Below are 144,179 nucleotides of genomic sequence, written 5' to 3' on the forward strand. Positions count from 1 at the left end.
AGGAAAGAGGATCCTTGAAACACTCTCAAACGGGCAGGATATAATAAAGCGAATTTGCATTTCTTCTGTACTAATAGGGCACAGATAGGGGAAAAAGACTTGCAGAGGCGTGACAGTTCCACAGAATAATCTTGGAAAATGTGAAGTGTGGCTCCTTCCCACTGAAGACAATCTATTTTGTGAGAGGGTCTCTATAGAGCAATTTGTGTAGAAAGAACAAAGTCTTAAAGATGACTACACGTGGTTTATTATTATGACCATGCGACAGGTCTCCCACTCTGTGAACTCTTTTATAACTAAATCAGCACACAGCCTCAATATGAAGAAGTTTTGGAAGAGTAATGCGAACAAAGATTTCTAGTCCCAGGCCTGTTAGTGATTCCAGCAAACCAATTAAACGGAGGTTACACCTCCATGTACAGTTTTCAATATTATCAATTTTCTCTAGAAGGCGCGTATTATCTCTTTCCAGATATGTAACAGTCTTCTGCAAAGCAGAAACATCATCTATTGTGGTTCCCAAACCTGCCTCAGTGTCAGTAAATTAATCTGCTGAATCTGTGCTGTGCTGTCGTTAACTGCTTTCAGTAGCAGTGGTGCCATCGTGTCATGGATTGCAGTTACAATGTCTGCATAACTGTGAGAAGAAGCCACTGTGCAAGTGTCAGAACGCACTTTAGTATCCCCCGTAGCGACAAGAATTGCCTTCTTTGCTGCCGGTTTCTCAGGGCTAGAATCCGTGCTGGGTGGCACATTTTGCTCAACACAGCATTTCTCCTGTCTTGGAGGAAGCGCCGGTGGTGGCAGCTTGGACGGCGCCAGTGGGCCCAGATATTTCTCCATACCAGCGGGGGATGACGGGGAGAGGGGTCCGGAGCTTACTGCAGGCAGCAAGGGTTATAGTTTGGCCCTGTGAGCGGGTAAAGCGAGTGGGAAAGCTGGCGGCACGGAGGAGCGCGCGGGAGCTGCTGCTCACTCCTTCATGCCGGAGTATATTGTCTTAACATCTTAATGACAATGGGCCTAATTCTGAGTTGATCGCAGCATCACATTTGTAAGCAGTTGGGCAAAACCATGTGCACTGCAGGGGGGGGGGCAGATATAACATGTGCAGAGAGAGTTAGATTAGGTTGGGGTGTGTTCAAACTGAAATCTAAATTGCAGTGTAAAAATAAAGCAGGCAGTATTTACCCTGCACAGAAACAAAATAACCCACCCAAATCTAACTCTCTCTGCAAATGTTATATCTGCCCCCCCTGCAGTGCACATGGTTTTGCCCAATTGCTAACAAACTTGCTGCTGCGATCAACTCAGAATTACCCCCAATATTCTTTGTACAGTATTATTCAGGTTGCTGTAAATCCCCTAAATCCTATTTACAGCATAGCACTGATATGTCACAGGCAGACCTGTCCTCTCATACACAATCAGCCAGATGGACAGGTCATTGTATTACATAAGGTCAGAGTGTTTCTCCTTTGAAGTACTCTGAACATTCTGATGATTTGTTTCCATGACTACAGGTTGCTCTGTCCCCACATCCTGGGACTACAGATGTGCAGGAGATGAATAGTGATTACAAGAAGTGATTTTGGCACATCATAAAGGTTCAAATTAATTGAAATGTAATTCCTGTAGTTGAAAAAAAACTATCTTCTGTCTAATCAAAATGTGTCTTATTTATTTTTATATAGACACCACATGAAAGTATAAAATAATTTCCCATCTGTGTCAGTACATTGAACCACTAATAGATTATTCCACTAAGTCTTACAAAGACAAGGTGAATAATAATGGGTGTCATTTATCGTTATATATTTCCTCAAATAATGCAAAAATGTCATGCACTAAATTTTCAACTTTTTGATTTTCCTATACTATTCTTATAAACCTGCTTATATCTACATATCTCCACATTTTATGCTATTTCAGAAACCTCAGTGATACTAAAATTTATTATATTACAGGGTTCAAACCTCTGTTACATTTTATTTTTTGTATACAAATTTGTAAGCTAATGGATTTTGTTTGTTGACTTATTCTATATTATTTATTAGATATGCAGATCATGTTATATATACATAATGAGACAACTCGTGCTATTTATAAACATTTTTAATTAAATCTGTGCTTTCTTTTAATTTATACATGTTGAAGATTTATATTTCTTAACACAAACTGGCAATCAGATAAGCATATACTGTAAATTCTGAAGTGAGACTCACAAATTTCCTTGCAGTTTACATTGTTTCACCTACAGCGTGTGAAGGCATGTTTTAACCAATCATATCAGAAGACAATATATTGCTCAATATTCCACAATAACAACAATATATTCCTATACTTATTCTATACAGTTGTCACTGAATAGTTTCCTGTGACAGCCAATCATAACAAGCTAAAGCTGGGTACAGACGATACAAAAATTTCTGCCAATCATGTGATCTGCATCAAAGAGTGTGTACCCTCAATCATAGAGTGTGTACCCTCAATCATAGAGTGTGTACCCTCAATCATAGAGTGTGTACCCTCAATCATAGAGTGTGTACCCTCAATCATAGAGTATGTACCCTCAATCATAGAGTGTGCACCCTCAATCATAGAGTGTGCACCCTCAATCATAGAGTGTGCACCCTCAATCATAGAGTGGGTACCCTCAATCATAGAGTGTGTACCCTCGATCATAGAGTGTGTACCCTCAATCATAGAGTGTGTACCCTCTATTCATCATTTGTTAAATTGTTTAGTGGCATCTTCCCATGTGATTTTTTGCAGGTCAAATGGGATAATGCGACTTACAATGCGGTGTGGTAACATTACCCCGGTAATGTATATTTTATGTAATACGATAAATCATTACATTACATGAATGCATCATTCAGGCATTTACCCAGGCTGAGTGTTTAAGTTCTTGTGCAGCTCTCTTTGTTTTTGCAACTATAATAATGTTTCCAATTTCTTTCTGTAAGGCTAAAATTTTATTGGAAATAAATGCACCATTCCTGCAATATTTTGGCCCAAATAATAATAATAATAATAATAATAATAATAATAATAATAATAATAAAAAACACACATGATTTTCATAAAACCGTTCTCAAAAATTCTCATTTTATACTCACTTGCACGTCATATGCAAAAGCATGGGGTTTCCAGTTGCCCAGAATCCCCTCTTCCCCACAGCCTGGCCAGTGGTCACTGCATGCAGTACAAAGGGTGGGTTGGAGCATGTCTTTATGCTAGTTTCACCTTTACTTTCTCAATGGTACATATGCTACGCAAAACTTAAGGTCAATTCCAATAATCAGTCAGAGATCCCAGCCAAAGGAGGCTGTAGCTAAGCACCTCATCTCCTAAATGGGTACCATAAAATGTTCCTTCTTTTGGAGTTTTCTTGGTGCTCATAACAAAGGTCTTATCTGTTGTAAGTTCGTTACTGATTGAAATAAGATAATTCACAGTTAAGTCATTTGTCTGGCCATGTTAGGCTGTTTCTTTGAAAAAGTACAATTTATTTTTAATAATACCATTATATCTCATGAACAGTGGCCCTCATTCCGAGTTGTTCGCTCGTTATTTTTCTTCGCATCGCAGCGATTTTCCGCAAACTGCGCATGTGCAATGTTCGCACCGCGCCTGTGCCAAGTAATTTTGCTAAGAAGTTTGGTATTTTACTCACGGCTTAACGAAGAAATGTCTTCGTTCTGATGATCGGAGTGTGATTGACAGGAAGTGGGTGTTTCTGGGCGGAAACTGGACGTTTTATGGGAGTGTGTGAAAAAACGCTGCCGTTTCTGGGAAAAATGCGGGAGTAGCTGGAGAAACGGGGGAGTGTCTGGTCGAACGCTGGGTGTGTTTGTGACGTCAAACCAGGAACGAACTGACTGAACTGATCGCAGTGGCAGAGTAAGTGTCGAGCTACTCGGAAACTGCAAAGAAATTTCTGATCGCTATTCTATTCACTATTTTGTGAATCTTTCGATCGCTAATCTGCAAAGCTAAGATTCACTCCCAGTAGGCGGCGGCTTAGCATGTGCACTGCTGCGAAAAGCGTCTAGCGAGCGAACAACTCGGAATGAGGGCCAGTATTCTCACATGTGATAAAGTATCTGAAAGAGCACCACTAGCTTCACCTATAGGTGCTTTACCAATAAATCAGCATTCTTATTGATACTCAGATACCCCCAGCACATCAGAGAGAGCAGGAAAAGTTTATCAGGACCAAAATAATTCTTATAAGAGCAGGGAACAATCACGGGGTCTAACACATTAGTACTACAATTTTTGTAATCTGATTTTAATATAACGCTCAAAGAAATATCATATAATGTACAGAACTCAAAACATACAATAACATTCTAATATTTGAGAGTTAAGGGGGGTACTCACGGAGCGATATTCTAAGCAATCTGACTAGATTGCTTAGAATATCGTGATAATCGCTCCGTGTGTAGCCCCCTCGGCGATAGCGATGCGCGGCCCCGCACATCGCTATCGCCGCTGCATGCAGGCCAATCTAGCGGGTCGCTCACTTCAGCCGCTGGGTGAAGTGAGCGCCCCCCCCCCGTCTCCCCCCGCAAGCTCAGCACAGAGCGCGCTGTGCTTAGCGGCAGGAGAGATGTGTGCTGAGCGCTTCGCTCAGCACACATCTCTCCTATATCGGCCCGTGGGTACTGGGCTTTAGATACAGTGTAATGTATTTGAGGCTTTGTGATAGTTTCAAATCAATACTTCTTACTGACCTTCCTGCATCCTATTGTAAACACATAATAAACAGATGTACATTATCTGATTGCCTGTGCCAGACTTATTGTTACACTCTTATCTACAGTACATGATTAGTCAACAGGACACTTGTGCCAATGCGGGCAAAAGGGGCCTTGAGGAAATACTGTCTGTTACCTTCATTACTGACAATCCTTTGTCATCTTGTCCATAGATTGAATTCTTCCCACCTAATATTTTCATGTGAATCACAATCTATTTACTTTTTATTTCTATTTATCTATTTATCAGTCCAACACAAACATTCATTGAAGGCTGAGTTTGGTTTTATAGAACAAACTTGCATAATACTATGTGTGTGTGTGGCTGTAAGAACACAACTGAGTAACATCATTTTAAATCTTCAGTATCATTGAAGGTGGGCATACACTATATAAGGGGTTCTCAAACTGTGTGCCGTGCACCCTGCGGTGCCGAGAGGCTCTTGCAGGAGTGTCTTTGGTTGGTGGTCATGGACCAAATCAAATTATTTATGGTCAAAGTGATAGGCAAAAGCAGTACTAGTGGCTGCCAATCATAACACATGTGGACAAACAGAAGCAGAGCTGTGCACCACCACAGAACTGATCCAAAGGATGACATGTAGGGATTTTTTTTTAAATTCCAATTGTATCAATAATAAACTTTTATCCTAGAGGTGGCGTGAAACAAATACTGATACTCTAAGGTGCGGCGATTCTAGACAGTTTGGGAACCACTGCACTATACAATTATCTGGCAGATTATCTGCCACATCTGGCTTTTTTAAATGAAAATCTGGTAATGGATGAGAGCAAATAATAATTGACCATTTGCTCCCAAACACTGGAAATCGGACAAAAACTAGAGGATTTTCCGCTAAGACCTGCTACTTCATCAACATAAGCAAAATAAGTCCCCAAATAATCTAACTAATCCTCTCGTGAATATATCTGTTTCAAGTAATAATAGAACAATTAATTGATTTATCAACCTATAATGAGTATCGGAAATTTGTATTTTCTTTTTATATATATTATTATTATTATTATTATTATCTTCATTATTATTATTATTATTATTATTATTATTATTTGAATAAAAATAGCATTCAGCTTGAAAAATAACTTTTCTTAAAATGTTATCTAAATCTTTTCATTAAAAAGGACCAATAATTAAAACATTCCCATTACCCAGAATTGAATATTTAACATAAAAACAAAATAATGTTCATAGTTTCAAAACATCTTACTGGTGGAATTGACACCATCCTGTGATATAAATAAGAACCTAAAACCAGAAGTAAATATCACGATGCCATGGCAGCAAGAGTTGTAGCCTTGAACAAATGACACACATAACAACTAACATTAAAGTAACACTCTTCAACATTTAACTATTTAATCTAAATGTATTCAATTTAGGACTATCAAATACTATTGTGAGGTAACTGAATGCTAATAAGCTAACACAGTAGAAATAGTGAACAGTGAGATACATTCCCAGTCAAATTAATGTGTACACCCAAGGGACCATGGTGATAAGTAATGCAAAATTGCAAAAAGTGGGATGCAGTCACTGTCACTTTCTTTTCTACTATAAGTGATTAGTGTTATATAATGATGGAGTATGGGAATATTATCTTGTTACAAGTATAGGTTGCTACTAGTGATGAGCGGGTTTGGTTCCTCGGGATCCAAACCAACCCGAACTTCACCCTTTTTTGCACGGTTCCGAGCAGACTCGGATCCTCCCGCCTTGCTTGGTTAACCCGAGCGCGCCCGAACGTCATCATCCTGCGGAAGGATTCTCGCGAGATTTGTATTCTATATAAGAAGCCGCGCATCGCCGCCATTTTTCACTCGTGCATTGGAGATGATCGTGAGAGGACGTGGCTGGCGTCGTCTCAGTTTCTATGTTCAGTGTGCTGCAAATATCTGTGCTCAGTGTGCTGCAAATATCTGTGCTCAGTGTGTTGCAAATATCTGTGCTCAGTGTGCTGCAAATATCTACATTCTCTGCCTGAAAAACGCTCCATATCGGTGCTCAGTGTGCTGCAAATATCTGTGCTCACACTGCTTTATTGTGGGGACTGGGGACCACCAGTATTATATAGGAGGAGTACAGAGCAGAGTTTTGCTGACAAGTGACCAGTGACCACCAGTATTATAAGTTTTCTGCCTGAAAAACGCTCCATATCTGTGCTGCATTGTAGTATATATAGTAGGAGTACAGTGCATAATTTTGCTGACCACCAGTATATAATATACAGCAGTACGGTACAGTAGGCCACTGCTCTACCTACCTCTCTGTCGTCAAGTATACTATCCATCCATACCTATAGTGCATTTAAGTTGTGCGAAGTATATATATAGTAGTAGAACAGTGCATCATTTTTCTGACCACCAGTATATAATATATTGCAGTATGGTACAGTAGGCCACTGCTCTACCTACCTCTATGTCGTCAAGTATACTATCCATCCATACCTGTGGTGCATTTAAGTTGTGCACAGTATATATAGTTGTAGGTCATTGCTATTGATATATTACTGGCATATAATTCCACACATTAAAAATGGAGAACAAAAATGTGGAGGGTAAAATAGGTAAAGATCAAGATTCACTTCCACCTCATGCTGAAGCTGCTGCCACTAGTCATGGCCGAGTCGATGAAATGCCATCAACATCGTCTGCCAAGGCCGATGCTCAATGTCATAGTAGAGAGCATGTAAAACCCAAAAAACTAAAGTTCAGTAAAATGACCCAAAAATCAAAATTAAAAGCGTCTGATGAGAAGTGTAAACTTGCCAATATGCCATTTACAACACGGAGTGGCAAGGAATGGCTGAGGCCCTGTCCTATGTACATGGCTATTGGTTCAGCTTCACATGAGGATGGAAGCACTCATCCTCTCGCTAGAAAAATGAAAAGACTTAAGCTGGCAAAAGCACAGCAAAGAACTGTGGGTTCTTATAAATCACAAATCCCCAAGGAGAGTCCAATTGTGTCGGTTGCGATGACTGACCTTCCCAACACTGGACGGTAAGAGGTGGCGCCTTCCACCATTTGCACGCCCCCTGCAAGTGCTGGAAGGAGCACCCGCAGTCCAGTTCCTGATAGTCAAATTGAAGATGTCACTGTTGAAGTACACCAGGATGAGGATATGGGTGTTGCTGGCGCTGAGGAGGAAATTAACAAGGAGGAGTCTGATGGTGAGGTGCTTTGTTTAAGTCAGGCACCCGGGGAGACACCTGTTGTCCATGGGATGAATATGGCCATTGACATGCCTGGTCAAATTACAAAAAAAATTCACCTCTTCGGTGTGGAATTATTTTAACACAAATGCGGACAACAGGTGTCAAGCCGTGTGTCGCCTTTGTCAAGCTGTAATAAGTAGGGGTAAAGACGTTAATCACCTAGGAACATCCTCCCTTATATATCACCTGGAGCGCATTTATCAGAAGTCATTGACAAGTTCAAATACTTTAGGTGACAGCGGATGCAGTCCTCTGACAACTAAATCCCTTCCTCTTGTAACCAAGCTACTGCAAAGCACACCACCAACTCTCTCAGTGTCAATTTCCTCCTTACACAGGAAAGCCAATAGTCCTGCAAGCCATGTCACTGGCAAGTCTGACGAGTCCTCTCCTGCCTGGGATTCCTAAGATGCATCCTTGAGTGTAACGCCTACTGCTGTTGGCGCTGCTGTTGTTGCTGCTGGGAGTCGATCGTCATCCCAGAGGGGAAGTCGGAAGACCACTTGTAATACCTCCAGTAAGCAATTGACAGTCCAACAGTCCTTTGCGAGGAAGATGAAATATTGCAGCAGTCATCCTGCTGCAAAGCGGATAACTCAGGCCTTGGCAGCCTGGGTGGTGAGAAATGTATTTCTGGTATCCACCGTTAATTCACAGGGAACTAGAGAATTGATTGAGGTACTGTGTTCCCGGTACCAAATACCATCTAGGTTCTATTTCTCTAGGCATGCAATACCGAAAATGTACACAGACGTCAGAAAAAGAGTCACCAGTGTCCTAAAAAATGCAGTTGTACCTAATGTCCACTTAACCAGTAACATGTGGACAAGTGGAGCAGGGCAGACTCAGGACTATATGACTGTGACAGCCCACTGGATAGATATATTGCCTCCCGCAGCAAGAACAGCAGCGGCGGCACAAGTAGCAGCATATTGCAAACGCCAACTCGTCCCTAGGCAGGCTACGCTTTGTATCACCGCTTTCCAGGAGAGGCACACAGCTGACAACCTCTTACGGAAATTGAGGAACATCATCGCAGAATGGCTTACCCCAATTGGACTCTTCTGGGGATTTGTGACATCGGACAACGCAACCAATATTGTGCGGCAATTACATGTGGACAAATTCCAGCACGTCCCATGTTTTGCACATACATTGAATTTGGTGGTGCAGAATTACGTAAAAAACGACAGGGGCGTGCAAGAGATGCTGTCGGTGGCCTGAAGAATTTGCAGGCCACTTTCGGCATTCAGCCACCGCGTGCCGAAGACTGCAGCACCAGCAAACACTCCTGAACCTGCCCTGCCATCATCTGTAGCAAGAGGTGGTAACGAGGTGGAATTCAACCCTCTATATGCTTCAGAGGATGGAGGAGCAGCAAAAGGTCATTCAAGCCTATACAGCTACCTACGATATAGTCAAAGGAGGGGGAATGCACCTGACTCAAGCGCAGTGGAGAATGATTTTAACGTTGTGCAAGGTTCTGCAACCCTTTGAACTTGCCACACGTGAAGTCAGTTCCGACACTGCCAGCCTGAGTCAGGTCATTCCCCTCATCAGGCTTTTGCAGAAAAAGATGGAGAGATAGAAGGAGGAGCTAAAACAGAGCGATTCCTCTAGGCATGTGGGACTTGTGGATGGAGCCCTTATTTCAGTTAACCAGGATTCACGGGTGGTCAATCTGTTGAAATCAGAGCACTACAATTTGGCCACCGTGCTCGATCCTGGATTTAAAACGTACGTTGTATCTCTCTTTCCGGCAGACACAAGTCTGCAGAGGTTCAAAGACCTGCTGGTGAGAAAATTGTCAAGTCAAGCAGAACGTGACCCGTCAACAGCTCCTCCTTCACATTCTCCCGCAACTGGGGCTGCGAGGAAAAGGCTAAGAATTCCGAGCCCACCCGCTGGCTTTGATGTAGGGCAGTCTGGAGTGAGTGCTGACATCTGGTCTGGACAGAAGGACCTGCCAACGATTACTGCCATGGCGTCTACTGTCACTGCATATGATTCAGTCACCATTGAAAGAATGGTGGAGGATTATATGAGTGACCGCATCCAAGTAGGCACGTCAGATAGTCTGTATGTATACTGGCAGGAAAAAGAGGCAATTTGGAGGCCCTTGCAGAAACTGGCTTTATTTTACCTAAGTTGCCCCCCTTCCAGTGTGCACTCCGAAAGAGTGTTTAGTGCAGCCACTCACCTTGTCAGCAATCGGCGTATGAGGTTACTTCCAGAAAATGTGGAGAAGATGATGTTCATCAAAATGAATTATAATCAATTCCTCCATGGAAACATTCACCAGCAATTGCCTTTAGAAAGTACACAGGGACATGAGATGTTGGATTTCAGTGGGGACAAATTAATAATCTGTGAGGAGGGGGATGTACACAGTGAAAAGGGTGAGGAATTGGATTATGAGGAGGAGGTGGACATCTTGCCTCTGTAGAGCCAGTTTGTGCAAGGAGAGATTGAATGCTTCTTTTTTGGTGGGGGCCCAAACCAACCAGTCATTTCAGTCACAGTCGTGTGGCAAACCCTGTGGCTGTAATGATGGGTTTGTTAAAGTGTGCATGTCCTGTTTATACAACATAAGGGTGGGTTGGAGGGCCCAAGGACAATTCCATCTTGCACCCCTTTTTTCTTTCATTTTTCTTTACATCATGTGCTGTTTGGGGACTATTTTTTGGAAGTGCCATCCTGTCTGACACTGCAGTGCCACTCCTAGATGGGCCAGGTGTTTGTGTCGGCCACTTGGGTCGCTTAGCTTAGTCACACAGCGACCTCGGTGCAAATTTTAGGACTAAAAATAATATTGTGAGGTGTGAGGTGTTCAGAATAGACTGGAAATGAGTGGAAACTATGGTTATTGAGGTTAATAATACTATGGGATCAAAATGACCCCCAAATTATATGATTTATGCTGTATTTGAGGGTTTTTTGTAAAAATACACCCGAATCCAAAACACACCCGAATCCGACAAAAAAATTTCACGGAGGTTTTTGCCAAAATGCGTCCGAATCCAAAACACGGCCGCGGAACCGAATTCAAAACCAAAACACAAAACCCGAAAAATATCTGGTGCACATCACTAATATTTATATATGTAATACATATTGAGGGGGGCAGTTGAGGGTGTAGGGGGCCCCCAGAGATATCATTGTATGAGGCCCCCAAGATTTCTGTTGCCGGCCCTGGCAGTAGCAGCACCAATAATGGCACTCAGAACTTCAGAAACAAAAAATGCATAAAGCATCAATGTTTTATGATCAATGTTTCGTAGCAATCTCTGAGTGCCGTCCTTATCTGTTAGACTATATATATATATATGTATGTGTGTGTGTGTGTGTGTGTGTGTATATATACTGTATATATATATATATATATATACAGAGAGAGAGAGAGCAGTGAAGCCCGGCACTCACACGTGGGTACTGTAGGATACTTGCTGCGGTGCCCTCTATAAACCACTGGTGTGATCTGTTATACGTAGCGAAGAGTCAGCGGCACTCCACAGTCTGATACAGTGAAAAAAATATTATTTTATTCGGTCCTACACCATTTTGGGGACTAGCCCCGTCGTCGGGGATATGCATTCCACAAAAGTGCATGTCAAACAAACATAATGTATACCCCTGTAACAGACATACATTACACAGATTGAACTCACCTGTCCCGTGCCGCTGCTCCCACCACGTCCTGGATCACTGGAACAGAGACGCCGGAAATATACTGTATGTCAGCAAGTTGTTGCTAGGTGACACTAAAACGAATAGGTGATACTTAGTACTGACAAAGTTATACATAGTATAAACGTTCACCAACTATACTGTAGTAATAATAAACAAGTCACTACCATGAGGATAACAGTCACACGATAAAAAACATTTATAAACTGTATATTTATAGCATACTTCCAATTAGCAAAAATCATACTAGTCTAGCTAGACTATATACTTGATAGCAGCCATAATAATAAATTGAGTAGCATATGAATAGAGAATTCCCAGATTGTGATTAATGACAAATCTTAATTATGGAACAAAATAGGGACTAATGGTTTTATATAAAACACTGAAGACCTAAGTTTTCATTAAGGCCCCGTGGTGATACCGTGTTTAACGTATAAATCCACCTACTTTCCCTTTGTAGGAGGATTTTATTGCGATCACCTCCCCTGTGGGATGCAGGCCCATGGTCTATTATTATGGCACGCAAGCTGGCTATATTATGTCTTGCCAAAAGACAATGTCGGGCTACCGACTGTTTGCTGGTGCCCTTCTCGAATGCCATTGTGTCTTGCCTATGGGGATAATTCCGAGTTGATCACAGCATCAAATGTGTTAGCAGTTGGGTAAAACCATGTGCACTACAAGGGGGCAGATATAACATGTGCAGAGAGAGTTAGATTTGGGTGGGTTATTTTGTTTCTGTGCAGGGTAAATAGTAATACTGGCTGCTTTATTTTTACACTGCAATTTAGATTTCAGTTTGAACACCCCCCACCCAAATCTAACTCTCTCTGCACATGTTATATCTGCTACACCTGCAGTGCACATGGTTTTGCCCAACTGCTGACAAATTTGTTGCTGCGATCAACTTGGAATTACCCCCTATATACCCTAAACCACAGGGACACTTCAGCATATAGATTACATGTGTTGTAGTGCAAGTTACTCTATGTTGTATTGTGTATTCCTGCCAGTATGCGGGTGAATGAAAGTAGAGCCTGTTAATAGTGTGTTACACGTAGAAAAGCCCAAACAAAGATAACAGCCTAATTTACCTGTAGGTCTCAAGAAATGGGTTTGCTGTTGTTTAGTTAATGGAAAAACATCCAATGTAACCACCCTATCAGCTATACTCTTGTCCCGTGTGTGACTAGGAAGTAAACGAGTATTTAACAGAGCTGGTAATTCCCTATCAGATATGACTATTGGCCATAACCTCTTAGTTTGTTGAGTAATACCATCTGTGGCCATTGTATACCGATTGACCCATGGGATATGGGGGGACTATTGTTGTGCTGTGTGCCAGGCACCGCTGGCCCATGGCTACTTACAGCCCTGAGTGATATAGTCTTGAGAGATAGTTTGGGGAGGTATAGTGCTGGGATGTAATGTGGGGAGGTAGCAAAGTGATATAGTGCAGGGATGTAGTGCAGTGATATGTGGGTCATTCCGAGATGATCGCTAGCTGCCGTTGTTCGCAGCGCAGCTATCAGTGAAAAAAACAGCTAATCTGTGCATGCGTATGCACCGCAATGCGCACGCGCGATGAACGGATACAAAGTCCTTTGTGGTTTTGCACAGGTTCTAGTGAAGCTTTCAGTCGCACGACACAACGCAAGAAGATTGACATGAAGTGGGCATTTCTGGGTGTCAACCGACCGTTTTTAGGGAGTGATTCGAAAAACGCAGGCGTGTCGGGGAATACACAGACTTGGCTGGGAAAACGCTGGGCGGTGTGTGACGTCAAATGACGTCCCACCGCTGTTAGAATCAATGCACACGAAGAGTAATTACAGGGCTGGTCTTGTTTTGCACAAAAAGATTTTGCGGGTGCTCTGCTGCACAAGTGTTCGCACTTCTGCAAAGCGAAAATGCACTCCCCAGTGGGCGGCGGCAATGCGTTTGCACGGCTCCTAAAAACTGCTAGTGAGCGATCAATTCGGAATGACCCCCATAGTGTGGGGAGGTTGCATAGTGATGTAGTGTGGTCAGGTAGTTTGGGTGTGGTATAACAGGTAGACAGTGTCTAGTTAGACAGTCAATAGATAGACACCACGGGGGAAAATCTACTAAGATGGGAGTTCTATTTAAGACGAGATGTTGCCCATATCAGATTCTACTTCTCATTTATCTAGCACCTTCTAGAAGATGATACCTGGAATCTGATTGGTTGCTATGGGCAACATCCCATCTTAAATAGAACTCCCATCTTAGTAAATTTACCCCCACATGTTAGACAGTCAATGTGTCGACGGGGTCAAAAGGTCGATGGGGTCAAAAGGTCGATATGAAAATGGTTTACATAAAAAAGGTAGACAACATTTTTTTTTGCATTTTTATGGTTTGTGTGGCTATTTTGGTAATCTGAGACCCCAAATTGTAAAAAGGCTTCCCCTCACAGGCTCACTTTGCTAGCCAGGCTTCAAGTTGGTATCTCGCTGCGCTCGCAAAATGGTTTATAACCAACTCTATGCCGACATGGATAGAGAAGGTATAAAAAAAGTCCAAAAACATGTAAACATTTTTTTAAACTGTGTCTATCTTTTTCATGTCGACCATTTTCATGTCGACCTTTTAACCCTGTCTACTTTTTGACCCTGTCAACATTTTGTACTTTCTACCTTTTTTCATGTTGACCTTTTGATCCTGTCGACCTTTTGACCCTGTCAACCTAATGTATGTCTAACATATGGTGTCTGTGTATTGACTGTCTAACTAGCCACTGTCTATCATCCGGATACAACCAGTATGAGGTGGTAGATATAGTGCAGGCATACAGTATGAGGAAGTAGCATAGTGCTGTACAGTAGTGCAGGGATATAGTGCAGTGATATAGTGCGGGGAGGTTACATAGTGATGTAGTGTGGTGAGGTACTATGAGGTGGTATAGTGCAGGCATACAGTATGGGGAAGTAGCATAGTGATGTACAGTAGTGCAGGGATGTAGTGCAGTGATATAGTGCGGGGAGGTTACATAGTGATGTAGTGTGGTGAGGTACTATGAGGTAGTAGATATAGTGCGTGCATACAGTATGAGGAAGTAGCATAGTGATGTACAGTAGTGCAGGGATGTAGTGCAGTGATATAGTGCGGGGAGGTTACATAGTGATGTAGTGTGGTGAGGTACTATGAGGTGGTATAGTGCAGGCATACAGTATGGGGAAGTAGCATAGTGATGTACAGTAGTGCAGGGATGTAGTGCAGTGATATAGTGCAGGGAGGTTACATAGTGATGTAGTGTGGTGAGGTACTATGAGGTGGTAGATATAGTGCAGGCATACAGTATGAGGAAGTAGCATAGTGATGTACAGTAGTGCAGGGATGTAGTGCAGTGATATAGGCCCTCATTCCGAGTTGATCGGTCGCAAGGCGAATTTAGCAGAGTTACACACGCTAAGCCTACGCCTACTGGGAGTGTGTCTTAGCTTCTTAAAATTGCGACCGATGTATTCGCAATATTGCGATTACAAACTACTTAGCAGTTTCTGAGTAACTTCAACCTTACTCTGCCTGTGCGATCAGTTCAGTGCTTGTCGTTCCTGGTTTGACGTCATAAACACACCCAGTGTTCGCCCAGACACTCCCCCGTTTCTCCAGCCACTCCTGCGTTTTTTCCGGAAACGGTAGCGTTTTCATTCACACGCCCATAAAACGCCGTGTTTCCGCCCAGTAACACCCATTTCCTGTCAATCACACTACGATCGCCGGAGCGAAGAAAAAGCCGTGAGTAAAAATCCTTTCTTCATAGCAAAATTACTTGGCGCAGTCGCAGTGCGAACATTGCGCATGCGTACTAAGCGGATTTTCATTGCGATGCGATGAAAAATAACGAGCGACCGACTCGGAATGAGGGCCATAGTGCGGGGAGGTTACATAGTGATGTAGTGTGGTGAGGTACTATGAGGTGGTAGATATAGTGCAGGCATACAGTATGGGGAAGTAGCATAGTGATGTACAGTAGTGCAGGGATGTAGTGCAGTGATATAGTGCGGGGAGGTTACATAGTGATGTAGTGTGGTGAGGTACTATGAGGTGGTAGATATAGTGCAGGCATACAGTATGGGAAGTAGCATAGTGATGTACAGTAGTGCAGGGATGTAGTGCAGTGATATAGTGCGGGGAGGTTACATAGTGATGTAGTGTGGTGAGGTACTATGAGGTGGTATATATAGTGCAGGTATACAGTATGAGGAAGTAGCATAGTGATGTACAGTAGTGCAGGGATGTAGTGCAGTGATATAGTGCAGGGAGGTTACATAGTGATGTAGTGTGGTGAGGTACTATGAGGTGGTAGATATAGTGCAGGCATACAGTATGGGGAAGTAGCATAGTGATGTACAGTAGTGCAGGGATGTAGTGCAGTGATATAGTGCAGGGAGGTTACATAGTGATGTAGTGTGGTGAGGTACTATGAGGTGGTAGATATAGTGCAGGCATACAGTATGGGGAAGTAGCATAGTGATGTACAGTAGTACAGGGATGTAGTGCAGTGATATAGTGCGGGGAGGTTACATAGTGATGTAGTGTGGTGAGGTACTATGAGGTGGTAGATATAGTGCAGGCATACAGTATGGGGAAGTAGCATAGTGATGTACAGTAGTGCAGGGATGTAGTGCAGTGATATAGTGCGGGGAGGTTACATAGTGATGTAGTGTGTTGAGGTACTATGAGGTGGTAGATATAGTGCGGGCATACAGTATGAGGAAGTAGCATAGTGATGTACAGTAGTGCAGGGATGTAGTGCAGTGATAATAGTGCAGGGAGGTTACATAGTGATGTAGTGTGGTGAGGTACTATGAGGTGGTAGATATAGTGCAGGCATACAGTATGGGGAAGTAGCATAGTGATGTACAGTAGTGCAGGGATGTAGTGCAGTGATAATAGTGCAGGGAGGTTACATAGTGATGTAGTGTGGTGAGGTACTATGAGGTGGTAGATATAGTGCAGGCATACAGTATGGGGAAGTAGCATAGTGATGTACAGTAGTGCAGGGATGTAGTGCAGTGATATAGTGCAGGGAGGTTACATAGTGATGTAGTGTGTTGAGGTACTATGAGGTGGTAGATATAGTGCAGGCATACAGTATGGGGAAGTAGCATAGTGATGTACAGTAGTGCAGGGATGTAGTGCAGTGATATAGTGCAGGGAAGTTACATAGTAATGTAGTGTGGTGAGGTACTATGAGGTGGTAGATATAGTGCAGGCATACAGTATGAGGAAGTAGCATAGTGATGTACAGTAGTGCAGGGATGTAGTGCAGTGATATAGTGCAGGGAGGTTACATAGTGATGTAGTGTGGTGAGGTACTATGAGGTGGTATATATAGTGCAGGCATACAGTATGGGGAAGTAGCATAGTGATGTACAGTAGTGCAGGGATGTAGTGCAGTGATATAGTGCGGGGAGGTTACATAGTGATGTAGTGTGGTGAGGAACTATGAGGTGGTAGATATAGTGCAGGCATACAGTATGGGGAAGTAGCATAGTGATGTACAGTAGTGCAGGGATGTAGTGCAGTGATATAGGCCCTCATTCCGAGTTGATCGGTCGCAAGGCGATTTTAGCAGAGTTACACACGCTAAGCCTACGCCTACTGGGAGTGTATCTTAGCATCCTAAAATTGCGACCGATGTATTCGCAATATTGCAATTACAAACTACTTAGCAGTTTCAGAGTAGCTTCAACCTTACTCGGCATCTGCGATCAGTTCAGTGCTTGTCGTTCCTGTTTGACGTCATAAACACACCCAGCGTTCGCCCAGGCACTCCCACCGTTTCTCCGGCCACTCCTGCGTTTTCCCCGGAAACGGTAGCGTTTTCATCCACACGCCCATAAAACGCAGTGTTTCCGCCCAGTAACACCCATTTCCTGTCAATCACATTACGATCGCCGGAGCGATGGAAAAGCCGTGAGTAAAAATCCTATCTTCATAGCAAAGTTACTTGGCGCAGTCGCAGTGCGAACATTGCGCATGCGTACTAAGCGGATTTTCACTGTGATGCGATGAAAAATACCGAGCGAACAACTCGGAATGAGGGCCATAGTGCGGGGAGGTTACATAGTGATGTAGTGTGTTGAGGTACTATGAGGTGGTAGATATAGTGCGGGCATACAGTATGAGTAAGTAACATAGTGTTGTACAGTAGTGCAGGGATGTAGTGCAGTGATAATAGTGCAGGGAGGTTACATAGTGATGTAGTGTGGTGAGGTACTATGAGGTGGTAGATATAGTGCAGGCATACAGTATGGGGAAGTAGCATAGTGATGTACAGTAGTGCAGGGATGTAGTGCAGTGATATAGTGCAGGGAGGTTACATAGTGATGTAGTGTGGTGAGGTACTATGATGTGGTAGATATAGTGCGTGCATACAGTATGGGGAAGTAGCATAGTGATGTACAGTAGTGCAGGGATGTAGTGCAGTGATATAGTGCGGGGAGGTTACATAGTGATGTAGTGTGGTGAGGTACTATGAGGTAGTAGATATAGTGCAGGCATACAGTATGGGGAAGTAGCATAGGGATGTACAGTAGTGCAGGGATGTAGTGCAGTGATATAGTGCAGGGAGGTTACATAGTGATGTAGTGTGGTGAGGTACTATGAGGTGGTAGATATAGTGCAGGCATACAGTATGGGGAAGTAGCATAGTGATGTACAGTAGTGCAGGGATGTAGTGCAGTGATATAGTGCAGGGAGGTTACATAGTGATGTAGTGTGGTGAGGTAGTATGAGGTGGTAGATATAGTGCGTGTATACAGTATGGGGAAGTAGCATAGTAATGTACAGTAGTGCAGGGATGTAGTGCAGTGATATAGTGTGGGGAAGTTGCAAAGTGATGTAGTGTGGTGAGGTACTATGAAATCTCAATATGTATAGTTTGGAGCAGAGAAGAGAAAGGGGGGACATGATAGAAACTTTCAAATATATGAAGGGTTTTAACAAAGTCCAGGAGGGAAACATTCTCCAAATGAAGAGAAGCAATAGGACACGAGGACATGCACTGAGACTGGAGGGGGGGAGGTTCAGGGGAAATTTGCGGAAAAATTATTTCACAGAAAGGGTAGTGGACAAGTGGAATAGCCTCCCATCAGAGGTGGTAGAGGCTAAGACAGTAGAGCAATTTAAACATGCATGGGATAGACATAAGGATATCCTTACGAAGAAATAAGGAACAAATAAGGTTAGTGATAAAAAAAAAATAATATATAAAAAAAAAAAAGGGGCAGACTAGATGGGCCAAGTGGTTCTTATCTGCCGACAAATTCTATGTTTCTATGTTTCTATGAGGTGGTAGATATAGTGCAGGCATACAGTATGGGGAAGTAGCATAGTGATGTACAGTAGTGCAGGGATGTAGTGCAGTGATATAGTGCAGGAAGGTTACATAGTGATGTTGTGTTGTGAGGTAGTATGAGGTGGTAGATATAGGGCCTTGTTCAGAACAGATTGCTCGCAGGGTTTTTTTTTTGCACTGCTGCAAACAGATAGTCGCCACCCATAGGGGAGTGTATTTTCACTTTGCAAGTGTGCGATCGCATGTGTAGCAGAGATGTACAAAAAGATCTTGTGCAGTCTCTGTATAGTTCAGGACTTACTCAGCCACTGCGATCACATCAGCCTGTTCGGGGCCGGAATTGATGTCAGGAACCCTCCCTGAAAACGCTTCTACACGCTTGTGTTTTTCCATCCACTCCAAGAAAACGGTCAGTTGCCACCCACAAATGCCCTCTTCCTGTCAATCTCCTTGCAAACGGCCGTGCAAATGGATTCTTCGCACAAACCCATCGCTGAGTAGCGATCAGCTTTGTACCCGTGCAACGCGCCTGCACATTGCGGTGCATACGCATGCGCAGTTCTGACCTGATCGCAGTGCTGCAAAAATGCTAGCGAGCGATCAGGTCTGAATTACCCCCATAGTGAGGGCATACAGTATGGGGAAGTAGCATAGTGATGTACAGTAGTGCAGGGATATAGTGCAGTGATATAGTGCAGGGAGGTTACATAGTGATGTAGTGTGGTGAGGTACTATGAGGTGGTAGATATAGTGCAGGCATACAGTATGGGGAAGTAGCATAGTGATGTACAGTAGTGCAGGGATGTAGTGCAGTGATATAGTGCGGGGAGGTTACATAGTGATGTAGTGTGGTGAGGTACTATGAGGTGGTAGATATAGTGCAGGAATACAGTATGAGGAAGTAGCATAGTGATGTACAGTAGTACAGGGATATCGGACAATATTCAGCTTGAATCACTACATTGAGAAAATGTAGTCCGGACGATTATTGAATGACTGTGCATGCGCAGCATTAACATTGCACACGCGCACCCACGTTTCACAATTATTTATGTGAACGCATTGTGCCTCCGTGCAATCGCATTCTGATTGACAGGAAACCAGTATTTAGGAGAGGAAACATGTCAGTTTGTAGTTGTGTTTGAAAAAATGCATGCGTGGCAAGGGGTTGTCTTCAGTTTGCCGGCGGCCGGGCTCCCGACGACCAGCATACCACGCCGGAATCCCAACCGCCGGCATACCGACAGCTTTTCTACCTCTTGTGGGTCCCTGGAGGGAGAATAGCTAGTGTGGTGGGCGTAGCGCACCACCGTGCCCGCAAGGGGCTCATTTGTGGTTGCCCAGCTGTCGGTATGCTGGTAGTCGGGATTCCGGCGCCGGTATGCTGGTCGCCAGGAGCCCGGCCGCCGTCATACCATACTACACCCGGGGCAAGGCATCTTTCGGGTGAGTCACTGACAACAGCTATGACCACTTCCAGCCTCTTGCATATGCAGAATTGTGGATTACCTTGCCTGGCACAGATGGAAAACTCTTCGATATTCCAATATATGCATATGGTCATGCGATCACATTGCGCACCTGTGATGCTATCACAATTTCTGCATAAGGGTTTTTTCTGTATTTCTGGGTGGCAACTATTTGATTGCAGTGAATGCTTTTTAGCAAGTTTTGTGATCCGTGCTGAATGAGGTCCACAATGCGGAGATGTAGTGTAGGAGTGATACAGTGCGAGGATGTAGTGTAGGAGAGACACATTGCTGAGATGAAGTCTAGGAGTGATGGAGTGCAGAGATGTAGTCTAGGAGTGATACAGTGCAGAGATGTAGTCTAGGAGTGATACTGTATGGAGATGTAGTCTAGGAGTGATACAGTGCGGAGATGTAGTCTAGGAGTGATACAGTGCGGAGATGTAGTCTAGGAGTGATATAGTACAGAGATGTGGTCTAGGAGTGATACAGTGTGGAGATGTAGTGTAGGATTGCATGGCCATAAATAGGGGGGAGGGCAAGGGGGTCGTGTGCCTTAGGCGCCAGCAGGAGGGGGCACTGTGAACTATGCACAGCTCCTTCGGTCTTACTTTGAACCTACACCCTGGATTTGCACCCTTCCTTCTCTCCCTCTCAGTACAGCAAGTTTACCCAACTGAGAAGAGCGCAGGTTCTGTCTGACCTCCACCACCAATGCTGCCGGAACGGCAAGGCATTCTATCTTAGCACATCGCAGACCCTGCTCATCCTCTTCCTCCAGCATGCTAGGTAATTCCATCATCCGAGGATTCTCAGATCACTCTGGCCACTCGGAGGTTTCTTTATTGCTCTCCATCATCGTAAACACACCATGATCTGCCTGGATCATATAATACTGTGCAGTATACAGTGGCTTTACCTGATTGACTCTGCACACCTGATCCCAGCATTGTAAAGCCGGAGCCACGGTAATCAGTGTAGCTGCACTGAAGCTGGATGGGGTGAGGTCCTCGCTGTGGACACTTGCCTGGGACTTTGCTTGGTCTAGTTGTAGGGGCAGACATGTTCTTTCAAGAACTCCAGAAGGTAGAGAAAGATAGGGTCTAACTTCACAGCTGACTGTAACATCTATTGGCTATTACAACGGATAACACCTCCACCAAAAACACTGTTTAATGTTATAAAAATATTTTTACTAACTACCATTATTTTTTACAGGTGCCATGAATCTTCCACATGTATAAAATATAGTGCTCAAATTTCATTTTTACATTATCCAACTAACACTGTGTAGATTATAAACAGTCTCTCCTTAAGGATGACGATCAATTTAAAAAGACAGCACTATTTTCAGTGCACATTGGGACAGCGGGATAATTTGCCACCCCTCTATCTCTCTCCCATCTCTCCCTTACCCCTCTCTCTCTCTCCCATCTCTCCCTTACCCCTCTTTCCAATCTCTTGCTCATCCCTCTCTCCCATCTATCCTCTCTCCCATCTCTGCCACACCCCTCCCTCCCATCTAATGGTACTACTGTACAGTATAATGAGAATAAAGTTGCAAAACTGCTTGGTGTAGTTTGAATCTTTTTAACCATTAATATTTATTTTCCTTATTTTTTATTTTATTTTATGTATTCATTTCTTATGTTTCTTTATTCATATTTTTTCATTTATTTTTATTATTATTATTATTATTATTATTATTATCATATCATTTTTTATAAATATATACATATTGATTATTTTATTTTATTTGGGGGAGGGGCATGCCCCAAATGAGTGTCTTGCCCCGGGTGCTGCAAAATCCTAGTTTAGGCCCTGAGGAGTCATACAGTGCAGAGCTGTAGTCAAGGAGTGATACAGTGCAGAGATGTAGTCTAGGAGTGATACAGTGCAGAGATGTAGTCTAGGAGTGATACAATGCAAAGATGTAGTCTAGGAGTGATACATGCAAAGATGTTGTCTAGGAGTGATACAGTGCAGAGATGTAGTCTAGTAGTGATACAGTGCAAAGATGTAGTCTGGGAGTGATATAGTGCAGAGATGTAGTCTAGGAGTGATATAATGCAAAGATGTAGTCTAGGAGTGATATAGTGCAGAGATGTAGTCTAGGAGTGATACAGTGCAGAGATGTAGTCTAGGAGTGATACAGTGCAGAGATGTAGTCTAGTAGTGATACAGTGCAAAGATGTAGTCTGGGAGTGATACAGTGCAGTGATGTAGTCTGGGAGTGATACAGTGCAGAGAAGTAGTCTATGAGTGATACAGTGCAGGGACGTAGTCTGGGAGTGATACAGTGCAGAGACGTAGTCTAGGAGTGATACAGTGCAGAGATGTAGTCTAGGAGTAAGACAATGCAGAGCTGTAGTCTATGGGGTATATTCAATAAGAGCCGGAAACTGCTATCTTGTCTGAAAGGTTGGCAGTTTCTGACTGATTGAGGTTGGAAGGGTTCCGACCTATTCAATGTTGGGCCGTATCTTCTGAGAAGTCGAGAAATCCGACTTGTCGAAAGACTGTCGGAATACACGCAGATCGGCGACTTCAGCCACTGATCCTCATGTGTTGTCGGAAGCGGGGCCAAATCCTACAGGTCTTAGCCCCGTCCCCAAAAATTTGTATATAAATACAGCTGGAGATAAATCTCAAACTGTATAAATCTGGTGCTATAAATAATGATTAATAATAAATTTACCAACTGGTGATCAATACAGAAATGGTGATATTACGGCTGCTGAGCAAAACAGCTGGCTAGGCTGAAAAACAATATGAAACACAAACAAAAGAAATGCTCTGCGCTCCCAAAATTACTAAAAATTAATTGATTAATTAATTAAATGCAGTCTAGCAAGGAGAATGATTGACTCAATGAGGCTTGACCCTTTGAAAAGAAAATATTTTATCAAACAATTAAGTACCACATAGACACATAAAACAAACAATACATAAAAGATTGTCAGTTTAAAAATTCAGAGGTTACTACCTCTAACGTGTAAGCAGAAACACAGTATCTATAATTGTAAACGTGCTGATAAAACAGTATACAATATATCTAAAGTGCAGAAATGGTTATCTTGAGAGAATAGCTCTCTAACAAAGAATGTCAATTGATTCTATCACTGGCGTCCCAGTGTGAAATCATATGGACTGTCCACAGAAGGCTCCGCAATAGCTAATAAAGAATTATTAGAGGCAAAAACAAACAATAATAATTACCCCCGTGCTGGTCCCTGGAGTTTATCACTGGATCCTGTGTGTAAATGCACGAGGTAGATATAAGGATTTTTGGTTGATGCCTCAGTGATAATTGGAAAGCAAACTTGCTGAAATGCTCTAACCTCCGTTAGAAAAAGCAGTCAAGTGACCATAGGATGGTGTTGTAATAGGAACTTCCCAACAAGGGACGTAATTTATTCAGCTGATGGTAGCAGTATGGAAAAGCACATCCGCTGATGGTTAGTGTTATAGTGGTCTCACTGCGGAGATCCGTTCATATCCATAGCCGCAGCAGTTTCCAAATGACAAGATGCCGTAAATAGCTGAAATAACTTTTTACCTCACAGCGGAGCTGCGGTTCCCAGAGGTGACTTGGCTGCAGTGTGTACACCGGACGGGGTGTCGGGAGCCGAGATGGTAAGGAGCCTGTCTGCCAGATAACGAGTGTCCAATGGAGAACTTGTAGAAAGGGGCGTCTTCGCGTTTCGTCTCCTAGCAACGGAGACTTCCTCAAGACAATGCAGAGCTGTAGTCTGTGGGGTATATTCAATAAGAGCCGGAAACTGCTATCTTGTCTGAAAGACGGCATTTTTTGACTGATTGAGGTTGGAAGGGTTCCGACCTATTCAATGTTGAGCCGTATCTTCTGAGAAGTCGAAAAATCCGACTTGTCGGAAGACTGTCGGAATACACGCAGATCGGCGACTTCAGCCACTGATCCACATGTGTTGTCGGAAGCAGGGCCAAATCCCACAGGTTTTAGCCCCGTCCCCAAAAATGTAAATCCAACTTTAAAATAAAGTTGGATTGACACTGTTGTGAACGGGCCAAACCTTTTGGGTTTGGCCCATCATTGAATAGAGAGCTGTCGGGTTCTTTCTGTCAGAAAGGATCTGACAGCAATTGAATACATGCCTAGGAGTGATAAAGTGCAGAGATGTAGTCTAGGAGTGATATAGTGCATAGATGTAGTCTAGGAGTGATACAGTGCAGAGATGTAGTCTAGGAGTGATACAGTGCAGAGATGTAGTCTAGGAGTGTTACAGTGTTGAGATGTAGTCTAGGAGTCATACAGTGCAGAGATGTAGTCTGGGAGTGATACAGTGCAAAGATGTAGTCTAGGAGTGATACAGTGCAGAGATGTAGTCTAGGAGTGATACATCGCAGAGATATAGTCTAGGAGTGATACAGTGCAGAGATGTAGTCTAGGAGTGATACAGTGCAGATATGTAGTCTAGGAGTGATACTGTGCAGAAATGTAGTCTAGGAGTGATACAGTGTAAAGATGTAGTCTAGGAGTGATACAGTGCAGAGATGTAGTCTAGGAGTTATACAGTGCAGAGATGTAGTCTAGGAGTGATACAGTGCTGAGATGTAGTCTAGGAGTTATACAGTGCTGAGATGTAGTCTAGAAGTTATACAGTGCAGAGATGTATTCTATGAGTGATACAGTGCAGAGATGTAGTCTAGGAGTGATACAGTGTAGAGATGTAGTCTAGGAGTGATACTGTGCAGAAATGTAGTCTAGGAGTGATACAGTGTAAATATGTAGTCTAGGAGTGATACAGTGCAGATATGTAGTCTAGGAGTGATATATGACAGAGATGTAGTCTAGGAGTGATACAGTGCAGAGATGTAGTCTAGGAGTGATACAGTGCAGAGATATAGTCTAGGAGTAATACAGTGTGGAGATGTAGTCTAGGAGTGATACAGTGCAGAGATGTAGTCTGGGAGTGATACAGTGCAGAGATGTAGTCTAGGAGTGATACAGTGCAGAGATGTAGTCTGGGAGTGATACAGTGCAGAGATGTAGTCTGGGAGTGATACAGTGCAGATATGTAGTCTAGGAGTAATACAGTGCAGAGATGTAGTCTAGGAGTGATACAGTGCAGAGATCTAGTCTGGGAGTGATACAGTGCAGAGATGTAGTCTGGGAGTGATACAGTGCAGATATGTAGTCTAGGAGTGATACAGTGCAGAGATGTAGTCTAGGAGTGATACAGTGCAGAGATGTAGTCTAGGAGTGATACAGCGCAGAGATGTAGTGTCATATAGTGAAGAGATTTTATGGGGGTAGGTAGTGTAGTAATGTACTACACACCCCTGTCCACACAAGGAGAACTTCTCTGTTGTGCTGATCAGTTTTCAGCTCCAGGCCTATGTGGACCTTATTCTGGCACTGCCAGCGACTCTTCCCCAAAACTCCAGCCATTATCTGTAATAAATCTATGAAGAAAAACCACAGTGGACACCACTTAAATATGTAACCCTTAATCTAAAATATATTCTGACACAGATGAGTAGTATTTCAACATACATACAATAGGAATCTATGGGCCAGATGTAATGGCGCACGAATGCGGGATGCCGGCCGAACTCGGACGTTTTTTTAAATGGGCAATCATGTACAAAGCTAAACCATTTCTTGTGCATGATTTCCCCTTTAGAAAAATGTCCGAGCATCCCGCACGGCTGCAGATCTTGGACACCATTACTTCCGTCCTTATATCTTATACTTGATGCTATCAGAAATATTTAAAAACAAACAAAATAATATAAGCACAGAAAATGTATGACTAAATAAAGTATGGTTTGATTTACAGTATGTAAATATTTTGCAGTATTTTGACTACAATTAGTATCACAAAGTTACTGTATAACAAAACTAACCTGTAAATTAATGTTGAGAAGTTGAGATAAAAAAGTTTTGCTTATTTATCTTTAAAACTTTGTTATCAAACCCCAAAGGCAACATGTATGGGTGATGCAATCCAGTAACTGTCTTACCCACATACACAGTAGTGTCAGCTGAATTAATTACACATTGATAATGGATCCACACTGTATAAATATGAGTCTTTCCTTTCCTGTGTCCTTTTCTTATGGCAATCTACAGGTGAGTGCTGATCCATCTACTACATTATAATATACAATGCAGAGTCTCTGATATATAGCTGTGATGGTTCTGGTATTGAAGAACATTTTGTGTCATATTGTTCTTACATTATCATTTCTCTCATTGGTTATTCTGTTAATGTTAAGCAAAACATTTTATTTACAACTATTCTGTCACCATATAAATTTTTATCTGAGACAGTAATTTTCCTGTTCCTTTTCCTAAATTTCATATCATTATATATATATATATATATATATATATATATATATAATAGCATATACTACTGTACATATTTATTATACTCAACAATATATACATATTCTCCTATGATATTCAATGAAAGTAATTTTCAGATTATGGGACTGAGATTCTTCATACAGTTTTACTTCTTAAAAAAAATGCCAATATCCCACAGAGACAGTTATTATGTAATATCTGATAGTTCTACATATGAAAAGTAGATGTTACTAGTACCAAAGTTTATTTTCATTAAGACCTGTATTAGTCACACTTACAATAACAGACAGATGTGATATATTGTATAACCTTTATTTCATGTCTGGTGTTTGAAACCACAATCTCCCTGCAGCAGCTTTACAGGAGCCTCCTATCACTAGTCAGTGCTGAAGGGGGACCCTGCTCTTCCCTCCATCTACCTGTCCTGCTTGTGTGTCTGATCCTATTTACAGCACAACACTGACATGTCACAGGCAGACCTGTCCTCATACACAGACAGACAGATGGACAGGTCACTGTATTACATAAGGTTAGATGCTTCTCATTTGAAATACTCTGATCATTCTGATGATTTGTTTCCATGACTACAGGTTGCTCTGTCCCCACATCCTGGGACCACAGATATGCAGGAGATGAACAGTAATTACAGGAACTGACTTTGGACTTGTCTAGCACACCACAACGTTTTAAATGAATAACAATGAAATTCCTGAGGTTGAAAAAAACAAACTTCTGTCAATCAACATGTGTCTTTTTTATTTTCATTTAGACACCACATTTCTCATCTGTGTAAGTACAGTGAACCACTAATAGATTACTCCTGTCAGTCTGACAAAGACAAAGTGGGGAATCATGGTTACATTTAGTTTATTATTATTTTTCCTCCTATAAAGCAAAAATGACATGCACTAACTTTGCTACATATAGAAGCATTTCCAGTACTATTCATATAAACCTGCTTATATCTACATATCTCCAGAATTTATGCTTTTTCAGACACCTCAATGATACTACGTTCTATTATATTACAGGATTTACGTTTTTGCTATATTGTACTTTTTAGCAATAATTGTGTAAGCTACAGTAATGTGTTATGTCTGTTGATTACTTATTAGATCTGCAGATCATGCTAGTGAGACAATTCATGCTATTTCTCACCTTTTTAGAGTAAATCTGTACTTTATAGTACTTTTTATTTCTTGTAGATATATATTTATTTAAAATCTGTAAGTATTAATGATGTAATATAGTATAGTTATTTTACATATACTGTAGTATCATTCAATATAGGCATATGAGAATCTGAAGTGAAAATAACAAATTTCATATTAGTTTACACCACAGTGGGTTAATGCAGTTTTTAATTAGGGATGAGCGGTTCGGTTCCCTGAGAACTGAACCCCCCCAAAACTTCACGTTCTGAGCCCTGATCCGAGCCCGGCTCGGGACTTCCCGTCAGACTCGTAAACCAGAACGAGGCAAAACGTCATCATCCCATTGTCAAATTCTCGCGGGTTTTGGATTCCATATAAGGAGCCTTGCGTCACCGCCATTTTCACTCCAGAATTGGAGAGTGTAGCGAGAGGACGTGTCTCCGTCCTCAGTGTCTGTGTGGCAGGGAAAGTGGGGTAGCGATTCCAGAGCTGTCTTGTGCTGCTCAGTCCAGTCACAGTGGTGATGTCCTCTGCTGCATATGTCCACAGAATAGCTGTATAAATCCAGTGCCGTGGTGCTGTTGTCCTGCATCAGTACAGTGGTAGTGCCTTGTGCTGCATCAGTCCAGTCACAGTGGTGATGTCCTCTGCTGCCATATGTCCAGTGCTGCTGTATAAGTCCAGTCCATTGCAGTGGTGGTGTGTTGTGCTGCATCAGTCCAGTGGTGGTGTCCCTGTGCTGCTGTATAAGTCTTGGGGTACTGCTGTATATGTCTTGGGGTACTGCCGTATAAGTCCATCACAGTGGTGCAGCTGTATATGTTCAGGGGTACTGCCGTATAAGTCTAGGGGTACTGCTGTATAATTTCAGTGATACTGCGTTATATGTCCAGTGGTACTGCCATATAAGTCCAGTGTTTTTGTCCTGTGCTGTGTATTATTTACTCCAAATAAAGTGGTTATTAATATTCAATCCCTGTGTTGTGTAGGGGTACGCTCTCCTGTGCTGCATATTGTTATATAACTCTGTCCAAATTAAAGGGTTATTTATTATTATCCAAATTATATTTACAGGCTTTGCCATGTGTGTGTAGTTTAGGGTTACTCTCTCCTCTGCCACCAATATTGTGCGTGTATTACATCTGGCAAATTCCAGCACGTCCTATGTTTTGCACATACAATTAAGTTGGTGGTGCAGAATTTTTTGAGAAATGACAGGAGCTTGCAGGAGATGCTGTCGGTGGATTGAAAAATTGCGGGCCACTTTCAACATTCAGCCACTGCATGCCTCTCCTAGATGGGCCAGGTGTTTGTGCCGCACACTTGTGTCGCTTAGCTTGGTTATACAGCTACCTCATTGTACCTCTTTTTTTCTTCTTTGCATGATGTGCTGTTTGGGGCCTAGTTTTTTTTAAGTGCCATCCTTTCTGACACTGCAGTTTCCTCCAGCTACCTTGGTGCAACAAAAGGTGCAGGCCTAAAAACAATATTGTGAAGTGTGAGGTGTACAGAATAGACTGGAAATGAGTGGAAATGAATGTTATTGAGGTTAATAATACTGTAGGATCAAAATTACCCCAAAATTCTGTGATTTTAGCTATATTTGTTTTTTTCAAAAATCATCCAGATCCAAAACCAAAACCCGAAATGGTGGTTTTGGCAAAACCATTCCAGATACTAAACACGAGCATGGAACCAGATCCAAAACCAAAACACAAAACACGAAAAGTGCTCACCGCAAATCTCTAATTTTAACCAATCACATCATTAGAATATATATTGCTCCGTTTCCCACAAGAACAACAAAAATATTCCTATACTTATGCAATACAGTTGTCACAGAACAATTTCCTGTGGCTGACAATCATAACAATCTAAAGCCGGGTACACACTATACAATATTGTGACCAATCATGTGATCTGCGTTGTAGAGTGTGTATCCCCAGGCCATCGCTTGATGAATTGTTGGTTACATCTTCCCATATGATGTGCTGTGCCTGAGATAGGATGATTCCACAAGAAATGTGGTGTGGGAACATTACCCTGTAACAATATATTATGTAGTGTGTACGCGACATGATAAATCATCACATCATGTTGGACCATCCCTAGATGGACACGTCGTTCAGGTGTGTATCCAGCTTTAGACCTTTTAGAAAAATTTTCCCAGGGTTTTGCTAAAGCACAAGGAATAATGGATGCTCTTCTTCTATCCCTTCACATTTAGGGGGAGAGGAAATTTATTTTTAAAATATTAATGATATCCACAACAAATTATCCAATATATTTGGTTATCAAAATGCATTTAGAATAATTATGATGTTTTCCCATCTCTGTTGATATACAGTAAGTCATCACTACATGGCACATAGGAACATTTATCGGAATGTCCTAATGGAAGAAAAACATAAAAAGAAATTCTTAAACTTTAGAATCAGTTATACCCCTTTCAGACCGCCAGCTTTGAACACGGGTTATTACACATAATCGCGCATAACCCGTGTTCATGTGCGGTCTGAAAGGTGCCAGGGTATTTCATACCTGCTAGCGAGCAGAGTTGAACACTTGTTGAACACTTGTTCAACCCAGCTCGCTGTCCGGTGTGAATGGGAGCCGGAACGATGTGACCCATTTCCCGTAAACTCTGTGTGGATGGGCGGCACTTGGAGATCATGTGATCTCTAAGCGCCTCCCCCGCCACATCACCGCTGACGTCACCCACCCGGCAATATGCCTGGTTGCAGACAGCGGCGGTCTGAGGCGGGTTGCACCCTGGAAGTTCTCGTGTCAGGCTCCCGGTTGCGACCCGCCTCAGGGGGTCTGAAAGCGGTATTAGAGAGCTGACTACATAGTATGACATATGGGATACATTTTTCACAAACTTATTCCTGTATAACCATCATTTCATTTTGTGTAAATCAAAAAAAATGCCGGAGTACTTTAGTTCTTTTGCAGCTATTTGTGTTTTTGCATTTATCATTATGTATCCATTTTCTTTATGGAAAGCTCAAGTTTAATTGGAAATAAATGTTTTGCTGTCTTCCAATTGTAACAATTCCTGTTTTTTTTTTAAATAACTCCACTGTATCTGATGAACAGTATTCCACATGTGATAACGTTTCTGAACAAGGGTCACTAGCTTCACCTACAGGTCAGTCACTTTTCCTATATAGCCTACAGTACATGAGCATGCTTACTGCAACACAGGTATACACTGGACATCAGCGAGGGTAGTAAAAGTTTATCAGGACCGAAGTACTTTTATGAGAGCAAGAAAGAATCACAGTTTCTAAAACATCAGTCCTGTAATGTGTGTACCCTGATGTAATTCTATCACATAAATACATATCATTTAAAGTACAGAACTCAAAACATATTATAACATTCTAGGGGATGCAGTTAAAATGCCGCTGGACGGGATCCCGGCAATCAAAATACCAACACCGGAATCCGGGCCAAAGACAAAATCTCGGCGACAAAATACAGACAGGGATCGGGATCCTGGTGTCAACATACCAACAGCCGGAATCCCGATCATTATACAAGCGGGACATGGAACATGCTGGCGACCTGCCACATTTGGGGGTGTGTGAAGTTAGATTTAGGCATTAGAAGGGGGATTAGGGTTAGGGTGCAGGGACGGGAAGGTAAGGGTTAGGTAGCAGGGAGGGAGGGTTAGGTTTTGGCATGTAGAAGGGGAGGTTAGGGTTAGGCACCAGGCACGGAGGGTTAGGTTTAGGTAGCGGGAAAGAGAGGGTTTTGGTTAGGCATCACTGGGGAGGGTTAGGGTTAGGGTAGGGGGTAGGGTAGGGTTAGGGTTAGGAACCACTGGGGAGGGTTAGGGTTAGGCACACAAAAGGTGGGTTAGGGTTAGTGTAGGGGGTAGGGGAGGGTTAGTGTTAGGCACCACCGGGGAGGGTTATGGTTTGGCACCCACAAGGTGGGTTATGGTTAGGGTAGGGGGTAGGGGAGGGTTAGGGTGCTTTTGGAGGGGATGTCTGTATTCTGATAATCGCGATGCTGCTATTGGTATTCTGACCACCGGAATCCCTTCCAATGGGATTACACAATGGTCCCCATACTAGACTTAGATATAATGTACACTATTTGAGTCACTGGAAAAGGATCAGGGCTTTACGATGGATGTAGATCAATGACAGGTTTTGTCCATTCTCCAGTGCTTGGGAGCAAATAGTCAATTGTCATTGGCTGTCATCTATTACCACATTTTCATTCCAACCAACCAACCAGATCTGGCAAATAATTGTATAGTGTATGAGTAGCTGTAGTCTAGCATGCAGGATCGCAGCAATATGAGCATGGCTACATCTGTACATAGGTGGTCATTCCGAGTTTATCACACGTGGCAATTTTTTGCTGCCCGTGCGATCAACTAGACGCCGCCTATGGGGGAGTGTATTTCTGCATAGCAGTGCTGTGATCGCTTGTGCAGCCCTGCTATGCTAAAAAGGTTTCCTGTAAAAGAAGACCAGGGTAAGAGTTACTTATCCTGTGCGATGGATCCAGCGATGTAGGTCCCGGAATTGATGTCAGACATCCGCTCTCCTGGACACTCCTGCGTTGGACTCACCACTCCCCGAAAAAGGTGAGTAGACGCCCGGTTCCGCCTTCCTCCAGTCAATCTTCTTGCGGTCGCCCCTGTGACCGCTTTCTTCGCAAGCGGCGTCACTCCCTGGCGACGTCCGTCGCCAGGCAACAACGCGCCTGGGCAATGTGGCCGCCGCGCATGCGCAGTTCCAACCCGATTGCGCGGCTTTGAAGAAGCACAGTGTGCGATTGGGTCGGAATGACCACTATAGTGGACAACATCAGGCTTAATGAGGGGATTTTTCAGAAAGATTCTGCTTTATCATCAACATAAGCAAAAGAAAGAGAATGGAGGACATTTCATATGGCTGTAGTGACATAAAATTCTGAATAGTAGGCTGAATGAAGCAGCTGTGACAGGTGGAGGTGTCCATGGTAACAGTGGGCCTATGAGTTGACTGAGGAATCTGGTGATGGGAGGGGCTTATCCCTTATAAGGAGAGAACAGTGAAGTGCTCTGCGTTTGTGTTGTTCTGAACTGTGTATTATTTGTGAATTTGTGGTATTCTTCTTCTTATTTCTTTTCAATCTTTACTAATCTTTAATCTTTTCACCCCCTTTTTCTTTCACTCTTTCGTTATCTATCTTTTCTACCTTCTAACATGCCGAGGCCCAGTCGTGCTGTGCTTCCCCCTATCCGTTTGATTGATAGCAGTGACAGGGACGCTGCTGTGTTAGTGTCAGGTAGGGGACAGCATTTGTCAGTACAAGGAAGGCGTCAAGCCAGGAGTAATATGGGTAATGCCGCTGCCAGGGGTCGGGCTCGACCGCCTGTGAGGCTTTTGGCGGGCGAAGCTGCATCGCGCAGAGGCCAGGTCAGCAGCTTGTCTGTGTCATGCGCTGTTGGTTCAGCTTGTGCTGTGGGAATTGATTCTACGGAACTAATTACCGATAGTGCAGTGTCTCGAAGCATGGGTGCTATGATGGAGTTTCAGAGCAGGGTGTTGAGGAGAGCGGTAACATCTCGGGGAGTTACCTCAGGAGTGCATGTGCCGGAGGTATGCCGCGGTCGCCCCGTGGGCCCGCGGGGGACCGTGGCTGCCAGAGGTGGTTGTCGTAGCACTGTTCTTTCTAGAGGTGAGAAAAATGAAATAGGAACAAGGGAACAATTGTTGGTGCAAGGAGTGGGAGCACCTAACAGAGGAATTAACAGGGGTCTGGTCAGATCAAGGGATACCGGGGCAGACACGGACATAGTGGGCCAGCACGCGGGTACCTCGGGCATGAGAAATGATGAAAGGCAGCAGGGAGGGCTCACCAGTGTGAATATTAGGGGTGAAAAAGGGGTGGCTGAGGTACACAGCATGAGGGGCACAGTGACGGGGAGGTCATATGCTGATGCTGTGCATTTTGGGCGTAATGGCGCTGGCTGGAACTCGTCTGAGGTAGCGTCTATATGCACTTCAGTGATATCAGCACTGGTTCCGGTGCTGACTGCTAATCATACTGAATGGATTTTTTTGGGTGAGCAGAATTCCTCCAGTTTAAATGAAGATGGGGTAAGTGATTTAGCGCCCGTTGTTTCACGGGCCAGAACGGGCAGAAGGAATAGGGGCAATATGAATCCTAATGAGTGTCTGGTGGATGTTTCTCCTTGTATTTCTCCAGCAGAGTCCTTGGTATCCCCTGAATTACAGGAGGATTCTGGGGATTCGGCGGCTGTGGTGGAGTCCGCCCTGGATGAGGGAGGTCTTTACGGTGAGTCGGATGTGCACCCTATAGCGCATCAAAGGATGCAGTGGTCAGCTCAGGCATTATGGGCGCAGTTAGGAAAAAATCATGCAAGGAAAAGCTTCGCAAAAACGTAAGCATAGGTGCAGAAGTTACAGGGGTTCATCCACTTCTTCCTCTGAGTCCTCATCATCAATTGACAGCAGCTGCAGTGGTTGCAAGAAAATACATAAAAGAAGGCGCAGACACAGCAGTTCTAGTATGTCATCAGAGGAGGGTCCCGAGGATTCTTTGCAATGTGCTAATACTGCTGTTTTGAGAGGGGTACGGCCAAGAATTAGGGAACGTATTCGATGGGGCAAATTTGTGAATATGTTAAATAGTAAAGCGAAAAAAGCATTAGTTGTGGCTAATAAGTCTTACACTAATTGGCAGAAGGGCATGCTTATCTTTGCGGCTTGTTATTTGGAATGTAGACCTCAGGAGCACATGAATGTAATTAAATATATGCATTTGTTAAACAAATTGTCGAGATCTGGGCGCGGAACAACCTGGAGGTCCTATGATGAGGAGTTTCGTAGAAAACAGAATGGCAAGGAAATCATAGATTGTGGTAAAAAAGATGTAGAGATTTTTGTAGATGTTACTCAACCTCTAAAAACTGGTTCAGAGGGTTTGGATGAGAAACGAGGCAATACCAGTAACAGATGGATGGCGGGTAAGAATAGATCAGGCAGATGCTATGCCTTTAATAATAGTCAGTGTACCCTAGTGTTCGGGTGTCGTTTTCGGCATGTTTGTATCCGCTGTGAGGGATCCCACCCCATTAAAAACTGTCAGCAGACTGCCAATGGTAGAGGGGGTTTTCACAAGCAGCTGCAACGTGTTCCGGCAGCTGATGGGGCAAAGTAGGGCCCCTACTCCAGTGAAATTGGACAAATTATTGTATTGGTTGGACTATTATTATAGAGAGGATGCTGAGTTGATAAGGTAAGGTTTTTCAAAGGGTTGCTCTATATCTCGTTCATATTTTGAACAATGTAGCAGTTTTTTTGAATTGGTGTATTCTCTGAAAATCCAGGTCAGTCTGGAATTGTTCATTATTTAGATTCATTTTTATTCATGGGTCATGCAGGGTCTGACATGTGTGGCAATATTTTATCAAATGCATTGTCATTGTTTAAGGAATTTGGGGTCCCAGTAGTTGAGGAGAAGACGGTAGGTCCTATATCGGTGTTGACTTTTTTGGGAATTGAAATTTATACTATTGAAGGTTGCTGTCGTTTACCCATTGAGATAATAGATAAATTAAAAGGAGAGATAATCGTGGCATTGACAAATGGCAAGTTGATGTTGAGACAAGCTCAATCATTATCGGGGTCTCTCAATTTTGCTTGCCGAGTTATACTGTGGGTAAGGTCTTCAGCAGGAAGTTGGAGAGAGCTACAACGGGTGTTAAAAAACCTAGTCATTTTACAAGATTATTCTAAGAAATTCATAGGGATCTGCATATTTGGGATGAGTTTTTGGCTACTTTTAATGGTGTTCGCATTTTGCAATCTATACCCAGATCCAATGTAGAGTTGCAATTATTAACTGATGCGGCAGGTTCTACGGGTTTCGGAGCACACCTTCAGGGAAGGTGGTGTGCTTCCCCATGGCCTAAAACATGGTTTGATGAGGGACTTACTAGTAATATGTTATTATTACAATTATTGCCTATAATGGTAGCACTGGAATTATGGCATGAAGTCTTGGCCAATCTGTCAGTAGTTTTCTATTGTGACAATTTGGGAAAGGTTCTTGCGATTATAGTCAGAAAGCTGCTGGCATTCCTGTGCTGCGATTGTTTGGTCAGATTGTTTTGTGTTGCCTTCAATCGAATATAAGTTTTCACGCGAGGCATGTTCCAGGCATTGAAAACGGTTTGGCAGATGCGCTTTCGCGTTTTGAGTGGCGCAGGTTCAGGGTGCTAGCTTCAGATGCGAATGTATCTTGTGACCCTTGCCTGTCTTATGCCTGGCAGGTGATACGCCCGGATTGGAGGGCTTAGCTCTACGATCCTTGGCACCTTGTACCCTTCGAGGGTACAGAACCACTATGGGAGAGTGGGAGAGATATGTCAGTTTTCATAAAGACCAAGGTAAGACCGATTATACAATGTTATTGAATTATGTTTGGGAATGTTTTAGCGCAGGCAGGTCAAGAGGGTTTGTAACACGTTTACTGTCTGCTCTTTCTTATTTCTTGAGACTTGAAGGCCGGCATGATTTTACTAAATCTTTCCTTTTAGCAAGGATTCTTAAAGGGTGGGCTCGACTGATGCCCCCTGTACAAGATGCACGAAGGCCAATAACCATTTCAACATTGCAGCACATGGCGGTCGTGTTGCATGAGGTCTGTGCATCTGATTATGAAGCACTCTTATTTAAATTATGTTTCGCCATAGCCTTTTTTGGGGCCTTTAGAGTCAGTGAACTGGTGTCAGCTTCGAAAAGCGATGTCACCTATGCTTCGTGAACATGTGTCACTGGAAGATGGAGGCTTATGGTGCAAAGTACAACGTTCCAAAATGGACCAATTAGGTAAAGGTTGTTGGGTTGTTTTGAGATGTGTGGACGACAAGGAGATTTGTCCAGTGTCCTTGGCGAAGGTTTATTTGAGAACAAGGGCTGATATGCCAGGTCCATGGTTGCAGCACATGGATGGTATGCCGGTTACTGAATTTCAATTTAGATGGGTGCTGGAACATTGTATTTGCACAAGATAAGCTGAAGGCTGCATAAGCCTGAGGCCATATAAGAGCTCAACTTTTTGTGATTGGTTGCTTAATGACTAAGCAGTTGCTAGGCAGATCAGTTTTCCCTGGTGTTTTTCCTATTGGTTTAGAAAGTTGTACGTCAGGATGAATAGATGGGTCTTAGGATAGTATATAGGGTAGGGCCATTTTCCTCAGACTTCCTCTTGCCATTCATTGTATGGCCCAGGAAGGATAAGTACCTGTTACAGCACTTGCTTTAATTCCTGTTATATTCTCCTTGTTAACCTCTCCCCCCTCCATTGTTTCCCACTGCTGCATAATTTGTTTCCCACTGCTGCATACTTTTTATATTTATCTGCGGTTCACCCCACCCCTATAATGCCGCATCCACGCCGCTCTGCCCCTCCACCCCGCCGCCTCTTGGAGGCTGTGGGCACCCCCCGCGCCCGCTCCCGCAGTGCTTCCCCCCGGAGGTTACCTACAACGGCGGCTGGCATGCGGCGGGGTCGGGCCACGACGGCCCGATACCCTGCCAGCGGGAGACCAGCATCCGGCAGCCTCCCGCCACGTGGCATCGGGACGCGTGGCTCGGCCGGGCCCCGGTCGCCGGCGCCCCCTGCGCCCTCGGTTGCTCCTGCGGCTCCCTTGCCCGGCGCTTTAGGCAGCGACGGCTCTTCCCCACCTTCCCCGCCAGCAGCTCTCGGCGGCGGCTCGAGTGTCCACGTGGTGCCGGGCTGCCGCGGCGAGGGTGCGGAGGGGGATGGGGGGGCTGGCTCACCAGGGGGTGATATGGTTCTGGGGCTGCAGGGTGAGGTGCCCGCTGTCCCCAGTACGGCTTTTATTGGGCATGTACCCCTCCCTGCGGAGGGGCCGGTGGCGCCCAGGTATAGAATAGTGCACGGGGTGACAGGGGCGATGTCGGGGGTTCCCGCGGCAGGGGGCGGGGCTGGGGCTGTTGCAGCGTCCGCTCCTCCTACAGTTCCATGGTAGGTTTGCCCGGAAGGGAATCCCGCAGCGGGGGCATTTTGGCTGGTCCCACGGTCGCCCGCTGTTCGGCTGCCCGAGGCGGCGTCCCCGAACGTCGGGTTTCAGCCCCCCCCCCCCCTCCTGGCCCGGCGGGGGCATTGCAGATGGTGGCAACTCAGTCGTCCATTGCAGCGACTTACCACCTACCCGGCCCTGCTCCCTCGTTTGCCACACCGCAAGGCTTCGCCGGGGGCCAGTTTGTCTCCGGTGGCCTTCCTTGGCCCCTGGCAACGGCGTTCCCGGCAGCTGCCGCGGCGTCCTTCATGGGCCTAACCGTGGCGCCCGCTCCGCAATTTTCTCCGTACTTTGCCGGCTCGGGCGCAGGGATCCAGACCACGTGGTCGGTCGGCGGCCCCCCGGGTTACGGTTCCCCTCCCTGCTTTTGCGGGCTCGCAGCACTGGCCGTCCCTGTCTGGTGCGAATCAGTTGGCGCACATTTTGCCGCCCCTCCCTGCCCCTCCGGGGTCCCTCCCGGTATCGTCCGGACTTTCGGGGGCGGGCGATTACACGCCGCATACGTCATGGCGGCCTGCTTACTCCTTGGGGGTCGATTCGGGTGTCGGGGCTGTTTTTCCCCACGCCGTTACATACCCCTCAGGCGAGGGTCCTCCCCTTCAGCTTCCCGCCGGCCCTCCGCCGCAGGGCGTATGGGCTTGGCCTCCTCCCCCGCAAGTTCTCCCCATTGCGAATGATGCGCTGTTTTTCCCCGCACCTGTTGTTCCCTCTGAGTCTCCCTCACAGGTGCTGGCTGCTTCCGGGACTACGTCATGTCGGGGAGGAAGGCCGCAAGGGGCCGCGGCTGCGGCATCGATGGGAGAAGTTAGGCTGCCAACGGAGTCGGGTGCACCGGACGACGCTGTTCCTGGGCCTTCTAACGCTGGTGAGCATGCCCTTCCTTTACACAGTTCATCCTGTAGTTGTTCCTCATCTAGCAGTGTTTCATCAGGTTCGCCGCGGCGCCCGCGTAAATTAGCTAGACTTATTGTGCAGCGCATGGCGAAGGAAGCACAGAAAGTGACAGCGCCAGCGTCAGCAGTTCCCCTGGACCCCCCCGTTATGCGGAGATGGTGCATTGCGCCAACACAGCGGTTGCGCGGGGGGTTCGTAAGCGTATGCGGGAAAAAATCCGCAAGGGAAAGTACGTTGACATATTCACCCCTACGGATGAGATGCGACAGGGTTTTGAGGCAGCCAAGAAGCCGGGTGGCATTGGTGAAAATGCTTTCCGCAATTTTCACCAGTGGTTGCGAGGTTTTTTGGTTTTTACTGCTTGCTACACGGAATCGCGTCCCGCGGAGTATCCCAATTTAGTTAAGTATTTGTTTTTGGTACATGACATGTACTTAAAATCCAAGGGTTCCGCTTGGTGGGATTACGATGAGAAATTCCGTCGCAATCAGGATGGCAACCCCGTCCTGCCCGCGGGTTTTAAGGATGTCGAGGTGTGGTTGGAGGTCACGCAGCAGGTTAAGCCCACCCCGGACTTCACGGTCAAGAAGCCCGGGGCGGCCGGGGCTCCGGGCTCCCTTTGATAGGAAAAGGGAAGTGTTTTGCCTACAACGACGGCAAATGCGGCAAAGGGGCGAGTTGTCGTTTTCGCCACTCGTGTAAGTTGTGCGGGGCAAGTCACCCTGCCAAGGATTGCACTTCGACGGCAAACGGTAAGCCCTCCACTCCTGCCGAGGCCGGGGGAGTTGGCAAGTAAAGCCTTCTCCCCGATTCGAGTTCCCGAGTTGCGGCGCTGGCTTAGCTTATACCCCGACGAGTCGGCTGCGACGTTCCTCTTGGAGGGTTTTCAGCACAGTTTTCGTTTGCCCATTTCGGATTCGGTGCACGTGGTGGCACGCCGGAATTTGAAATCGGCTCGCGATTTCCAGCAGGAGGTCCGTCGGAAAGTGGACGGGGAGATCGGCCTGGGGCGCATGGCGGGGCCCTACGCCTTTCCCCCGCTGCCTTCCTTGTGCATTTCCCCAGTCGGGGTGGTGCCCAAGAAGGCCGCGGGCAAGTTTCGCTTGATACAGCACTTGTCGTACCCTCCGGGTTTGTCTGTCAACAACGCTATTCCGGAGGCAGAGTGCAGGGTACGGTATCAGTCTTTTGATGACGCTCTGCGCTTGGTGCAAGATTGTGGTCCGGGGGGTCTGTTGGCAAAATTGGACGTGGAGTCGGCCTTTCGGCTACTCCCGCTGCACCCGGATTCCCTACGATTTCTGGGCTTCAAACTAGGGGGCGAATTTTACGTAGATCGGTGTCTCCCCTTGGGTTGTTCGGTCTCCTGCGTCTACTTTGAGAGTTTTAGCACATTTTGCACTGGTGCGTCCAGACCGCCTCCGGTCAACGGGGGGTGGCTCACTGCCTGGACGACTTTCTCTTTGTGGGGCCGGGGGACAGTTCGATCTTTGGTGGATATTCTGTCGGTGGCCAGATCATTATTCGACAATTTAGGGGTGCCTGTCGCGCAGGACAAGTGCGAGGGCCCTTGCACTTGTCTTAGCTATCTAGGTATCGAAATTGACACGGTGGGGGGTTGCTGTCGCCTGCCCGAGGATAAAGTGCGTAAGCTTTTGGGTTTAATTACTGACTGTTTAGGCAAACGCAGGGTTCGGCTTTAGCAGGTGCAGTCTTTGCTGGGTTCTTTCAATTTTGCGTGCCGGATTATCCCCATGGGTAGGATTTTCTGTTGCAAACTTGAGCGGGCCACGGTGGGGACGGTCTGGCAGAATCACACCTTGTACCTCTCCCGCGAGATCAGAGATGATTTGCGGATTTGGGTCTCTTTCCTGGTGTCCTTCAACAGGGAGGTTTTGTGGCCGGTGCCTTGTTGTTCCAGTAAGCAGCTGCAATTGTTCACGGATGCCTCAGGCAGTCGAGGTTTTGGCGCGTTTTTTGCTGGTGCATGGTGCGCTGCGGCTTGGCCGGCCTCTTGGGTAACGCGGGGGTTTACCAAGAACCTCCTTTTGCTGGAATAGTTCCCGATCATAGTGGCGCTGGAATTATGGTCCTGCCAGTTCGCGAATACGGACATATCGGTTCGTTGCGACAACTTGGGGGTGGTACATGCGATTAATAATCAGCGTTCCTCCTCGCCGCAGGCTCTGAGGCTGCTATGACATCTAGTGTTAGTTTGCTTGCGGCGCAATATCAATTTCAGGGCCCGCCACGTTCCCGGAGTTGACAATGGAATTGCGGATGCATTGTCTCGGTTCCAGTTTGACAAATTCAGGGCGTTGGTTCCGGGAGCGGCGGCAGAGGGGTTACAGTGCCCGCCTTCTGTCTGGCAGATGGTCGAGTCGGGTTAACTGCTTTAGCCAGGTGTGCTCTGGCTCCCTCCACTCTCCGAGCGTATGATGCAGCCTGGCGGGATTGGTCGGTCTTTCAGCGTAGGTACGGGGTAGCAGGTGAGTCTTCGGCCAACGCCCTGATGACCTTTGTTTGGGAGCATTACCAAAACGGTAGGTCAAAAGCGGTCTTGCGGGCATTTCTTTTCACTCACGGCTCCACGGAATGACGGACCCCACGGGGTCTTTTATCCTTTCCAGAGCGATGAAAGGTTGGGCTAGGTTGCGCCCGGCGCCTGCGGACTCACGTAGGCCCATAACATTGCAGCTTCTAGCAGAGTTACTGCGGGTGCTGCCTCAAATTGCGTCCTCAGAATTTGAGGTGGCGTTGTTTAGTTGTGCGCCCTGGCCTTTTTTCGGGGCTTTCCGAGTGAGCGAGTTGGTGGCATGCAGTAAGGCGTCTTGGGAGTCAGGTTTGCTTTACGAAAATTTGCGCTTGCAGGAGGGCCTGTTACTCTGTAGGATAGGGCGATCCAAGACAGATCAAGCAGGTCGGGGTCGCTGGTTGTCCTTGGAGGCTCAGGTGGAACCGGGTGTTTGCCCGCTGCGGTTGATGCAGGAATATGTACGGTTGAGACCTCCAGGGGGCGACCAGCTGCTGGTGCACGCGCAGGTTGACCCTCTGACAAAGTTTCAATTTGCTGCTGTGTTCAAAAAATGTTTGGCGGTGTTGGGCTTGCAGGAGGCGGACTTCGGTACCCATTCCTTTCGGATTGGGGCGGCTACCCATGCAGCGGCTACAGGTTCATCACCTGCGGCTATTCGGGAGCTGGGCCGTTGGAAGTAGGCCTCCTATAGGTCCTATGTCCGTTTAGATAAGTTATAGGTGCGCCTGTTGCGCTAACCCAAAAACGTGATTACTCGTCGGTTTTTGAACGCTTACCGTTCAGGAATCGACGGTGTGAAGTTAATTTTTACAATTTTTCCTCCGAGGGGGCCTAATTTTAATTGGCTGTTCTATCAAGGTCCACGGGAGGTTTTTTGAGTTTTCTCCTTCACTTGGGTTCTCTTGTTACATTGTGCTGTATGTATGTATTATGTTCACAATTCTGATGTTAGGAATTTTCTTTTGCAGCTATCGACAATTTTGGAGAGCATGTATGGCTGGTTGGCCATTCCTATATTTTTTGGGCGGCAAGGCACCCCATGGCGCTTAGGGCAGCTGATGTTTTTGGGCCCAGGCAATTGCAATGGTTAGGTGTTCGAGGTATGTTGTGGGGCGATTTGTTGCGGCTCCTTTTTTCGCGGGAGCACCGCTGGGGTCGCCCTAGTTGTATCATCCTTCATTTAGGTGGTAATGATCTAGCTCGAGTTAAGGGCATAGATTTGATTTTGGCAGTTAAGGCGGATTTGGTGGCGATCCGTTGTCACTGGCCAGGAGTCTGCATTGTTTGGTCGGAAATGGTGCCACGTTTCCACTGGCGTGGTGCGGTGCGTTTCTCGGCGCTGGAGAAGGCACGCAAGAAGGTAAATTTGGCGGTGTCTCTTTTTGTCAGGACCATAGGCGGAGTGGCGATCAGGCATCCTCTACTTGTACTAAGGAATAGGCAGTTCTACAAGGAGGATGGGTTCATCTTTCTCCGGAAGGAGTGCAGATTTTCCTGGAGGATATTTTTGGGCTTTTTCGGTAGGGCTATTTAGTTGTGCTTAGTTGGTTATTGTTGCTGGTTGCGGATGGCGGTGGCGGTTTTGTAAACCTTGGTGGCGGGAAGTCGCTACCAACCAGCTGTCACACAGGCATAAGTGGTCATTGTGGGGCTCCCTCTTTAGCAGGACGGCAGGTGTGTCCTTTTCTTGCGGTTGGACATTTAGACGTTCCCCTGCGGGAACCGAACGTTTGCCAGAGAAAAGAGGGGTGAGGCCAGCACATTGCGGTTTATGCGGGAAGGAGGCGGGGGCTGGGTACTCCCCTCCTTGGTCTGGTGGTTTTCATCTAGGTGACTGGTGCTGGTGTTTGGTAGCGACTTTCTGTTGCCATCCTCCAAGCTAAATTTAAATTAATATTCTAAATCAATTCTAATTCGATTACAATTATAGTTTAAAGAGTTGGTCAGCGATCAATAAACATCGTCTGACCTTTAACTCCAGCTACCGTGTCCGTGTCTTTATTTCAGTGTGTGGTGTTGTTAATTTAGTGATAAGCTAGCTTTAAGAAAAGGTTTATGTAATCACAATAAAGTTATGAGCGCCTTATGGGTTTTCCGGTATCGAGATACGGTACCCATTCATTTCGTATAGATGTGGCGACAACAGCAGCCACTGAAGGCTGTTTGAGCGGGCAAATTAGAGCTCTGGGGAGGTGGAAGTCTGATGTATTTCGGAAATATATCAGGTTTTGACCTGGTGGATTAAAAATCAGACTTTTGGTTTCAGCCACTCGCCATATTTGGGGGTCTTGAGGAATTTTTTATCCTGTCTAGTGCCTTAAGCCTTGGGGTTCATAGTCTTTATACCAGCTTGGCAGGTGTGTTTTTCGCCTCTCGTCAAGTCTGATCCCTCATACCCATCCCCCTTATCACCCCTGCTTCAAAAAATGTTCACCTTATTTGCCAAATTAAAATAGTTTAAAAAAAAACTATTTTAGTAAGGTTATAATGGGATGTTTTTTGGGTAATGTTGTTTCAAGAATTTTGTGTTAGGGGTTTTCTGTATGTTAAGGTTCTGTGAATATGTTTTTTTGTACTTTCAGATTTGCGCTTGGACGAGTGTCCGATATTGATTATTGGGCACTCATATGTTTACCATGGAGAGAGGTCTGGTGTGGAGTGCCTTCAGTCCCCTGAAGCTAATCTTATCTGATGGATCGGTGTGAGGAGACTTCGCTGGGAGCAAGTCATGCCCCTATTTTGGCAACAGTCGGAGTGGTCGGGATACCCGCTGAGGGTTTTGTTCCATGCTGGTGGAAATTATTTGACCAGAAGGACGAGTCTGGATCTTTGCAAAACTACAGTCAGGGACTTAGTTAGCTTGCAGAACAGGTTGTCTTTTCTGAGCGTGGGATGGTCTGACATTATCCCACATTTGGATTGGAGAGATGCGGACAGACCGGCTGCCATAGAGTTGATCCGGCGCCAGATCAATTCTGTGGTGGGCAGGGCTGTTGGTGTAAATTGGGGGTTTGTGGTCCCACATCCCTCAATTTTAGTTACTGCCCCTCATCTTTACGTGGCCAATGGTGTCCATCTGAATTTGATGGGTATGAAAATTTTTATGGAGGATCTGTTGTTCGCTGTATGTAGTCAGGAATTTTATTGGAGGAGTTGAGTTTTAAGGTTGAGGTATGGTGGCAAGGTTTCGTTGAAACTGTGGCGGGTTGGGAGGGCCTGAAATTGTGGCTGTAATTCAAAGAGTTTTATACATTACGGGGCCGGAGTTCCATCGGACCAGGTGGGCTTCGGTCTCCGGTGGAGTTGGTACACACATGAGCACCTTTTGGTTTGGAGTTGGGGAATACCTTGAGTGGAGAGTTGGCCACGGTATTCCCGGTATGGCCCCTTGTGATGGTAGGGGGGTTGGGCTGAAATTGGACCCTTAAAGCCTCCCCTTGTGATGTGATGGGGGCTGGGCTGAAATTGGGCCCTTAAAGCCCCCTTGTTATGCGCTGGAGGCCGGGCTGAACTTGGGCCCTTGCCTCCTCTTGTGTTTTGGTCAGCCACAGTTAAAAGGTTTTTAAAGGTTAGAATAAATAGGGACTTTATTTAAATAGGCCGTCCCTCCTTGCCACCATACCATTTGTTTAAAAAAAGCTGACAATTTTATTGGCAAACATTATTCTGGTGTCAGTGTCAGTTATTTCTTTTATGGATGTTGGTGTATGCGTATAAATGAAGAACAGTCTATGATAGACATTTTAGTAACAAATAATCTAATTCACTTATTTTCTTTCACAATCTAACTTTTTTTTTTTAGTTTTAGTAAACCATCAGGATTCCCAAGATAAATAAAAAAAAATGTTATAACTGAAATTAAAATGACTGTATACCAGGGCCGTAACTAGGTGTGTGCGGAGAGGGCACCGCACATAGCGCTGCAAAGTGGGGGGCGCTGTTGGTGGCACTTGTCAATTATCTGTTTTCACCTATACAACATTCATGAACTCAACTTGAGATTTCTTTGGTATTCAGTTACACTGTTCTTTATTACGTTTCAAGATGCTGACATACCCTGAATTCAAACCCATTTCCTGTGGCATTGCAGTCAGACAATGTATTCAGTGAGCTATCTACCCTTGTATATAAAGGTGGATAATTCTAAGGTAGAAGATTCTAACTATTTGAAGCTTACCTTGTACTTTGTGAAAAAGTGATCGGCATTGTGGCTGATCTATGTAGTTTGCAAGAGATTGGCTGCACATTACATAGATCTGCTCAAATGCAATGGCCTTTCTCTGTGATCAATCTTGTCATGCTCCTTCCCCATGAGGCATGCGCCTTATGTCCCTATTGGAAAAATGGGGGGAGGGGCGCAAATTCTCTCTCTGGCACAGGGAACCAAAAAGTCTAGTTACGGCTCTGCTGTATACATTTTAAAGAGCTGAAAACTAATGGCACTGTGCATGTGAACTAACTATTCAGTAGAGAGAGCACCACTTTCCGTCAAACTCAAGTGACAGGTCGACACGCCTGCAATTATGCAAATCAAGCCTTAGCCACGTCCCTAATTATGCAAATCGCGCCCTAACCACGCCCCTAATCACTCCTCTGACACTCCCACTTTTCCTCCCCTTCTGATGTTGTTTTATAGGAAATAAGCTTACAAAAGGAGTTATAAGCGTAGTTTAATCATTGAAAAGCCTCCTGTTTATTAACTGTTAGATGATGCAGCAATGTATATTATTTCCAGTTGATTTGTGTGTTGTTAACTCTTAGTTGCACCAGTAAATGTTATATCCAATTGATTTATAAAATAAGCCTGCAAGCTATGAGCCTTGTTACAGATAGCTGACCTATTAATGGCAGGGCAAACAGACGTATGTGTGCATTAAGAGTTCACTATATGTGTATTTTAAGCTATGGTGTTTGTGACAGATTAGTAAATTAATGACCGGTACAAATAGACGTGTCATTTGTTTTAATTAGTAGTTGACATAGATGTCTAGGATGTCCTTACGTTGTTTACGTTGTTACAGACAGATTAGTTAATACAATATTGTACAATACACATAGACGTGTAATTTGTTTTAATTAAGCGTAGATACAGCGGTCTAGGTGGCCCTTATGTTTGTTTATATTTCCAGCTATTTGACTGATGCAAACAAGAAAGTTGCAGGGGTAATTAAGTTCTGTTACTAGGGATATGATAATTTGTTAGACTGGGGAATTTGCTAGTGACTGAAGTTTGAACTAATAGGGCAAACAGACATGACCAGAATTGTCCGGTCATTAATTAAGGTCTATCAAGAGTGCTATGAGAACACGAGTTTGTAATTGACTGGTTGTCGGATGTAAAATGACATACACGTTATGGATAATGATATATTATCAATTAGCAGCGGTTGGTGGGTAAGAGATATAGAGAGAGAACCATTTTAACTGCGCTGCAGTAACACGACTGGTGATAAGCATAATACTTAATTGCCAGTTTATAGATGCTAACCAGTATTGATAGAGCCTAATGGTTAGCAACAAGTAGTACAAATCGGTAAAAGCATTCTGCGTCATATAGGAACTAAACTGTTTTTATAATTTGACGAGAGAGATATTTTAAACATATTAATGCCGTTTCACATTTGAAATGCTGTGGCCACAATAACAATACTTGACAGACATGTTATTTAACCTACATGTTGCTAAAATAGAGCAGCGAGATAGCGCTAATTGTGTATATATATGTATATATATATATATATATATATATATATAACCTAATATATCACTTGTAAAAACATTGCGTGTTTATATTCAAAATGTTGCCATTGCTTTATGTAAGATAAAGCCTTATAAATTAATTGTATAACATAATCAGGTGTAAAATTATGTGTTTATTAATAAATAAGCTGTTTTTTGAAACCCTATTTGTACATGACCCCTATAGATCCACCCCGTAGGGTCTGAGTTTTGCATGTGTCAACAACATTTCAGCTTTATAAGGAGAGTCCTGTAACCATTCCATAACAGTGTTGAAATCTATCACACAGAAGATACTGAGTCATTGCAACTCAAAAAAGTGCACTTGTTCTGCATGCTGATGCTAATAATAATAATAATAATAATAATTATAATCAGTTTTATACATTGGTAAATGCACCACACTGCATTTGTCAGGAGGTTTTAACAGTTCCATGCCTCAGTTGTGGGTTTTGGTGTCCCCGTCCTCCTCTAGGCTGGAGAATAGGCAGTTGGTAGAACGCGCACATTATTGATTGTCTTGATGCATAGGAATGGCACGGTATTGGTAGCTTTGGATAACCAGTTTCATCATACAGTGGGCTTAGTTATTATTCATGCATATTAGCATTTCCCTATTTACTTTCAAACACTTACTAAAAATAATAAACAATTAGGTGTAAAACATATTTGATTCCCCTTACTCATTCTGCCGGAGACTACCTGAAATAGTAGCAATCTACATGATCCCCTGAATAGTAACTCAATCTCCCTGACAAAAAAATAAATAAAAAATCAGCGATACATACATTCATTCTGCGTCATATAGGAACTAAACTGTTTTAATCATTTGACGAGCGAAATATTTTAAACATTAATGCCGTTTCACATTTGAAATGCTGTGGCTACATTAACAATACTTGACAGACATACGTATTAAACCTAAATGTTGCTAAAATATAGCAGCAAGATGGCGCTAAGCATGTATATATATATATATATATATATATATATATACATACATACTAATATCGTTTGTAAAAACACAGCGTGTTTATATTCAAAATGTTGGCATTGCTTTATGGAAGATAAAGCCGTATAAATTAATTGTATAACATAATCAGGTGTAAAATTATGTGTTTATTAATAAATAAGCTGTTTTTTGAAAATCGATTTGTATATACCCCCTATAGCTCCACCCGAAGGGTCTGAGTTTTGCATGTGTCAACAACATTTCAGCTTTATAAGGAGAGTCCTGTAACCATTCCATAACAGCGTTGAAATCTATCACACAGAAGATACTGAGTCATTGCAACACAAAAAAGTGCACTTTTTCTTGCAAACTTGGTGTTTTTTTAATGCAAACAGCAGCAGCCATTTTCTCAGTCTGGATAAGAAGGGGTGGTACTGGCTTAGTTCTGCATGCTGATGCTAATAATAATAATAATAATAATCAGTTTTATACATTGATAAATGCACCACACTGCATTTGTCAGGAAGTATTAACAATACCATGTCCCAGTTGGGGGTTTGGTGTCCCCGTCCTCCTCTAGGCTGGAGAATAGGCAGCTGGTAGAACGCGCACTTTATTGATTGTCTCGATGCGTAGGAATGGCACGGTATTGGTAGCTTTGGATAACCAGTTTCATCATACAGCGGGCTTAGTTATTATTCATGCATATTAGCATTTCACTATTTACTTTCAAAACACTTACTAAAAATAATAAACAATTAGGTGTAAAACATATTTGATTCCCCCTTCCTCATTCTGCCAGAGACTACCTGAAATAGTAGCAATCTACATGATCCCCTGAATAGTTACTCAATCTCCCTGACAAAAAATAAATAAAAAATCAGCGATAAATACATTCAAAAGAGATCAGCTGCGACATTTCCCTGTATTGGTTATAAGGCACAATGATCCCTATGGTCGGGATTCCGGCGTCGGTATTTCGACCGCTGGGATTCCATCCGGCGGCATTTAGTAATGATCCCCCAATGGCTACATGCATTTTAAATAAGGTTTTATCGTGCCCACTTACAGTATATGGAACATCATGTAATAAACAATACACAAAGAAATACTGCAAAATAGCGCACTGTTACCAGCCTACCTCCTGTTCCCTGCGCTGTTTGCGCTTTCTCAAACTGGTTAATATTGTTATAGACTGTTACACCTTTACACGCCGGAATAAATGTGAGATTTTGTATGTTACACAGGTTTAATTCGTGTTTTTTTACAGACAATTCAATTTAAAACATGTTTCAAACGTAGCCGATTATGCCTAGTCATGGATCGGTTTTAATTATTTCTGCAAAATGATGTATGTTGGCTTTAATAAAAGCAGTTGTCTTAACTGACCGATCTATGTATTTTGGTAGGCCTTTCATATACGGCTCAACAACTTCTTTAATAATGTCATGTTTACATTTAGCACTGTGGCTCACACCTTTAATGGGTTTTAACAAATATCCGGTATTTACACCCCAATGTTCTCAACATCTTACCGTATCTTACCCCAATCAACGCATAAAATTGTATTTCAGCGTATCGGTCTACTTGTTCTGTATTTTGAATTCCAACAGCTATGTCGGTCGTCCGTGGTAAAAATATTGGGTGTTGCTGCTACACAATCAACCGCTGTAGTATTACCAGGAATTCCTGCAACAAATATTAACATTTCAACAGAACTATTCTGCTGTTCTTGTGTCATTGTCTCTATTTTGCTGTTACAGCGGACACGTTACTGACGCTTGATACAGTTTGTAACGCAATCCTAATCCGTTGAGTCGCATCATCTTCGGAATACGACAATTTCTTTTAAGATCGGTAAAATATTGAATTATAATCTTTGTCGTTCATTCTTGGTCGATGCGGTCTGTGTTTGTTCGGGTTGATACAGTCGTGATGTATCCCCATAACCAACGGCCTAGCATTTTTCTTTAGGCTGTTATGTCCGATCGAGGGCGTTGCAAATTGTTCATTCACCGTTTCAGCGACTATTGTGCGAATTGTTGTTTTGCCCAATTATGCTTGGACAGTGCATTAGCGCATCTGTAGCATTGCAACTTGGTAAGCTAATGTGATTGATATATATGAATGGTATTGAATGTGAATTAAAAAAACAAAACAAATCAACTCTAGGGAACAGGTTATATAATAGGTAGCATGTATCACCATACCAAGGTTGTTAGAATCTCCAGGGCAATACCACTGGATATTTGTCCTATAATTTGGGTATCATTTTTAAACACATAAAACTATGTGATCATGTGCAATCTGCCTATCTACACCAGTATTATGTGTTCCGGAATCATAATATATATGATAAATATATAGCGTTTAAATAAGATACAGTATTCTCACACTGACATACATATGAAAACCGATAATAAGCAGTTCCGGCTGCTGTAATCCTTTACATGATGATTTTGGTATGTACACATGTACTGCAGGTCACTACAAAGATATGAATCATGATATATAAGATTGCTAAACAAAACAAAAGAGATCTGTAATGATTTTTGACTAACTAGTTAACTCAGTGTACAGTAATCATATAGGTCCCCGTGTCATATAGATATGTGCTTGGCATAAATATTCCCAAACGTTCCTAAATCTAAGATGTTTCATGCATGTTGTACCACTAAATATTGTAAATAGAATAACAACATGACAGATGATATAACTGAATTTATCATGATGAATCTTATATATTCCTATATTTTACTAATGTAATACCATTATGGGGTATAATTTTTAAACAAATATTACTATGTGATCATGAGCAATCTACCTATCTACACCAGTATTATGTGTTCCAGAGTCATAATATATTTGATAAATATATATCGTTTAAATAAGACACAGATGAGTTAAATTTAATAGTAACAATACTCATATGTTATGTTGGTAATAATGTAACGGGCTATTTTAACATAACAGATCGTATTTAGGAAAATGATGACATGATATGCCTAGTGACCCAATAGTTATTAAAACTTTTTACTGTAAATATAATGTTTGTGCATGCATACCCCATGAGATATGTACTACTATTAAGCACAAAAAAGCATATTGGTACTCTACTCTAACATTTAGGGTAAAAGATTAGAATGGATCAAGGTAGCATAGCTTAAGGACTGATATAGGTTCAGCAGCCTCTTTGATAATCCCTGTTATGGATATGAAGTAAACCCACCATTAATAAGCATTAAAACAGATGCCAAGAATATGATTTTGACATATGGTCCCAGATTTTCAAATAAAGGTTGTGTAGTGTATCTCCTTATTTAATCCTAATGGAGTTATAGTATTCAACAGGCAAATGTATCTAGATTTTTTTTCTTCAGCGACTACTTAGTAATGTTACAAACACTTATCCATAGCTCAAACTGTTCTAGATCATAAATTTTCACCTTTTTGTGATTACTAGCGTGGAATCGTAGAAAGTGTCTCGCCAAACTTGTAATTTTCTTCATGTTGCTTATATCTCTTTGTGTATTTTTAATGATATATACATGATCCAATATTCATTTTTAAAAAGCATCTTAGTCATGCCATTATATTTATAAACGCATGAGCCTATTAAACAGTAAATTACACCAAATGTGTGGAGCAGTTAATGAAGCTTTTTATTTCTGTTTTATTGTTATTTCTGTCAGAGAACTTCTGAGTGATATGAATATATTGGCATGCTTGACATTGTCCATAGGGATAACAGACAGATAATGATGGATTTTTCCTCTGATGCTTGGAAAAGTGACTTCTAAACAAATTATCCCGTAAATTTGTTGATATCTTACAGATGATCTGTATGTTCTTATCAAATTCTTTCTTCAGATCATCATCCATGTTGAGTATATAACGGTATTTGTGTAATGACGCATTGATGTGTATCTACTCTTTACAGTATGTAACGCTGTCTCTTATTTGGCACAAGGTGGGTTCTCTTGTCTTGGGTATAAGTAAGGATATGTAGAAAAGGTTTGTCAGTTCCGCACTAGCTGTTAAATATAGTAGAATCTGAAAATAACCAATATAGATAGTGCTAATACCCAATTCTTTGGATAGCACCTTGTCTATTGGTGGTGCTCCCAAAAAAACTTTTGTAGTTGAACTACATGTAAAAAGGAAAGGATAAGACAAAAGAAATCCTTTTTGGGAGCACTCTTATTGAAATTAGTAATGATAATCAGTCAATATACAGTAAAGTAGTGTAATGATGGATGATCTAAAACTTAACTTTTATTCTGTTCCATTAAAATATCGACCTAAATGGTCCAAACATATTTATAATGTCTAAATAATTATTCAAGATAGAAATAGAAAGAAAGGTGAAATATAGGATAGAGTGAGAGTGAGCAGAATAGAACTGCTCCACCAGTGTTATCACATGAAAATATAGGTGATCATCTTGATGATATCCACAGTGCCTGGTATTCCTAAGCGGTCCCCCTTCAAAGTACTAGCCAGGTCTATCCTATCAGCTTCCGAGGTATAGGATCGGGCTACTCTCAGGATAGTACGACCTTGAATGGTAAAGATGATGTATGAAGGAAGAGAGAACCCACTTCTGCTGTCTGTGCTCTGCCTATTATACGTCACTGGATAAATTGGCCCAGGCTTTTCCAGATGAGAGAGTGTTGGAAAGGAGAACTGTAACCAATTTCTAAGTGGAGTAGATCAGAAATTATTTATTCCACTTCCACTTAAAATAGGGCAGAAAAAAGAAAGAAAACACTTCTGCTTTCTGTTGTGACAGCCAAATGTGCGCTGATATGGGCAGAACCCTTGCCAGCACAGCAGAGTAGAGTAATAGGCAGAGTACAGACAGCAGAAGTGGGTTCTCTCTTCCTTCATACATCATCTTTACCATTCAAGGTCGTACTATCCTGAGAGTAGCCTGATCCTATACCTCGGAAGCTGATAGGATAGACCTGGCTAGTACTTTGAAGGGGGACCGTTAGGAATACCAGGCACTGTGGATATCATCAAGATGATCACCTATATTTTCATGTGATAACACTGGTGGAGCAGTTCTATTCTGCTCACTCTCACTCTATCCTATATTTCACCTTTCTTTCTATTTCTATCTTGAATAATTATTAAGACATTTTAAATATGTTTGGACCATTTAGGTCGATATTTTAATGGAACAGAATAAAAGTTAAGTTTTAGATCATCCATCATTACACTACTTTACAGTATATTGACTGATTATCATTACTAATTTCAATAAGAGTGCTCCCAAAAAGGATTTCTTTTGTCTTATCCTTTCCTTTTTACATAAGTAAGGATATACTTGAGGTTTTATTGGTGGCATTATAAGCTTTCTGTAGGTTCTGTTCTTCATAGACCATCTTAGTGTATATCTTTAACTCCTCTTGCTCTTTTTCTGTAAATTTCAACATAAGATCAATTTCTTCTGGTTTGGATATATTCTCCTTTTGGAATTGATCTCAGAGTGGTGGGTTAATGGGATTAATCCAGATGTCTCTTTTGCACTCTGTGTAGATTAAATATCATATTAATTAATGCGCTGGTTGGAGAATAGTTCAGTGAATAGTTGTACTTGTTTCATATTTGAGGGCTAGGGAAAAAGTTAGATTTTTTGTAGGATTGATCAGGATTAATCTATAACATCTGAGGTGGATTCCTCACCTTCCTCTGCCCGCTCCCGTAGAGTGTTAATAGCATCCTTTCTAGAAAAATGATTCAACTTCTAAATAATAGCAACTTAGTACTTAAACTTACATCGGATATAAGTCACAATAGTAATACTTTTCAAGACTTGAAGATTTCCAAAACAGCTGTTGGATAAATCAGCACCGATGTTTTCCGTAAGGCCACGTCCGCCAACAGCATTTTAAATCACATCAGTTCCCATTAACCCGCCACTCTGAGATCAATTCCAAAAGGAGAATATATCCAAACCAGAAGAAATTGATCTTATGTTGAAATTTACAGAAAAAGAGCAAGAGGAGTTAAAGATATACACTAAGATGGTCTATGAAGAACAGAACCTACAGAAAGCTTATAATGCCACCAATAAAACCTCAAGTATATCCTTACTTATACCCAAGACAAGAGAATCCACCTTGTGCCAAATAAGATACAGTGTTACATACTGTAAAGAGTAGATACACATCAATGCATCATTACACAAATACCGATATATACTCAACATGGATGATGATCTGAAGAAAGAATTTGATAAGAACATACAGATCATCTGGAAGATATCAACAAATTTACGGGATAATTTGTTTAGAAGTCACTTTTCCAAGCATCAGAGGAAAAATCCATCATTATCTGTCTGTTATCCCTATGGACAATGTCAAGCATGCCAATATATTCATATCACTCAGAAGTTCTCTGACAGAAATAACAATAAAACAGAAATAAAAAGCTTCATTAACTGCTCCAAACATTTGGTGTAATTTACTGATTAATAGGCTCATGCGTTTATAAATATAACGGCATGACTAAGATGCTTTTTAAAAATGAATATTGGATCATGTATATATCATTAAAAATACACAAAGAGATATAAGCAACATGAAGAAAATTACAAGTTTGGCGAGACACTTTCTACGATTCCACGCTAGTAATCACAAAAAGGTGAAAATTTATGATCTAGAACAGTTTGAGCTATGGATAAGTGTTTGTAACATTACTAAGTAGTCGCTGAAGAAAAAAAATCTAGATACATTTGCCTGTTGAATACTATGACTCCATTAGGATTAAATAAGGAGATACACTACACAACCTTTATTTGAAAATCTTGGACCATATGTCAAAATCATATTCTTGGCATCCGTTTTAATGCTTATTAATGGTGGGTTTACTTCATATCCATAAAAGGGATTATCAAAGAGGCTGCTGAACCTATATCAGTCCTTAAGCTATGCTACCTTGATCCATTCTAATCTTTTACCCTAAATGTTAGAGTAGAGTACCAATATACTTTTTTGTGCTTAATAGTAGTACATATCTCATGGGGTATGCATGCACAAACATTATATTTACAGTAAAAAGTTTTAATAACTATTGGGTCACTAGGCATATCATGTCATCATTTTCCTAAATACGATCTGTTATGTTAAAATAGCCCGTTACATTATTACCAACATAACATATGAGCATTGTTACTATTAAATTTAACTCATCTGTGTCTTATTTAAACGATATATATTTATCAAATATATTATGACTCTGGAACACATAATACTGGTGTAGATAGGTAGATTGCTCATGATCACATAGTAATATTTGTTTAAAAATTATACCCCATAATGGTATTACATTAGTAAAATATAGGAATATATAAGATTCATCATGATAAATTCAGTTATATCATCTGTCATGTTGTTATTCTATTTACAATATTTAGTGGTACAACATGCATGAAACATCTTAGATTTAGGAACGTTTGGGAATATTTATGCCAAGCACATATCTATATGACACGGGGACCTATATGATTACTGTACACTGAGTTAACTAGTTAGTCAAAAATCATTACAGATCTCTTTTGTTTTGTTTAGCTTATATATCATCATGATTCATATCTTTGTAGTGACCTGTAGTACATGTGTACATACCAAAATCATCATGTAAAGGATTACAGCAGCCGGAACTGCTTATTATCGGTTTTCATATGTATGTCAGTGTGAGAATACTGTATCTTATTTAAACGCTATATATTTATCATATATATTATGATTCCGGAACACATAATACTGGTGTAGATAGGCAGATTGCACATGATCACATAGTATTATGTGTTTAAAAATTATACCCAAATTATAGGATAAATATCCAGTGGTATTGCCCTGGAGATTATAACAACCTTGGTATGGTGATACATGCTACCTATTATATAACCTGTTCCCTAGAGTTGATTTGTTTTGTTTTTTTAATTCACATTCAATACCATTCATATATATCAATCACATTAACTTACCAAGTTGCAATGCTACAGATGCGCTAATGCACTGTCCTAGCATAATTGGGCAAAACAACAATTCGCACAATAGTCGCTGAAACGGCGAATGAACAATTTGCAACGCCCTCGATTGGAAATGACAGCCTAAAGAAAAATGCTAGGCAGTTGGTTATGGGGATACATCACGACTGTATCAACCCGAACAAACACAGACCGCATCGACCAAGAATGAACGACAAAGATTATAATTCAATATTTTACCGATCTTAAAAGAAATTGTCGTATTCCGAAGATGATGCGACTCAACGGATTAGGATTGCGTTACAAACTGTATCAAGCGTCAGTAACGTGTCCGCTGTTACAGCAAAATAGAGACAATGACACAAGAACAGCAGAATAGTTCTGTTGAAATGTTAATATTTGTTGCAGGAATTCCTGGTAATACTACAGCGGTTGATTGTGTAGCAGCAACACCCAATATTTTTACCACGGACGACCGACATAGCTGTTGGAATTCAAAATACAGAACAAGTAGACCAATACGCTGAAATACAATTTTATGCGTTGATTGGGGTAAGATACGGTAAGATGTTGAGAACATTGGGGTGTAAATACCGGATATTTGTTAAAACCCATTAAAGGTGTGAGCCACAGTGCTAAATGTAAACATGACATTATTAAAGAAGTTGTTGAGCCGTATATGAAAGGCCTACCAAAATACATAGATCGGTCAGTTAAGACAACTGCTTTTATTAAAGCCAACATACATCATTTTGCAGAAATAATTAAAACCGATCCATGACTAGGCATAATCGGCTACGTTTGAAACATGTATTAAATTGAATTGTCTGTAAAAAACACGAATTAAACCTGTGTAACATACAAAATCTCACATTTATTCCGGCATGTAAAGGTGTAACAGTCTGTAACAATATTAACTAGTTTGAGAAAGCGTAAACAGTGCAGGGAACAGGAGGTAGGCTGGTAACAGTGCGCTATTTTGCAGTATTTCTTTGTGTATTGTTTATTACATGATGTTCCATATACTGTAAGTGGGCACGATAAAACCTTATTTAAAATGCATGTAGCCATTGGGGGATCATTACTAAATGCCGCCGGATGGAATCCCAGCGGTCGAAATACCGACGCCGGAATCCCGACCATAGGGATCATTGTGCCTTATAACCAATACAGGGAAATGTCGCAGCTGATCTCTTTTGAATGTATGTATCGCTGATTTTTTATTTATTTTTTGTCAGGGAGATTGAGTAACTATTCAGGGGATCATGTAGATTGCTACTATTTCAGGTAGTCTCTGGCAGAATGAGGAAGGGGGAATCAAATATGTTTTACACCTAATTGTTTATTATTTTTAGTAAGTGTTTTGAAAGTAAATAGTGAACTGCTAATATGCATGAATAATAAATAAGCCCGCTGTATGATGAAACTGGTTATCCAAAGCTACCAATACCGTGCCATTCCTACGCATCGAGACAATCAATAATGCGCGTGTTCTACCAGCTGCCTATTCTCCAGCCTAGAGGAGGACGGGGACAACAAACCCCCAACTGGGACATGGTACTGTTAATACTTCCTGACAAATGCAGTGTGGTGCATTTATCAATGTATAAAACTGATTATTATTATTATGATTATTATTATTATTAGCATCAGCATGCAGAACTAAGCCAGTACCACCCCTTCTTATCCAGACTGAGAAAATGGCTGCTGCTGTTTGCATTAAAAAAACACCAAGTTTGCAAGAAAAAGTGCACTTTTTTGTGTTGCAATGACTCAGTATCTTCTGTGTGATAGATTTCAACGCTGTTATGGAATGGTTACAGGACTCTCCTTATAAAGCTGAAATGTTGTTGACACATGCAAAACTCAGACCCTTTGGGTGGAGCTATAGGGGGTATGTACAAATCGATTTTCAAAAAACAGCTTATTTATTAATAAACACATAATTTTACACCTGATTATGTTATACAATTAATTTATACGGCTTTATCTTCCATAAAGCAATGCCAACATTTTGAATATAAACACGCTGTGTTTTTACAAACGATATTAGTATGTATGTGTATATATATATATATATATATATATATATATACATGCTTAGCACCATCTTGCTGCTATATTTTAGCAACATTTAGGTTTAATACGTATGTCTGTCAAGTATTGTTAATGTAGCCACAGCATTTCAAATGTGAAACGGCATTAATGTTTAAAATATTTTGCTCGTCAAATGATTAAAACAGTTTAGTTCCTATATGACGCAGAATGAATGTATGTATCGCTGATTTTTTTATTTATTTTTTGTCAGGGAGATTGAGTAACTATTCAGGGGATCATGTAGATTGCTACTATTTCAGGTAGTCTCCGGCAGAATGAGTAAGGGGAATCAAATATGTTTTACACCTAATTGTTTATTATTTTTAGTAAGTGTTTTGAAAGTAAATAGGGAAATGCTAATATGCATGAATAATAACTAAGCCCACTGTATGATGAAACTGGTTATCCAAAGCTACCAATACCGTGCCATTCCTATGCATCAAGACAATCAATAATGTGCGCGTTCTACCAACTGCCTATTCTCCAGCCTAGAGGAGGACGGGGACACCAAAACCCACAACTGAGGATGGAACTGTTAAAACCTCCTGACAAATGCAGTGTGGTGCATTTACCAATGTATAAAACTGATTAAAATTATTATTATTATTATTATTATTATTATTAGCATCAGCATGCAGAACAAGTGCACTTTTTTGAGTTGCAATGACTCAGTATCTTCTGTGTGATAGATTTCAACGCTGTTATGGAATGGTTACAGGACTCTCCTTATAAAGCTGAAATGTTGTTGACACATGCAAAACTCAGACCCTACGGGGTGGATCTATAGGGGTCATGTACAAATAGGGTTTCAAAAAACAGCTTATTTATTAATAAACACATAATTTTACACCTGATTATGTTATACAATTAATTTATAAGGCTTTATCTTACATAAAGCAATGCCAACATTTTGAATATAAACACGCAATGTATTTACAAGTGATATATTAGGTTTTATATATATATATATATATATATACACAATTAGCGCTATCTCGCTTCTATATTTTAGCAACATGTAGGTTTAATAGACATGTCTGTCAAGTATTGTTATTGTAGCCACAGCATTTCAAATGAGAAACGGCATTAATATGTTTAAAATATCTCTCTCATCAAATTATAAAAACAGTTTAGTTCCTATATGACGCAGAATGCTTTTACCGATTTGTACTACTTGTTGCTAACCATTAGGCTCTATCAATACTGGTTAGCATCTATAAACCGGCAATTAAGTATTATGCTTATTACCAGTCGTGTTACTGCAGCGCAGTTAAAATGGTTCTCTCTCTATATCTCTTACCCACCAACCGCTGCTAATTGATAATATATCATTATCCATAGCGTGTATGTCATTTTACATCCGACAACCAGTCAATTACAAACTCGTGTTCTCATAGCACTCTTGACCTTAATTAATGACCGGACAATTCTGGTCATGTCTGTTTGCCCTATTAGTTCAAACTTCGGTCACTAGCAAATTCCCCAGTCTAACAAATTATCATATCCCTAGTAACAGAACTTAATTACCCCTGCAACTTTCTTGTTTGCATCAGTCAAATAGCTGGAAATATAAACAAACATAAGGGCCACCTAGACCGCTGTGTCTACGCTTAATTAAAACAAATTACACGTCTATGTGTATTGTACAATATTGTATTAACTAATCTGTCTGTAACAACGTAAATAACGTAAGGACATCCTAGACATCTATGTCAACTACTAATTAAAACAAATGACACGTCTATTTGTACCGGTCATTAATTTACTAATCTGTCACAAACACCATAGCTTAAAATACACATATAGTGAACTCTTAGTGCACACATACGTCTGTTTGCCCTGCCATTAATAGGTCAGCTATCTGTAACAAGGCTCATAGCTTGCAGGCTTATTTTATAAATCAATTGGATATAACATTTACTGGTGCAACTAAGAGTTAACACACAAATCAACTGGAAATAATATACATTGCTGCATCATCTAACAGTTAATAAACAGGAGGCTTTTCAATGATTAAACGACGCTTATAACTCCTTTTGTAAGCTTATTTCCTATAAAACAACAAGGGGAGGAAAAGTGGGAGTGTCGGAGGAGTGATTCGGGTGTGGTTAGGGTGTGATTTGCATAATTGGGGGCGTGGCTAAGGCTTGATTTGCATAATTGTAGGCGTGTCGACCTGTCACTTGAGTTTGACGGAAAGTGGTGCTCTCTCTACTCTATTCTTCTTTTGTTTTTGTGTATATGGCACCCTACAAGTTTTAAAGGTATTAAAAAATAACTAAAATACTAAAGTAAACTTGGAAGGTTTTTATTGTATATACAGAATACTGTAGATTGTCAGGTTTGAGAAGAGAAAACATTCAGCACTAGGCTCTTTTGGTGCTTTAGTACCATATATTGCCCCTATTATGAATTATAATGGCAGCCAAAAAGAAGAATGCACAAAAAATAAACAGAAGTTGCCTCTTTTCGGTGGCTATTTTTAATAGAAAACTTTTATAAATCAAGGAAAAGATATTCACTCATTACGTGAACAATACAGTGAAATATGCAAATATTCCTTTAGAAATAAAGTGTCCAAGTGCATAAATAGTGGTTAAAATAGTATTGTTGTATACCGCAATATAATCACTATGATGCCACTGAGTGTTTATATTGGTGTATAATAACACAGTTGTGTGCTAGTTAGTATAAGTGGTATAGGGAGTGGATCATGTATGTATGACTGACATTCCCATCTAGGGTTACCCAGTCACTGTCACTTTCTATTCCATGTGATCAGTGTTATATACAGATGTGTCCTCAGATGTTGTTGCGTTTGTTACCGTGATGCATACGTACCGTGGTAACACTATAAGGGTAATTCCGAGTTGATCGCAGCATCAAATTTGTTAGCAGTTGGGTAAAACCATGTGCACTGCAGGGGGGCAGATATAACATTTGCAGAGAGAGTTAGATTTGGGTGTGTTATTTTGTTTCTATGCAGGGTAAATACTGGCTGGTTTATTTTTACACTGCCGATTTCAGTTTGAACACCCTCCACCCAAATCTAACTCTCTCTGCACATGTTATATCTGCTACACCTGCAGTGCACATGGTTTTGCCCAACTGCTAACAAATTTGATGCTGCGATCAACTCGGAATTACCCCCTATATTACGAGAGACTGCAATCATTACACCCGTGAGTCTCCTGTTCATAGTGAATGGATCGTGGGTGCAAGGGGTCTGGGACTCAGGGTCGACAGCACAAAGGTCGACACACTTTAGGTCGACACCAATTGGTCGACACACATTAGGTCGACAGGGTCAAAAGGTCGACAAGAACAAGGTCGACATGGAAAAAGGTCGACATGAGTTTTTTATGTTTTTTTGGTGTCGTTTGCTTCGTAGAGTGACCGGGAATCCGAATTAGTGCACCGCGTCCCCTCGCATGGCTCGCTTCGCTCGCCATGCTTCGGGCATGGTGCCTTCGCTCCGCTACCGCTTCGCTCGGCACACTTTACCGTTCCAATCGTAGTCCACGTGGATCGTTAAGTATGAAAAGTTTCAAAAAAAGAAAAAAATCGTGAAAAACTCATGTCGACCTTTTTCCATGTCGACCTTGTTCCTGTCGACCTTTTGACCCTGTCGACCTTTTGACCCTGTCGACCTAATGTGTGACGACCAATTGGCGTCGACCTAAAGTGTGTCGACCTTTGTGCTGTCGACCTGGAGTCCGGATACCGGGTGCAAGTGTGTGCACGCACCAACTTGTGAATCTCGGGAGTCACATGCAGTGATGCTCAACATAAATGGACACACCTCTAGTGATGGAGGACTGGGAGACTACCCAGTTACTAGTACAGGTTGCTGCAAGAATAATGATATCCTTCATTACATTTATTTTAATGAACACTAGTCATGAGCCTCCATGGCTCACAACCTGCTCCTGGTTCCTGGCCGTCGCTAGGAGACCAGGATGCCGGAGTGCGACATCAGGAGCCACCTGTCTGCTGGTCCTGGCCGTTGCTAGAAGACCAGGATGACAGTAGCGGAGACAATGAGTTTGTCTCAACTGTTGTTATTCACTGGTGGCTTCCTTACAGCTGCAGCATAAATTAATCAGTGGGCGTGTCTTTCAGGAGACATATGTGATTGGTCTGTGTGTGTCTATAAAGGCAGTCAGGCCATCACCTCTATGTCAGTTATAGCTTCACGCATTGGTATTTAGGGGTCTATTTACTGAGCCTTGGATGGAGTTAAAGTTGAGGGAGATAAAGTATCAGCCAATCAGTTCCTAACTGTCATTTTTCAAATAAAGCTTGTTACATGGCAGTTAGGAGCTGATTGTCTGATCATTTACCTCCATCCACTTTATCTCCATCCGAGGCTTAGTAAATAGACCTCTTAGTCTGCTGATCCTGGTGCCTGGTGAAACTCTGTATTGCTGGAATCCCGAGCTTGCTCAGTCTGGTCTATGGTCTTCTGTCCTCTGCATCACCTGTGGTAAAGTACAGTCACATGCAGTGAGGCAAATGGCTGGGGAGGTAGGCCCTCATTCTGAGTTGTTCACTCGCTAGCTGCTTTTAGCAGCATTGCACACGCTAGGCCGCCGCCCTCTGGGAGTGTATCTTAGCTTAGCAGAATTGCGAACGAACGTTTTGCAGAACTGCTACTAAAACATTTGCAGCAGTATCTGAGTAGCTACAGACTTACTCCTAGATTGCGATCAGCTCAGTCCGTTTAGTTCCTGCTTTGACATCACAAACGCCCTGCGTTCTGCCAGCTGCTCCCCCGTTTCTTCAGCCACTCCTGCGTTTTTACCTGGCATGCCTGTGTTTTTCCGCACACTCCCTGAAAATGCTCAGTTGCCGCCCAGAAACACCCACTTCCTGTCAATCACACTACGATCACACCAGCGATGGAAAAACGTTGGTCGTCCATGTGTAAATCTACTAAGTTTTGGGTGAAAGTACTTAGCTCATGTGCGATGCATACCATGCGCATGCGCTTTTTCTACCTAATCGCTGCATTGCGAAAATTGGCAACGAGCGAACAACTCGGAATGACCACTGTAATGTCTAGTTCCAGAGCCAGATTTACACACAATATGTGAGCCCAAGGGTTCATGTGGGCATTATACACAGGGGCAGCAGCATATACATGTGGGTATTACACAGGGGCAGCAGCATATACATGTGGTCATTATACACAGGTGCAGCAGTATATACATGTGGGCATTATACACAGGTGCAGCAGTATATACATGTGGGCATTATACACAAGTGCAGCAGTATATACATGTGGGCATTACACACAGGTGGAGCAGTATATACATGTGGGCATTACACACAGGTGGAGCAGTATATACATGTGGGCATTATACACAGGTGCAGCAGTATATACATGTGGGCATTATATACAGGTGCAGCAGCATATACATGTGGGCATTATACACAGGTACAACAGTATATACATGTGGGCATTATACACAGGGGCAGTAGCATATACATGTGGGCATTATACACAGGTGCAGCAGCATATACATGTGGGCATTATACACAGGTACAGCAGTATATACATGTGGGCATTATAAACAGGTGCAGCAGTATATACACGTGGGCATTACACACAGGTGCAGCAGTATATAAATGTGGGCATTATACACAGGTGCAGCAGTATATACATGTGGGCATTATATACAGGTGCAGCAGTATATAAATGTGGGCATTACACACAGGTGCAGCAGTATATACACGTGGGCATTACACACAGGTGCAGCAGTATATAAATGTGGGCATTATACACAGGTGCAGCAGTATATAAATGTGGGCATTATATACAGGTGCAGCAGTATATAAATGTGGGCATTACATACAGGTGCAGCAGTATATACACGTGGGCATTACACACAGGTGCAGCAGTATATAAATGTGGCCATTATACACAGGTGCAGCAGTATATACATGTGGCCATTTTACACAGGGGCAGCAGCATATACATGTGGGCATTATACACAGGTGCAGCAGCATATACATGTGGGCATTATACACAGGTACAGCAGTATATACATGTGGGCATTATACACAGGAGCAGCAGTATAAACATGTGGGCATTATACACAGGTGCAGCAGTATATACATGTGGGCATTATGCAAAGGTGCAGCAGTATACACATGTGGGCATTATACACAGGAGCAGCAGTATATACTTGTGTGCATTATACACAGGTGCAGCAGTATATATATATGTGGGCATTATACAAAGGTGCAGCAGTATACACATGTGGGCATTATACACAGGTGCAGCAGTTTATTAATGTGGGCATTATACACAGGTTCAGCAGTGTATACATGTGGGCATTATACACAGGTGCAGCAGTATATTCATGTGGGCATTATACACAGGTGCAGCAGTATATAAATGTGGGCATTATACACATTTGCAGCAGTATATATATTTGGGCATTATACACAGGTGAAGCAGTATATACATTTGGGCATTATACACAGGTGCAGCAGAATTTTCAAGTTTGCATTATACACAGGTGCAGCAGTATATATATATGTGGGCATTATACAAAGGTGCAGCAGTATACACATGTGGGCATTATACACAGGTGCAGCAGTTTATTAATGTGGGCATTATACACAGGTGCAGCAGTGTATACATGTGGGCATTATACAAAGGTGCAGCGGTATATTCATGTGGGCATTAGTCACAGGTGCAGCAGTATATAAATGTGGGTATTATACACAGGTGTAGCAGTATATAGAAACATGGAAACATAGAAACATAGAATTTGATGGCAGATAAGAACCACTTGGCCCATCTAGTCTGCCCCTTTTTTATTTTATCCTTTAGGCAATCTCAACCCTTTTTTAACCTTGATTCTTTGTAAGGATATTCATATGCCTGTCCCAAGCATGTTTAAATTGCCCTACAGTCTTAGCCTCTACCACCTCTGATGGGAGGCTATTCCACTTATCCACTACCCTTTCTGTGAAGTAATTTTTCCTTAAATTTCCCCTGAACCTCCCCCCCTCCAGTCTCAATGTATGCCCTCGAGTTCTAAAACCTCTTTTCCTTTGAAGAATGTTTCCCTCCTGAACTTTGTTAAGACCCTTTATATATTTGAAAGTTTCTATCATGTCTCCCCTTTCCCTTCTCTCCTCCAAACTATACATGTTAAGATCTTTTAGCCTTTCCGGGTAAGTTTTGTGATGTAGGCCATGCACCATTTTAGTTGCCCTTCTTTGTACACTCTCTAATGTATTTATATCCTTCTGGAGATAGGGTCTCCAGAACTGGACACAGTATTCCAGATGGGGCCGTACCAATGACCTATACAGTGGCATTATCACTTCTTTTTTCCTGCTACTAATTCCTCTCCATATGCAACCAAGTATCTGACTTGCCTTTCTCATTGCTTTGTTGCATTGCTTTCCTGCCTTCAAGTCACTTGAAATAGTGACTCCTAAATCTCTTTCCTCCTCAGTAGTTTCCATTATAGTACCCTTGATACTATACTTAGCCTTTGGGTTTTTGAGACCCAAGTGCATGATTTTGCATTATTTAGCATTAAACTGTAGTTGCCACATTCTTGACCATTTCTCAAGCCTACCTAGGTCATCAATCATTTGTTTGACCCCTCCCGGTGTGTCTACCCTGTTGCATATCTTTGTATCATCTGCAAAAATGCATAGCTTCCCTTTAATACCATCTGCAATGTCACCAACAAAGATATTAAAGAGAACTGGACCAAGTACAGATCCCTGGGGTACTCCACTGGTAACATTTCCCTCCATAGATTGCACTCCATTAACTATGACTGTCTGTTTCCTATCCTGCAACCAGGTTCTTATCCATTTCACTGATTTATAATCCACCCCCAGGCTTTCAAGTTTATTTAGCAGTCTGCGATGTGGGACAGTGTCAAATGCCTTACTAAAGTCTAGATATGCTACATCTACAGCTCCCCCTTGATCTATTGTTTTCATCACAGAGTCAAAAAAGTCAATAAGATTTGTTTGGCATGATCTCCCACCAGTAAATCCATGCTGTTTTGGATCCTGTAAGTTGTTTGATTTAAGATATTCCACTACTCTTTCTTTTAATAGTTTTTCCATTACTTTACTTACTGCTGATGTAAGGCTAACTGGTCTGTAGTTACTTGCTTCTTCCTTGCTTCCACTTTTGTGCAGTGGAACTATATTTGCTCTTTTCCAGTCCTCTGGAATATCACCTGTATTTAGTGACTGGTTAAATAATTCTGTTAAAGGTGTAACCAGCACATCTTTTTGCTCTTTGAGTATCCTTGGGTATATCCCATCTGGTCCCATTGATTTATCCACTTTTAGTTTTGAAAGTTCTGTTAGGACCTTCTCCACTGTAAATGTATTTTCATCTACCTTATTTTTATGAATGTCCTTGCAATTTAACTGTGGCCCCATCCCTTCTTCTGTAGTAAATACTGAGCAAAAATAATTATTTAGGTGATCTGCTATTGCCTTGTCTTCCTCCACCAAATGCCCACTCTCTGTCTTAAGTCTTATTATTCCTCGATTTGATTTTCTCCTTTCACTTATATACTTAAAAAAAGTTTTGCCCCCTTTATCTACTGACTGGGCCATTTTCTCCTCAGCTTCTGCCTTTGCACGTCTGATCACTTTCTTAGCATCCTTCTGTCTGTCCAGATACTCCTCTTCGTCGTTATTATTTTGAGTCTGTTTGTATTTCCTAAAATTCATCTTTTTTGCTTTCACACTAGTTGATACTACTTTTGTGAACCACACTGGCTTCCTTTTCATGGTGCTTTTCCTAACCATTTTGATACAAAGGTCTGTAACACTTAGTAATGCACTTTTTAATTTTTTTACACCTCTCCTGCACTCCTTCCAAGTTCCTCCAGTCTGCCAATGAATCACTTAAACTTCTCCCCATTTTTGCAAAGTCTGCATTTCTAAAATCCAACACCTTTGTTTTTGTGTGAGAGAAGTTGGATCCTGTCTTTATACTAAACCATACTGCTTGATGATCACTGGATCCCAGGTGCTCACCCACATATATATCAGATATCCTATCACCATTTGTAAGAATTAGATCTAATATTGAGTCTTTGCGAGTGGGCTCCCTCATCAATTGCTTTATAGATGCTCCCTGTAAGGACTGTAGAAATTTGCCACTTGTAGCTAAACTTGCAAAAGACCCCTCCCAATTTACATCAGGTAAATTAAAATCTCCCATGATTATGACTTCTCCCTTAAAAGCCATTTTAGAGATGTCCAACAATAGGTTCCTGTCCAAATCCTGCCCCTGGCCTGGTGGTCTATAGATCACCCCAATGCGAATAATGTCCTTCTTCCCAGTTTCTATGGTGACCCAAAGGGCCTCAGTTTTGGCTTCAATATTTTGTATTAAAGTAGCATTTATGCTTTTTTTCACATACATTGCTACCCCTCCTCCTATTCTTCCTATTCTATCTTTCCTAAATAAATTGTATCCTGGTATAGTTAAGTCCCAGTCATGATTCTCATTGCACCAAGACTCTGTAATTGCCACAAAATCCAGGTTATCCCTTGTCATTATCGCAATTAGCTCTGGAATTTTGTCTCCTAAGCTCCTAGCATTTGCACACATAGCTTTAAGATTTTTTTCTGTGCATTTGTTAGTAGTAGCCATGTCCAGAGCGTACAAAATAAATGAGTTTAAAGTTGAAATTACCTGTTTGGGGATGTTGCTCAGTATTTGTTTTCTTTTACTAATCAGTAATCATACTCTGTCCTTTACAGACATAGTACACCTGACCACAATGGGTTAATGTTCAAAGGAGGTAATCACCAGTTAGTATGCAATACTAAACTGTTTCACTGAGCAACTTCCCCACACATGCAATGACATTTACAAGAAATCATTACATAAAGAAACATACATAAGTTTGCATAAGAGAGAACTGTAGTGAGCAGATTGGGGATGCCTTTTCCTAGGTTTTTTAAAAACGGATGATATGCATAAGATGAATTACATACTTTTGAGCTTTAAGGCAGTCCTTTTGTGGCAGTGTTGGTGTGTTGATGTTTTCCTTCTGGTTTCCTTCGGTTTTACGCAGGTATAATGCTATTTTTATAATAACACTTTTATGTCAGCACTTCTATGGAAGCACATCCAGCCGACGGCTATCCAGCCGTATACTAGACTTCAAATAGGAACAATATCCATGTGAATGCAATGATTGCAAACTCCACCCAAGACCATCCCCCTTTAAACTAAGGCCATAAATTAGCTTAGAAAAACAGACATTACATACCAATAAGGCAGCCAACTATACAAAAAAACCCACCCTTATTCAATATACCTAGACTATTCAATCATGAAATTCATTTGACATAATCAGCAAATGCAGTACAACTTGCTGGGATGTGTAGTTTCACGAATCATACCTAGACTATTCAATCATGAAATTCATTTGACATAATCAGCAAATGCAGTACAACTTGTTTATTCATTTGGGCATTATACACAGGTGCAGCAGTATATACATGTGGGCAATGTACACAGTTACAACAGTATATACATGTGGGCATTATACACAGGTGCAGCAGTATATACATGTGATCATTATACACAGGTGCAGCAGTATATACATGTGGGCATTATACACAGGTGTAGCAGTGTACTGTATACTGCTGGAAATTTTGTGAGTGTTGATCAGAGATGTGTGGACAAGGTAGGTAGAGGGGGGGTACTGCCTCTCTTGTCAAAGTATTTTTACACCAGAGACTTTAGAATAATACAAAGAAGTAATTTATAACAAATTCTTTGTTTCTCTTATGTCCGTAGAGGATGCTGGGGTATCCGTAAGGACCATGGGGATAGACGGGCTCCGCAGGAGACATGGGCACTAAAAAAGAACTTTAGGTATGGGTGTGCACTGGCTCCTCCCTCTATGCCCCTCCTCCAGACCTCAGTTTAATACTGTGCCCAGAGGAGACTGGGTGCATTACAGGAGCTCTCCTGAGTTTCCTGAAAAGAAAGTAATTTTGTTAGGTTTCTTTTTTTTCAGGGAGCCTGCTGGCAACAGACTCACTGCATCGAGGGACTGAGGGGAGAGAAACAGACCTACTTTAATGCTAGGCTCTGTTTCTTAGGCTACTGGACACCATTAGCTCCAGAGGGAACGGAAAGCAGGACTCGCCCTTGCCGTTCGTCCCGGAGCCGTGCCGCCGTCCTCCTCGCAGAGCCGGAAGATAGAAGACGGGTGAGTATGTGAAGAAAGAAGACGTCAGAGGTGGCAGAAGACTTCAGATCAGATCTGCGCACCATTGATCCAACACAACACACACACGGCAGGCACTGTAAGGGTGCAGGGCGCAGGGGGGGGCACCCTGGGCAGCAATAGAAACCTCCGATATTGCTAAAATCAATAAATACATACTCTGCACTGTATATAATAGATCCCCCGCCAGCGGGACTGAAGCCCGCCACTGAGGGGGCAGAGCTTGTTCCTCAGTACTCACCAGTGCCATTTTCACACCGCTGAGAGGAAGCTCCCTGGACTCTCCCTGCTTACCACGGTGAAAGAGAGTTTGGAAGAAGGGTGAGGGGCACATAATTTGGCACAGATATATGATAATAGCGCTATCTGGGTAAACATATTGTTTTTTTTCTGGGTCATTGGCGCTGGTTGTGTGCTGGCATACTCTCTCTCTATCTCTCCAAAAGGCCTTGTGGGGGAACTGTCTTCAGATAAGAGGATTCCCTGAGTGTGTGGTGTGTCGGTATGCATGTGTCGGCATGTCTGAGGTAGAAGGCTCTCCTAGGAAGGAGGTGGAGCAGATGAGTGTGGTGTCTCCATCGGCACCTGAGTGGTTGGATATGTGTAATGTTTTAAGTGCTAATGTGAATTTATTGCACAAAAGGTTGGACAAAGCTGAGTCCAGGGAATGTTCAGGGAGTCAATCCCTGCCAGCCCCTATGTCGCAGGGACCTTCGGGGTCTCAAAAGCGCACACTATCCCAAATAGTAGACAGTAATACCGACACAAATTCTAAATCCAGTGTCGACTACGATGTTGCAAAGTTACAGCCAAAATTGGCTAAAAGTATTCAATATATGATTATTGCAATAAAGGATGTACTGCATATCACAGAGGATCCCCCTGTCCCTGACACGAGGGTGCACATGTATAATTGAAAGAAACCTGAGGTAACCTTTCCCCCATCTCATGAGCAGAACGAGTTATGTGAAAAGGCTTGGGAATCTCCAGACAAGAAACTGCAAATTCCCCAAAGGATTCTTATGGCTCATCCTTTCCCGACTAAGGACAGGATACGGTGGGAATCCTCCCCAAGGGTGGACAAAGCGTTGACACGTTTATCCAAAAAGGTAGCGCTGCCATCCCAAGATATGGCTACCCTCAGGGATCCTGCTGATCGCAAGCAGGAGGCTATCTTGAAGTCCATTTACACACATTCTGGTACCTTACTCAGACCGGCGATAGTGTCGGCTTGGGTTTGTAGCACTGTAGGAGCGTGGACAGATACCTTATCGGCGTAAATTGATACCCTGGAGAAGGATACCATTCTATTGACCCTGGGTCATATTAAAGACGCTGTCTTATATATGAGAGATGCTCAAAGAGACATTGGCCTACTGGGTTCTAGAGTCAACACTATGGCGATTTCTGCTAGACGAATCCTATGGACCCAGCAATGGACGGGTGATGCCCACTCGAAGAGACATATGGAGGTTTTACTTTACAAGTGTGAGGAATTGTTTAGGGAAGGTCTCTCGGACCTGATTTCCACAGCTACGGCAGGTAAATGAACTTTTTTGCCTTATATTTCCTCACAGCCTAAGAAAGCGCCACATTATCAGATGCAGTCCTTTCGGTCACATAGAAACAAGAGAGTACGAGGATTGTCCTTTCTTGCCAGAGGTAAGGGCAGGGGTAAAAAGCTGCCAACCACAGCTAGTTTCAGGGAGCAGAAGTCCTCCCCGGCCTCTACAAAATCTACCGCATGACTCTGGGGCTCCGCTGAGGGAGTCCGCCCCAGTGGGGGCACGTCTTCGACTTTTCAGCCACATCTGGGTTCACTCACAGGTGGATCCCTGGGCAGTAGAAATTGTTTCCCAGGGTTACAAGCTGGAATTCGAAGAAGTGCCTCCTCACCGGTTTTTCAATTCGGCCCTACCAGCTTCTCGCTCAGAAAGGGAGATAGTTTTAAATGCAATTCACAAATTGTGTCTTCAACAGGTGGTGGTCAAAGTTCCCCTGCTTCAACAAGGGGGTATTACTCAACCCTGTTTGTATTCCCAAAACCGGACAGTTTGGTCAGACACATTTTAAATTTAAAATCCTTGAACCTATACTTGAAAAGGTTCAAGTTCAAGATGGAATCGCTCAGATCGGTCATCGCCAGCCTAGAAGGGGGGATTTTATGGTATCCCTGGACATAAAGGATGCATACCTTCATGCTCCCATATATCCACCTCATCAGGCATACCTGAGATTTGCGGTACAGGATTGTCATTACCAATTTCAGACGTTGCCGTTTGGGCTTTCCACGGCCCCGAGGATTTTCAAAAAGGTAATGGCAGAAATGATGGTGCTCCTGCGCAAGCATGGTGTCACAATTATCCTGTACTTGGTCGATCTCCTCGTAATAGCAAGATCACGAGAGCAGTTGTTGAACAGCGTGTCCCTTTCACTGAAGGTGTTACAACAACATGGCTGGATTCTCAATATCCTGAAGTCACAGTTGGTTTCTACGACTCGTTTGACCTTCTTAGGCATGATTCTGGATACGGACCAGAAAAGGGTTTATCTTCCGATAGAAAAGGTCCAGGAACTGATGACTCTGGTCCGGGACCTATTGAAGCCAAAACAGGTGTCAGTGCATCACTGCACTCGAGTCCTGGGAAAGAGGGTGGCATCTTACGAGGCCATTCCCTTCGGCAGGTTCCTTGCGAGGATTTTCCAATTTGACCTACTGGACAAGTGGTCCGGGTCACATCTACAGATTCATCAGATGATCACCCTGTCCCCCAGGGCCAGGGTATCTCTCCTGTGGTGGCTGCAGAGTGCTCACCTTCTAGAGGGTCGCAGGTTCGGTATTCAGGACTGGATTCTGGTAACCACAGACGCAAGCCTCCGAGGTTGGGGAGCAGTCACACATGGAAGAAACTTCCAAGGTCTTTGGTCAAGCCAGGAGACTTGTATTCACATCAACGTCCTGGAACTGAGGGCCATATACAACGCCCTTCGTCAAGTGGAGACTTTGCTACGTGACCTACCGGTTCTGATTCAGTCAGACAACATCACCGCAGTGACTCATGTAAACTGCCAAGGCAGCACAAGGAGCAGAGTGGCAATGGCGGAAGCCACCAGGATTCTTCGCTGGGTGGAAAATCATGTAAGCGCACTGACAGCAGTGTTCAATCCGGGAGTGAACAGCTGGGAAGATCTACATCCAGGAGAGTGGGGACTTCATCAGGAAGTATTCGCACAGATTACAAGTCAGTGGGGACTTCCTCAGATAGACATGATGGCGTCCCGCCTAAACAAGAGATCCATGGCCTCTTCCTCTAGGACAGGACCTGTTACAACATAGGCCCTGTCTGTTCCAAGACTTACCGCGGCTGTGTTTGACGGCATGGCAATTGAACGCTGGATCCTAGCGGAAAAGTGCATTCTGGATGAGGTCAATCCTACTCTGATAAAGGCTAGGAAGGACCTGACAGCTAAACATTATCACCGTAAATGGCAGAAGTATGTTTCTTGGTGTAAGGCCAGGAATGCTACTTCTGGGATAGCTGGACTCTGTCTCTTCATCCTCATACAAAAAGCCTAGAAGTCTGATATATAAACCCTTTTCATCTGCTAATTGGATATCTGCACTAATGGACCTGAGCAACTAATTGGAGCAAATAGCATCTTGAACCAAGCCACGTAAGGTCACTTCCAACAGCAGTTGGTACTTTTCCATTCGCTTACAATTGTTCCTGGACTGTGGCAGCATTTTTGGAGATGAACTGTTTCATTTGAGTACCGGCAAAAAAATTTGCATCATATAGAGTTTATGGAACCTTTCATTTTTTGCAGTGATATAATATACCCGAATTCAACCATACATATTGTGTTTTAATCATCTGTTGCAACAGTATCGTTTTTTATCACTTTATTAAAATTGTGATAAATCTAATATCCAGTTTCCAAGCGCTAATTTTTATTCTATATTGTTCTAGTTGTGGGGCTTAACTAACCCCGGTGTATTAGCAGCTTTAAGTATAGCAACTCATTACTAGCGCCAAATGTATTACTTAGTAATCCATTTTTGTGAAGGGAGTGCTGCATATTCAGCCTCATTATGTACCTCCGGTGGCGCCTTGGGACCTTAATGTGGTGTTGAATTTCCTTAAGTCGCACTGGTTTGAACCACTTAAAATGATGGAATTAAAATATCTCACTTGGAAAGTAGTCATGTTGTTAGCCTTGGCTTCGGCTAGGCGAATGTCGGAGTTGGCGGCTTTGTCTCATAAAAGCCCCTATCTTCTTTTCCATGTGGATAGAGCGGAATTGCGGACCCATCCTCAATTCTTGCCTAAGGTGGTTTCATCTTTTCATATGAACCAACCTATTGTGGTGCCTGTGGCTACGCGAGACTTGGAGGATTCCGAGTCCCTGGATGTGCTCAAGGCTTTGAAAATTTGCGTGGCCAGAACGGCTAATGTCAGAAAAACAGAAGCACTGTTTGTCCTGTATGCAGCCAACAAAGTTGGCGCTCCTTCTTCGAAGCAGACTATTGCTCTCTGGATCTGTAACAAGATTCAGCAGGCTCAATCTACGGCTGGATTGCCGTTACTAAAAATCAGTAAAGGCCCATTCCACTAGGAAGGTGGCTCTTCTTGGGCGGCTGCCCGAGGGGTCTCGGCTTTACAACTGTGCCGAGCTGCTACTTGGTCGCGTTCAAACACCTTTGCAAAGTTCTACAAGTTTGATACCCTGGCTGAGGAGGACCTCCTGTTTGCTCAGTCGGTGCTGCAGAGTCATCCGCACTCTCCCGCCCATTTGAGAGCTTTGGTATAATCCCCATGCTCCTTACGGTGTCCCCAGCATCCTCTAGGACGTAAGAGAAAATAAGATTTTAAACCTACTGGTAAATATTTTTCTCCTAGTCCGTAGAGGATGCTGGGCACCCGTCCCAGTGTGGACTTCATCTGCAGGACTTGTATATAGTTTTTGCTTACATAAGGGTTATGTTACAGTTTTGATCAGTCTCGGACTGATGCTGTGTTGTTTCATACTGTTAACTGGTTCGTGTATTCCAAGTTATACGGTGTGGATGGTGTGGGCTGGTATGAATCTTGCCCTTAGATTAACAAAAATCCTTTCCTCGTACTGTCCGTCTCCTCTGGGCACAGTTTCTCTAACTGAGGTCTGGAGGAGGGGCATAGAGGGAGGAGCCAGTGCAAACCCATACCTAAAGTTCTTTTTTAGTGCCCATGTCTCCTGCGGAACCCGTCTATCCGCATGGTCCTTACAGAGTCCCCAGCATCCTCTACGGACTAGGAAAAAAAGATTTACCGGTAGGTTTAAAATCTTATTATTCTTCACATAATTTTTATAATCAAAACTCTGGAGTATAGTGAAGTACAGATGTATCCACACTCATCCATCCCATGTACACATCACGGCATGGATGGTGCGACTGGTGTTTCTGCATCCAGAGACTTCTATGGAGCGAACACCACCTGCAACTAGTCGCAACACATGCACCCTTGCCGCGATTTGTATGCCCATGTGTACTCATCACAGCAAGGACGATGGCTCGATACATCTGTATGACAGGATAGGCTGCCTAATATTGACCTATATACGCTGGGATACTAGAGACAGCTACAGCTGTGTGACTGTCCTAATGATAATTCTATAACCCCACAGCCTTGCACATAGGTTGAAGTTATAAGTTCTGTATGTTTCTTCACAGAGTGTGACATGCAGAACCAGACTTACATGAATGGATTCCACTTGTTACCATTTTACACAAAATCAAATTATGTATTGCCAACTATATGTGTATTTTTCTTCCTATATATATTTGGAGTACTTATTAATGCTATTATAATAACAGTTATATATATTGATTACCAGTTACACACCCCTATGTATCTATTTCTCTGTAACCTGGCCTTAGTAGATATCTGTTATACAACCACTACTGTCCCTAACCTGCTGTACATGTTACTATCTGGAGATAATACAGTGTCCTTCATACAATGCTTCACTCAGATGTACTTTTATTTTTTGTCTGCTACCTCAGAGACTTATTTAATATTTATTATGTCATATGACAGATATGTTGCTATATGTGATTCTTTACACTATCAAAATATTTTAAACAGGAAACACTGTCTCTTATTGGCATCTGGGACTTGGATATCAGGATGCATAAATTCACTTCTGGTTACAATCCAAGCATCACACATGTCCTTCTGTCAGTCTCGCACCATACACCAGTTTTTCTGTGATGCTAAAGCTCTGATTAACATCTCCTGTGCTGGTAGTGAAGACTTTTATATTGTAATCTATATGGAAGTATTGGTATTTGTAACTTTTCCTTTAATGTTCTGTTTGGCATCATATATAAATATTATCAGGGTCATCTTGAAGATAAAATCTAAGGAAGGCAGAAAGAAAGCCTTCTCCACCTGCTCATCACACCTCACCATTGTCATTATGTTCTATATGACAGTTTTCTCTGTGTACATGACACCAACATCAGATTACTCCGATGTCCTAGAACCAGTGTTTAGTGTACTTTACTCAGTTGTCACTCCCACAATAAACCCTCTGATCTACAGTCTACGGAATAAAGACATGAAAAGTGCTCTGCTGAGACTACTGGGGGGAAACAAACAATCTTTGAACAGTGAGGGAGAATGTGCAAAACATTTCATATGATAGTATATGATTTATAACAAAATGTATCAGTCTGATGTTAATGACTATGAATTTGCTCTTATTGATCCTTTATACTCCGAACATTTTCTCATTGGTTTGTACTGTTTGCAGCAACTTTTTTTTTTATCGCTTTTCAGCATCAAGTGAGAATTTCAGTTCAATGCTCCATTCTACACAATGTTGATGTTGTGTGGAGTTGAGCAATTGTTACTACTGCGTATGCATCTTCTACTGTGCATCTGCCACGATGTTCTTCCGATGGATGACGCAGAGATTATTTATTTGCAAAGTGATTTTTAGATTGTAAACTCGCAAGAGCAGGGACTTCTTTCCTCAAGTGCCTTTCCTTTTCCTACTTACACTATTGTATTCTCCATACTCCCTTTGATGGCACCTAACCTAAGGTTTTCTATACCTGTCCTATATTGTCTTGAACTGTAAGTGCTGTTTTCTTGTTTGCTCATTTGATTATGTACTGTGTAATGGGAGCTGTGGATCCCTTGTGGTGCCATATAAATAAAGGATAATAACAATAATAATAAGAAGAAGAAGATGAAGAAGAAGAAGAATTGACAGACAGGGATCATTTTGGGGTGGGGGGCAAAATGCAGGGATGTCACGACAATTTTGGCAGCATGTTTGATGCTGTGACTGTGACCCCAGCTGTAAGATCTCAGGCATCTAAAGCCCAGTACCCACGGGCCGATGCAGGAGAGATGTGTGCTGAGCGAACCGCTCAGCACACATCTCTCCTGCCGCTCAGCACAGTGCGATCTGTGCTGAGCGTGCGGGGGGAGACGGGGGGGGGCGCTCATTTCACCCAGCGGGTGAAGTGAGCGACCCGCTAGATTGGCCTGCATGCAGGCCAATCTAGCAGCAGCGATAGCGATGTGCGGGCCGCGCATCGCTATCGCTGAGGGGGCTACACACGGAGCGATCATGCTGATATTCTAAGCAATCTAGTCAGATTGCTTAGAATATCGCTCCGTGAGTACCCCCCTTAACTGTCTGCTGCCATGCCGCGCATCCACAGGGATACACATAACTGCGATAACTGACTGATTTGTGCTGGATTCTGCATCTTTGTATACAGCTGATAGGATTTGCCAGGTTGCTTGCAATTATTTCAATATAAATCCTGGCGGTTGCCACATTTGCATATTTTTAACGCAGCAACTGCACTAGCATACCGTATATCTCTGAATCAAGCCATGTTTAAGTCAGGATGCTAGTCCTATAGGACACTGCAGTGGCTAGTATATGAAGTGGCTATTTATTAAGTGGCAGCTAAAATCAATAGCAGTGTTATACCTGTGTGTCATTAGTTACATCTTCAACTGATATTCAAAATTGACTCCTGTCTCTCCTTTGCGTCAACAGGTAAATACTGCAGACTATTGCAACTTTCTTGCTAAAGTTTTATTCGGTAAATACTGCAGACTATTGCAACTTTCTTGATAAAGTTTTATTCTTTAAATACTGCAGACTATTGCAACTTTCTTGCTAAAGTTTTTTTCAGTAAATACTGCAGACTATTGCAACTTTCTTGCTAACGTTTTATTTGGTAAATACTGCAGACTATTGTACATTACACTGCATGGTTAAAAGTTTAGAAAGTTCTTCTAAGTGGATTAATATCTGATCTGCAAAAAACTTGTAGTGATTGAGCGTGGATTACTGACCTTACATTTGTTAGATGTGATTAACACCTTTTGTTGGAGGTGGAGGGTTGCTGTGTGGGGGAGGGGGTTGTAATCAGAAAGGATATGTGTCTGTAGACTTATTTATTCAGTATAGGTCAGGACACTAGTCCTATAGGATGCTGCAGTGGCTAATTATTAAGTGGCAGCTAAAATCAATAGCAGTGTTATACCTGTGTTAAACCGAAGGAAAACAGAAGACAAACAAACTAACAAGATAACAGAAGGATTGCATTACAAACACAAAACTCAGGATCTTTATGTGGTCTCTCCTCACCTCTAATATGAGAACACCAGGACCAGGCTTACCACCTCTTCGGCTGAGAACATCAAGTCTGCCCCTGGGCCTAACCCTCAAGATGAACAGGGAACTCTGGGGGCAGAGCACCAGGACCAAGCTCAGCAGGGACATGACCATTGCTTCTGAGTATGCCCCCCACATTCTCCTACCCACCCATACTATGATCTTATCAAAATAATGTTATCCCAATTTTACTTCTGCCACTTGTTACCTGCTATTGTTTTTTTCTTCCTTCCTCTCTTCCACCCCACTGTGTGCTTTTCCTGTAATGTTTACCTCCACTGATTGCACACCTTGTCATTGTGCCCTACAGACAGGGTACATCATACTACTACATAAGCGTCAGTTTTCACATATATGAACTTGGCCCTTGTATGGCTCACCTCCCGTAGGGTAACCTTCAAAGTGCGCCCAACATGGCTGCCCCATATGGTACACTTGTGGATGGGATAAAAAATACATGGACCTGATGGTTTTGATGGAACCCTACTCTGAACTGTAGGACTCTGAAATCACCCCAATTTTGTGTCATCTCTTCTAGGGGTGGACTATTCCACCATGGGTAATCCTACGCTGAGCGCCCAAGATGGCTGCCGCACTTGCTACCTTGTGAGGGTGGAATACACAACCCTTGAAAGTGATTACTCAAAATGCCTCCACCAATCCTGCATTATGCTTTCTGTGTGCTTAAGGTTTTCTTGTATGCCTGTGTGGCTTATCTATTGCTGTATTACTGAAATCCTCTGTATCATGTGCATTGTTTTTGATATCTGTAAAGTGCCTTGAGTCCTGTTGGAGAAAGAGCGCTATATAAATAAAATGATTATTATTATTATTATTATTATTATTATTATTATCTGATTTCATTTTAGCAAGTGTCTATTCCTAGTATATGTGCTCACTATGGGGCTTATTTACAGTCAGACATGTTTGCACACAGAAATAAGACCTACAACACAATGCCATGCCTTCTTAGATACACAATATTAATGTACGCTTATCTCAAGATAAATCCTTTTTTTTTTTTTAAACCAGTAGCACAGTATTTGTGCCAGGTGTGCACATTTGTACACTTATGCCTAAGGATATCTTAAACATACAAAATAGTTTTGCAGCACTTAATGTTATGTGTAGGAGAACATTTGCCATATGTTCGATATCAATCTCTAATAATAACTAAGCCAGTATACCTAGTTTGGCTGGCTAGAGACCATGAATCAAGTTTTGTTGGGGTACACGGGAAAATTACTGCAGAGGTAGTTCTCAAATGGGCATCAACTCCCAACCGGGTGGTAGTGTGCTCTGTATAGTCAGTGTGAACTCACTGCAAGTACTTCAGGCTGAGTGAACAGCTGACTGATGGCTTCTTCAACAGGTCAGTAGCTTAAAGGTGCAGCCTATCCGTGTTCTTAGTAAAAGCTAAAGTGCCAAAATCAAAATTGCATACAATATTAATAAATGCAAGTTTGGTTGCTCAATATAAAAGATAATAAAATATAAACTTATGCAAATATTGTCACAGGACATTCTTGTATCTGATACTGGTGGCCCGATTCCAGTGGCTGGAGGCATTGGGTGTGAGCAGTTCCTACACCACAAATATTGTCCTCCACAGCAGAAACAATATAATGGGAATTGATGGGATGCGGTCACATGACCAGCGGTCGGGATCCCGACCACTGCCAATGCTGACGGTTGGCATGCCAACACAAAGGGAATGTTCCCACTTGCGGGTGTCCATGACACCTGTAAATGGTGAATTACTTACAGGACTAAAAGCAATACTTTAAAATACACTCAATACACTTTAAAGTCAATCCGCTGTGGCCGCTGTATTCAATCCTTAACCTACATACTTTTTACCCAGTTAGCGTACAAAGCCCCGTACCGTGTATGCACTTTACGTACACACGCCGCGACGGACGTACAAAGTAAACGCAGTGCATACACACACACCGACACGCTGAGAGAACAATGCAGCTTCACTTGTGGCTGAAATACATTTAATAACTTAGCAGGAAAAGAGACAAGACACCAATTGTATTTAAGAAGTTTGGATCCGACCCACCAACATATAATTGATAAAAGGGGGTTACAACAAATATACAATTACAATAAAAGAAAAGAGGATACAATACAATGGTACATACATTTGGTTTCGCCAGCGCCACATGGTCCCAGTGCTCAGATCAATCAGGCAAGATGACCTTCAGAGAGAGAGATTACTGACCGGCTAGGCAGCTTGGCTTTTTATACAGTTAATCAAAACACAATACAATAGACACTGTATGATCTTCTTCCATTGGTTCGGGGTGGGACATAGCCTATGCACCGGGGATCATTGGTCAGCTCAAGCGGTGGGTGATGGCTAAGACTTGAGATGTGATTTCTGTTGTTTGCATCTGAGTTCCCGCCCCATGACCAGTAAAACCCATCACATTAATCATACATAAATCTGGTATTTTTTATAACTTATTGTTGCAATATGTGACAATATTCTTATACCCACCAGATTACAGCTTATGTGACCCTGAACAATATGATCCCACACATGATATGATTATCCATTTCCATCCTCAAGATATACATATATATATATATATATATATATATACATACAAACACATAAATTCCTGCTTTTGCCATTTGTTAGGAAATATTTATATATATATATATATATATATATATATATAAATACACACACACACACACACACACACACACATATATATATATATATATATATATATGAGCAGTGGGGGTATGGCGCCACAGGTGGATGTGAGCAGATAAATTAATACAGTGAAATACTTTAGTAAAAGACACTCCTTTATAGATATAAGGTGTCAGCTAACCCCTAAATACTCGGCAGGGATAAGCTGCCTTTAGAGTTTAAAATTTGGAAAAAAGGGGAGGATAGGGGTATCTGCGACTTGCAGTGTCTAATATATTAATATAAAAATGAAGAATATTGCAGGATACGGTTTATAAAAAATAACAAAATATTTATTTGTAAAATTTAAAACATGATATGGGATAAAAAATATAGAAGGTAAAAGCTTAAAAAATACAAAATACAAAAATGACTGAATAAAAATGTATAATTTAGCTAGAACCCAGGATTAAAAAAATCAATAATAAAAAATATATATATAAAACTGATAATAAATATTTAAAGATAAGAGAGTGGTGCTTATCTGTAGAAATGGAGAGTCAGTAGAGGTACACCCAACGCGTTTCGTCCTTCAGACTTCATCACACGTGATATGATTATCCATTTCCATCCTCAAGATATACATATATATATATATATATATATATATATATATATATATATACATATATATATACATACAAACACATAAATTCCTGCTATTGCCATTTGTTAGGAAATATTTATATATATATATATTTCTCCAAGAGTTTAGACTATGAATGTTATTACCTCAGATAATGTCTGGTATGTAATTTGTCAGCCATTGCTAATCGAGTTCCTTCCAGTTAAACAAATTTCCTGGACATTGTCTTTTTGTTTGTACTGTCTACAAGTAAGACAATGTCAGTCCACTATTTACTGTTTTCGATAGATACTGGATAACTCTAGAACAATGGGGGTAACCAAAGATATTTGCCTTCTTCATAGGATTACAAAGCTTTGTGTAAACAAGTCATTGTGCTAGGGTTTCTAGGAGGATAATTTATGTGTGAACCATCTTCTTGCTACTAGAAGGATGTGCAGACAGTGGGTGATTTATGCATTATATGGGTAAAATATTGAATATGGCTTTTGATAGCTTTTCCGTGCGAATGCGTATGCTACCATATTCACTCATACCACGTGCTAACACGCAAGACCATGTGAGCAGTTATACGTAGCTTGCGTGTATGTGTACGCACGGCAGAACAAGCATGCGCACGGAGGCCATCTGTGTGGTGTTTGCACGTGATGTGTGTACAGTAATATTTTCTGACTTCGACACACCCATAGAGTGGGAATAAAACCTGTGGCAAGTGCTGCGCGCCACTGAGCTCACTTCGAGGCGAGTGCAGCGAGCCCGCAAGGGGCTCCGTTGTGCTCATCTTCCCTGCCGGCATTCTGGCAGCTGGGATCTCAGGGTCGGTATGCTGACCTCTGGGATCCAGACCATCGGCATAACAATCTCAACCCGTAATTGATGATGTACAGGCATTCCAGTCAGGTTCATTCCACAAAGAAAAACAAAGAAAAGGATACGCTGATTTTGATAACACTCAATCAATATCTATAAGATTAACATCATTATTTATTAGCTATATGTTAAATAGAAAAACTCTGTTCTATAACCTTCCTTTAAACTGTCACACAATACACACAATACCTGTCAAAATGTAGCCTACTTTCATAAATGCATGTACTGCAGGCTCCTGACTGTGCAAATTTACAGAGACAAACACCTGCTGAAGAGAGAAATATATTGGATACTGATGTTAAACACTATGGTACCTATAGGATTGAATGAATGTTATGAGGTTACACCTTTTATTACTGACTGATATTTAGAACTGTAATGTTACGGTATGATTATGAAATTGGCTGTAATTTATTTGTGACATTGTATGTATTTTTAATGTCTGTTTTTATCTGCTGTTAGGTATGATTTATTTTATACCTATTCCTGTTACAAATATTTACTACCTCTGCTGCTAAAGTAACTATGTTACGAAACTCATTTATTCTTCTCTGAGGACTTGTTACATGTTTGTGAGTTGTTATATTGTTGCTGTGGTGGGCTAATGTTAACTGCACACAGTAATTAGAAGTCATTAGTAACGGGTGTGCTAGTGTGATTGCTATTGTTGGTAGAGACACACTTTAAAAAGCTGCCCTGGTGCATGTCAGGTCACGCCCTCTGATGAAATCTTTCAGACGAAACCGGTCAGGGTGTGATCTGACAGCGCGCTCTCTATCTGCACCTCCGGCAATCCCTTACTCTGTGTATATGCGATCCAGTGCAGCAGCTCACACACACGGCGGGTCCGCGTGAAGCTAAAACATCTTTTCCGGCTGGCAGCTTCATGTGGTCTGCTCTGGAGAGTCATTGAACTGTGGGACGAGTATTGCCTGGATGGTAGCATTATATGTCGTGTGGTAACCAGCCCACAGTGTTTTATTCTCTGGTACGAGTCATATCTCTCTGGAGTTTACAGTCTTTTATCTGTCTGTTTGAATTAAAACTTTTATGCACTATGGAGTGCCCCCTCTTCTTTTGTCTTTTTTGTTTTTTATATATATATATATATATATATATATATATATATATATATATATATATATACTGTATAGATATATAAACAACCAGCAGACGTAGCACTCCTGGTGACTTATTAAATGAATCTCGCAGGTAGGCAATTTTGTAAAACAATGTTTCAAAGCCGTTTTTTATTTAGGCATTTTCCTCAGGTCTAAATACATACAAAGCAGTCTTACCTTTAAAGGCTGCTGATCACCCTGTGCTCATGCTGCTTTTGGCCGGCGGGACGCCGCCCGCTCCGTCTGGTGCAGCTGGGGTGACGCCATCCTACGTCACTTCACACATGGACTGTATAGATATATATAGATATATATTTATCTTTAAATCATCCTGCACTCCTGATATGAGAAAAAGAAAAGTAGCCTGGGTGCCCTTGCTATGTTTGAATAGTCCCTCTATTGCTGAATAAGCAAATGGCACGTCTCTCCATGTTACTGAAAAAAAGGGATTTTAATAGTCCGTGACAAAATTACATGATCAAGCAATAGTTAAATATGCAGCATGGCAAATTCTCAACGGCTCGTTTCAAGATCTAGTGTCGTCTTCAGGATTTATTGCCGCTGCTTGTGTGTTACATGGCAGGAAAGAGCATAAAGTGCTGCAGAAAGCGAAGTGAGGAAAACCAGTGTATGAAAAAAGCTTACCTTATATCCCCCAGCTGTGTGTCTGCAATCACGTACAGGCTGTGTCCGGAGATCGGGGTGGGCAGGTCCGTCCTCCCGGTGATGCGTTTCCGGGTGCGGGTGACATAGAAGAAAGTTGGTTACCGTGGCAACCTGAAGGGATTCCCCGGTCTCCGGCATCTAGTCTGCAGTGAGAGAGATCGTAAAAATGACAGGGTGCACTGAAGCATGCAGAACAGTGAAAGTGAGAAGATACACAGTGTGAGCAGAGAGTAAAGTGACTAACAAACATGATTAGATTAATGTTATGTAGTTAAGAAGCATAGTGGTTCCAATGTGAATATCCACTGACAGATAATCATGCATATGTGATATATAGGCTACTAAAGTGTGCCCATGAATGGTAGTAAAATATAAACATCGAATGGTATCAAATGCTGACAACTATTATAAATATGACAGTTATCTGTGGATTTCTAGCCGACTCAAAGGACGTTCCAGTTTATTTTTTCATTAAGTCCTTTTGGATGAATAGTGTCCAATCTGAATATCCATTGGGATTCTAGCTTGTGCAAAGCGGTCATTTTGTCACCGCCTCTTGGCATTTTAGGAAGTTGGTCGATAATCTGATAGCATAGTTGTGATAAAGAATGTTTGCTTTGTTAGTAATGGCGTGCAACCGGTTGGTCTATTTCTTCTCCCTGTAATGCTTTGGAAATGGCAGAGCGGTGTAATGCCATTCGCTCTTTGAACATACGGCTTGTCTTGCCGATGTAGTATTTGTTGCACGAACATGTAATATAATAAATGACAAATCGTGAAGTACAAGATAAGACTTGTCGAATCTCATATTTCTTGTTCCTATGTGGATGTTGGAACGATTTCCCCGTGATCAAGTAACTGCATGTGGTGCATGATGCACATCTGTAGCAGCCCGGTTTTTTAGTACTGCCAAATATGCCTGGTTGTGGTGAGTAGTCAGTAACGTCAGCTCTGACCAAATGATCTCTTAAGTTTTTTCCCTGCCTAAAGCTTGTCATCGGTACTAAGTTGGAAAGACTGGGAAGATTGGGATCCATTTTAACGATCGGCCATAATGCTTTGGTAGCACGCGGTATGATTGGGCTAGCGGTGGAGAAGCTAGTAGACCAAATTTATTTATTTTTAGTATCTTTTGTAGATTTCGGCTGGAGTAATGAACATCTTGGAATTTTTAGCACCCGTTCCTTAGTTTTTTGAAGTTGTATAGGATCATATCCTCGTATTGTTATGTTAAGTGCCACTGGTAATTCCTGTTCATTACTGGTTATGCGGGCTATTCTCCACATTTGCGAATAGGACAAACCCTGTTTAAGGGCCCTGGGATGATGGCTACTTGCCTCCAATAGGGTATTTCTGTCCGTAGGCTTGTAGAAAACTGCAGTTTCCAATCTTCCTGATGTTACTGTAACTTGTACATCTAAGAAATGAATGGAGTTGTTGCTGATGACAAAGGTAAATTTAATAGGGGATGGTAGATGATTGATGGTATTCATCGTGAGAATAAACTCTTCCTCACTGCCATTCCAGAGCATGAAACAATCGTCAATATACCTCGTGTACCAAGTTATATGGCGTTTGAAATGTGTATTCTGAAGAAAAAATTCTTGTTCACGTCTGAACATATATATAATGGCATATGCCGGAGCGACCGGGCTGCCCATGGCACTTCCCTGGGTTTGAAGGTAGTAGATGCCGTCATATAGAAAGTAGTTCCTAGTAAGAACTATGCGTAATAATTGTAGAAACAATGGTATATGAAATCCGAAAGTACCTTGAATATTATTCACGAAATTGTGCATTGTCTCCAAACCTCCATTATGTGGGATAGAGGTATAAAGCGAATTGACGTCCATAGCATATATATTGAAAGTTTTCCATGGTTGTAAAGGAAAGTAGAGCATTAAGGAAAGAAGTAGTGTCCTTGAGATATGTTTTTTCTTTAATCAGATGTGGCTGTAGTAATGAATCTAACAGTTCTGCTATAGGTTGGTATAGTGAACCTCTTGCGGATACTATTGGATGGCCCGGGGGTGATATGCTGTCCTTGTGGACCTTGGGGACAGTGTATAGGACTGGCGTAATTGGAAACTTGACTAATAGTGAAAGATGTATTTTGGAAGTGATCCAGCCCTCAGTCTCGGCTTGTTGTAAGATTACGGACAGCTCTTGTTTGTATAGTTCCATGGGATCCTTGTTGAGTTTCTGGTATGTAGTTGTATCAGCCAATTGTCTCCGTATTTCTTGTTTATACGTATCCAAATTTTGGATAACTACACTGCCCCCTTTGTCCGCCGGGCGAATTATTATGGAAGTGTCTTCTTTAATGGGATTTTAAAGCTTTTGTTTCATCCTGTGTGAGGTTAGGGTATATTTTGGTTTTGGTCCCATGAATTTATGAACCGAATTGTCTAGGAGTTGGCTATACGTCTTGACAGAGGTGTTAGTGGACACTGGGTCAAATTTGGACTGATGGTGTTTCCGTAATGTACTGTAAGTTCCAAAGGTGTTGGCTCACTTTGTGTATGTTCATGCTGAAAGAATTCTTTGAGTCTCAGTTTGCGTCCCATCTTGTGTAAGTCGTTTTGCCATCCAAACTCATCATGGTAATGAGTAGGCACAAATGAGAGGCCTCTGTTAAGTATTGATTCCTCCGCCGGTGATAAAATGTGAGAGGATAAATTGAAGATCAGATTTTTTTGCTGCTTTTGGACTGCTGCTTTGCTCGACCTTTTGTTTTGACCTCCTCTTCTGGTGGGTCTGCAGGGGTTTCTATCTGAGCCCTGGTGCGTACCCCTAAAGGGGGTCGTTGTGTATTTAGTGCTTCATCGGAGTCAGCAATCCTGAAGTCTCTATCACTGTTTGAGTTGTAGTGGTCTTTGGAACGTGGGTCCCTGCGCTGTCGCCAATTAGATCTGGTGTTTGATCTGTTGGGTCGAATGGGTGCTGAGCCCGTCAGCCACCGATATACGCAGTGCTCTTCATAGTCAGATCTGACCACCTGTAGTTTTGTATTTTTGAATTTTAATAATTCTTTTCTATGGTTGTCCACCTGTTGATTTAATTTAACCCACAGTGTATTGTGATTAGGGTCCAGCAAAGTTGGTTCATGGTTCTTACGGTATTCTTCAATTTTAAATCTAGTTGCTTGTAGTTCCTTGCCTGCCTCTTCTATGACCAACAGCATAAGGTCGAAGCTGCATTTATTAATGACCACTATCCATCGTTTGCAGAAATCAGCATTCATACGTCCTATAGTGGGTACGATAAGAACTCTAAAGCCTCGTGGAATAAGTCTCTGGCGGTAATAGTCGGATAGAGTGGAGCCATGTAATAAGTAATCCACTTCTCGGTTCCTCAATTTAAGCAGCTGTTGGTAAATGTCATTTGCTGTAAATTCTTATGTATCTGGAATGGCATCCACGTTGAACAAGATTTGTTCAGCTTTCTGAGGTGTGAAACTTAATGTGTCACCCGTTTGTTGTGATAGCCTTAAATGCTAACCTTGCGCAAATATGTGTAACGAAGATCTCTGAATTCTGTTATCATGTGGAATTTATATCTGGTTACGGATATGATTCATGGTGCTGGGGGAAACAAATGGCTTTTTTTCTTGCTTAGAAATACCCCTCCCTTTCGAGCACCTGAATGATATCACTAAGCTAATTGAGCATCTACCAATATATGTGTTGGTTGTGAGAGGCAGAGAGGTTCCTGCATTAGAAGGAGGTGCAGGCCCTGACATGCCACAGGGAACATTATGGGGTTGCTCCAAGGTAGGTAGCTCTTAGCTTAGACATATTGTAGTAAGGAGCCATTATCATGTGGCACCTTGCTGGTTAATCTTAGACCCAGATTGGGGTAATGGAGGTGTGAGGTGTGGTGCCTCAGGACTGGCTGAGCTGGATGGCCTTAGTGTGGCATACCTTTACATTCTATTAACACTTTTCACTTATTCATTTCTTAACACTATTTCTCTATTTTAATTGCATTTCATTTTGTATCACTTTCTCTATAGCTTCGGCTTCCTAAATACTAATTTATTAACACTAGAGTTTTTTCACTGGTATGCCACGCTGGGCTTTCTGGCTTATGCTGGGGTTTTGGGGTGCCACACCATGTACCTAGATATAGCGCTAGGGACCCCAAATATACAGAGATGCCTTGATACGGCTTTGGGGCTTATTCACACATTTGCGCAAATATGTGTAACGAAGATCTCTGAATTCTGTTATCATGTGGAATTTATATCTGGTTACTGATATGATTCATGGTGCTGGGGGAAACAAATGGCTTTTTTTCTTGCTTAGAAATACCCCTCCCTTTCGAGCACCTGAATGATATCACTAAGATAATTGAGCATCTACCAATATATGTGTTTGTTGTGAGAGGCAGAGAGGTTCCTGCATTAGGAGGAGGTGCAGGCCCTGACATGCCACAGGGAGCATTATGGGGTTGCTCCAAGGTAGGTAGCTCTTAGCTTAGATATATTGTAGTAAGGAGCCATTATCATGTGGCTCTTTGCTGGTTAATCTTAGACCCAGATTGGGGTAATGGAGGTGTGAGGTGTGGTGCCTCTGGACTGGCTGAGCTGGATGGCCTTAGTGTGGCATACCTTTACATTCTATTAACACTTTTCACTTATTCATTTCTTAACACTATTTTTCTATTTTAATTGCATTTCATTTTGTATCACTTTCTCTATAGCTTCGGCTTCCTAAATACTAATTTATTAACACTATAGTTTTTTCACTGGTATGCCACGCTGGGCTTTCTGGCTTATGCTGGTGTTTTGGGGTGCCACACCATGCACCTAGATATAGCGCTAGGGAGACCAAATATACAGAGACACCTTGATGCGGCTTTGGGGCTTATTCACACATTTGCGCAAATATGTGTAACGAAGATATCTGAATTATGTTATCATGTGGATTTTATATATGGTTACGGTTATGATTCAGGGTGCTGGGGGAAACAAATGGCTTTTTTATCTATATAACTATCTAGAGAGAGATATACAGTAATAACATTGTCAAGTTAAGAACATTTTGCTTTTAACCAAAAAACCTACAATGCTAACAATCTATAAGCAGGATTTGTATTTTTTAATATGTGGATAATAATTGTGTGCGTGCGCGCGCGAATTTCCACTGTTGCAAACTAATGAAATTCCAACTGCAGTGCACCATAATGTGCACATATCAATAAAGTTAAATAAAGATGACACCATGAGAATACAACCAATGAAATATGACCACACACTATAAATATCTGCCCATGTATGGAAAACGCCATTGGCACCATGCGCGCAGCTGCCTTTACACACAGGGAGCTGCGTGCGCTGATGGCAGTGACTGACCGCCGCGTAGGCCACGCAGGACCCTTTATCCTTAATCGAGTTAAGCGCGAGGCCTACGTGAAGGTCCGCCGCATACTGCAAACGCAGACTCGGAGAAGGTGCAGCATAATCCAGCTGGAGTGGCCGACGACAGCCAGAGTTGTTGGCGCTGCTGGACCAGCAAATCTGCAGACGTCGCAGGTGCAGTAAATTAAACGCATTAAAATGAAGACATGTGTATTAAACTGAGATTAGTAGCAGTAACATAAATAAATGTAAACACTGCAAATTTTTGCTAACGTGTGCTAAAGTGAGATTATTAGCAGATTGTATAATTAAACTATAGTACCACCAACATACCACACTTAACCAGTTTCCAGAGTGTGTGTGGTTAGGGCTTGCAGCACTGACTGGGTAGCAAAGTGCTTGTGAAAAAATGATTATTGTTGTACTGAGTCGCTACACAGGCTGTAGGCTGAACACATAAATAACTTGGTCTGTGTATTTTAAATTGAACAGACCAATGTATTTTGGAAATGCAGAGGGATATTTTTTTGTAAATAATCCTAATTTTAACATATGTGATTATAGGGCAAGCACAACGGCAAGCTGAGGAAGGAAGCCCGCCAGCCACATCACCAGCACAATCTCCATCCAACCCTCAAGTCCCTGAACCCCAACAAAATATCTCCCCTTCCTCATCCAAAACCTCTCCAACCCCCACACCCTCTCTTTCCCAAACACCATCTCTGCCCCCAACCCCCTCTCTGACACAAACCCCCTCTCTGAACCCCTCTCCTTCTGTGGCACAAAGCCCCTCTCCACCTCCTTCCCCCTCTCTGACACACACACCCTCTTCGCCCCCCTCCCCTTCTGTGGCACAAAGCCCTTCTCCACCACCCTCCCCCTCTCTGACACACACCCCCTCTTTTCCCCCTCCCCTTCTGTGGCCCAAACACCCTCTCCACCACCTCCCCTTATTTGACACAAACCACCTCTCCGGACTCCTCCTCCTCTGTGTCCCAACCCACCTCTCCGGCCTCCTCCCCCTCTGTGGCCCAATCCACCTCTTTGGCCTCCTCCCCCTCTCAATCAAACCCACCCTCTGGAACCAGCTCACACTTCCATCCTCCTTTCCCAATACAGACTCCTTCCCCCATCCAGACTCCTTCCCCCATCCAGACTCCTTCCCCCATCCAGACTCCTTCCCCACCCACTGAATGGGCAGCAGAGGCCCCGGAGGAAATTCAGGGAGGTGCACATGTGGCTGAGGAGAGTAAGTTACACACATTTACATTTAATTTGTTATCTACTTTAACTTCACATTCAAACAAATGCACTGTTGTACTGGGGCCATTCTTGGACCAAGGTAAAATGTTTGTCTTCTTCATCATGGTATGGATGTTGCATTTACATTTGTGTGAGGATCATTAGATGTACAGTGTCTAAGTCTGCAATGTTTAGGCTGCCCACTCTAGGTCGACACTCATTAGGTCGACAGGGTAGCCTGGACAACAGGGTTTATATGTGCTAGTTCATCAGCAAAACAGTTAGATCTGAGTGGAGTTTGGTATGTTGTTGGACTTTTAAACTTGTGCCTGGGTATTCCAATATTTGCACAGTCAACTCGCATGCTTTACTTTGTTTGCCAGACTTAGGACACAGTGAGTTGGTACACTACCGCTTACATCATAAGCATTTCCCATTGCAATTGGAGTACATGTGTCGCATGAAGGGAAAATAAACTTACACATTTGTCATGTATCCATACATAACATGTTGATCTTGTGACATTTGAATTAGCACATGTCGACCTACAGAGGCTGACGTCCAGCCGAAGCTAAATAGAAAATGACTGCCTAACAATAGTGTGTTGCAAAAACAAACATAAAATATACAGTGTCACATGTAAGGGGTGTGGATCGACAATGTTTAGGCCCAGCAAAATGCAACAGGAAAAATACACAGTCGGGAACTGGATCCTTAGGCTGCACATGCATGACATTTGGCCCACTTGTGCTTTCCCCTGTGTGTCAGTTCAAGTCTGGGGACATGTGTTGTTAAAGTGACACTTAAAAAATGTTGTTTAAAAAAAGATAAACCTGTTTGACGTTATGTAGTAAGGCAGGCTTTCAGGGAGTGTGGGCATGCTCGGATATGTTGTCCTTCTGAAGATGTTGATATGCAGTGTGATGATGCAGGGCCAACCCCAAAATAGACAAGTCTGTCTATTCATTCCAGATGTGAATGAATCCCAGCATAGTGTGGTACACTTTTAACATTTTATTTTTCAGAAAAAAACTTTGCTGAGCATGCTCGTGTGTTGGTATGCTACTGTTTTATCATTCAAACATCCATGATGTAGTCACTTTGCCATTAAAGTGTTCTTTGGGCCTTGCTTGTATAATAGGTAATGTGAGTAAGTTAGTAATGTTTTTTTTTTTGCCTCTTCATTTCAGATGTTGCAGTTGGAGATCCCACCAGTTTGCCAGGGATTGTGGCCAGCCTTAAAGGAAACTTGAGGGGCATAATTGCGGACCTAGACAAATTAGAAAAAAAAATCTAATTTTAAAAATGTAAATTTTTGTTTATAGCTTTTTTCAGTAAAAAAAAAGTTGAAAAATTTGAATAAAACAAAAAATTGTTGTTGAAGTTAAGCGGGTGTTGTGTTTATTAATGCTATAAAGGAACAGCAGATTGGCATGCAGAAATTGGTGATGTAAAACAGTTCACACATCTTACTTAAGAATAGCTTTTTTAATTACACAAAAAAATATGACAGGTAGGAGCTTATTGTTTAGAAAAACATGTAAACACATTTATTCACACACTACACGTCTACACAAAAAGAAGTAAATTAGCATTAGACCAGGCACTTTTACATATATTTCTTTTTAATAACAAAAAAAATGTTGATAGCCAATTATGCCTACAAAGTGTTCTGCAGGTATACTTTGAAGACTTAATTGGTCATGACCATTATCATTCATTACACTAATTGGAATCGTAATTGAGGAAGGCTTGTTGAGTTTGAACTGAAAGGTGTAATTTAACTTAAAAAAACTCATTGCTGTGCGTTTTTTTAGCAAAAGCATGTGCAATTTTAAGAAGAATGTGTAAATCTACGAGAAGTTTGGATTTTTACGATGGGGTTTGTGGTAATGCGATGGTATCGTATTAGTGCGATGTCATTTGGCATACGCCTACTTTGTGTAACACAGCGTACAAAATATCAAAAATACGTTGGGGGCATATATTCGCTATTGTGCAACGTGTTTGCATTTTGTGTATACCTTGTGCGAATGAAAAAAATAGCGATCAACTTGGAATGACCACCCACGCCTGAATTTTTCCAAACACTCCCAGAAAACGATCAGTTGTCACCCAGAAACTCCCACTTCCTGTCAATCTCTTTGCATTCGCCAGTGCGACTGAAAGCGTTGCTAGAATCTGTGCAAAACCACGATGCTCTTTGTACTCGTACGCCGCAGGTATACATTGCAAAGCATACGCATGTGCAGTTTTGCCATTTTTTTAAATGATCGCTACGCAGCAAACAACGGCAGCTAGTGATCAACTCGAAACGAGGGCCCACATCCTGTGAACAAGCTTCTCCTTGCTCCAGTCTCCTGTCTCCTGAGATTCCCCTGTGCCTTTGCTCTGTAGAACTGCAGGCACCAGCCATTCAGTTTTGCTGCAGCTCCATGTGCATTCTGCTTCAACTTCCACTAGCAGTTTCCTGAGACTCTCCTGTGTCAGTTCTCAGAGGAACTACAGGCACCAGCCATCCAGTTTGTTAGCCGCTCCATCTGCATTCTGCTGCAGCATTCACTAACAGTTAGAGACTCTCTCCAGGTGCTGCATTATTACTCACACCTGTTCTGCAGCAGTACTGTGCATTACCATTCTGCAGCAGTACTGTGCTTATTCACCTGCACCAAGAATCCTGCTCTAATTCTCAGCCAGTCTCTTGCTAAAACCAAACAGGGTTCTGCTGCTGTTAAACATACCAACTGCCTTGGTAGTTATGTTCCAAGCTCGCATCGGTTCTCAGCCCGATCATCGGTATCTCCAAGTCACCATTGGTTCCCAGACCAATTATCAGTTACTCCAAGTCTCAATCGTTTCCCAGAGCAATCATCGGTAACTCCAAGTCACCATCACTTCCCAGACCGATCATCCGTTATTCCAAGTCACCATTAGTTCCCAGGTCTATCATCGGATGCTCCAGGTTACCATTGGTTCGCAGACCAAACAATCTCTAAGAGACTATACATTCCAGAGACTCTATCAGCTTCCATACTGAAATGTATATTTTTTTATATATATAAGAATATGTATATATACTTCCCTCATGTTCTTATACTTTTATCACTTTAATATTCCTCAACTGCCAACATCCCGCAGTTTTTTTGGCCACCTTGGAACTTATCTCTATGTCGTTTACTAGTGTAGTTATGCTTAGTTACCCTCTACTTGTCCTATATTGTCCTCAACTGTAAGTCACTGTTTTCCTGTTTTGATTATGTGCATATGTACTCTGTAATTGGGCACTGTGGAACCCTTGTAGCGCCATATAAATAAAGGATAATAATAATAATTTTCTCCATTTTTCTAGTTGCCAATATCCTGTGTGTATTTCATTAATAAACATAATTTGCGCACATGTGCAGGAGTCTACTTCAACCTCCTCGCTTCCTCCATTACACCACCAGAGATCCACCACCAGAGACACAAACACAGATCTGAAATACCCTAAATCAGTCTATGTCCGGAGTAATATGGGTATTGTAATTGGTCGACCACAGTAACCACTTTCTCAAAGGGGAAGAAATGGTCATAGAATACTTTAAGCAAGCTGTCTCCATTTCATAGCTTCGCTGCATATCAGATAATGGGGCTAATTCAGTATGGACAAGCGTAACGGACGCTTGTGAACAGGAAACGAACACAAGCGGCAATGACGCTCACAGAATTAAACCTTAATAACTATACCATAAGGAATGTACTTATACTGTAAACCTTTGTGCAGTGATAATGTGTAGATGCAATGCAGTGTAACCTCGTTAGTTTAAAAGCTGTATGAGCGACTGTGACGCTCCGAGAACACTTTGCAATATAATAAACACTCAAATACCGGTCTAAGGTTCTAACACCTTTAAGGGAGAGAATGAACGTTTAATTGGAAAAGAATATACAGTACAGTTAATACACTACCATGCTAACATAAATACCTAACAGAGTTAATACACGTTAATATACAATAGTGGCACAATTACATTAAAGGCGAAGGAGAGAGAGAGTGGCTTTCAACAAATTAGGAGGTAAAATGTCTGCAGAGAACTTACACATGTGGGAATGATCGTTGCGCAGTTAGTCAATGCTGAGAACCTTTGTGGAGAGAAAAGTGAGCTCATCCAGGCTGGCTGTCCTTATATACACAACATACAGTAACAATACAATGGTCCCTACAATACCCCATGGGACAGAAGCTAGACTCCATTTTGGGAAAAACTCCCATGATTCCAAAGTCTGTAACATATGGTTCAAAAGGGAATGCCAGCTGCCATTTTAAATTTGCAAGTCCAAACACATGGCATTCTTTGCTACACCATAATCACATAGCAGAAGACATAAGACTCCACTATATTCCAAAATGTCTAAGCTTCAATATAATGCATATGTACAAATTTTACAATTCCAAACCATTTAATCACCTTTCACAATTTCAAGCCAACACAGAATCTCAATAACCAGAGAATATGGTATGCTGACTATGCTATCCTTCCAGAATCAGCACCACATATCTCATGCTGTCCATATGAGCCATCACAAGACCAGATCACCAGGTACCCACAAGTATCAGCCTGCTATTGCTACAAGCACATGACTACAGTAACAAAAGGAAGTATGTTTTGACTTCTAACCTTCAGCAAGATGCATCATGTAAAACTACTCTAATCTGTTATAAATCACCATCCATAAATGTATACCAGAGATGCTATGCTACAGATTGTCTACTGTTCCAATTCATTACAGATTTCATAAAGTATCATCACAAACACACAACAATCACATAACTGCACAAGCACCACCAACCCCAAGCCATTTGTATCTCCATTATCAACTATTCTATGATAATCATTTCACAGCTACTTTACCACAAACACATATTTAACTATTCTATGCCATTAAGCCATGTGTATACAATACTTAGCCTTAGTAAGGAGATCAGTCCTGGTGATGAGCAAGCCATGCTTCTGGATGCTAGGTTGGTTCTGAGTGAGTGAGCCCTGTGATTTCCAGTGGATATATCATACCTGCTTTCCAGCTGTGGGGGTGTGTGATCCACAGGAAGTGTGTGTCTTTCACAGCATGTGGGCTAGCTATATCAGTGAGCTGAGCTGGCCATGTGATCTTGGTTATTCAAATCCTAATTAACCAAGGCTACAGTATAGGGATGTTAATTAGGCTTCAGGTTACAGAAGCCAATACCACAAGAAAATGACTCTGTAACATATCCCCCTGTATTGACAATAATCTGGCATTCAACAGATTAAACTGATTTACTGACATTATTGAGGGGAATATTAACTTATATGTAGCGATCGAGTCGCATGCTAGACGCACACAAACTCTACCATAAATGCACATACCGTGCGCCTGAGCGTGCACGCGACTGCGAATATGCGCACACACGGGAGGGCCTGTGCATGTGCAGCGGGCACACGCATGGGGATAAAACAAGGCAATGTAGGTTTCTATATTTTTTGACTTTGACAGTTCCACACTTTGGCAGTCACCAATAACTGCCACTTCCTAAACATTTCAAACAGAAAAATATATGTCATCATTAAATACCTTTTTATGATTGGGAAGAGAAGGAGAGGAGAAGGTGGGAAAAGTTATGACCTAGTGAGATAGCAAAGCATGTGTGTATGAAATCCATGTCTTGGGGGGTCATGTATCATCAAGCTTCGAGGTATTGCGAAGTATACATTTGAATCCTTCTTATCCCGTATTAAGAGTCTATGGATGGGCTGTCAAACTTTACCGAGCTCTTCTTGGCTTTTGGTTGCAACAAATGGGGAGCACATTTAGTTGATGATACATGAATGGGGGAATATGTGAGTGCTGATATCTGTGTCTATATTCCCTATCAACTATGTGTGTCGTTACCTAGAGGTTGTAGAGGTGAAAAATGAGAAGTGTCGTTACGGGGTAGAGATACCATTATGTGAGGTTAATTTACATTTCGCCAACTGAAGTCTTGTCTGAAGTCTGGCCTTGATGTACATGTTGCCTGATGTCTCTTTGGGCTTTTGCCAAAATGCCATTCCAATGTCCATAATTTTTTTTTACTAACTCTAAAGTTCTGGGCTAGCGTTTTCATTAAAGCCACTAGGGATATTGGGGCTGGCAACATTGTCCATAAAAGAAAATCTTTGTATAAATGTGGTCCTCAAATTCTTCTTCCAAGCGAGTCCTTGTACCTTGGAGGAAAACAAAGGAGAAACGGGTGAACGAAACAGGTCGTGGAATCACATTTTATCACAGCGTGGTTTCAATGGTTGGGTCGTAAATCAAATCAATTGGAATTGCAATGTCCTCACTCCTCAGACTCATCACCCTAGTACTTCGTTTACACTTCGTTAAAGCCCGAACGCATCTAAATACCAAACCAATCAATATGACGATGCCCAAGATACACAGAAGAAATTTCCCTACATCCATTATAATTCCTAGAGCCCATTCTCCTAAACCGGAGAACCAAGTTTGCGGGTTCAACCATGGCACCCAACCGGTCAGCTCATTACCCACAGCAGCAAGGGTGAGATTGTGTCTCCTGAGGAACTCCCATTTTAATTGAAGAATGTCGTCCATCTTTTGGTCTATGACCTCGACCGGGTCCTCGGTTCGGTTTGTAATATAAGTGCAGCATTTTACGCCGTACTGCGTTGCCAGTGTGACACAATATCCACCTGTCACTGTCGTGAGATAATTGAGAACCATCCTATGCTGAACCAGTTCTCTTTTATAAGCTTGGAGCTCCCTTCCAGTATACCTAAAAGTGTCGTCATACATTTCAGTGATATTGTCTATCAAATTCGCGAGCGCGTTTATGTATTTGAAATTTATCACCCCCCTGGCGGTACCAGTGATATCCATTGCGAGGAGAAACTGAATCCCAGTGGACTCATAGATCAGGTCAGAGGCATGATGCTCTGTCCTTTCTACCAGGTGCCTATTAACTACGTGCTCGTAATGGGTGTGAGTATAAGGAGCTGGGGCACTGCAGTGAATATCTTTCATTTTGGTATGCGATACAGTCATTACCTCAGGCAATACTTTTCCAATATAGCATAATCCCTCTGAGTTTGGGGCAAGCCACTTATATGCCTTTCTCCCGCATATGAAATATGCATCATCGGGGAGAACATATGGGACTGAATATGTTAGAACCATGTTACACATCTTCCATGTGAACCCTCCTAACCCTAATTCTCCCATCTGTCTAGTACACGTATCCAGTTGTATGATATGTGCACAGTATCCTGGTGATACTTCTCCAACTCTCATGGTCCTACTTCCTAGGGTATACCTATATCGGAAATATTTTCCACTATCGGCTATGTGGCGTATAAGCTCTGTATCTGTAGGCATTCTATCGGCTCTATATGAAAAGGTCATGGTTTTGTTATTCCATGACACTTCCCAATTTACTGGCTTTCGGGGATTGGAAATGTTAAAACACACTAAGGACCTATCCACATGATATTGGTGGAGCTTCAAACTAGGAGGACTAGAGATATTAAACCTCTTGTCCACCGGTCTCCCACCACTTAACTCAAGTACCTCTCCTATCGTTAAAGGAATTGGTACTAGTCCTGACTTGCTGTGACCTTGAGGTACTTGAGAGCATACCCAACAGTCTGTTTGGTTTAACACCTTACCCACTAATGAGTGATAGTCACCCAATGGATGCCGGTCCATGTTAATGTTAAAACTGGACTGACATTTCTTGATGCACCCATCCTCAACTAAGTTATCACAATGCCTACAGATGCAATTTTCTTCAGCTAACAATCCTTCACAATTCCTTCTATGGTCAATGCTACCAGATCGTTTTCTGAAACTCGCCTTTGCTTGGTGATTATGTTGTTCTTGGAAATCTACGCCTCCATCTCTGTCATCAGAACCTTTCTGGATCCTTTCTCGACCTCACTGGTACTCTCACCGAAACAGACTGCTCTGGTCAACATCAGGGTCAACATGAAAACACGGATCACAGTCTCTTGAGGCGAGTCCATCTTACAGGAGGAGAAAGGAGAAATTTGTAATGGGGGTACAGAAAAACAGTATGAGGGGGAGAGAAACTTGTTACGATAATTAGTTCTCTAGTCTTGTTTTTCTTCTTGTTCTGCTGTCATCTCAAAGGTGCTGTCTCTCAGTCTTCTAAACATTATGGTGATACAATATTTCTTCTAGCTCAGCGCTCTTTCTGTAAGGAGAATAAATCTTGCATTACCATTTGTACAACTAATGTGTGACATACCATCTGTAACGTTATGAGAACATGAGAAAGAAGATAGAGAGAGAAAAAAAAACAACAAGAGAGAGAACCGTTCATATATATATGCGTCACATAAATCAACAATAAACAACAAAAAAAAATAAATTCAAACATTTTTCAGGAGAGAAAAAAAACATTGTCAGATCTTCCGTTCACCAACAGGCTGTCACATCTACATGTCCAATGGTATCTTTTCATAGTCTCTCCCACCAGTATTTCCATCCTCCACCCTTTGTATCTGGCCAGGATACATTGACTACCTGACCTTCTGAAAAGGTCAGGTAGTCAGGTGATGTTGGAGCTGTTGTGGTGAACGTCAGAGATGGGGAAAAAGAAACATTTTACAGATACAGTACAAATTTTACCCGGTCATTCCTGTGTCTTCAAGGAATGACCTCCCAATTTATTAACTGTTACCTCAGGCTTTATCAAGGTTAATGATCAACTTTCCTAATCATAAATTATATGTGTGGACCAAAATTTGACATGTGTAATACCTGATTATACTTCCGAGTGTCGTAACTCTGCTCGTGTTTCTGTCTAGGGGGTCTGACTTTATGTGGGCTGTTGCAGTTACTGGCATAATGCCCTTCTTTTTTTTACAACGATAACAAATCCTTGGTTTCCTCCATGTGCCAATGGCCTGGGGTTTTGGTTGTTTTGATGTCTCCTCTAATGCTTGGATGCTCATCGTCATCAACCGCTCTTCCTGTGTTTCCCTGGTTCTTTGACTATTATGGTCATGTCGTTGTCTAGGGGGTGTATATACCTTGTGTGTGTTTTTAGACCTACAATCTCATGCAACATGACCTTGCCTTAAGCAGTTGTAACACCTTCTTACTTTTGACCTATTCACAGGGGTTTGTGGCTTGCTTTTGATGTTCCGGTCATGATTAATAGCGGACTCTTTCAAATCGGCCACTGAGATATCTCTCCAGTTAGGTAGAGAGGCTTGTATACTCGTTCTTAATACTTCCTTTAAACCATTTATTAACACATAAACTGCTACTTTCCTGTAGTGTACATTTGTTTTAATATATTGTGTTCACCCTGACAGGATTTTGTTTCATTATGCTATTTTTGTGTTAACTCTTTGGTGTAAGATGCATTTGTCTGTGAGTAACATACAATACCGTACTTACCTGTTGACACGACCTCATCTGACCCTCCGTTAGGGGGTTCTGCTATTGCCTTTACCAACTTGGCCGTGTCTCGTATGATGACTGCTGGGTAGAGTGTTGTCATCGTGTTGGTTTCACCTTCTCGCTGGTAATCCTGAGGGGAGCTTAACATGGGGTGCGACTTGCACAGGTTAACATTTGTAATTTTGACACTTTCATTTTTATAAACATTATTACATTTGTTACTTTCATTCTTAATACAGTTACTAAGTGCATTTTTGAGTCAGATATGTAAGTTAAATTTCTTTGCATTTCACTTTCCTGTTGCCACAATTGTAAATAGTCATAATGTCTAATACGCCTTTTTGAAGATTTAATTAGGCAAACTCTTCTCCTTAAATTCTGCAATACTTCTGGGTTAAAACGACCTACCCGGGGAAACTTCTCCCCGTCATGCACAGTCATCCTTTCCCATTCATTGCACAACATCTCTGTGTGATGACCATATTTCTCACACATGATATACCTTGCCGACCCGATTGGTCGGTTTACCAAATCAACCTGAACCTCGGTTGATCGCCCCTTACCTGAACAACTGGCCCCCATCTTTGCAGGTGCTGCTTTCACTATCTCTGACTTCAAAACAGGGTCTTCGGCAACCCTTACAAAAACCAAGATGTCCGGGGTAAGGCTGCAGTGGGGGTTTTGCACCAAGGTCTGCCCACTTAACTCTGCCCATGCTGGCCAATACGGCGACAAAGTTCCCAGAGGTTCCGTACCCAACCTAGGGCCCCTATGAACGTCTACTTGCTTGGGCGTGTGGGAGTATGTTACCCTCCCCAGCAAGTATCAGTCGTTGGAGTGTCCCTGAGTGATCAGGCTACCTCCCTTAAAATAAAAAAAAATTACACAAATCACGTTAACAAAGTGAAAGTAGCGTTCTTATGAATATTCAAGACACGCTATTGCACACAATCACATGCGGTACAATCGTATCTGCACACAAGCAACTAATCTTTGTGCGGAACGATCAACGGAATTGAAAATTTTGGCTGCAAATTCCTTCAGCAATGAGCTTTGTTGGCCTATATGGGTCTCGCACCAACCCTCTTCGGTTGTGCTCTCTACTTCTAGTCTACTGTACCTGAACCTCCTGGTCCGTGACCTCCTGGTCTGTTATGTACAGCAGACTCTACTGCTCATAATATGTCGAGACTAACAAGGGACGCCTCCCAAGCCACCCCGCACAATCACTTTCACTGGTGTACCTCTTTCTAATTTCCTATGGTTCCCACATCCGTAAAAAGAGAGAAATCTTATATATACACACTCTTACATTCGAACACTCTTATTTCTGTACAGAATTCCTTTTATTCGGTATTAGTCTAACCCAGAAGAATTGCACTAGAGAAAATTTTTCTTTTAACTTTAACTTTTGGATTTGAGATAGATTTGCGTTATTATCGCGTTACTTCCTTATCGCCTACTACAACAATACTATCGTGCGGTTTGTATTATGTGGGCGTATTCGTACGCTCCATTGCGTAATATACGCTCCGTGCGTCTACCCTTGCATAGTGTACGCCCCACCCTTGTAAGGACACGTGTACACAGACCAAGTACGTCCACAGTAACACAGCTACACATTTATCAATGTAAATGATCTTTAACCGTAATCATTCACTGGACACCACCCAAATCTCCCTTGTATTTCTAGGCAAGACTGCGTGCGTGCCTTTACAATTATTCCCTTAAATATTACTTTTTATCTTTTAACTATTAATAACAACAAATCTCTCAGCACGTTATCAATGGTATGTGGCAATCAGGAGAATGAGATACGGACAAATACTACTAAGCAACAAATACAGGTGTGTGTGCGCTTATGCATAAGTACGCAAAACAGAAACTAAACAGTTTTAAAAGACAATAACGTACTGTTCCTACCTTCCGGTTCCGGATTCCCTCAGCACTCCTTACTAAGCGAAGCAGACGCTTATCTGGTCAGCACTACGAGGGATACCACCCTCTCGCCCTTTGCTGACCGATAATGTCTGCTAAAGTTACTTAGTGCAGATATGTGAAGAGCGGACGAGTCCGCAATTGACAAAGCCTAATATATATCCTATATTAAACACTATAAAAGGTTAAGAGACACAGGAGGTCATTCCGAGTTGTTCGCTCAGTAAATTTCTTCGCATCGCAGCGTTTTTCTGCTTAGTACACATGCGCAATGTTCGCACTGCGACTGCGCCTAGTAATTTTGCTATGAAGTTAGGATTTTTACTCACGGCTTTTTCATCGCTCCAGCGATCGAAGTGTGATTGACTTGAAATGGGTGTTACTGGGCGGAAACACAGCGTTTTAGGGGCGTGTGGCTAAAAACGCTACCGTTTCCGGAAAAAACGCAGGAGTGGCCGGAGAAACGGGGGAGTGTCTGGGCGAACGCTGGGTGTGTTTGTGACGTCAAACCAGGAACGACATGCACTGAACTGATTGCAGATGCCGAGTAAGTGTGGAGCTACTCTGAAACTGCTAAGTAGTTTGTAATCGCAATATTGCGAATACATCGTTCGCAATTTTAAGATGCTAAGATACACTCCCAGTAGGCGGCGGCTTAGCGTGAGCAACTCTGCTAAATTCGCCTTGCGAGCGATCAACTCGGAATGAGGGCCACAGTACGCAATTGGTGTATGAGATACTGTAAGGGTACGCACTTAGCGTAGCGGACGCTGTATCGGGAGCGAGCCGCTCGAGCGACACAAACGCTCGCGAGAATACGCTGTTGGTATCGGGCACACTATGGGCGGCTGATCACCGTAATGTTACACTAATAGCGTAACGGACGCTTGTGAACAGGAAACGAACACAAGCGGCACTGACGCTCACAGAATTAAACCTTAATAACTATACCATAAGGAATGTACTTATACTGTAAACCTTTGTGCAGTGATAATGTGTAGATGCAATGCAGTGTAACCTTGTTAGTTTAAAAGCTGTATGAGCGACTGTGACGCTCAGAGAACACTTAACAATATAATAAACACTCAAATACCGGTCTAAGGTTCTAACACCTTTAAGGGAGAGAATGAATGTGCAATTGCAAAAGAATAAACAGTACAGTTTATACACTACCATGCTAACATAAATACCTAACAGAATTAATACACGTTAATATACAATAGTGGCACAATTACATTTAAGGGGAAGGAGAGAGAGAGTGGCTTACAACAAATTAGGAGGTAAAATGTCTGCAGAGAACTTACACATGTGGGAATGATCGCTGCACAGTTAGTCAATGCTGAGAACCTTTGTGGAGAGAAAAGTGAGCTCATCCAGGCTGGCTGTCCTTATATACACAACATACAGTAACAATACAATGGTCCCTGCAATACCGCATGGGACAGAAGCTAGACTCCATTTTGGGAAAAACTCCCATGATTCCAAAGTATGTAACATATGGTTCAAAAGGGAATGCCAGCAGCCATTTTAGATTTGCAAGTCCAAACACATGGCATTCTTTGCTACACCATAATCACATAGCAGAAGACATAAGACTCCACTATATTCCAAAATGTCTAAGCTTCAATATAATGCATATGTGCTGATTTTACAATTCCAAACTATCTAATCACCTTTCACAATTTCAAGCCAACACAGAATCTCAATAACCAGAGCATATGGTATGCTGACTATGCTATCCTTCCAGAATCAGCACCACATATCTCATGCTGTCCATATGAGCCATCACAAGACCAGATCACCAGGTACCCACAAGTATCAGCCTGCTATTGCTACAAGCACATGACTACAGTAACAAAAGGAAGTATGTTTTGACTTCTAACCTTCAGCAAGATGCATCATGTAAAACTACTCTAATCTGTTATAAATCACCATCCATAAATGTATACCAGAGATGCTATGCTACAGATTGTCTACTGTTCCAATTCATTACAGATTTCATAAAGTATCATCACAAACACACAACAATCACATAACTGCACAAGCACCACCAACCCCAAGCCATTTGTATCTCCATTATCAACTATTCTATGATAATCATTTCACAGCTACTTTACCACAAACACATATTTAACTATTCTATGCCATTAAGCCATGTGTATACAATACTTAGCCTTAGTAAGGAGATCAGTCCTGGTGATGAGCAAGCCATGCTTCTGGATGCTAGGTTGGTTCTGAGTGAGTGAGCCCTGTGATTTCCAGTGGATATATCATACCTGCTTTCCAGCTGTGGGGGTGTGTGATCCACAGGAAGTGTGTGTCTTTCACAGCATGTGGGCTAGCTATATCAGTGAGCTGAGCTGGCCATGTGATCTTGGTTATTCAAATGCTAATTAGCCAAGGCTACAGTATAGGGATGTTAATTAGGCTTCAGGTTACAGAAGCCAATACCACAAGAAAATGACTCTGTAACATATCCCCCTGTATTGACAATAATCTGGCATTCGACAGATTAAACTGATTTATTGACATTATTGAGGGGAATATTAACTTCTAAAATACATTATTTTGATTAAATATGTAGCGATCGAGTCGCATGCTAGACGCACACAAACTCTACTGTAAATGCACATACCGTGTGCCTGAGCGTGCACTCGGGAGGGCCTGTGCATGTGCAGCGGGCACACGCATGGTGATAAAACAAGGCAATGTAGGTTTCTATATTTTTCGACTTTGACAGAAGGGAAATATTTGTAACCTTTTTAATCAATTCAAAGACCTCATCCCATAATAGTTTAATTTTCGGGCACAGCCAGATTATGTGAATAAAAAGTGCTTTCCAGGCCACAGTGTGTCCAGCACAATTTTGAGGATTCAGGCCAGATTTTATGTCATTTATCTGGTGTATGGTAAAGACCATGGGGTACATTTACTAAGCTCCCGATTTTGACCGAGATGGCGTTTTTTCATCAAAGTGTCATCTCGGTCAATCTCGGTAATTTACTAAACACTAATCACGGCAGTGATGAGGTCATTCGTATTTTTTGTGAAGTTCATGTAAAAAATTACGAATGAATACACCATCGGTCAAATTACGCCTGTTTAGAGACGAATCTCGGTCATTTACTAACCATTCGTAATTGTATTTGCTGCCGTGAAAATGCTATTGCGGCCGCAAAAAATTACGAGTCGCATTTTTTTCCTAAAAAAAAACGCGCCAGCCTTTGAAATTCGCGTTTACATGTGCACTTAATTATCCATTACTCCCACCTGATTTTTTGGGCCTATAAAAGTGTTTCAGGCACATTCTGAACTACTCTCACTCTGAAATGGCGGCTGTAGTGTGTGGCAATGGTTTTTTGTTGGCTGTGGGCTACGTTAGACTGCTCCATGAGGCTTCCATGAATCAGGCCCAGGTAAGTGAACATGGCCAACAGGTTGTCCAGGTACCGCGGAGGCTGCGCCAGCCTCGTTTATTTAGAGGGCGTTTAAACTTAAATGCATTGTCCGATGATAGGGTCATACAGATGTTCCGCCTAAATAGAAACAACATTTTCCACCTGTATGACCTTGTCAAACTGGGCATAGACCCTGAGACAGCACGCTCTCGCTCTGTCTCAGGCCTACACAAACTCCTGGCTGTGTTACACTTTATGGCTACTGGGAGCTTCCAGGCTGTGGCAGGCGACGTCATTGGGATCTCACAGGCCACCTTTTCAAGATATTTGATGCAGGTGAGTCTAAAAATACCTATGCGGTTATGGCTAAGTGTTGCTTGTGTAAGTTTAAACACCACAGTATTGTAGAGAATACCTAACATGACACTCACCTTAGCTTCTTTAATGTCCACTCAGGTTTTGGATGTGTTGGAGCCACACATTAAAGCCTCAATCTGCTTCCCTACTGAGGAGTCGGAGTGGAGTGCTGTCAGGGTAGCTTTCTATGAGCTTGCAGGCCTGCCCAATGTGCTTGGGGCCATAGATTGCACACACGTTCAGCTGAGATCACCTAAGGGCCGCCAGTATATCTATACTAATAGGCATCTTGATCAATCAACTAATGTCCAGGTGGTCTGTGATGCAAAATTAAAAATTATGAGTGTTGTTGCAGGTTACCCTGGTGGCTGCCATGACTCATTCATCCTCAGTCAGTCATCGCTCTTCGATAAATTTGAGGACGGACAAATGCCTGATGGCTGGCTGTTGGGTATGTTGAAAATGTTATGTGTGTATGTTTTTTAACCGCAGCCTAGATTTTGGAGGAGGTGTTTGAATAATCTAACATATGTCCTAATGTTGACTATATATGTTTTTCAGGTGATGGGGGTTACGGCTGCTACTCTTGGCTCCTTACTCCATTGTCCCAACCTGATTCTCCTGCTGAACACAGTTATAATCATGCACATAAGGCTACGCGGAATGTGATAGAAAGATGTTTTGGGGTGCTGAAGTCACGTTTTCGGTGTCTTGATAAATCAGCTGGCCTTTTGTTGTATAGTCCCTCAAAGGTGACTAGGATTGTGTTCTGCTGCTGTTTTCTCCATAATCTGTGTTTAAGTCAAGATCTTGCACATGGTGAGGGAGAAAGCAGTCAGCAAGCAGAGGAGTTAGACCCATCTGGTGACAGTGTGAGTACAAATGTAGGGAGGCAGGTACGGCAACAAGTGATCCTGCGTTATTTTTCAGGTAAGTTTGATTAGGCTGTAATTATCCTTCACTAAACACTTTGCTATACTTTCTAGTGTGTGTTTTGTTACTTACTGTTTGTTGTTTATAGTGGTGTGTCCATTGTGCTTATTTGATGCTCCCTAAAAAATTACAGTCATTACCCTTGAAAATCATAACTCCATACATACACACCAGCTTCATACATTTTTGAGACGGACACAGGAATGTGTTTTGTATTCTCTTTGTTTTTTTTTGGGGATCAAAAAGTTTACATTTATGTTTTGCTCGTGTGTGTGCTTAATGTATCCTCAATTAATATATTTTCAGACAACTAGGTTGTCGAGACCATCCACTAAGACCTTTTTGTTTTTAAGTAAAGCACCTTGAGCAATTGTAGACGTAACATAACATTGATTGTTGTGGAAAACATGTAAACTCCAAACAAACTAACATCATCCAAAGTCGACTGTGTATATTCTTGTTTATGTGTTTTTAGTAAAAATTTAATCAACAGATAACTGAGGTGATCTGGCCTCATCACTCGGCGAACTCGCCAGTAGTGCCAGTGGTGGCTGGGGTGACACTGCCGATAGCCTTCGCCTGGGTGGGGATGATGGAGGTGCAGAATCCCAGGCAAGACGCCGGCTCTTAGTTGGCCTCCTGGGTAAGTGTTCCGAGACCTGTGATGGCCGCCTTACACGAGGTCGGCTTCCTGAAGCAGAACCTAGGTTCCAAATTGTACAATAATATTTTGTACTTTTATGTGTTTTCAGAATATGTGACTACAGTGAAGACTTACCTGTAATACCGGCCTCATCATGACTGGTCTGAGGCCTGTCTGGCCGGCTGGTCTGTGTGACTGTGTAAAAAGTCTCACCAACATTATTACCCTGTTTTTTTAGTAAAGTACCCAGTGAAAACCATTAATGTACTGTAAGCATATATTTTGTTTGGTTGCCACACCAAAATTAAGCTTAAGAGCTTATATATTTGTGATTTAGAGTTGAATATCAAAATGTACTTGATGTGGCACACAATAAATTTATAAGCAGAACAATTTGTGTCTCACATATTGCAGAGATTCAGTCCTTTCCAGTTTAAAAATAGTGTATTGTTTGTAATTTCATCAAGTTTGTATTTTTTATATTTGTAAAAAAGCAGTTTTTTTTTTAAAAACAAACACACATGTTCCTGCATTATCGCAAATAATATTTTTTATTGATTATTGATTTTTTTTTTAAAAAAACACTGGCCATGTTTTTAACACACAAATACTGCAAGGAGAATACATTTTTAAAAAAAAAACATTGTCCCGACCACGAACTGAAAGGGGAACCATGTTTGCCCATGGGTCACCTTTACCCGAATGCCAGAAACCCACTTTGAGTTATGCCTAAGTGGGTTTCTTCAGCCAATCAGGTAGTGCCACGTTGTAGCATTCTCCTGAGCAGCTGTGTGCTCCTGTCCTCACTGACAGGCAGCACACGGCACTGTTACAAGGTTGCGCCTATGCGCTACATTGTAATAGTGCCGTGTGCTGCCTGTCAGTGAGGACAGGAGCACACAGCTGATCATGAGAGTGCTACAACGTGGCACTCCATGATCCCTTAACATGTGTTGGCAATTGGTCATTACTCACACCTGACGTTTGGTACTTTTAAAAGGGGAGACAACACATTTCTACACACTCTCAATCTGAAATGGCTGCTACTGTGTGTGGGTCTGCTGTATTGTTTGCTGTAGGATACTTGTCACTGCTTCCTGATGCTACAATAAAACCAAGGCAGGAAAAACAACTGGGTCTGCAGGTTGTATATGTTCCGAGTAGGCTGGCCATGCTTTTTAGTTTATATTGTCCAATGTAACTGCTAAAAACTTGATGTTGACCATGTTATACAGATGGTCACACTAAATGTTCTAAGTGTTTTTCCACGGTCTGATTTGGGCAAACGGACCCTACACCCTGACACAGCACACTCTCGCCCTGTCACAATATTCATCTTGGACTATACATTACTGTTTTTTGAGTTTGTGTGTGGCAAATTAACCAATACACATATTTTGATTAGATCATTTATTGAAAAATACTGAACAATATATTCTGAACACATATATTTTACTTGCAACTGGCCAGCATATGATGTGCACTACAGATTATCTTTTCTTTTTTTGTGTGCTGGGTGCAGAGGCTTGTGGTTGTTCGTGGGTGCGGCTTCGACTTGATCGTCGAACTGGTGATTGAACTGGTGTTTGGCTAGGGGTTGTTGTGCTTGAGCTTGTGGCCACATGTTGTTGTGCCATTACACTAAAATTTTGGCTCAAAATATTTAAACTGGCCGTTAGCTGGGTATAAGCAGCTGTATTGTTGGCAATGGTTCGCGATAAATTGTCATTTATGACTTGATTATGCTGGATAATCTGTATGAGGGTTTGGTGTTGGCGCAGTTGCTCATCCATGATGCGCTGATGGGTTGCCTGCATTTGAGAATTGTCTGCCCTCATCTGCTCCATTGTGTTTGCTATCCGCCCTACCTGCACGATGAGTCTGGCAGAGTTGCGGCTAACTTTAGGCAAATGATGGGGCAAACTAGACAGGTGTTGGGTTTGGGTGTTGAGACACGCAGAGTGGTGTGCCTGTTGTGCGGCCCAACTTGACCAAAACTCTGGTGGAATTTGGCTTGTCCCTGGTGTTGAGGTCATTTGTTGAGTCTGAGAAGCTTGCGGTTGGACTGGATTGTCCTCAGTCATGTTTGCCTGTGTTTGGTCGATGGGCTGCAGGTGTAGAGTATACGTCTCCTGGCCATGGGACTGCTGGCCCTCGTCACTCATGATGGCCGGATCTGTATGGGGTGGGACACAGGAAATATTTTGGACATATGTAGCATTGGTCTGACAATATTTGTCATGCAACATGCATTACTTCATAATATAAATTTAAAAGCTAAATGGTTAACTTCTTAAACGTTACTATGTTGGTTACCTCTTAGTGAATTGATGTGTCTATAAACTGATACTACTAATTAGTGATTTTATGGAGACAATTGTATGTTTCACATTCAAAATTATTGTATACACTCCATGTACTCTTTTTTTATGTCTCAAAGTTAGTTTAAACAACATTCTGAATGTTCCTTTGGCACAACACAAAAAAATATAACCATGTTTGCCACATTATAATCAGACATTGGGCATGTCAGTCAGTGGATTTAGTAAAGAAGTACACTAAGATTGTGGTCCAAAAATGACAACTTAACCAGGTTAGTTAATGTTGGATTTTGGCGTATGTATTGATTTGGTTTGTTTGGAATTATTTGGTTCACATTTATTTTATAATTTTGTGAGAAGTTTTGAGTGTTGTTGAGCATTTTTTTAAAACAAAATTTGTGTTTCAGGACACTGTAATTTCACACATATCATCATAACAATACGCTAACAGCATCTGCTTGCAGTCGATTATTAAAGCAAAGTTGATTACAATTTTAAAACAATTTTAAAAAAAACTAACACTGGGGCAGATGTCAATACCTGGAGAAGGTATAAGTCATTTCTAAAGCAGTGATAGGTTCAAGGTGATAATGACACAAGGCAAGCATGTCCAAAATGTGGAGTCTAAAACTTTTTAAAAATTTTGTACTGCTGCCTTTATCATCTTCGACCTAACAGTGTTTTGTCAGTTCCTTATGCCTTCACCTTGTTTTTACTCAACCAAAATAAAAACATTACAAACATTACTCACCAGACAACTGTGGGGAATGTGGATCTACACTTAGGGGGCTTGCCAAAAGTGCCAGTGGTGGCACCGCAGCCACTGCAGAGATGCGCCTTTGGGGGGGGTGATGCAGGTGCAGGAGCAGGAGCAGCAGCAGCAGTAGGAGCGTGGACACGGGTCCTCTTGGGTGGCCTTGTAGCCACAGCAATGCTGGCCTGTGATTGTGGCCTTTGTGTGCGTGGAGCAGACGAAGAACCTGTGTGATAGTATTGACATTACATTTCTTGTGTTTTATGTTAATGGCTAAGATGTGGGTACAGAAATAACTTACCTGCATTCCCACCATCATCAGCTCTAGGCAGGGTTGGCTGTGGCCTGGATGTGCTGCTTCTCCTGCGTACTGTACAAATAAGAATAATGGCGATATTAACATAATTAGACTACTTTAAACACATATGTCGTAGCTTTTCCAAAACACAATATTGCATGATTTAAAAAAATGATTATTATTTTTTTCCAAAAAATACAAACACAAATAGTTGGTTTTGTAAAATATATAATAATAAAATTTACAACATACAAAAAACTCACAAAACAAGGCAAATTGTTTGTGTTTCCATAAAAAGCACTTCAAAAATTATAGTCTAATTAGTACAAAAACATAAATAACACACACAATACACCAAGCAACCACAACCTGTGTCTGACAATATGTAGTGCAACTACACTTCCCAGCATGTCCACCAACACATTTGACATTCCCGAAGTTTAAACATTATAACAGGCATGATGGGACTTGTAGTTGTACACCAGATGGAAAAACACAGGGTGGATTGGCCTGCACTACATCAACAACCCATTTGTGGACCAACACACAGGAAACATTTTACAACAAAAGTACAAAGCACAGATGCGAAAAATTAGAGATTTAAAATAAACTCACCATCCGCACTTGGGCGGTCCGAATCTTGGACATGAAGTGCATAAACCACCTCTGGCGGAATCAGCGAACGTATTGGCTCCTCCCAATCTTTATAAGACGCTCGGAAGGGGTGTCCTCCCCCGGTTTGCCGAGCAGATTTTGCCTCCTTAGCCATCTTGGCCTTCACACGGCGTTTTATGTCATAGAAACGTTTCCTACAGGTGTCCTCGGTCCTCCTCACCACACCCTCACTGTTCACAGCAGCAATAACCTTCCCCCACAGGACACTCTTCCTGCGGGTCGACACCTTTGATGCATCTGAACCAAACAACTGGCGCTGATGCTTCATCAGCTCCCGCACCAGAGCCATGTTTTCTGCGTAACTAAACTTGACATTGCGGCCCGTCCTTGTACTGGTGCGTGGCTGCGGAGCCACAACACCATCACTATCAGTATCACTAGAAAACGCAGCCGCAACCTCACCCTCCTCCTCACTAACCTCCTCCCTCTCACTCACCTCCTCCCTCTCACTCACCTCCTCCACCTCACTCACCTCCTCCCTCTCACTCACCTCCTCCACCACACTCACCTCTGACTGTGACATAATCTTAAGTCAACACAAAAAACACTGAAAAAAAAACACAAATAACACACTCCTCCACTACCACTACACACCACACACACGCAAACAAACACTCACTCACTCACAAACAAGGACTATAGACGAAAAGAAAAGACAAAATACAAAAAAATGAACAGACTTTTAAATAACAGAACAACAAGTATGACAAAACAACTTACACACACAGTACAGCACTCACCAATCACAAAACTCCGCCTCCAAACCTCAACAAACTCCACAGAACTCTCCAACACCAACAACACCTTCCTCTCTCCTCTCCACTAGCTAAACCCACGAGGTGCGGTTGGTTTGGGGCGTTTTTATAGTCAAGTACACAGACACTCCTCCACCACGAATACAACCAATCACGGACAAGTGACAAAAACGAAACTTAGGAAAAAAACGCGCCAGTAATGGAAAAACACTGCCGTAACAGACATGTGACGCATTCGTAAAAAAACACAATAAACACGGCCGCAAAACAACAAAATCGGCCGCATTATACACCAAAAAACCACGAATGACATCGACATCGGACAACACCAAAAATACGAATACGACAGCTTAGTAAATCCATCGTAATCAATTCAAAAAGTTGCAGTTTTACACTGTCGATGTCATTCGTGATTGAACTTTAACCATTTTTCGGAAAATACGAATGTTAGTAAATATACCCCCATGTATCACTTTGGACATCATTTCTGAGTGGTTGATGCATTTAGACATCTTAAAAATGTTAAAGAAAACTTTCTCCCAGTCCTCATCCGTGCAATGTTCAACTCTAGTTCCCACCTAGGCTGTATTTTTAGTTTTGGATCTCTCTGTGGAAATAAAAGAGTAGTGTTCCATGCGGAAATACCACCCTTGTAACCAGCAGTGGAAAACTTAGATAACATATACTGGAGAGGAGCCGGGTAAGAGTTTGTGTCGGATGAGTTTGTAAAAAATCCAATTTCTAATACGAAGATACTTACAGTAATCTTTAGTAGGGACAAAATATTGTTTTTGAAAAATTTTATGAAGAGAATTAATATGTAAATTTTTAATCGAGAGAATACCTAAATCATGCCAATTAATGAGAAATCAGGGTTTAATTTCGATAGTGCCAAAAGAGACAGAAAGGGGAGGGGAAAATCACCTAGAGAGGAAATTAATTTATCTCAGACTGCTAACGTATGTGAAATACTCTTTAAATACATAGCAGAAGGAGGTCTATGAGTAGCCTGTATCCATAACAAGTCACTTAAAGGGAAGCGTTTACACATATGTCTTTCAATGTCAATCCAGGGCATCGTAGGTCCTGGTAATAGCCAATCTTTCAATTGGTCAAGTAGGCATGCCTGCTGGTAGATTTCAAGGCTGGGAAAAGTAAGTCACCCCTTGCACTTGGACCTTTGCTGGCGGGCCCTAGCTATCCTAGGTCTCTTACTCTTCCAAACAAAATTAGATATGACTGAGTAAAACTTATTGAATAATTTAATTGGGACCAAATAAGGAATGGTCCTGAATAGATAGAGGATTTTGGGAAGCAACATAATTTTAACAGAGAAGAAGCACCCCATCCAGGAGATATAATTTATCCACTTCTTCTTGAGATCCGTAAACTGGGCAAGGAGAGGTAAGTAGTTACATGGGCCCTCATTCCGAGTCGTTCGCTCGTTCTTTTTCATCGCATCGCAGTGAAAATCCGCTTAGTACGCATGCGCAATGTTCGCACTGCGACTGCGCCAAGTAATTTTGCTATGAAGAAAGGATTTTTACTCACGGCTTTTTCTTCGCTCCGGCGATCGTAGTGTGATTGACAGGAAATGGGTGTTACTGGGCGGAAACACGGCGTTTTATGGGCGTGTGGCTGAAAACGCTACCGTTTCCGGAAAAAACGCAGGAGTGGACGGAGAAATGGGGGAGTGTCTTGGCGAACGCTGGGTGTGTTTGTGACGTCAAACTAGGAACGAGAAGCACTGAACTGATCGCACAGGCAGAGTAAGGTTGAAGTTACTCAGAAACTGCAAAGTAGTTTGTAATCGCAATATTGCGAATACATCGGTCGCAATTTTAAGAAGCTAAGATACACTCCCAGTGTTAGGAATATTTGTGTTTGTTTTGCCTTGCATTACCTCATTCCTGCCTCTAGGGGTCTCACTTGTTGCCTCAGGTCTGAATGGCAGTTGCACACTGCCTCTGCAGGGTAATTACCTGATTGTGTGCACCTGGAGCCCAACACCTGGTGCTGCTATTTAACTCCAGCTCACAGGCACCTAGTTGCAGATCATTGTGGTTCCGTATGGAGTGAGACTGGGCTCTCTCCAGTAATCCTGTCCAGATTCTGCCTTATATGCATCTTGGAGACTTCCCTGCAGTTTGCTAACTCATGTGCCTTGCTTCTGGACTTCTTACCCTGCCGGTTCAGCATCTACATTCCTGGACTATTATTTGCAGTTTGTTTCCATTTCCTGCCTGATCACTTCGTTTTTTGGTATGTTATTTTTCCCCTGCTTGATTTAAACCCGGATACCTTCATGTTTATTTTGCATCTATGTTTAACCTGAAATATTCCATTTATCGTGTTTTGTTCCATGCAATCAAGGATCCAGTTTATATTTATTTTTACTATTACTTTTTCCACAATAAACTTTACTTAATTTTCACCTGGCTTCAGCTGACATCTTTCCAAGTACGCACACACAGAGAACCCTAGAAATCGTTACACCCAGTAGGCGTAGGCTTAGCGTGTGTAACTCTGCTAAATTCGCCTTGCCACCAATCAACTCGGAATGAGGGCCATGGTTTCACATCTGAAAATTGTGAGGCGATTTTAATTCCTAAATATTAAAGAGAAAAGGTTTGCCAGGAGTATTTATAATGGGATTGTAGCATTACCAGAAGAGATCGATCTGTACCAAGGCGAAGCGCTTCAGTTTTAGAAGTGTTTAATTTATAATATCATATATTGCCCAAGCTAAATCCATAAAATTTCCTGCAGCTCCACTGTCGACGAAGGCCGACACCAACGAACTGAGGCTGCCAAAGGAAATCTTTACCGGAACTAATAGAGAATCATTAGAGGAGATTAACTGCAGACCCAAGTGAACCCCCTCACAATTCACTTGGTCAGAACGTTTCCCGGCTTGTTCGGGCGGTTACGTGCGATATGTCCCTTACCACCACAATACAAACAAAGACCAGAACTTAACCTTCTGGTTCTTTCCTCTGGGGACAGTAAGGAGAGACCCATTTGCATGGGCTCCTCGACGTCTTCAGGAAAAGTATACATACATGGATTAGGCCTAAAAGTTGTTCCTCTTTCAGCCCTCCGCTCTCGGAGACGACGATCAATTTTAATAGCGAGCTCCATGAGTTTGTCTAGAGTCTCAGGAGCGGGGTACTGAAGGAGGCTGTCTTTAATAACTTCCGACAAACCAAGGCGAAACTGACTGTGCAGGGCCGGGTCATTCCAGCCACAGTCGTTCGACCAATGGCGAAATTCGGTACAATACACCTCTGCTGGATTTTTGCCTTGCTTAAGGGCACGCAGGTGACTCTCAGCTGATGCTTCTCTATCTGGGTCGTCATATAAGAGGCCTAAGGACTTAAAAAAGCGTCTACTGATAATAGAGCAGCATCATCCGCTCTTAGCCCAAACGCCCAGGTCTGTGGATCACCCTGAAGTAGAGACATCACAATCCCGACCCGCTGAGACTCAGTACCAGAGGAAGGGGGCCTTAAACGAAAATAAAGCTTACAAGCTTCCTTAAAATTAAAAAAATCCTTTTGGTTACCCGAAAAACGGTCGGGTAAATGCATCTTTGGTTCTGGAACCACACTCGGGGAGGCTCGCAAAAGATATTCCTGCGATCTCACCCGAAGAGTAAGGTCCTGAATGATCTGAGTTAATTCCTGTATTTGGTTAACCAAAAGCTGACAGGGGTTTGGCCCTAAACCTGCCGGATTCATGAGGCCGATTTTCTAGGCCAACCAATACAACGGAAAAAATTAAACCACCTTTTTTTTATGTGGGCCGGTGGTAATGTTACGGTCCTGATGCTCTGGACAGGGGAGATCTTATGTAGTGAATCCTGAGCACCAAGACGGAATGCTGGGATTGGGAAATGGGAAGGAAATAGCCCCTAGCACCCTACCTCCGTTGTCTTACCCGTGTTATCAATTCACGCCTGAACGACTATGGTTTCTTGGGCCCATGGCAGTCGTGTTTGAAGGGCAGATTAGGTCTGCCCAACTCCGATGCCCCCTCAGGTCTTAAGGAGAGACAAGGCGTGAACTGAGACAGGGTAATAACAAGGGAACCTCTAACTGAAACAATCACGCTAGGGGCTATAAACTACCTAAAAACTAAACGTATGTGCGGCAAGCCGCCAAAGGAAAAGAACTACAAAGAAACCACTGTCCACTCCCACACACGGCACTGCCGAGTTCCGGGGAGGACAGTGAAAGCGGAATCCTCCGCAAATGCACCAATTCACAGTGAAGTAAACACTAAGCGGCAGAAGCCGCTACTCACGAAACCGGGCGAGAACTCCAGATGACAGTAACAGGTTCGCAAGGACTAGAAGGATTCCCAGGACCGGCTTCGGACCTCCAAAGTACCAGAGGGCAGGGAGCAAGATCCACCAAACACAGCTGCCAGGAACAGAGTTCTGCAAGGCAGGAACAGCATACAAGAAGCTATCACCGGCGGGGCTGCAGTGTGCTGGCTCACATAAAAAAGCCCTGCTGGCCAATAACAGGAGGGCCAGAAGAACCAGCCCCCAGACCCTAATTACTAGTTGCCATGCAGCTGCCCTGCTGCACGAGCAACCTAATTAACTATTCTCAGCAACGGGGAACGCGGACCACCTGTGGCGTCCCCGTTGCTATGCACCCGGCGGCCCTGTACGCACGGCGTCCTGCGTTGCCAGGGAACCGGCGGCTATCGTGCGCACGGCATCCTGGCGTTGCTAGGCGCCGTGTGGGGAACAGGGAAGGAGAGAGGCGCGGCGGCCGTGACCGCTGCTCAGTCAGGACACAGCCGAAGACCGCAGCGCCTCACAGAGCACGTGATGCTGCACTAGAATGTTTGTTGAGTGAGGAATGATTTGTCTAACTGGGGATCGGTTGAAAGGGATAAATATCCCGTTATGAATACTACACCCTTGTTAACGTCCTGTAATTTGTTAAAGACGTTTTTAAGGAAGTGGGGTTGTTAGGGGCATTTAACGACGTGAGAGTAACATATCTAGAATGTATTTTGCCTACTAAAATCAGGTGTCTGCCATTGCTATCTACCAATTTACCTTCTAATTGAAAGCAACATGACTTATGACTACTCCATTCCTTTTAATTGGACCACTAGATATATATATATGATAATTGATAATTGTTGTTTAAAGAATTGAGGGGAGAGTGCAACAGGAAAAGTGACTCCTGTATTGCAACAATATCGGTCTTTTGATATGCAAAGTATTTCAGAGCAAAGCGCCTCTTGCAGGGAATTTAAGGCCGTTTACATTAAGGAACTTCACCATGGTGGATATTAAACGTGTTGTGATAGAAGACTATTAGACATACCTGCAGATTTTTAGATAAAGTTTGACTGGCATACGCATACTTCACAAACAGCACATGTCCAGAGCATATATCATATGTTGATAAGAACAAAAAGTCAAATAGATAATAAATAGAAACAAAAGAAAAAATAAAAGAAATAGCGTCCATAAAGGAGCTAAAGATTCCAACACTGGAAATACATGATGGACTAAACATTGTGGTTGTGGGGCTGGTCAGCCATAAGTAACCACCACAGCCTCCTAACTGTTAACATCAAAAACAACTGGTAGTAGTCCTACTTGTAGCAAATAGTCGGCATCAAAGAGAAATAAAACCATAATGAAAACGGACCTGGGGAATCTATACAGTGCAGTATAATAAGAGAATAGTTCAGATTGTACCTCTAAGTATCAGCAATACCTATGTATATACATAAATGCAAATGGCATATATCAAAACCAGTAAAACAAAACCTGTTGTAACATACAGAAAAGAGAAGCAGATAAGTGACATTAAAACATAATCACCACACTTTCTCATAGGGGTATATTTACTAAGATTCGTAATTTCCGAAATCATGGCCAAGTTCAATCACGACTGACATCGACAGTGCAAAATTGCAACTTTTTGAATTGATTACGACTAATTTACTAAGCTGTCGTATTCGTATTTTCAGTATCTTCCGATGTCGATGTCATTCGTGCTTTTCTGCTGTAGATTGCGGCCGCGTTTGCTATTTCGCGGCCGCGTTGTTGTGGTTTTTTTACGACTGCATCACAAGTCTATTACGGCAGTTATTTGGATTTTGCTGCCGCGTTTTTACTCCTAAGTTTCGTTTTCGTCACGCGGCCGTGATTGGTTGTATTCGTGAAGGAGGAGTGTCTGTGCATATTACTATAAAAACGCCCCAAACACTCCGCACCTCGTGGGTTTAGCTAGTGGAGAGGAGAGAGGAAGGTGTATTTGGAGTTGGTGAGTTTGGTGGAGTTTTTGGTGGATTTGGAGAGGAGTTTGGTGATTGTTGAGTGCTGTACTGTGTGTGTTAGTAGTCTTGTGATCTTTGTAGTATTGTTTTTTCACAGTTTGTCAAATTTTTTGTCCTTGTTATTTTTTTAAAGTCTTTTGTCATTGTTTGTGAGTAAGTGAGTGAGCGTGTGTGTTGGCTGTGTGGTGTGTAGTAGGAGTAGTGGAGGAGTGTGTTTTGTGTTTTAATTTTTAAGTGTATTTTGTTGTTTGTCATGTCCGACTCAGAGGTCAGTGTGGTGGCGGAGGTTAGTGAGGTGGAGGCTGGTAGTGAGGTAGAGGCTGGTAGTGAGGTGGAGGGGGGTAGTGAGAGGGAGGAGGTTAGTGAGGAGGAGGAGGAGGGGGTGCCTGTTGCTGTATTTTCCAGTGATAGTGATGGTGTTGTGGCTCCGCAGCCATGCACCACTACCAAGACTGGCAGGAATATAAAGTTCAGCTATGCTGAAAACATGGCTTTGGTGCGTGAGCTGATGAAGCACCATCGCCAATTGTTTGGTCAGGATGCTGCCACGGTGTCCTCCCGCAGGAAGTCTGTCCTGTGGGGTCGAGTAATACTTGCTGTGAATAGTGAGGGTGTGGGGAGGTGGACTGAGGACACGTGCCGCAAGCGATTTTATGATATTAAGCGGCGTGTCAAGGCCAAGATGGCCAAAGAGGCCAAATTGGCACGGAAAACCGGAGGTGGCCCACCTTGCCGTGTAAGCTATCGGGAGTGGGAGGAGGCTGTGCGGGCATTGATTCCTTCCGAAGTGGTGTCTGCTACTCATGTCCGGGATTCGGACCGACCCACGCAGGCTGGTAAGTTTGATTTGTTATCTTGTTTTTAAAATGTCCCTAAAATGTAGATAATGTCATTTTAAAAAGGGAAAGGTTTTTTTTTGTTTAAACAAAAAATATTGCAGGCCTATGCTCCCTTAAGGTGTGTTTGTGTTTAGAATGTGCTTTTTTCACCTTGCCTAGGCTATTTGTTCAATTTAATTTATTGCCAAAACATGTGCAGTGTTTTTTTTAAATTAATTTTTTTTTTTTTTTTGGCGATAATGCTTGAACATGTGTGTTGTTTTGTGATTAAAAAATTGTTTTTGTTTTAAAATAACATAAAAGCGGTGCAATTTTATCCACATTACATTTTTAAAACATTTGCAAGTAGTCAATCTCTGCAATATCTGAGTCAAAATTCAAAAATGAAACATATTTATTGTGGGCCATATCATGTACATTTTGATATTCAACTCAAAATCATGAAGCTAGAAGCTCTTAAGGTAAAATAATTTGTTTAAACAATACGTAAGAGATAGTTACACTACAATAATGCTTAGCAGTGGTTTTTTATCCAAAAAGCATAGTAATAATGTTTGGGTCACTTTTTCAACAGTCACACAGACCAGCCGCCCAGACAGGCCTCAGACAAGTCAGGATGAGGCTGGGATTGCAGGTAAGTCTTCACTGTAGTCACATATTCTGAACAAACATAGAAGTACAAAATATGAATTATTTTTTTGCCACCTAGGTTCTGCTTCTGGAAGCCGACCTCCTGTAAGGCGCCCATCAGAGGGCTTGGCCCACTTACCCAGTAGGCCAAGTAAGTCACGGCGTCTTGGCTCGGATTCTGTGGCTCCATCATCCCCACCCAGGCGAAGACTTTCGGCAGTGTTACCCCAGCCACCACTGGCACTATTGGCGAGTTCTCAGAGTGATGAGCCCCAATCACCTCAGTTATCTGGTGAGTAAAATCAGAAATTAAACACATAAGCAATAATATACACAGTCCAGTTAATATGTTGTTAGTTGGTTTGGAGTTTACATGTTTTCCCAAACAAGCAATGTGTTTTTCCGTTTTCAATTGCTAAAGGTGGTTTTTAAAAAATATATAAGGTCTTAGTGGATGTTCTCGACAACATCTTTGTAAGAAAAATACAGATTGGTTTCAAAAATAAGCACACACACGTGCACATTTTTTAAAAATATGAATACAATTAAATATTTAAAAAAAAAAAAAAAACATTACAGTGTTCACACATCGCCCCTGTCCAGTATGTAGATGGCTTACTTGCTCGGCTCCTCTGGACTATACAGGTAAGTAGTCTATATCGTGGGCAGGGGAGGGAATCTAACAGTGTAATGGTGTGGAGGGGAGTTAGTTAGGTGTGGATTATTTAAATCTGGCTTTGTTTGCGGATGTGTTGGTATATATTTTTTAAAAGCTTAAAATAAAATGTAAAAAAAAAATAGAGTGTTAATAAGTCAAAAATGGAGAAATATGAATGTAGTAATGTGTAGCATTAGCCTTGAAAAATACAAAAAAATAACACATTGCATGTTGCCCACCCCATACAGAGCACAGCTTGATGGCCGACGTGGACCAGCAGGGCCAAGACCAACAGCCTACCATCACACTGCAACTTACAGCTGTTGACCCAAGCCAGCCAATACAGTTGCAGGATATCCCCCAAGCATCCATCAGTCCACAACTGGCACAAGCTCCGCCCCAAGCCAAATTCCAGATGATTTTTGGGCCAGTTGGACAAGCCAACAGGCCCAAAGCAATGCCAGCCTGACCGCACATACACAACACCTTGCCAGTCTGCCCCATCATCTACCGCGTATTAGTCGCAACTCGGGCAGACTGATAGTCCAAGTAGGGCGAATGGCTACCTCAATGGAGCAAATTAGGGCTGACAACAGCCATAGGGGTATAGTTACTAAGATTCGTAATTTCCGAAATCATGGCCAAGTTCAATCACGACTGACATCGACAGTGCAAAATTGCAACTTTTTGAATTGATTACGACTAATTTACTAAGCTGTCGTATTCGTATTTTCAGTATCTTCCGATGTCGATGTCATTCGTGCTTTTCTGCTGTAGATTGCGGCCGCGTTTGCTATTTCGCGGCCGCGTTGTTGTGGTTTTTTTACGACTGCGTCACAAGTCTGTAACGGCAGTGATTTGGATTTTGCTGCCGCGTTTTTACTAAAAATGTGCACGTGTGTGTGCTTATTTTTGAAACCAATCTGTATTTTTCTTACAAAGATGTTGTCGAGAACATCCACTAAGACCTTATATATTTTTTAAAAACCACCTTTAGCAATTGAAAACGGAAAAACACATTGCTTGTTTGGGAAAACATGTAAACTCCAAACCAACTAACAACATATTAACTGGACTGTGTATATTATTGCTTATGTGTTTAATTTCTGATTTTACTCACCAGATAACTGAGGTGATTGGGGCTCATCACTCTGAGAACTCGCCAATAGTGCCAGTGGTGGCTGGGGTAACACTGCCGAAAGTCTTCGCCTGGGTGGGGATGATGGAGCCGCAGAATCCGAGCCAAGACGCCGTGACTTACTTGGCCTACTGGGTAAGTGGGCCAAGCCCTCTGATGGGCGCCTTACAGGAGGTCGGCTTCCAGAAGCAGAACCTAGGTGGCAAAAAAATAATTAATATTTTGTAACCGCATATGTATTTTTAGACTCACCTGCATCAAATATCTTGAAAAGGTGGGCTGTGAGATACCAATGACGTCGCCTGCCACAGCCTGGAAGCTCCCAGTAGCCATAAAGTGTAACACAGCCAGGAGTTTGTGTAGGCCTGAGACAGAGCGAGAGCGTGCTGTCTCAGGGTCTATGCCCAGTTTGACAAGGTCATACAGGTGGAAAATGTTGTTTCTATTTAGGCGGAACATCTGTATGACCCTATCATCGGACAATGCATTTAAGTTTAAACGCCCTCTAAAAAAACGAGGCTGGCGCAGCCTCCGCGGTACCTGGACAACCTGTTGACCATGTTCACTTACCTGGGCCTGATTCCTGGAAGCCTCATGGAGCAGTCTAAGGTATCCCACAGCAAACCAAAAACCATTGCCACACACCACAGCCGCCATTTCAGAGTGAGAGAAGTTCAGAATGTGCCTGAAACCCTTTTATAGGGCCAAACATTCAGGTGTGAGTAATTGATAATTGAGTACACATGTAAACGCGGTTTTCAAAGGCTGGCGCGTTTTTTTTTAGGAAAAAATTACGATTTGTAATTTTTCGCGGCCGCGAATGCATTTTCGCGGCAGCAATTTCAATTACGAATGGTTAGTAAATGACCGAGATTCATATCTAAACAGGCGTAATTTGACCGATGGTGTATTCATTCGTAATTTTTTACTTGGACTTGCAAAAAATTACGAATGCCCTCATCACTGCCGTGATTAGTGTTTAGTAAATGACCGAGATGACACTTTGAAGAAAAAATGCCATCTCGGTCAAAATCGGGAGCTTAGTAAATATACCCCATAGGGGTATATTTACTAAGATTCGTAATTTCCGAAATCATGGCCAAGTTCAATCACGACTGACATCGACAGTGCAAAATTGCAACTTTTTGAATTGATTACGACTAATTTACTAAGCTGTCGTATTCGTATTTTCAGTATCTTCCGATGTCGATGTCATTCGTGCTTTTCTACTGTAGATTGCGGCCGCGTTTGCTATTTCGTGGCCGCGTTGTTGTGGTTTTTTTACGACTGCGTCACAAGTCTGTAACGGCAGTGATTTGGATTTTGCTGCCGCGTTTTTACTCCTAAGTTTCGTTTTCGTCACGCGGCCGTGATTGGTTGTATTCGTGAAGGAGGAGTGTCTGTGCATATTACTATAAAAACGCCCCCAAAACTCCGCACCTCGTGGGTTTAGCTAGTGGAGAGGAGAGAGGAAGGTGTATTTGGAGTTGGTGAGTTTGGTGGAGTTTTTGGTGGATTTGGAGAGGAGTTTGGTGATTGTTGAGTGCTGTACTGTGTGTGTTAGTAGTCTTGTGATCTTTGTAGTATTGTTTTTTCACAGTTTGTCAAATTTTTTGTCCTTGTTATTTTTTTAAAGTCTTTTGTCATTGTTTGTGAGTAAGTGAGTGAGCGTGTGTGTTGGCTGTGTGGTGTGTAGTAGGAGTAGTGGAGGAGTGTGTTTTGTGTTTTAATTTTTAAGTGTATTTTGTTGTTTGTCATGTCCGACTCAGAGGTCAGTGTGGTGGCGGAGGTTAGTGAGGTGGAGGCTGGTAGTGAGGTAGAGGCTGGTAGTGAGGTGGAGGGGGGTAGTGAGAGGGAGGAGGTTAGTGAGGAGGAGGAGGAGGGGGTGCCTGTTGCTGTATTTTCCAGTGATAGTGATGGTGTTGTGGCTCCGCAGCCACGCACCACTACCAAGACTGGCAGGAATATAAAGTTCAGCTATGCTGAAAACATGGCTTTGGTGCGTGAGCTGATGAAGCACCATCGCCAATTGTTTGGTCAGGATGCTGCCAAGGTGTCCTCCCGCAGGAAGTCTGTCCTGTGGGGTCGAGTAATACTTGCTGTGAATAGTGAGGGTGTGGGGAGGTGGACTGAGGACACGTGCCGCAAGCGATTTTATGATATTAAGCGGCGTGTCAAGGCCAAGATGGCCAAAGAGGCCAAATTGGCACGGAAAACCGGAGGTGGCCCACCTTGCCGTGTAAGCTATCGGGAGTGGGAGGAGCCTGTGCGGGCATTGATTCCTTCCGAAGTGGTGTCTGCTACTCATGTCCGGGATTCGGACCGACCCACGCAGGCTGGTAAGTTTGATTTGTTATCTTGTTTTTAAAATGTCCCTAAAATGTAGATAATGTCATTTTAAAAAGGGAAAGGGTTTTTTTTGTTTAAACAAAAAATATTGCAGGCCTATGCTCCCTTAAGGTGTGTTTGTGTTTAGAATGTGCTTTTTTCACCTTGCCTAGGCTATTTGTTCAATTTAATTTATTGCCAAAACATGTGCAGTGTTTTTTTTAAATTAATTTTTTTTTTGGCGATAATGCTTGAACATGTGTGTTGTTTTGTGATTAAAAAATTGTTTTTGTTTTAAAATAACATAAAAGCGGTGCATTTTTATCCACATTACATTTTTAAAACATTTGCAAGTAGTCAATCTCTGCAATATCTGAGTCAAAATTCAAAAATGAAACATATTTATTGTGGGCCATATCATGTACATTTTGATATTCAACTCAAAATCATGAAGCTAGAAGCTCTTAAGGTAAAATAATTTGTTTAAACAATACGTAAGAGATGGTTACACTACAATAATGCTTAGCAGTGGTTTTTTATCCAAAAAGCATAGTAATAATGTTTGGGTCACTTTTTCAACAGTCACACAGACCAGCCGCCCAGACAGGCCTCAGACAAGTTAGGATGAGGCTGGGATTGCAGGTAAGTCTTCACTGTAGTCACATATTCTGAACAAACATAGAAGTACAAAATATTAATTATTTTTTTGCCACCTAGGTTCTGCTTCTGGAAGCCGACCTCCTGTAAGGCGCCCATCAGAGGGCTTGGCCCACTTACCCAGTAGGCCAAGTAAGTCACGGCGTCTTGGCTCGGATTCTGTGGCTCCATCATCCCCACCCAGGCGAAGACTTTCGGCAGTGTTACCCCAGCCACCACTGGCACTATTGGCGAGTTCTCAGAGTGATGAGCCCCAATCACCTCAGTTATCTGGTGAGTAAAATCAGAAATTAAACACATAAGCAATAATATACACAGTCCAGTTAATATGTTGTTAGTTGGTTTGGAGTTTACATGTTTTCCCAAACAAGCAATGTGTTTTTCCGTTTTCAATTGCTAAAGGTGGTTTTTAAAAAATATATAAGGTCTTAGTGGATGTTCTCGACAACATCTTTGTAAGAAAAATACAGATTGGTTTCAAAAATAAGCACACACACGTGCACATTTTTTAAAAATATGAATACAATTAAATATTTAAAAAAAAAAAAAAACATTACAGTGTTCACACATCGCCCCTGTCCAGTATGTAGATGGCTTACTTGCTCGGCTCCTCTGGACTATACAGGTAAGTAGTCTATATCGTGGGCAGGGGAGGGAATCTAACAGTGTAATGGTGTGGAGGGGAGTTAGTTAGGTGTGGATTATTTAAATCTGGCTTTGTTTGCGGATGTGTTGGTATATATTTTTTAAAAGCTTAAAATAAAATAAAAAAAAAAAATAGAGTGTTAATAAGTCAAAAATGGAGAAAAATGAATGTAGTAATGTGTAGCATTAGCCTTGAAAAATACAAAAAAATAACACATTGCATGTTGCCCACCCCATACAGAGCACAGCTTGATGGCCGACGTGGACCAGCAGGGCCAAGACCAACAGCCTACCATCACACTGCAACTTACAGCTGTTGACCCAAGCCAGCCAATACAGTTGCAGGATATCCCCCAAGCATCCATCAGTCCACAACTGGCACAAGCTCCGCCCCCAAGCCAAATTCCAGATGATTTTTGGGCCAGTTGGACAAGCCAACAGGCCCAAAGCAATGCCAGCCTGACCGCACATACACAACACCTTGCCAGTCTGCCCCATCATCTACCGCGTATTAGTCGCAACTCGGGCAGACTGATAGTCCAAGTAGGGCGAATGGCTACCTCAATGGAGCAAATTAGGGCTGACAACAGCCAAATGCTTGCCCATTTATCCCGCATCATAGATGAGCAACAGCGCCATCAGCAGGCACTCGTTCAGCTCATTCAACACAATCAAGTGGTGAATGAGTCCTTATCCAGGATTGTAGCCAGCCACACTGCTACTAACACTCAGTTGATTGCAAGCCTAAATAATTTGAGCAGCAATATTTCTCTGATGGGAGCTCAGCAAGTAACCTCCAGCTCGGGGACCACGACCCCTATCCAAACGCCAGTAACCTCCCCTGTTCGGCGTTCCTCAAGAGCACGTGCCAGTGAGCCAGCACCCAGCACACACAAGCGAAAAAAATAAAAACAATGTTTTTATAAAAATACAAATAAATAATTGTCAAAAAAACAACTTCCTGTGTCCGTCTCCAACATTGGCGAAGCGGCTCTGTATGTATGTATGTTAATCATGGGTAATGACTGAAATTGTATTTTTATCCGCAAATATGCACAATGTACACACCACTAAAAACAACAAACAGTAAGTAACAAAACACACAATAGAAAGTAGTGCAAAGTGTTTAGTCAAGGATAATTACAGCCTAATAAAACTGACCTGAAAAATATCGCTGGATCACTTCTTGCCGTACCTGCCTCCCTACATTTGTACTCACACTGTCACCAGATGGTTCTAACTCCTCTGCTTGCTGACTGCTTTCTCCCTCATCATGTGCCAGATGTTGACTTAAACACAGATTATGGAGAAAACAGCAGCAGAACACAATTCTAGTCACCTTTGAGGGACTATACAACGAAAGGCCGGCAGATTTATCCAGACACCGAAACCGTGACTTCAGCACACCAAAACATCTTTCTATCACATTCCGCGTAGCCTTATGTGCATGATTGTAACTGTGTTCAGCAGGAGAATCAGGTTGGGACAATGGAGTAAGGAGCCAAGAGTAGCAGCCGTAACCCCCATCACCTGAAAAATAAATATAGTCAACATTAGTACATATGTTAGATTATTCTTTCACCTCATCCAAACTCTAGTTTGTGGTTAAAAGACATACACACAAAACATTTTCAACATACCCAACAGCCAGCCATCAGGCATTTGTCCCTCCTCAAATTTATCGAAGAGCGATGACTGACTGAGGATGAAGGAGTCATGGCAGGCACCAGGGTAACCTGCAACAACACTCATAATTTTTAAATTTGCATCACAGACCACCTGGACATTAGTTGATTGATCAAGATGCCTATTAGTATAGATATATTGGCGGCCCTTAGGTGATCTCAGCTGAATGTGTGTGCAATCTATGGCCCCCAGCACATTGGGCATGCCAGCAAGCTCATAGAAAGCTACCCTGACAGCACTCCACTCCGACTCCTCTGTAGGGAAGCAGATTGAGGCTTTAATGTGTGGCTCCAACACATCCAAAACCTGAGTGGACATTAAAGAAGCTAAGGTGAGTGTCATGTTAGGTAGTCTCTACAATACTGTGGTGTTTCAACTTACAGAAGCAACACTTAGCCATAACCGCATATGTATTTTTAGACTCACCTGCATCAAATATCTTGAAAAGGTGGGCTGTGAGATACCAAAGACGTCGCCTGCCACAGCCTGGAAGCTCCCAGTAGCCATAAAGTGTAACACAGCCAGGAGTTTGTGTAGGCCTGAGACAGAGCGAGAGCGTGCTGTCTCAGGGTCTATGCCCAGTTTGACAAGGTCATACAGGTGGAAAATGTTGTTTCTATTTAGGCGGAACATCTGTATGACCCTATCATTGGACAATGCATTTAAGTTTAAACGCCCTCTAAAAAAACGAGGCTGGCGCAGCCTCCGCGGTACCTGGACAACCTGTTGACCATGTTCACTTACCTGGGCCTGATTCCTGGAAGCCTCATGGAGCAGTCTAAGGTATCCCACAGCAAACCAAAAACCATTGCCACACACCACAGCCGCCATTTCAGAGTGAGAGAAGTTCAGAATGTGCCTGAAACCCTTTTATAGGGCCAAACATTCAGGTGTGAGTAATTGATAATTGAGTACACATGTAAACGCGGTTTTCAAAGGCTGGCGCGTTTTTTTTTAGGAAAAAATTACGATTTGTAATTTTTCGCGGCCGCGAATGCATTTTCGCGGCAGCAATTTCAATTACGAATGGTTAGTAAATGACCGAGATTCATATCTAAACAGACGTCATTTGACCAATGGTGTATTCATTCGTAATTTTTTACTTGGACTTGCAAAAAATTACGAATGCCCTCATCACTGCCGTGATTAGTGTTTAGTAAATGACCGAGATGACACTTTGAAGAAAAAACGCCATCTCGGTCAAAATCGGGAGCTTAGTAAATATACCCCATAGTCTTAAATCTTAACTTGCAAATGTAGACCATTCTTTGGGAATATTTTTTAGGTGGTGAAGCAGATTGGCTATCAATAGATATGTCCTAATTCTTCAAAATTGCAGAGCCATCTTCAGAAGAGTGTTTCACCATGGATCTTCCATTGCATAAAACTATTAGCTTGCTCAGAAAGCTATTTTAAACAAACACCAGGCAAGCGCTTAATTCCAATGATGCAACCAAGGTAATATAAAACACAATTTATTATAAAACAAGAAAAATATATATATATATACACTATTTAAAAATTGATGTAGACTAAAATATCTTATACCATTATAAACTGAGGTATGTAATACCTCTAGTATTCACGTAAATACATATACATATTGTGTTAAGAATTATGCTAAAATGAAGGGTAGTTGCTGATCCTTATGTTAAGGAGACTCTCAAATTAATAAGGTCAGTCTCTCATGCTCAATTAGCAGCCCACAAGGAAAGCAAGGCTAAGTCCTCCAGCTGATGAATAAACCACCTCTTAATTATACAAGAATGTGTCCTGAATCAAAATGGAATTGTCAGACTTTGAAAATATCCATCAAATGCATAGTTCGATGAATAGATGGAATAACTGCACAAATGTAAAAGCTGTATGGGTAACTTCTACTCAACACATATATTGATTTGTACTTATGGCATGTGGTCAGTTTGTGTAGAGCCGCTCTATATCACCCTTTGCACGGGCGAGACATCCGTCTGCAGCGTGTTTGGGTATGAGCCGCTCCCCGTCATGCGGCAAACTGTCCGTGCTCCGGACCTCCGTCCAGCACCCCCAGAACATGGAAGGAAGTGCTCAATGGACCTGAGTGTCTGAAGGTTCCCAATGTAAAAAAAGGAGGAGTAGAAGGTGCAGAATAGTGACCGTCGCAAATGCCGACAATTGATGATGGACAATCAGCTGTTTTAGAGGTGTGTTCTCTTGTGGGCACTGGTGGTCTCAGCGACCCATCTCTCTGTACCCTTGGTCAGAAAGCCCCATTTGTACTGCGCATTTGCTTTTCTCAGGGCGTACGTAATGGGATAGAATGATCGTCTTTTAGCTAGTGTTGCAGAGGAAACATCTGGAAAGAGCTGTAGAGAGTCCAAACAGTCCAAAGTTGGTGAAGAAGACAGTGCGGCCTGAAGTATTTGTTCTTTAACATGGAAAAAGTGAGGCTTTGGCAGGGGCTTGTTTGGATTTTGGAAGTCTGGGTATTCTGTCAATCAGCAAATCCAATACAGGTGTGTCTAGCAGAAGCTTCTGAAAAAGATCTGTTGCAAAGTCATAAAACTCAGCATTTGTGACGAGTCTGGAATGCCCCTTATCTTTTTATTATTTCTTTTAAAGCTATCCTCTAGATCCGTAATTTTCTCATGTATGGAAATAACTTCTTCCTGAAGAGAACCGTGCCCGGTGATTAAGCCGTTATGCAAGGCAACCTGCTCCACCAAGTTGGTTTCTATGTGGTCTGTTCTACTTCCAATCTCAGACATGTCAGAATGTAACACTTGAATATTAGACTTAAGTTTCGTGGCTATGTCCATTTTAAAGCTAGAGAGCATAGAGTGTATAGAACGAAGTGTGACAGGACCATCCAGTGAGTCCATCGGTTCTTGCGGAAGTGTAACTGGGTGTTGTGAGTTTGAGGAAGAGGAGGAAGCTGGAGGAGTTGAGGTGAATTCAGAAGGAGATGGGGTTGAATGTCCTTTGCCTCCAGATGATGATGATCAAAGAAATGGACTGGGGGGAGGGGCGATTTGGACCCCTTGAGTTTTTTCTGAGGCATATTGAGCAGCTTTGATGCTGATTTTCAAGTTATGCAAATGGCTGCAGGATTACTAATTCAGAAAACCATGTCAGCAGGAGGAGACAGGGGTACGAAGATAATGAATCACATTGTCAGAAGCTTTGGTAGTGAAACACAAAACTGAATAGACTGCATCTGTCAATTATATCCACTAGGTGGCAGAGTGGTATTGACAATGAAGAGTGACACAGAAAGGACTCCTTTTCTAGAGAGTATAGGTGATAATGTTCAGGTGACTATAAGAGCAAGATCTGTATGTGGTGGAGTTACATGACAAGCATCAAATAAACTTCAGGTATATGAAGGGTCACCACGTTGGTAGCATAGTAGGCAGATAATTCACTCTATTTGCAATTAATATGACTCAGGTGGAGCCTCAGGAGCTGCTGTGAGTGAGTGGACTCAGGGCTGACAACTGATGGAAGATGCGGCTGAGTTCCAGCACTGCACTGCAAGCTCTGCCTCCCAATGTAAGCTCCTCTATGTGGGCAAGTGAAAGAGCTGCAGACAGGGACCAGACCTCTAGATGACGGTCCAGGAGCAGCAAATGAGCAGCACAAATACCGGGGCTTGTGACAGGCAAGTGATCCTCCAGAGACCAGGCAGTGCTGACACAATGAAGCACTGGGAGCTGCCGCGCAGAACATACACCCAGGACCTATCACAGCCTGTGGTGCAGTCCAATGCCGGAGACCAGGAGAGCAAGGAGGCTCACAGTCCTATAAAGACAGCTGGATGCCAGAGCTTGCGGGAGTCTTCGGAAGGGGCCTGGAGCTCAGGCAGCAGAGGTAGGGGTATCAGGAGTCTGGCACTGCTGCTTAGTTAGGAGAAGGGGTGAATCCTGGGCTGATCTCAGGTCCGGTGGCAGTGACCCAGGTAGCATGGTAGGCAAGAGGTTGGAGAGCGGCCGATGAGGCACCCAGAAGGAAATGTATGGGACACCTCTAATCACAGAGACAGACAGGCAGCACAGATTACCCCAGCAGGTTGCTGAAATGCAGGTAAAGGGCCTTTTTTGGAGAATAGCCCGGAGCTCTAAAAATGTGCGTCTTCTCAAAATAGCAGACACATCATGCCCCCTAAACAATGTTCTTTAATAAGATGAGAAAAATAAGGACACACAAAATGGTTTCATCCACTGTATGTAGGCTGTCGGTTTACTTTTAATGTGACAGAGGTTTTAAGTCTGCTTTTTAAAGACCTAGGGTCTGATTTGTACGCAATGCCGATGTTTATGCAACTGAGATGTTATCGGTAGACCGCACACACACCAAGGCACTGTTGCAATGCCACTCACAATCAGGAAGGAAAATGTAGTGCTAAGGATTGTTTGAGAGATGGGGCCCCAAACCTGTTTCTTACCTAGGGCCCCATGCGGTCTAAATCCGACTCTGGTGTAAATGCATCCATTATTACAGGAAGTACATGTATCGGCATAAAGATGTTCTCACTTTGAGTCTTATAATAGGAAGAACCAAAGATTCCCATCTAAATTGGGTGACTTCTGTACAAATCAGCTGCATTTATTTCATGTATGACAATTTTAGAAATTCCAAGATACAGTAACCATGTAATGCCGAAACAAAATAAGTACGTCCATGTTGCATTGGTAAAGTAGGTCATGGTAATTATCATCAAACAAAAGGTGAGAATTCAATACTGTATAACCTCTGAAATCGGTTTACATCAACACATTTTTACATCATAACTTAAAAATTAGCTTAATTATTGAAACATACTAGACTTTCTATAAGCTGAAACCAGCCTACACTTCTAAAGCAGGTGAACAGAGGAAAGACATATCTACAATAAAGGCATGGAGACATATTTGTGGGCAAAAGGGTCAGCTTTATTTGTTTTTTAAGAGTACTAAAAGTGTATGGTGGTGAGGAGGGAACGGCTCTACACACAGTATCACCATCTTGTCCAAATAATGCAATAACAGGTTTAGGTGGGGGCTGTCAGAAGCTTTAGATGGGGGCCCACTGCCATACCATTGCCAACAAACCAGGACTTAGATGAGGGCCCACTGCAATACCATCAAAAAATAAATCAGGATTTAGATGGGTCCAACTATCAGACCATTGCCAACAAATTAGAATTAAGATGGGACTAACTGCCAGACCATTTCCAACAATACAGGATTTAGATGAGGGCCAACTGCTATACCATTGCCAACAAATTAGGATTTAGATGTTGCTAACTGCCAGGCCATCGTAAACAATTCAAGGCTTACATTGGGCGAACTGCCAACCCATCACCATCATTTTAAGGCTTAGATGGAGGCCAGCTGCCTAACTGTTACCAACAGCTATACTTCCCTGCCAATGGTACACAAAAATGCAAACTGGGACTAATTTTGTCATGGACCCCAATAGGGTAGAATCAGTTTAGATCCTTGTATTGGAAGGGAAAGCACCTCAAGATCTATGACGAAGAAGCCACTGTTACCATTTTGTTCCTCAAAACAATAAAGTCTAGAATCATAATAAGTGGGAGGGAAATTTCAAAGAGTCAAGAGATCTCCCAATCAGGAAATCACTATTATAAACCAGCAACTGGACCCTTCTAACATTTTTAATATTTGCTCCTAAATGCTTTCTGACACAGATGAGTAGTTTATATTCCTACATGTATATGAATCTATATCTCAAACTTGATGTTATCATAAATATTGTCAAAATAAACAAAATTATGTAAACACACATACAGTATATGGGAATATACAGCAGTATTTTGACATTTAGAATTATTGTCACAGTGTTACTGTATAACAAAACTAAACTGTCAATAATGTTGCAAAGTAGAGTTTAAGAAGCTTTGCCAATTAGTCTCTGAAAACATTTTAATCAAACCTCAAAGGCATAATTTCTGGGTGATGTAATTCAATAATTTTCTTATCCACATAGTAACATCTTAATTGATAGCACATTAATTATGCCTTCTCACTGCATAAATTAGAGTCTTTCCTTTCTTGTGTCCTTTTCTTATGGCAATCTACAGGTGAGTTGTGATCTACTGCATTATACTATACAATGCAAAGTACCTGATCTATAGCTGTGATGGTTCTGGGATTGAGGAACATTTTGTGTAATATTTCTCTTACATTATCATTTCTCTCATTGATGCTTCTTTTAAGGTAAAGCAAATCATTATAACTACAACTATTTTATGACCATGTACATTGCATACAGATTCCCTTATATAAAAGGCTTTCTGCTGTCCTATTACAAAATGTGGTTGTAAGATTATCATAAGTTTATAAAAACATTTAGTAAAAGACAAGATTATGACTGACAGTGGAATATTTCATACAGTATATAGGTTCTATGAGGATCTCTGTAGGACTCACCCTGATGTATGAAAAGGACGATTACACACAATAATGTCTGCACAGAAGGACAGGTCACTGTATTACATAAGGTTAGATTGTTTCTCCTTTGAAATACTCTGTGAACGTTCTGATGATTTGTTTCCATTACTACAGGTTGCTCTGTCCCCACATCCTGGGACCACACATATGCAGGAGATTAATAGTTTAAAAAAAAGAGATTTTGGCCTTGTCTAGCACACCATTCAGGCTCAAATGAATACAAATCTAAATTTAAAGGTTGAAAAGAACAATCTTCTATCTTATCAAAATGTGTCTAATTTTTTATTTATTTAGACACTGCATGAACGTATACAATAATTTCTCATCCGTGTAAGTATATTGAACCGCTAAAAGCTTACTCCTTTAAGTTTGACAAAAACAAGGTAAGGAATCATGGGTAATTGTATTTTATTTTTATTTTTTCCTTAATAAGGCAAAAATGACATGCTCTAAACTTTCTGCTTAAAGAAGAATTTCCTGCACTATTCATATCAACCTGCTTATACCGTTTCTCCAGAAATTATGCAATTTCAGATGCCTCGATGATACTAAATTCTATTATATTACAGGATTCAAGCTTCTGTTATATTGTACTTTTTATCTGCAGTTTCGTAAACAAATGGATTTTTCCGTTGATACATTTTAGATTATTTATTAACTCATTTTATACCTAGTGTGACAAATTATGCTATTTATCATGTTTTAAAAACTAATCTGTAATTTATTTAAATTTTGACCTGTTGATATATTTTTATTAAAAAATTTAAGTCTGAATTTTGTAATATAATAATTTTTTGACACAGACTATCATTCAGATAAGCATCTAAGAGTCTGAAGTGGGACTTTAGTTTTATTGGCATTTTATACCCACAGTGAATGAAGGCATGTTTTAACCAGTGACAGCATGAGACAGTATGTTGCTCAACATCACACAACAACACCAAAAATATTCCTATACTTAAGCTATGCTGTGGACACTGAATAATTTCCTGTGGCTGACAGTCATAACAATATACTGTAAAGCTGGGTACACACTATATAATGTTTTGCCCAATCATTTGATCCGTATCATAGAGTGTGTACCCCCAAACCATTGATTGAAGAATTGTTGGTTGCATCTTTCCACTCTGATGTGCTTCATGTTAGATGGGATGATGTGACATATGGGCCCTCATTCCGAGTTGTTCACTCGCAAGCTGCTTTTAGCAGCTTTGCACACGCTAAGCCGCCGCCTACTGGGAGTGAATCTTAGCTTCTTAAAATTGCGAACGAAAGATTCGCAACATTGCGAAAAGACATCTCTGTGCAGTTTCTGAGTAGCTCGAGACTTACTCTGCCAGTGCGATCAGTTCAGTGCTTGTCGTTCCTGGTTTGACGTCACAAACACACCCAGCGTTCATCCAGACACTCCTCCATTTCTCCAGCCACTCTCGCGTTTTTCCCAGAAACGGTAGCGTTTTTTCCCACACGCCCATAAAACTGCCTGTTTCCGCCCAGAAACACCCACTTCCTGTCAATCACATTACGATCACCAAAACGAAGAAAAAACCGTAAGTAAAATACCTAACTGCATAGCAAATTGACTTGGCGCAGTCGCAGTGCAAACATTGCGCATGCGCACTAAGCGGAAAATTGCTGCGATGCGAAGAAATTTACAGAGCGAACAACTCGGAATGACCACCATGATGTGGTGCAGTAACATTACGCATTTAACAATATATGATGTCATTACATGATTGTTTGTGTAGTGTGTATCATTGCATCACATTGTGATAAATCATTGCATCACATTGGATCATCAGTAGATGGATGCGTTATTCAGGTGTACACCCAGCCTTGGACCTCTCAGTAAATTGTTTCCAGGGTTTGACTAAAGCATAAGGAGCAATGGAAGCCTTTTTTATCCCTTCACATTTAGGAGTGGAGATAACTTTTTAAAAATATTCAATATATCCACAATTTTATATCCAATATTTTTAACTTTCAAAATTCATTTAAAATTATTATTAATTATGTTATTTTCCCCTCTCTGTTGTTTTATGTGAGCAATATATGGAAGATATGAACATCTATCACATTTTTCTAATGGGAAACAAACAGCAAAGAGAAGGAAAACATGAATACTGTAGGAATGCCTAAACTTTGGAAGCAGCTGGAGAGCTGAATAGATAGGATACAAATGTGGGATACATTTTTCATGAATTTATTCCTGTATAACCATATTTTTATTTTTTGTCAAAAATCACAGTCAGTATAGCCTGTGTTTATATTCCTGTGCATCTCTCTTTGTTATTGCAACTATTGTATCTTTCTATTTTCTTTCTAGAAGGCTAAAGTTTAAATGGAAATGAATGCATCATTCCTGGCATATTTTTTCAATAATAATGAAAATAAATAATAATAATAATGATAATAATAATAATAATAATAATAATAATAATAATAATAATAATAATAAAAAACATACATTACTTTTCACAAAACCATTCTCAAAAACTCTGGCTGCATCCTCATTGGGAGGTAGTTTATAATTATTGAGTCTTGCAAAACCCACTGGGCTGCACTTCTCAAGTTACCTAGATGTGTCTTTCATCATATCTTGTTCATTGGTTTTGGAGTTGGGATGCATGTCTTCATTCTCGTTTCAACTTTACTTGCACAATGGCAGGTTTAGTCAGCATAACTTCATAAGGTTCTTCCCAATAATCAGTCAGAGATCTCAGCCAAAGGAGGCTGTAGCTAAGCACCTCATCTTCTAACTAGGGGGGAAATTAAGATCTGATCACTGCTGTGCATTTTTGCACAGTAGACGATCAGATCCTTTCTACACATGGGCATGCACCGCAAAGTGCCCACGCGCGTCGGACAACAACAATGGGCATCGCCGGTCAGCGAAGTGAATGTGCAAAAAATCAGATCTCACAGGCATTCACAAGGTGATTGACAGGAAGAGGGAGTTTGTGGGTGGCAAATGAGCATTTACAGGGAGTGTCTAGAAAAACGCAGGCATTGACAAGCATTTTCAGGGAGGGTGTCTGACGTCAGCTCCGGCCCCGATCAGACTGATGTGATCGCACTGGAGGAGTAAGACCTGGGTTGCGCACAGACTGCATAAAGTGGATTTTCGCAGCTCAGCTACACATGCGATAGCACACTCGCACAGTGAATTTACACTCCACCTGGTGGCGGCGACTATCTGATCGCAGGACAGCAAAATTAGCAGCCCAGTGATAAGATCTGAGTTAGGCCCACGGTACAATAACATACCTTCTTTTGGAGCTTCCTGGATGCTCAAACCTAAATTCTGATCTCTTATTAGATCTATACTGACTGAAATAAGATCAGTCACAGTTAAGTCATTTGGTTGGTTCTGGTCAAATGCTGAAGTAAAGAGAAACTAAAAAGTAATTTATAAAGTAAGGTGATAGAGTCAGTCTTCCTCTGAGGGGTGTCCTTATAGAATGCAATACTATGATCAATCCACCCAACCATGGGCCTAATTCAGACCTGATTGCAGCAGCAAGCGTTTTCTCTAATTGGCCAAACCATGTGCACTGCATGTGGGGCAGATGTAACATGTGCAGAAAGAGTTAGATTTGGGTGAGCTGCGTTCAAACTGATACCTAAATCGCTGTGTAAAAATAAAGCAGTACATTGGGACTAACACATAATCTCAATATTGAGAATATCCCACTGATAGGTACTTATTTAACTGAGGAAGTAGTCTGTGACCGATTAAAACATTTAAAGATTAATAATTCACCAGGTCCCGATGGTATTAACCCAAGGGTTCTAATGGAGCTTCACTCTGAACTTGCAAAACCGCTATTTTTGATCTTTAAGGATTCAGTAATATCAAGTATAGTTCCCAAAGACTGGTGTATAGCGGAATTAGTACCTATATTCAAAAAGAGAAGTAAAGCTGAACCAGGTAATTATAGACCAGTTAGTCTTACATCTATAGTGGGAAAAGTATTGTAAGGTAATTCTAAGAGATAGTATTCAGAAGTTCCTTGAAGTCAATAAGGTCATTAAAAGGAATCAACATGGGTTTATGAAGGACAGATCCTGTCAAACCAACTTACTTGGCTTTTTTGAAAAAGTAAGCGCAAACCTACATCAGGGTAAAGAGGTGGATGTAATCTTTTTAGATTTTGCCAAAGCATTCGACACTGTACCACACATGAGACATATCTACAAGCTACAAGAATCAGGGCTCGTAAGCACAATATGCACTTGGGTCAAAAACTGGTTAGATAATAGGGAGCAGCGCATTGTGGTTAATGGATCTTTTTCAACTTGGACTGAAGCACTAAGTGGTGTGCCGCAAGGCTGAGTATTAGGACCGCTATTGTTCAATGTTTTCATTACCGACCTAACAGAAGGTCTAGAGAGCATGGTGTCAATTTTTGCAGATGATACCAAATTGTGTAAAGTTATAAATGCGGAGGGGGATGCTGAGTCGCTTCAGAACGACTTAGTTAAATTAGAAGCTTGGGCAGCCAAATGGAGAATGCGCTTCAACACAGACAAGTGTAAGGTAATGCACTGTGGTACCAAGAACAAAAATAACACCTACCTACTAAATGGGGTAAAATTAGGGGATTCTGTATTGGAAAAGGACTTAGGTGTCCTCATAGATAGCAAACTAAGCAGTAGTACCCAAAGTAGGACTGCAGCAAAGAAGGCTAATAAGATATTAGCATGCAGAAAATGGGGAAGTGATGCTAGGGACGAGAGTATTATACTCCCGTTATATAAATCACTTGTGTGACCACAACTTGAATACTGTGTACAATTCTGGGCACCTTACTACTGTGAGAGTAATATTGATTAAAATGCTTTTGCGGTATTAATGTTTCCATTTATTCTAAAAACTGTATATATGTCCCTTTACATATATTATAAGGACATCGCTGCTTGTATTGTATGTGTGAGACAACAGGTGGTTTCCTTAAAATACTTTACAAGATAAGAATGTGAAGCCAGGAGACAGAGAATGACAGAAATAGAGATCTTCAGCTATCACCTCGTTCTCTGACAAGACAGACTCCAGGAATAGTTTGGGACTGTGTCTTCTGAATATTACCTTCTATGTCACTGAAGCTTGTAATATATATATGATTAGCTAACTTTATACTTCACTGTGATTGGAGGGCATGTAAAAGCCCAGTTCTCTTTTGGTATAAATAAAAGCTCTCTCTGTCACAGGACAGAGCAGTGTTATACATACAGCTGTGTAGTGTGACTTCTTGCTCTCCGGTCGACTGTATCCAGTACTTTGAAACTCCAAGACAGAAGGGCTACTAAGGCGTTGACAGTTGAGGTGTAAGCCAATTACCCTAACATTCCTGGGGGTCTGGTCCGGGATTCCCCTACATTCCTGCCGTCACTGACCAGACCAACCGCTGATGCCCAGGAACCAGCTGAAATAATCTGTACAGTGGGGTAAGCAAAGACAAGTGCTTTGGCACCTTCTTACTCTTTTTCAGCTCTTCCTGAGGTATAGTGGGGTTCAGTGTTGATGGGATAATGGGGAAATAAGAATCCAGTAACCTTCTGTCTTTAAAGTATAAGTTGTCTTGTTATCAGTGTATGACTGCATGATATGAGTGTGTTGTATGAGTGGTACATGAGATGTATATAAAAGGCTGGCAGAATTGATCAGAGGACCAAAGACTACCCCTTCCTGGATGCAACTTAAAGGCTTGTCCTGTCTTCTTGGGAATAGATGCCCCTGGGTCCAAAGATCTTTTCTGCATATAGACCTTGGCTCTCATGAGAAAGAAGTGATGCGTGGACATTCTTATGCAAGGTGTCCGGATACGTACCCGCGATTCCAGGTCAGGGTCCTTCACGTTTCCTATAGGTGACCCTACGGGGCTCCTAAGGCTGGAGGGTGTCTTGTATGACATTTGTGTTATATGTCTAGATTGCCAGATTTATGTTAGAACTACATTTGTTTTATGGTTAAAAGTTCAATCTTTGCAGTAACAAAAAATTGTAGGAATTACAGATAGGTCTGTTGGTTTTATTTGGGTGGAAAACAGGGAGGTGGGGAAAAATAGTGGTCATAGTAGGAACACATCTCAGTAGAAAACATCTATCACAAGTTGTAGGAGAAGATTGGTGTAAGGTGATCACATATTATCCAGTAAATGTTTTGTTTCTGTGCAGACACATAGTATTTTTTCCTATAGATCAGACCTGTATACCTATTACATCAGATAGCTATATAGGAAATATTTATTTCTTAAAGGGGATACCCTGAAGATCGAAGTATCAGAAATAATAGATGGATGAGGGCACATAAATTAGGATAATTACTTTAGTGTGTCTCATAGCGCTGTTAGTCATATTATACTGTGTTTGGGAGCTTAGGCAGGAAGTATAAGGTGTTAGGAAATTACTGAATGGTGGAATAAGGGTCTAGTGATCTTAGTTGTGTGTATTGTACAGGAGTTTTAGTATTCCAAACAGAGGGAGATCCCATACCCACACTTACGGGGGATCCTGCTTCTAGGAACAACTCCAGGGGTGTACATTAGAGAATCACATAAAGGCACAACACGCACTGACCATATTAGTCAGAGAACACACTCATCAGACCACAATTATCTAAAGAAATTACAAGGCATTATTTGGGTATCACTGATGTTAAATTTGCCCATGAATAAAAGCAGGGCAAATATTTTTGTCTTTACAAAATAATACAGGAGGTAATAGAAGTTGCAGTATATAAGGTAATTGAATCTAGAGAGAGGGGAATATAAGGACCTTGAAAGGGTCAGACTATACATAAAGTATCTGTGACCGGGAACTCATACGGGGGCACTAAGGTAACTGTGACCAGTAACCCATATGGGGGCACAGGGGAGCATGGGTATGGCGGACCTAGCGCCCAAGACTCCCACTGAGATAGTCAGACAAAAGGAAGGTCCTTAAGCCATTAAGGGAATACAAAAAAGTATTCAAAAGGGCAGGATTTTCCCCTCAGGGAACTCTAGATTTCAAGAGATGGGAAATATTTTTAAGGGAACAGAATGTTTGGATAGAAAAGAAAGAAAAGAAACATCAAGTAGAAATGTGGACAAAAGTAGCTTCAGAATATCTGCCCCAAAAAAAGAACAAACATTTTTAGAAGACATAGCATGGGACATACAGATACCAGTACCAACACCAGTAGTAAACCCACCACCACCACAAGTGACACCATTGATTCAGGTACCACCACCATTTGTACCTAACACAGCACCAACTCTGACTACAACTGCAGCACCCTTACACTCACCAGAACCTAATGTGGTACTGAAGAAAAGAGATGGCAAGTGGTATACAGTTTCTTCAGAACCATACAATCCAATATATCCAGATCTGCAAAAGGAATTGAGACAGAGAAAGTGTCCACAATGTCACCAATGTATACCTGAAGGATATGAACATTGCCCCTTTTGTGACAATTGGGTACCCCCCAACGAACCACACTGTGACAATAGCCAGAACACACCCATAATCTCTAAGAACAACCTGTTTCTGGCAAATAGTCCCCAAGCTATTGGGACAAGGATAATACATAGAGAAAAATGTAAGAAAATGCAATCAGGAGACCTTAGCACACCATGTTTATGTAATACATGTGCACCACATGGACAGATGTTTTATCAGACACAACCACCACCATATCCTAAAGAGACCACCACGGCATACCCAGTATCTGTACAAATCACTAGAGACCTTAATGCTGCGGGACTAGCAGGACATTTTGTTAGACAACAGGAACAATACAGACCATGGTCTGCATCTGATATGAATGACATAATTTCCAAAGCTCCAGACCCACGCAAGCGTCCAATTGCATATTTAAATTATATGAAGAGAATAAATCTTGTTTGGACAGGATCTTGGATAGATCTTCGAGAACTAAACTCAGTGTTATTGGGATCATCAGCTGAAGCTGAAGTAAGAGGATATCCAGTAGGAGCTGATGCAAATATAGTAGATCCACCAGCAGAAGATGCACAAAGAACAAAGATAAGTGGGGAACAGTACATGCACAGATTAGAACACTGGTGTAACCAGCAAAGAGATAGAGTACCTGCATTTCCAGATGTTAAACAGAAGAGTGGTCAGACTGTCAGACAGTACCATGATATGGTGCATCAAGGACATGTAGATGGAGGATTTGATGTGGCCAATGCTCAACATAAAAGACTCTTGAAAACACATTTCTTAAATGGTCTCAATGAAGCCCTAAGGGGAGAATTGTTCCAGGTTAGACCAGAAGCTTCTACCTTAAACATGGAATCACTCCTACAAGTTTTAGAGGCCATAGAAGAAAGACAAGAAGAGAAGAAAAGAAAACAGAAAGAAAAGAGCTCTATACCAAAAATAACTATCCATGTAATGCAAGAAACAGGAACAGGACCCAAGCAACAGATGTCCCGAAACACAGGAAAGAGGCCCCAAAGGAAAGTTTCTATAGAAGAAGTTAAGAAGAAGGGTTTGTGTTTCTTCTGCAATGAACAAGGACACATGAAGAAGGACTGTTCCAAATACAAGATATGGTCTCGGAATAGGGCGGCCTCTGAGGCCAGGCCATAGGAAATAGGCGCTCCAGAACAGTACCTCCCGGTCCAAGTAATTAATTCTCCTGGACCCAAAGTAACAACCACACTTACCCTACCAGGAGGAGAACAATTAGACTGTATTATAGATACCAGAACAAGATGAACTATATTAAGATAACAGGAGGTACCAACAAAACTGCAAGCAAAATAAACTATATTGGGAACAGGAATGGCAAGTACAACAGTCCCTCTAAAGAAAAGCAATCCTGCAAAATAAGTGTGGGACAAGAAGTCATTTTAGTACCTGTGCAGTTCCTCATCTCTGAAGACTGTCAAGTCAATTTATTTGGAACCAATGTGTTATTAGCCATTCAAGCCACAGTACAGTATACAAGTAAAGAAATAACATTATCCACAAGAACAAGCGACAAGCTTCAACAAGCTGTACTAGCTGCTATAATGTTGATGGAAGAACAGAAGCCACAAGGTGATCAGTTTCCAGAATGGCTAGACCAGGTACCATAAACTCTGGTCCAAAGGAAAGACAGATGTTGGATTACTGACAGTACAACCTGTCCACCTGAAACTTAGAGAGAAGACTTCAGATATTGTGCTTAACCACCCCTAACAATACAGGTACCGCACGCAGTTATAGAAATTCTTATTCAAGCAAGAACCAAACATCTCTCAGCAGCTAGAATAACCAAATACGAAGTAGTGCTGTTGAGTCCTACGAATGTCACCATTTCAAGTTGTACGGTATTGAATCCTGCTACATTGTTACCAATAGAGGATTCAAAAGAGGGGAGAAAGTACACATTATCTGATGAACTATATGATGAAGACATAGAAGATACAGTAAACTCTGGAAATACACAATACTCAAAATTTTTTCATCATGATTGTTTTGAACTTATGAAATCAGAGATGTCTCCTCTTGATAACGTCACCGAACTGGCATTGGATAATGCAGACCTGACCCTGTTTGTGGATGGATCCAGGTATTATCATGAAGGGTCCCCACGTACAGGTTATGCAGTGACAACGATGGATGAAGTCCTGGTCCAAGAACCACTCCCTCCACACTGTTCTGCGCAAGAAGCTGAACTACAAGCACTTACAACAGCATGTATAATAGCGGAGAACCAAACAGCTAACATCTACACTGATTCAAGATACGCCTGGGGAGTGGCCCATGACTACGGACCTATATGGAAGAGCAGAGACTTTATGGGATCAACAGGAAAACCCATTAAACATGCTCAACTAATAAAAGAACTGTTTACAGCATTGGAGCTACCAAAAAAGGTAGCAGTAATAAAGATACAAGCACATACCAAGGAACAAACACCTGAAGTTAAAGGAAATGCGTTTGCTGACCAGTCAGCTAAGAAGGCTGCATTAAAAGAACTCTCACAAGCTTATATCACTCAAGACAATGAGGCAATTACAGAAGAAATACTAATACAATATCAGAAACAGGCCTCCCCAGAGGAAAAAGCTAATTGGGAGAAAAAGGGAGCTGCACCTACAGAAGAAGGCTTGTGGGCAAAAGATGAAAAATGGTGCTTACCAAGAGCTCTATTTCCTATGATGACCCAAGTAACCCATGGTCCAGTGCATAACTCTAAAGAAGCTATGTCAAACATAGTGTCTCAGCACTGGATAGCTCCAGGATTTAACAATGCAGCCACTACATATGTAGCAGCTTGTTGGATTTGTGGTCAACACAATCCAGGACAAAGAGTAAAAGTGCTACAGAAACACACACCTAGACCAATATACCCATTTCAGAGATTACAGATAGATTATATACAGATGCCTAAATGTGGTATATATGAATTTGTTTTGGTATGCATAGATTTATTTAGTGGATGGCCAGAGGCTTGGCCAGTAGCTAAAGCCACTACCAAAGCTACAGCTAAGAAACTAATGGCAGAAGTGATCTGCAGATATGGG

General features: G+C 42.1%; 2 long non-coding RNA genes across 2 annotated transcripts; one reads left to right on the top strand and one right to left on the bottom strand.

Moving 5' to 3' along the window:
- Nucleotides 1–2,135: 2,135 nt before the first annotated feature.
- On the bottom strand, nucleotides 2,136–84,187 carry LOC134943862 (uncharacterized). The gene is made up of 3 exons (XR_010181794.1): nucleotides 83,709–84,187; nucleotides 11,671–11,763; nucleotides 2,136–3,436 (listed from the first exon to the last, which is right to left on the bottom strand). It is a non-coding gene; the product is annotated as an uncharacterized LOC134943862 (long non-coding RNA).
- Nucleotides 84,188–84,281: 94 nt separating this feature from the next.
- On the top strand, nucleotides 84,282–92,189 carry LOC134943863 (uncharacterized). Its single transcript, XR_010181795.1, has 3 exons — nucleotides 84,282–84,416; nucleotides 90,124–90,808; nucleotides 91,992–92,189. It is a non-coding gene; the product is annotated as an uncharacterized LOC134943863 (long non-coding RNA).
- Nucleotides 92,190–144,179: the final 51,990 nt, after the last annotated feature.

This window comes from Pseudophryne corroboree, chromosome 7 (assembly GCF_028390025.1).
Source record: "Pseudophryne corroboree isolate aPseCor3 chromosome 7, aPseCor3.hap2, whole genome shotgun sequence".
Taxonomy (NCBI): Eukaryota; Metazoa; Chordata; class Amphibia; order Anura; family Myobatrachidae; genus Pseudophryne; species Pseudophryne corroboree.